The 121,896-nt window shown below is 40.8% G+C and overlaps 3 protein-coding genes across 4 annotated transcripts; all 3 read left to right on the forward strand.

Annotated features, from left to right (window-relative positions):
* Positions 1 to 54,881: 54,881 nt before the first annotated feature.
* On the forward strand, positions 54,882 to 104,055 carry LOC307168122 (organic cation transporter protein). 2 transcript variants are annotated; one of them, XM_079887748.1, is made up of 10 exons: positions 54,882 to 55,541; positions 57,057 to 57,160; positions 58,842 to 58,996; positions 59,960 to 60,128; positions 60,416 to 60,542; positions 74,772 to 74,878; positions 75,341 to 75,552; positions 76,354 to 76,462; positions 88,074 to 88,286; positions 103,142 to 104,055. In XM_079887748.1, exons 1-10 carry the CDS (start codon positions 55,185 to 55,187, stop codon positions 103,212 to 103,214), a joined length of 1,626 nt encoding a protein of 541 aa, XP_079743874.1. In that variant the 5' UTR covers positions 54,882 to 55,184; the 3' UTR covers positions 103,215 to 104,055. The 2 variants fall into 2 exon arrangements, with proteins under 2 accessions (XP_079743874.1, XP_079743875.1); XM_079887749.1 differs by lacking the exon at positions 88,074 to 88,286.
* On the forward strand, positions 79,468 to 81,532 carry LOC307168575 (uncharacterized protein; the record flags this gene model as incomplete). Its single annotated transcript, XM_079888693.1, has 4 exons — positions 79,468 to 79,830; positions 79,875 to 80,117; positions 80,278 to 81,049; positions 81,248 to 81,532. 4 exons carry the CDS (start codon positions 79,468 to 79,470, stop codon positions 81,496 to 81,498), a joined length of 1,629 nt encoding a protein of 542 aa, XP_079744819.1. The 3' UTR covers positions 81,499 to 81,532.
* Positions 104,056 to 111,484: 7,429 nt separating the features above from the next.
* Positions 111,485 to 117,866, forward strand: LOC307169030 (uncharacterized protein). The gene is made up of 5 exons (XM_079889423.1): positions 111,485 to 111,507; positions 112,782 to 112,950; positions 115,934 to 116,041; positions 116,877 to 117,084; positions 117,198 to 117,866. Exons 2-5 carry the CDS (start codon positions 112,784 to 112,786, stop codon positions 117,660 to 117,662), a joined length of 948 nt encoding a protein of 315 aa, XP_079745549.1. The 5' UTR covers positions 111,485 to 111,507; positions 112,782 to 112,783; the 3' UTR covers positions 117,663 to 117,866.
* Positions 117,867 to 121,896: the final 4,030 nt, after the last annotated feature.

Consider the following 121,896-nt stretch of genomic DNA (forward strand, 5'->3'; position numbering starts at 1 on the left):
CAATATGAAAATATATAATGTTGATATAAGTGATCTTCCAGATTTAAATCTATCTATATTGTATTTATAGTGTTATTTAGCACATATCTAAGCATTCAAGGCAATTAATATCGGTCAGTATTGTTCTAGTAAGTCATTAAAATATTAGTCGGTTTTGTTCTAAGCGAGCGTATAACTCTCAAAAAGTATTAATGAAATATAATCAGTTGTTGCAGGTGGCAATTCTGAAAAAGTCTGATACTCATGTACACACCTGAGTGTTCAAAAATAATACACACCGCTCTGTGTTAATAGAATGACAAAATGTTACATTTTTAGGAGAGGTCTGCCTGAAAATAGCATAATTTTTGGGACTCATGTAAATTCGTAATTGAATTGAAGTTTTCAGCATATTAGGCATACAATTAAAAATGATTGTGTGCATATTTTTAAATAAAAATATTATTTGCAAATATTATTTGCAATGTGTTCTAATAGAACACATTGTTCTCTTTGGCTCAAAGTAGCATGCAGTACAATCTATATCTGTCATTCCATGTAAATATATATTTACATTTTATTCTATACATTTTAGCGTGTCAACAATCAGCACCGTTTTTGAAAAGTGTGAAAGTGCATAAATGTGTAAGGAAACCCTGGAGTATGATGGAAGAGAAAATCCATGATTAATCAAACATGGTGTTAACATACCTTTAAAAATGTAATGGATTTATGTTGTACATGTAAATTAACTATAATAATCTGACATTATTTGCAATTTTGAATCATGAGCAGAAGTTATTACGCCACTACCTGTGACGTCATTAACGACAATCCTTTATTATTAAACCAGCATGGTTCAAACGACCATTTTTACTACAGTTTTAGGACTCAAGACTAACTAATTCATACTTAATTTCTTTAAAAAAATAGTGATAAAAACAGGAAAAAGTCGGCACACCAAAGCCTCAAAATATGCAACAAAAAATGTATTGTGGACCCAAAACGTCAGTCACTGACGTTAACGTCGAACGTGACTGACTGATAGGGGACTGTACTGAATAAATTAGGTATTTAAACCCTACTTGTGCTTTAAAAATTGGGGAGGAGACCGAAAGAAACTCTGGGTTTACTGAAGAAAACCTGCTTCTGACCAAGTTAAGTTTAAATGGTACCATGGTAACTGACTCTGAGTTACTTCTCTTTCAGAAATGGGGTTGACTTACCCCGCTTTCTTGGGTTTGGCATGCCTCCCATTCTAAAATGGAAAACCCAGACTTTCCCTCATTTCAGGGTTAACATACTCAGAGTTTTCCCTAAACCTCCTTTCAGAAACGGGTGGCTGATGTCTGGGTTTGTTTTTGTCCAGTTTCTTTTATATCGCCTTTTATTAGTCACTAAATATCCTTTTGAGCTTCCTTGGCTGTTCTGCCATACACACATTTTATAGACACACACACACATATTTCATGTACAATATCACTAGTTGTAAAAACAGATGTTTCTCTTACGAGAGGTTCTCTCGTACTGCGTAATATCTTACGCTACGGGGAAATCTCTTTTCCGCGAGATACTGAAGCCAAAAATTATCCTTAATTTTGGAATAATGTAAAACGCGTTGCGGCAGCATGCAGACATAGGCGAGACAGCTTGCGCGCCTATTGGCTGCCCTGCAGAAACTGCAACAGCCTATCGAAAGGCCCCATCGTGACGTCAGCTCCAATGGGGGCGCTTCGCGCCCACTGCGTCACGTCCCGCCGAAACGGGCGTGGCCTTGGGCTATAAATATAGCTTCGACAGGCTGGTCTAGCTGATTTTTCATCTCTTCAGCGGAGCTCACGCATCGCTGGATCCAGAGAGAAGAAGCTGCGCCGTCAGAGAAAGCCTTTCAGCGGGACGAGCCTTGCATCGAAGCCGCTGGCCGAGCCGCCTTCTGCCGCCGTTCCTGCTGCGCTATCCGGCGCACTATATCCTTTTCATTACTAGTGTGTGTTCGCCGCCGCGACTCACACTCTCTCTCTAAAAGAGCCGAGCGTCTTTTTTAACCCTCTGGGGTCTGAGGTGTTTTCTGGGTCCTGGAGGTGTTCTGACATGCTCTGACATTTGTGCTTATTTCTGTTACTTGTGACATTTTCATGGCTAAAGTCTGATTACACTGTATTCAGCACAAACTGCTACAATAATATGTCAGCAGCATGTATGTAAAAGTTTGTAGTTTTGAGATAATGACATTTATGCGTGGTTTGTGAAAATACAAAAAAAAAATTGTCACTGAAATAAGGCCATGAAACCCCTACTGATTATTTCTTCACAAGACTTTTGAAAATTGTATCACGTAGCCTACAATATTTGCTCCAAAACTACGTGAAAATCACCCTGACTGCTCATTCAGATAAGACAATATATTGATTTAAAAATTGTAAGACGTGTTTTGTGTGAGAAAGCTTTATGCGGGAGGCGTGATCACATCATTAATATGTAAGGCTTTTCACACCTGAGAAAGACAAAGACTCTCCTTAACCCTCTGGAGTCTGAGCGGTTTTCTGGGCCCTGGAGGTGTTCTGACATGCTCTGACATTTGTGCTTTTTTCAGTTATTTATAAACATGTTAATGGCAAAGGTGTAAATTCACTCTATATAGCACAAACAGGGCTACCAAAATATGTGATCACCATGCATGTATATTTTTTAATTTTTAAGAGAATAATGCTTATGCGTGGTTATTGAAAAAAATAAAAATGAAAGTTGCTGAAATAAGACCACAAAACTCATAATAAATATGTGTCAATAAGACTTTTGACTAATGGATGTTCTTCCTTCGAGTTCTGGCTTCAAAATTATGTGAAAATAGTCTTGCTTTATCGTTCACATAAAACAATACATTGATTTAAATTGATGTAAAACAGGTTTTGCTTGGAAAGCCAATATGCGAGGGGGCGTGAACGAGGAGTGGTTTACACCTTAGAATACAATGTCCCACCCACTCTGCATAATGACTCTGCATAATGAGCCATGCATTCAGGTGTGACACTGACTGAGCCACAATGCAAGGACAAAAGATATATTTAGAAGAAGACTTATATTGACCATTTAAGATTTTGCTTACATCTATCTTGTAAATATGTTTTGCTATTTTATTAAAAAGGTTACAATTACAACAATAATTACAATTTCAACAATATTTCAAGTGTACTCTTTCTTTGTAAAAAAAAATGATTATAGGCCTACATTTTATCTATGTATTCATTAGTTTGAATATAGCCAACATTGGAACAGCTAACATCTTAGTTGATGACTTTATTTTTGACAAAAATAGTATTTTATATATATAGAAATTGCTAAACAAAAGCTTATTTGATGTGGCAGTATATTCTACAGTAAAAACTGTACTCAAATCTAGTCAACAAAATGTTGTCTTTCATATTTCGCCTGACTGTAACGTTGTTTTTATGAAATATTAGGGCATATAAATGTTAATTTGCAGTTTAATACGTATTGCTTATACAAATAGCCTACATTTTATTTCAACATATTTCAATCGATTTTTACTCATCTCAGTATAGCAATACAGTTTGCTAAAACATCATCATTCATTCACACACGCGATTTAAATTTAAACTGTCTTTTTGCGAGCTGTGGTAAACAGCGCGCATCTCTGCCGTTCATTCATTCATAAACAGAAACCCGATTCACGTGAGAAGGAAAAAAACTTACAGTATTCCTCAGCTCGCTCCTCGATATACCCGCACTTCTGAGGTACATTTTCCATTATTATTATTCCTCACAGCGCTGCGAGACGGTGTAAACAAGTAATGATCTGAATAAACTTGTGTTTCTCGAGCTGATATGGGGGCGTTCACAGGATTGCGCGGATTGCCTCAGCCATTTGCGTTTGAATAGCGTGCGCTCTCCGTGGGCGGAGTCACATTACATCTGAATCAGCTGTAATGAGCTCGACTGAAATCGCTCTCTTTTAATACAGATTTCACAAGATGAGAATATTTGTTTTTTATATAAATTACTTCATTTAAAAGAAGAGAATTCAAGCTTCATGCCTGTGTGTCTGTATGCCTGTTTGACTGAGTATTCGCTGAGTTATTGTTCATTTTCGGACGCGTTTCAGAATGGACTACACTGACAGAGAGAAGGCAGAACTCGCATCACGTTTATTTTTCTTTATTTGGCAAAAAGCACAACACTTTGTTTTTATTGTGAGTATACACAAAAATAATACACATTTAACAGAATCGATTGATGTATGAAACTCCTATGGAAAATCAAAGTCAACAGAGTATTTATGAGTTTCTTTTACACTGATAAAAAAAAAGCGAGCTGGTATCGCCGGCGATACCGCCGACCTCAGGGGGTTAATGGCCCTATTAGGAGCCATCAGGCCCTGTCATTCTGAGCAACCTTGCACAAAGAATGAGGAGATTTAAAAAAGAATAGCTTTTTGATTGTTTGGATTTATTTACAACACAACATAATCCAAAGATACACAACAAATGACAAAAAAGCACACTATTGAAAACAATGATCCAAAGACAGAGACCTTTGTGCCATTCCTAAAAACATTGTACATACCTTTCATTTCCAAGGTGTTTGATTTTCACTTTACCATGTTCATATACAGAGACTCATGTGAATGTTGAAGTCAGCAGTACTCAGTGGCATCTGGTCCCTGAAAGAAAAAAAAAGTGAACATACTGATATCAAGATTTCTATAGGCCTGCATGATTTTGGGAATACATTTTAGATTTTTCAGGTTAAAATTGCTTTTTAAAATTCACAGAATACACACACACACAAATGTTTCCAACAATATATAATATAATGAACACCAGGTTTGTTGTGCCTTGTAAGCATAGGCTATGCGCAGTGCTGCATAAAATAATAATAACAATAACCTATAGCAGCCTATAAATCTTCCAAAAGATTTCAGTAACAACTACGCTAGAGAAAAATATATTGATTATCATATGTTACTTCAAATGTTTCCATTCGTTATGATGATATGAAATGAGATAATTGTAAAAACATGAAGCCTAATGTTTGGTGCGTTTTGCTTTTCAAACGCGATTGCGCTCCAAAATATGAAACATTCAAACATACAGCATGCTCCAAAATATGATACATTCAAACGCACAGCATGCTCCAAAATATTAAACACGGGTCTAAATATTATAATATTCACCATATATCTAGCAACAGTTCAACTGCAATGTGAAGTTTATGCAACAATAACATAAACTAATAAGTAAGAATTTCTTACCTTACATCTTTCTTGTCTTCAAATCGCGTTCTTTTCTTCGGAGGTAAATCCAATGTAAGCTCACGGCGCATCTTTCAAACTCGACGAAAAGCAGAGACTTGTGAAGTTTTTTGCTGCTTTGTTTTTGAGGTAATGAGTGCATTCGCGTTCCATGTGGAGATTTGCATGTGAATCTCTTTTGCGCGCGTGGGTGTGGTCAAATTAAAAATAATGAGCAAGCGTTTGAGATACTGGACATCTTGTTGGTTTTATACAAATTACTTAAACAGAGAATATTTGTTTTCAGTTTGAATCCGATCATTTAAAAGTACACACTTAAATAAAGGTATATGGCTCATAAATGTGTGACAAGTATTCGCTGAGTTTTGTTTCAGTTTATAGACGTGCTCAAGAAAAAAAAGTTCACCGCGACGGGGAGGCAGAAAGCACACCCTGTTTATTTTCTTTATTTTACAAAACCACAATGTTTTGATTTGATTGTAAGTGGACACATACAAAAGTAGAAATATCACAGATTCTTTTTTCATATTTCTTTTTTCTGTATGACCATAAATGACGGAGAAATTTAAGTTTATTGTGCTACTATGTGAAGAAAATCCAGCAAAACGCGCGGGCGCGTTTGTCGACCCCAGAGGGTTAAGATGTCTCGCATCCTCTGTGGCTCGTGCCGAGCCCCACTCAGCGACGGGGATCGCCATGTCATCTGCGTTTCCTGCCTGGGTGAGGATCATGCAGCTCTCGCGCTCGCTGACGGCGGATGCCCTCACTGCGAGCTACTGCCCATGGTGACTCTGAGGACTCGCCTGGCATCCTTCAACGAGACTGCACCCCCGCCCACTGCGGTGCCGCGCCGTAAAAAGCGCCGTGCTCAGCGGGTCCCGGAGCCTCCTCCAACCGACACAAGCTCGCCGGTTCGCCCGCCAGCTTCGCCGCCTGCTTCACCTGAGTCTATCACTCCCGGGCAACGGCCGCCGCTTCCGTTGTGGATGACGTCGAAGAAGTGGCAGTTGTAGAGGAGGACAGCTGCTCTATCCTGGCGTCGGGCAGTGAGGATTGGTCGAGCTCTGTGGATCTCGCCCCCTCTGCTTGCGAGTCTTCCGGGAAAAGGGCGAGCATTGAAGCAGAGCTGACGCGCCTGCTCACACAGGCCGTGGAGAGCCTCGGCCTCGAGTGGTCGACGCCTGCGGAGCCTGCGCACAACCGGCTGGATGGTTGTTTCCTGCAAGGGGACCGCGTTTCACCGCCTTCAAGACCCACGCCGTTTCTTCCTGAGCTTCATGAAGAACTCGCGAAGTCCTGGTGTGCCCCCTTCTCAGCCAGGGTGCGTACCTCTGCCTCAGCAGCATTCTCCGTGGTGGACGGTGCTAGAAGCAGAGGATCCCATTCTCTTCCCCCGGTGGAAGAAGCTGTAGCAGCCCATCTTTGCCCGCCCTCTGCTGGACGGCGCGCTAAGACGGCGCTGCCATCAAAAGCTTGCCGCACGACTTCAGCCATGCACAGTCGCGCTTACACCGCCGCTGGACAGGCTGCATCGGCGTTGCATACGATGGCCACCTTGCAGATCTTCCAGGCCAACCTTCTCCGAAAACTGGATGCGGAAGGACCGGAAGCTATCAGCGTGCCGGATTTAAGAAGCGCCACGGATCTTGCACTACGTGCCACTAAATCCGCTGCACAGGCCATAGGGCGGAACATGGCCTCTCTCACCATTGCTGAGAGACATCTATGGTTGACGCTCTCTGAGATGCCGGACTCGGAGCGCGCTGCATTCCTCGACGCCCCCATCTCTTCTGCCGGTCTCTTTGGATCGTCCGTCAAAGACTTCGCGGACAGATTCGCTGAGGTGCAGAAAACGTCACAGGCCATGAAGCATTTTCTGCCGAAGCGCGCTAGCTCTGCAACAGGCCGCTCAAAACAGCCGTCTGCTCAAAGCTCCCAGCCGCAGCCCGCCGCCGGCGCCTCACAGCATCGACAGGCCCGAGACCCGAGACCGCGCTCTCGCTCTGCCGGCCGCCGCCCCCCACGTGGGCCCCGGCAGAAGATTGAGATAAAGCCCGAGGCCTCAAAGTCTTCCTAGCCTGCCTAGGAAAACGACGGTGTTCAAGTCCTGCTGCGGCCAGACTTCCACCAAAACTTCTCGCTCGTTCAGTTCCAGAAAATGCGACTGTTCCAGTGTATTCTGCAGTAAACAAGCCGGTACCACGGCCCGCTCGCCTGCAATCAAACGCCGTTTTTACGGCGACCCAGATGAATCTCTCAAAGAGTGTTTTTCCTGGTATTCCGGCCGCGGCCGATGGTGTTATGAGTGTAGTAAAAATGCCCACTGCCCAGTGCTCATTCCTACACACAGACACAGCCCGCCCCACAGGGCTCGCACACATAAAATCGACTCATGTCGATTGTGCATTAAATGTAGTGAATGTGCCCACGATCCAGTGCCCACAAACACTACACACTGCATGTCTCTCGGTTTCTGTAGAAACCAAACCAACACACATACAGTCAGCTCAGGCCGACGGTGTTTTCAGTGTAGAAAATGTGCCCGCTGTTCCATGCCCACATTCACTCACAGACATGACAAGCCCCACGGGGTTCCCCCCGCTCTCTCTCTCTCAGCTATCCGCCATAAGAGAGTCGAGCGCGGGCAGGCTGCCCGCTGTGATCAGCACGCCCCCCGCCTCAAACGCTGCAAGCACGGCGTCTATGTTACAGCATACCGAAGCTCTCCGGCCGCCACTATGTCACTGTCAGGGCCCAGATCTCATTCAACCCCTAGCTATTCATGCAAATGCGTGGGCAAAGCTTCCCAGGGTATCAGAATGGGTGATGAACATTATAGAAAGAGGCTATTCGCTACAGTTCTCTCGACGCCCCCGCCGTTGCGCGGCGCGAATCGAAACCACGGTGGAAAAGGAAGTAGCACATGTACTTCGAACCGAAATTGCGAAAATGTTGAGCAAAGGGGCCATAGAGCCTTTATCTCAAGCTCAGAGCGAAGGGGGTCTGTACAGCAGATATTTTCTGGTACCGAAAAAAGACGGGTGTCTCAGACCCATTCTAGATCTAAGACAGCTGAACAAAGCGCTTTCAAAACGCCGGTTCAGAATGCTCACAACCAGGAAAATCCTCTCGCAAATTCGCCAAGGGCACTGGTTTGTGTCAATAGATCTGAAGGACGCGTATTTCCAAATACAAATAGCATCACATCACAGGCGATTTTTGAGATTCGCCTTCAAGGGCCAGGCATATCAATACACAGTCCTACCGTTTGGCCTGTCCCTAGCACCCTGTACATTCACAATGTGCATGGACGCGGCCCTCTCTCCCCTGAAACTTCGGGGAATGCGAGTTTTGAACTACTTGGACGATTGGCTGGTTCTAGCTCAGTCTCACTCAGAGCTCATAGAACACAGGACCAGAAAGTTTCAAAGGATGCTGGGTCTCATGGCCTCAGCATCATCAGTACTTCAGTTGGGTCTGCTTCGCATGCGCCCACTGCAGTTCTGGCTAAAAGCGCAAGTGCCGCGCCGAGCATGGACCTCCGGTCTTTTTCGCCTCAAGGTCGATCAGAAATGCGTCGCAGCTCTGAAACTTTGGAGAGCGATCGACTGGTACCAGTCAGGTGTAAGCCTGGGGACTTCCTCGAGCGTGAAGATGGTGTCTACGGACGCCTCCACCTCGGGATGGGGAGCGCTGCTCGAGGGCAGACCGTTCTTTGGCCAGTGGTCAGAACGGGAAAAGCTTCTACACATAAACTGCTTGGAAATGATGGCAGTCGACAACGCGCTGAGGCGCTTTTGTCCCCAGATAGCAGGACACCACGTCTTGGTCCGTTCGGACAACATGTCAGTGGTGGCCTATATAAATCACCAGGGAGGTATCAGGTCCTGAAACCTTTACAGGCTGACGGAACGCCTCCTGGTCTGTGCTTAGCACAATCTGCGCTCGCTGAGAGCAGCGCACGTGCCTGGCCACTTGAATGTGGGACCAGACAGACTGTCCAGGAACAATGTTCCAGCAGGAGAATGGTCTCTACACCCGCAGACAGTCCAACTGCTGTGGGAGACATTCGGCAGAGCGGAAGTAGACCTGTTTGCGTCTCAAGAAAACGCTCACTGTCCGAAATTTTTCTCCAAGATCAAGGATGCGCTGGCCCACGTCTGGCCCCCCTGCCCGCTCTATGCTTTTTCCCCCATCGCGCTCCTACCTCAGGTATTAGAGCGGATCAGGGAAAACGGATGCTCAGTGCTACTAGTGGCTCCGTTCTGGAAGAACCAGGCTTGGTTCCCAGTTCTGATGCAGTTGACAAGCACTGTCCCATGGTCGATACCAGTGAGGAGGGACCTCCTCTCTCAAGCCAAGGGCTCGATCTGGCATCCTTGCCCGGAGCTTTGGTTCCTACATGCGTGGGCCATCAACGGGTACCCGCTAACCTCCCGGAGGGAGTGTTAAACACGATCACGCAGACTTATATCACCCCAAATTGTTGGGTGACGGAGGTTCTCTCCTTCCTGCAAGAGCTACTGGATAAGGGCAGAACCCCATCCACACTCAAGGTGTACGTGGCGGCTATAGCAGCGTTTACTAAACCAACACTTGGCCAGTCACTTGGAAGGAACGATCTGGTCACTCGCTTCCTTAGAGGAGCTAAGAGGTTAAATCCTCCCAGATCTCCCTCAGTTCCCATACGGGACCTTTCTACGGTCTTGGAGGCCATGAAAGGTGCCCCATTCGAGCCGATCCGATCAATAGATATCAAACACTTGTCTTTCAAGACAGTGTTTCTTCTGGCTCTCGCTTCAGTAAAGCGTATAGGGGACTTACAAGCGCTCTCAGTGAGCGCGACATGTATGGAGTTTGGGCCAAATGACTCGAAAGTCATACTCAAACCGAGGCACGGGTACGTTCCTAAATCCCTCAACACATCGTTCAGGTCTCAGGTGATTTCCCTGTCGGCCCTGCCGGTCTCTAACGAGGAGAAGGACGCCAGCTTCCTTTGCCCGGTCAGGGCATTAAGCGCCTATGTCTCGCTCGTCTGTTTTCAGACAGACAGAGCAGCTCTTTGTCTCGTTCAACGGACAATCTAAGGGACTAGCCATGTCGAAACAGAGCCTATCCAGATGGATAGTTGATGCTATAGCGCTGGCTTACGCCTCTAAGGGCTTGCAGTGCCCGTTAGGTGTTAGAGCGCACTCCACAAGAGGCATGGCCTCGTCGTGGGCTTGGTCTAGTGGGATTGCCTTACAAGATATCTGTATGGCGGCAGGCTGGGCCTCCCCGTCTACATTTATAAGGTTTTATAACCTAGAGGTTCCCGCTTTGCAGGCTAAGCTGCTTTCGGTCTAATAAATCGGTATTGTCTGCCCCGATGCTTTCGGCCCAGAATACTGAAACTGCTTGAGAAAACGCTCACTGATCGATCACGCAGCTCTATGGGCAGTGTGTAAGACCCATAATATTCATCAGACCAGGCCGAGTTTGTTCGCCCTGGCTGTATGGAACACTATCAACAATATAATTGCTCCTTATAGGATGCTGTTTATTACAGGAATTATGCTATTCTAGCCCCTCTTCCTGGACTCTCTATGAGTCCCTGATGATCATGTACTATATGAGCCCCGGGCACTTGCCCTTGGGACTTTGGTATTGGATCTCAGCATGCACGGCGTTTTACACTGTGTTCCCCATAGCGTAAGATATTACGCAGTATGAGAGAACCTCTCGTAAGAGAACGTACTCGGTTACTAACGTAACCTCGGTTCTCTCTAGAAGAGAGAACGAGTACTGCGTATCTTGCCGTGCCTGCAACACGCTCTGGTTCGCTCCGGCGATGAAAAACCAGCTAAACCAGCCTGTCGAAGCTATATTTATAGCCCAAGGCCACGCCCGTTTCGGCGGGACGTGACGCAGTGGGCGCAAAGCGCCCCCATTGGAGCTGACATCACGATGGGGCCTTTCGATAGGCTGCTGCTGTTGCCGCAGGGCAGCCAATAGGCGCGCAAGCTGTCTCGCCTATCTCTGCATGCTGCCGCAATGCGTTTTACATTATTCCAAAATTAAGGATAATTTTTGGCTTCAGTATCTCGCGGAAAAGAGATTTCCCCGTAGCGTAAGATATTACGCAGTACTCGTTCCCTCTTCTAGAGAGAACCGAGGTTACGTTAGTAACCGAGTACGATTTGTTTTTTGTTTTGTTTTTGGTTAATCTTTCTCTGTAGGTTGTTTTGCTGAACCTCTGTGTATTTGACTTGACATTGCTGTAATGTTTGCTCAGGGTAAAGACGCCTTGAACTCAGTTTGGGCATTCAGATTAACTGGTAATGTCTCCACAACAGCAAGTCTATGAGACCTCAAAAAAATTATGAACACAAAACTAAATAATTAATTGAAAACCAATATTAAGAACATATATTTTCAGCTTTGATTTATAAATGGAGAGTGATACCAGAAGGCTGTTCCAGATTTTAAGGCCTGCTATCACAAAAGCTTGGTCTCCTCAATGCTTTAGCCTAGATCTACGGACAGAGAGCAATCCAAGGTTGCCAGACCTAAATGACCTAGATGGGTTATGAGAACGTAATATATCAGACATATAGGCTGGTGCTAAGCCGTGTAATGATTGAAAAACAAAAACTAAAATTTTAAATTCAATTCTCATTTTGACCGGTAGCCAGTGCAGAGAAGTTAAAATTGGAGAAATGGAATCGAATTTTCGACTACCAGCAGAGGTGGGTAGAGTACCCAAAAACTGTACTCAAGTAAAAGTACAAGTACTTATAGAAATATTTACTCAAAGTAAAAGTAATAATCTTAATAGTTACTTGAGTAAGAGTAAAAAAGTATCCAATGAAAAAACTACTCAAGTAGCGAGTAACTTACTTCGGATTAGGGCTGTCACTTTTTATTCGATATTCGAATATGCATTCGAACATGACGTGAAATATTCGAAATCGAACTATAAATAAACTATCCGGTTTTTAAAGTGGCATGTTTTGCTAATTTTTTACAGTCTATGATTAGACCGTTTGCTTTTTATTTTATTGTTTGCCATCTCATCCAGTAGCGGCCGCTCTAAACGTATTGTAGCGTATAGGCCCATGACCAAATCAAGCGAATAATAGCCAATAGCCAGCTTGTTTTGTAAATGGAAAATAACGACAAGACTAAAGAGACCGCGCTGTAATTCCTGCCTATTAAGCACACACACACACGACCCACAGAAAAGACGCGTGTCAGTATCAAGTTCTCTTTCGGGCTTGAACAAACCACAACACACAAATTATGCCAAATGTCCGTTTTGTCGAGTGTCCTCATAAGAGCAGTCTTAAATTATTTAAATAAAGTCTTAAATGAACGTAGAGATTTGTGAGAAAATGCGACGCGTGTCAGATCGCGTCTCTCTGTCCGCACCGGCTGGTCTTAAAGTGTCATTAATGTTAATCAAAGAACAAAGGTAAGAGAGTAAATTACTCACTCAGACCCGGCGCCAGGAGGATTATTATACCGATAGCCTAATAATCATGAATGCACTCCGCTATCTTTTAACACATCTCCGGCGAACGGCTTCTTCACGCAAAAGAAAAACTCTTCATGAAGCGCAGTGAAATTCAGCGACCATGTGGCGTTTCCTGATGGATCGAGGTTGTTCGTTAACTTCATTTTTCATTTTACATTTTACTCGTAGATATTCGAATATATTCGAATACAATGCTTGATATTCGATATCCGTTCGAATTTGATTTTTCTCAAAAGTGACAGCCCTACTTCGGATATATATATATATATATATATATATATATATATATATATATATATATATATATATATATATATATATATATGAAGAAGACTTCAGATACAAAAGCCTCTGAGTGCCATCTGAAACTTTCTTCTAAAACAAGCATTTTTATCAAGCTTGTATATTTAAGTTCAGTAATTTCACTTTAATGACAATAAATAGGTACTTTTCATTGCCATTTAAGTGAAATAACTGAACATAAACATACAAGCTTGATAAAAATGCTCTTTTAGAAGAAAATTTCAGATGGTACTTAGAGGCTTTTGCATCTGAAGTCGTCATATATATAAAATTATATTATTTAGATTTTTTATTTTATTTAAATGACTATTATTTTCATAAGTAGATTGGCTCTCTTTGCAACAAAAAGCATTTTCTCCCATCTGTAGCCCGAAAAAGAAAATCATTGCCTGTCCTTTGGTTTGTATAATAGTAATATAGCCTAACTTATACAACTACATTTGGATTATTAGACAATGTGGAAAAAAGTGAATCTGCAGAGTGTTGCATTCAAAGGCATGCAATTGACACAGAGAAGAAAGAGTTAAAACTCTTCACATGTGCTCGCGCTCATGACTGCTACTGAATCTGAACACAAAAAAAAAAAAAAAAAAGGACATCGACGAATCTTCTTCTGTCGGTTCTCCAAAATATAATCAAATGTATATTTCTGCAAGCATGTTTAAACTGGTTAACTGTGTCTACGGCAGGCAATTAAAGGCATTCGTTTTCAAGTCGAGTTCGCACGCCACTGTGCAACAATACACACAAACTACCGCGGGATGGCAGGTGTTCATAAACTGTGGGCAATGGTAGCTTATTTAATGTATAAATTAATGTATATGTCCAAAAAACGGGTAATGTCATACTTTCTAGTAGTGCTATCATGGCGTAATAATCTGTTTGGTTGTAAAATGTATTACCTGAGTGAAATGAAATCGAATATATCGTCCTGTGGAATCATTCATTCACAGACAGCTTACGAAGATGTTCAACTAATAAAGATCTTCATCGCTGGCAAATATATGATGCATTTGCAGATTTGCTCTCACTTGACTGTACTGTAGGTCCACGGCCACTTCATCCAACGCTCTTGATGTCCTTAAATCTTCCTGTTACGACTCCGAGTCGAGTGTGAATTGAAATCGCTTCAGACGATTCAGTGCGTGCAACTGAACAGATCATTCAAACTGATTCGCTAACCGATTTAGACAGATCTGCCAACTTGTTTGATGAAGTCTTTGAACAGAATCGACTCAAAAGAGTGATTCATTTGTGAATTGAGCATCGCTCAAGCCCAGAAAAAAGATACATCGCACTTACGCATTTAACAACACATATTGCATTAAAATAAAGTAACGAGAGGAACGTCGCCCAACGTAACGAAGTAAAAGTACAGTTTTTTCATTAGAAATGTACTCGAGTAAAAGTAATAAGTACCCACATTCAAATCTACTCTTAAAAGTACAATTTTTCCAAAAAAATACTCAAGTAAATGTAACGAAGTATGTACTTCGTTACTACCCACCTCTGACTACCAGTCAACAATAAGTAATTAACTTTGTAATGAATCAAAGTTCTTTAGAGAAAGAAAGGTTTTAACTTTTGCGAGATGCCGTAGATGAAAGAAACATGATTTAACAACAGAATTAATTTGTTTATCAAATTAAGAGATGAGTCAAACAAAACACCTAGATTTTTTGCACATGGAGTAACATGGGAACTTTAGTCTCCAAGGTCCAGATCATCGAAGTCATGAAAATCACTTGGTCCAAACAATACTACTTCGATTTTTGGTGTTTCAATGGGTTGTTGTTTCTCACCCAATTATGCTTTGTCTGTATTTGGGGTTATGGGAGAAGTTGCATGTCCTTAACTCGGTTAATCCTTTTTATCATTGTATAACATGGTATGGTCGCTACATTGATGATTTACTATTTATTTTTAAGGGTACTGACACTCAGGTTCTGAAGTTTCACCAATACCTTAATTCCATAAATAGGAATATTAAATTATGTTTTGAATACTCCAAAACCAGCATTGATTTTTTAGACCTAACCATCTCTATTGATCCAGAAGGGAAGTTACACACCACGATTTTCAGAAAAAAGACCTCCAGAAACACCATCCTTAAGGCTGACTCTTTTCATCCTTCATATCTCATTGATAATGTACCTTTCGGCCAATTCCAGCGGTTACGCCGCATATGTGACGATAATGTTGATTTTGAAAAACAGGCAGATATTATGTCAGAACGTTTTATTAAAAGAGCCTACAAACCAGATATCGTCGCTAATGCACGTTCCAGAGCTCAATCCTTGTATCGTTCTGATACCTTGATTAAGAAGGGACGTAAGACAGATACCCAAATCCCGCCCCTTTTTTGTCATACAATATAGTAGGGAGGCTAGACAGATAAAACGGATAATTCAGGATAACTGGCCCATTATTAATTCTGACCCTGTCCTCCAACAGGTCTTTCCTCAACCGCCTTTGTTTTCTTACAGAAGGACAGAAGTTGGTACATAGTTATCTTCCCCCTGAGAAGAAGGCAAGTTGGCTTAAGAGACCTATTGGGTTATACCGTTGCATGAACTGCCCCCATTGTAGTAATGTCATTCCCTCGAAAACTTTTGTGGATTTTAAATCTAATAGAACATTCAAGATAAAAGACTTTATAAATTGTAACACCACATTTATTATTTACCGATTATCTTGCCCATGTAAGAATGTGTTGTATGTAGGTCACACTAAAAGGCGTCTACGTGATCGTTTGGCGGAGCATAAGTATGCTATTCGTATCAGTAGCCCCAACTATCAGATGGCCCAACACTTTTTACATATGCACAACAAGAATGATTCCCTACTAAAAATAGAGGTTTTGGAGCATGTGAGACCTTTGGATAGAGGTGGTGATAGGATCCGTAGACTCAAGCAGCGCAAGTCATTTTGGATCCATCAGCTGGATGCGCTTCGTTATCCAGGTCTGAACGAGGACATAGAGTTTAAGTGTTTTTTATGATATGTTTTCTATGCCCTTATTTTGGTTTTGCCTTGTACTTATTTCTTTGTTTATGTTCAATACATGATACTTGTCTTATTTTCCTCTCCAGATAGCCTACGATGAGGGAGATTTCTTTGGAGATATTTTTCTTTATTGGTTCTTTGTTATTCTCACTTGCTTTGTTGCTCATTACGTTGGTTTCCCCAATCCTGTAGACCTGATTGCCTTATTGGGTTAATTTATTGTATTAGGCCTTATTAGGTTAATTAACCGTTAATTGAATTATCTCGGATTATGGGTGGGACTTAACTTATAATTTGGTGTCATTCTTATTCTCTGTGTTACTTTGCCCTGAAGAAGACCACTTGTTGGTCGAAACATGTTGGCTCTTGTATTGTTTTGTTTTTTAAAATGACTTAAGCCATACCAAATAAAGGCTTTTTAACTCTATTCTTCTCCTCATTGAAAGTTTGACTGAGTGCCTGGGACCTGCTTTTCGTTTTTTGGGATTTTTTTCCCTACCCCAAGAGCACCTATCACGGACTTTATAACTTTACCTGAGCGCCTGGTTGAACCTCTTACAGTTAACACTTCGGTTTTGTTCTCATTTAAGGCCAAAACAATTGTGTGTAAGCCATGATTTAACTTCCTAAACACGCTAGCAAGACCACTATAGAATTAAAATCATTGTGCTTAAATGGGATGTACAATTGAGTGTCATCAGCATATAAGTGAAATGATACTCTATATTTGAAAAAGATGGAACCCAATGGCAGTAAGTATAAAAAAAAAACAGTGTTGGAGCAAGAATAGATCCCTGCAGAACACCACAGTTAAGATCATTAATTGCATTAATTTCTCTGGGTGCCACATTTTCCGGTGTCATCATACATCTGCATCTCTGAAACAGAATTTCTAGAGTTAAGTTTCTAAATTGCCAGTGCAAGTGCAGTTCTATTGCATTTTCTAGGGAATCTCTAGACAAAATAAGAATCAATAAAAGTGATTTAAACTTTTTAATGTCGTTTTAAACATTTTGTGTAAGTTTCAGAAAAGACTGTGATATTATCTGCTGCAAGACAGATCTGTTTAAAATTATTTGATCTCTGTGATCTCAACATAACCCAAAACACCTTTCTGCTTTACAATTGTCGACCAGCATGACCACTATCTAAATTTGTAATTTGCTATTTTAGGGAATCATAATTGGGCAGAAGGAGTTGAAGCAGGATGTGGGCTTTCTTTGCCATTTGAGGTTGGCCCTTTTTTGTATAGACTATTTAAAATATGCTTTTAAAATAGTTCCTAATTTGCTCCAAGCAGCTCTTTTTGCAGAGCTTCTGAAATGCTGTTTCGGTTGCTGTGAAATGCCTGAGCAAAGTCCGTCATCAAAGTGGTTTAGTATAATTACCTCCCAGAACTGTCTTACACGACTGCATTCCCAAACAACAGGCATCTGCCTCTGAAAGCAAGATAATGCGTTATTGTGTTTCATCTGCACTTTCTGTGATGCAAGTAATTTATATAAAAATTTGATACTGTAAAGAAAGACTGCTTTATTCGCTAATTTATTATTATTCCAATTTTGCGCATAAGTTAAATTTGCAACTTTGAATGGAAACATAGCTAGTGTCTAATTTGGACCACCGCCCAACAGCCAGGAGGCTACCAACACAAGATGCCCACGTACCAACCAGAGGACATTGAAAAATTTCTCTTGTGCTTTGAACAAATGACCATCACCTGGTGGTTCTATATCTATAATCAAACAATGTCATGTTACAGACAGTACAGTAGATTAGAGTCAAACCACTATACTGTCCTAACACAAACACTGTCCTGTACTTACTTGAGCCCAGGCGAAAGCCGGGTTACAAACTCTGCCAGATGATAATCTGTGCAAAAGTGGAATCAATGGGTCAAGAAAATCATGCATACAGTGGTGCTGGGTAGTCATTAACTGTATAATAATAGTCACTTAAACCTCTGTTTGCCAAACTTAAAGAGTCAGAGGGAAACTACTTTGGAGAAAAACTGTTATGAGAAAGGCACACTGTATTTTAATGGAGGAGACAAAAAACAGCTGGTTGTGATTTTTTTTTTTTTTGTCATCCTACAGTATTACAGTTAGGCCTACATCTAGAAACTGTTCCATGGTCAGGTCACTTGGCTCACCATAACACATACCAGGGAAAGACCTGCCATAGATGTTTCAGAGCGCCCTGCTCCTCCAGGTATTGTTGCCGTGTGGTTTGCGTCTGTAAGCTCCATAGTTTTACGTTTTGAATCTCTATTTACTATCATTCCTTGTTGTTTATATTGCTAAACATATTGTACTCCTCAACCAGATATCTGATATTATCTCATTTTGTCTGTCACATTGATCTGACTTCGCTAGCTTTAATCTAAATCACTATCGCTCGCAAAACGTGCTAGCCTTCCGCTAGCCTGTTAATCTGCCATCAGTGTTTGCCGTCTTTTTTTTTCTCGCGCGCACTCGTGCCTTTTCGAGTCCATCAAACAATTGTGGTGAGTCGGATCAGTCAACAAAAACGGTGAGTCATGTCTTCTCCTATTATTGTCACTTGCACTTCATGTCACATGTATAATATAGCTTTCTCTGTCAGCCCCGAGGACTTTACATGTGATAAATGCAGAGAGATAGTCAGGCTGACGGAGAAGATTTCAGAAGGAGACACGCATCCAAACTTTAATTGAGGATAGTAAGAATGCAAGGGCTTTAGATACTGCTTTGGATGCAGCTAGCTTAGTGAACTCTATACATTGTTCAGTTCCGGCTGTAGAGCCCGTGCAGCAGGGCAACTGGGTGACCGTGAGATGCTGTAGTCGCGGGACAAACACCGCTCTTCCGTTCCGTAACATTAAACAGGTTCTCCCCACTACAGTTATTGGTGATTCTATTACACAGAACGTGAAAATAGAGACACCAGCAACCATAGTCACATGTTTGCCAGGAGCCAGAGCGCCTGACATCAAAGCAAATTTAAAAGTGCTGGCTAATGCTAATCGTAAACCCTCTAAGATTATTATTCCCGTCGGCACTAATGATGTTCGACTTTGCCAGTCGGAGATCACTAAAATTAACATTAAAGAGGTGTGTGAACTCGCAAGTATGATGTCAGGCACTGTAATTTGCTCTGTCCCCCTTCCTGTTCGCTGGAGTGATGAGATAGTTAGTAGACTGTGCTCACTCAATGGCTGGCTGAGTGGTGGTGTCTGCAAAATAATATAGGGTTCATAGACAATTGGAAAAGTTTTTGGGGCAGACTTGACCTGTTGAAAAGAGATGGTATTCATCCCTCCTGGGATGGTGCTGCTCTTCTCTCTAGTAATATGGCACATAGTCTTAGAGCTCAAACATGACAATCTGGGGCTCAGGTCAGGAAGCAGACAGACTGGCTAAACCGACCATCTGCTAGCTGTCTCACGTCACTGAGGTCAGATAAATCCCATCACATAGAGACTCTTTCACATAGATATCATCAAATAGAGACTGTGTCTGTTCCCCGCCCTAGGAAATATATATAAAAAAACTATATAAACTATAAATAAAAAACTCCCAAACCTATTTAAGGGTAAAAATTTGATTGATGTTCAACAAATAAAAAACAAATATAATGCAGATGAACAAATGATAAAGCTTGGGTTGCTGAATATTCGATCCATTACTTCAAAAGCACTTATTGTTAATGATATGATTACAGACCATAACCTAGATGTGCCGTGTTTGACAGAAACTTGGGTAAAACCAGACAATTACATTACTTTAAATGAGTCCACCCCGCAAGATTACTGCTATAAACATGAGGCTCATTTAAAAGGAAAAGGGGGAGGTATTGCTGTAATTTATGGCAATATCTTCAGTATTACTCAGAAGTACGGAAGCCCTAAGAGGCCATGGATTATATTTTTTTTCTCTGTTGTTTTCTCGTGATAATGATTTAATTTTCTCGTGATCTCGAGATAACAAAAGTTGTTTTCTCGTGATCACGACTTAATTTTCTCGTTATCTCGAGATAACAAAAGTTGTTTTTTAATGTTTTTTTGCGGCTGACCCGACAAATGGTCAGAGAGGTTCAGTTAAGTCTGGCCAGGTTCTCCTCTGGGACACCTCTCTCTCAAAGCAGTTATAAAATCCATCTCTTCTGCGGGCTTTTTATGAAGTAGATTTCAAAATCAAAGAAGCCAGCTCGCACGTAGGCTACATCATGATATAGCCTACACAACATTCAGAAGGAGCGAGATTTTCTCGCGAATCGCGATACATGACGGCGTGAGAAAACGGTTTTATGTCGAGATCATATATTAGAAATGAAGTCGTGATCACGAGAAAACAACTTTTGTTATCTCGAGATAACGAGAAAATTAAGTCGTGATCACGAGAAAACAACTTTTGTTATCTCGAGATTACGAGAAAATTAAGTCGTGATCACGAGAAAACAAGATAGAAAAAAATAACAATCCATGGCCTCTTAGGGCTTCCGTACAGAAGTCTAGTTTCAAATATAATTACTTTGAAGTGATGGTGCTTTCTGTAACGTTATCTTGCGTAAGTGATAAATCCTGTTTGACGTTTGTGCTGGCTACTGTATACAGGCCACCAGGGCGCCATACAGATTTTATCAAAGAATTTGCTGATTTTCTATCAGAGTTAGTTCTGGCTGCAGAAAAGGTCATAATTGTTGGTGATTTTCATATCCATGTAGATAATGAAAAAGACGCATTGGGATTAGCATTTACAGACATTCTAAACTATATTGGAGTCAGACACGTGTCAGGACCTACTCGTTGTAATTAGGGGTGTAAATCGGACAGTTCATCACGATACGATACGATATCGATTCTCTCAGCCAGCGATACGATATTTTCCGATACTTCAAAAAATTCCACGATACTATTCGATTCGATTCGATTCAGGGCTATATCGATCGATTAATCAATATTTAGATATTATGTTCACACAACCAGTTACGTTTTTATTAACTCACAAATGCAATCAAAATATATAACATGAACGTTTAATTAAACTCTTTGAAAATTGCACACCCTCTCCCAATTGGGACATTTATAACAGAAGTGGTCATTTGCAAGTACTCCGTTCTTGTTCATTTTCATAAATCATGTTTTTTATTATTATTGTGCATCCAAGTAATATCAATCAAACTGAAGCTGGGTTGTTTTGATTAATAATAATAATAACTTAAAAAATACTGGTAAATTACAAAATTAAAATTAATTGAAAGTATGCTTTAATATGTTAAAAGTTTTTTTTTTTTTAGCAGAGCAGAGCAGATACATTCACATTTCATATTTCTAAGTCAAACAAAACCAAGTAATTGCTATGATAAATAATACAACACTCGGTTAATCTTCATAACGTTAATCTCCTCAGCTGACATAGACGCCTAACAAACTTTGTTGTTGTGATAACGTACACGCAGTACAGAGAGCTTGTCCCTCACCACTAAACGAGCTGCTTTAGTAAGGTTCCGTGAAAATGTTTCAGGTTTTATTTTTCTTTTACGCCCTGAAGAAGATATCACGAGTTCATTTAAATTATCCATCCTCGATCACTTTTAGTCAGCTTTGACGAAACTCCTCTTAGCCAGCGCGTCTTTTCAAAGTGACATCTGACCTGAATACTGCGCGCTGAGTCGCTAAAATGGACTTATCGTGTTGTGTTCACTAACAAGGGTGCGACTGCTTGTCTGTTTCTGCTGTAAAACATGAACTCGCGATGCCTTGACAGCGGACAATACCGACTTTTGTGAAAAAAAACTTGTTTAGGGTTTAGTCATTCTTGTCAGGCGTCTTTTTCAGATGAGGAGATTAACGTTACACAACGGCAGGCGGTTGGTGAGTAAACGAAAATGTGCGCTTTGGCGGAAGGATGTTACGTGAGAATGTGAGTGTCAAAATAAAGGTGTATATCGATATTTTAAGTGTGGAATCGATGCATCGTATCATTAGACGTTATATCGATGCATCGATCCATATCGATGTATCGTTACACCCCTAGTTGTAATCATACTCTAGATCTAATATTATCACATGGAATAAATGTTGATGCCGTTGAAATTCTGCAGCAGAGCGATGACATCTCAGATCATTATCTAGTCTCATGTAAATTACATTTAGCCAAGGCTGCAAAGCCGACTCCGTGTTATAAATATGTTAGACCTATTACTTCTGCCACTAAAGATTGCTTTATCAATAATCTTCCTAATCAGTTTCATCATCTCAGCATCCCGGATAGCTTAGAAGAACTTGATTGCAACAGAAACTTTTAATTCTCTCTTTTCCAGCACTTTAGACACAGTTGCTCGGTTGCGCTTAAAGAAGATTAAAGAAATTAGTCCAACGCTGTGGTACAACCAAGCGGCAACATTCTAATCTGAAAAATGAAGCCTACCCGGAAGTGCGAAAAACTGCAATACATCGCAAATCCGCTAGGGGAAGGTCCCAAAAGGTAGCAAATGTCCATAGACCCCATGTTAAAATGTCCGTTTTCACAGCATAAATTCATGTTTTTACAGGTTGGTCCCATGGACTTTTATTGTATTTTTCGATAGGTTCCGAGTGCCTGACAACTGTGAGGGTGGTGAATTTTTTTCTAACTCGTTAGTTTAGATAGTATTTAGATATAAAATGTATGCCATATAAGGGCATGGTTAACTTTGATTGACAGCTTGATTGACAGCTGATAACGAGCATAGGCTGCGCCAAGGAGAATGACAACATAAGAAGCACCATATACAGTTGAAATATAATACTACTGTTTTTGTATCATGAAATGTAGTTTTAAGAGTTTTTCAGGCAAGAATGTAGTTGTTTAAAGCTCAAATCTGTGGTTTATTTATAAAGATTTATGAAAATTTTATCCAGGTTGTGAGATGCAGGCGATCACCGGGCGCTCGGCGCTCATGTACCCCGCCGGGAACAGCCTTTCATCGGATAGTCGTTCTGACGTTTGCCGCTGACTCTGGCGTCTCTGTAGTGGTTAAACATGAGATATAATTCGTATTGTGTATATCTAACGGGCGATTTTTGGTCTCGTGAATCTATAATTTGTTCCCTGGCCAATCGTTTTGGCTGAGGGCTAAGTTAAGTGAAATTTCATAACTTTATAAGCTATTTAACTTTACCGTTGTATGGTTAGACTAGAGCGCTGACTTTGTATGTTTGATTGAATTGTTTGCTTTATTTGTATAGCTTCTTATACTTTTATAATGGCTAATATTGATAAAACTGAAATTTAACAAAAAGAGACTGGGTTGAGTTTTGTCATTTTAATACACTGAAGATGATCTGTAATGTTGTTTACTGCAACATCTGTTGTTTAGTACAAATGCACATATTGCCTGGACCATATTAAAATGTTTAATATTTTTATATTATATTTAAACGAAAAGAGGCAGGGTTAGTTTTATATTTCGTTTTGTTATAAATAGGCTAACGTTATATGCAGTGAATATAATCAATACGCGTTGCTTGAACCACATTTGTGTGGCTATAATGTTTAAGATTTCTTTAAATGAAAACGAAAAGAGGCAGTGTGGTGTTTTATAATTTATTTCGTTTTATTGTTGCCTAAAATATACATACAGAGATAACCGGAGTAGCAGAGCGAGCTGAGTGACGCGCGGTGTTCCATTTGCAGAATAACCGGACTCGCGTCATTTACCCATATATGGATTGGCCAGAAGGTGGGCGGGGTTAGGATTTCCCAAGATTTTCCAAGATGGCGCCGCCCATACCCACCCATAAACGGCTTCAAAACCGTTCTTCAGAAAGTCTATGGGTGACGTCACAGACGCTTTGTCCATATTTTTTACAGTCTATGGGTACAACGAGCACACTCGGGGCCTTAAGAGAGCAGCCAGAAAAATGAAGCGCAACTGGAAGAAAACAAAACTAGAGGTATTCCGGATTTCATGGAAAGAGAGCTCGATTACGTACAGAGAGGCTTTAAAAGCTGCTAGATCTGCTTATTTTTCAACCCTATTAGAAGAAAATAAACATAATCCCAGGTATTTATTTGAAACAGTGGCTAAACTAACGAAAAAGAAAGCTTCAAGCCCAGAAGTTTCCAAGCAGCACAGCAGTAATGACTTTATGAACTTCTTCACTTATAAGATTGATAATATCAGGGACAAAATTATAACTATGCAACCGTCTACTACAGTATCGCATCAGGCAGTGCATTTTAGTCTCCCTGAGGAAAAATTTGATTCATTCATTGCTATAGGAGAGGAAGAATTTTGCAAACTCGTTAAGTCATCTAAATCGACAACATGTATGTTAGACCCTATACCGACTAAGCTACTGAAAGAGATGCTCCCAGAGGTCATAGATCCTCTTCTTAATATCATTAATTCGTCTTTGTCATTAGGATACGTACCAAAAACCTTTAAGCTGGCTATGATTAAACCGCTTGTTAAAAAAACGCAATTTGATCCTACAGAATTAGTCAATTACAGGCCGATCTCGAATCTACCCTTTCTGTCAAAGATACTAGAAAAGGCAGTATCCTCTCAACTGTGTTCCTTTCTTGAAAGAAATGATATCTGCGAGGATTTTCAGTCCGGATTTAGACCGTACCATAGTACCGAGACTGTTCTCGTTAGAGTCACAAATGATTTGCTCTTATCATCCGATCGTGGTTGTATCTCTCTATTAGTGTTACTTGATCTTAGTGCTGCATTTGACACCATTGACCACAACATTCTTTTAAATAGACTAGAAAACTATGTTGGCATTAGTGGAATTGCACTAGCATGGTTTAAATCATACTTATCTGACCGTTATCAGTTTGTAGCAGTAAATGAAGAGATGTCTTATCGATCACAAGTTCAGTATGGCGTACCACAAGGCTCAGTACTAGGACCGTTGCTGTTCACTCTGTACATGCTACCCTTAGGTGATATCATTAGGAAACATGGAATTAGCGTTCACTGTTATGCTGACGATACTCAGCAGTATATTTCTTCAAAACCTAACGAAACCTACGAATTCACAAAACTAACGGAATGCAAAGCTGATATAAAAAATTGGATGACTAGTAATTTCCTACTTCTAAATTCTGAAAAAACAGAGATTCTAATTATTGGACAAAAAACTTCCACACGTAATAATCTAGAATACTGTCTAACACTTCATGGCTGCTCTGTTAAGTCTTCATCATTGGTTAGGAACCTGGGTGTGCTCTTTGATACCAATCTTTCATTTGAAAGCCACGTTTCTAGCATCTGTAAAACCACATTTTTCCATCTTAAAAATATATCTAAATTACAACATATGCTTTCAATGAAAAATGCGGAACAGTTAGTTCATGTGTTCATGACATCAAAGCTAGATTATTGTAATACTCTACTTGGTGGTTGCCCTGCATGCATAATAAAAAAAGTACAGTTGGTCTAAAACGCAGCAGCTACAGTTCATTCTAGAACCAGGAAGTATGACCATATTAGCCCTGTTCTGTCAACACTGCATTGACTCCCTATTAAACATCGTATACATTTTAAAATATTGCTGACTACTTACAAAGCAATAAATGGTTTAGCTCCCCAGTACTTGAGCAAGCTCTTAACGCATTATAGTCCTTCACGTCTACTGCAATCTCAAAATTTTGGCCAGTTGATAATATCTAGAACAGGGATGGGCAACTTCAGTCCTGGAGGGCCACTGTCCTACAGAGTTTAGCTCCAACCCTGAAAAAATCACCTGCCTGTAACTTTCTAGTAATCCTGAGGACCTTGATTAGCTTGTTCAGGTGTGTTTGATTAGGGTTGGAGCTAAATTCTGTAGGACATTAGCCCTCCAGGACCGAAGTTGCCCATCCCTGATCTAGAATATCAAAATCGACTGCTGGCGGTAGATTCTTCTCCTATTTAGCTCCTAAACTTTGGAACAGTCTTCCTAACATTGTCCGGAAAGCAGACACACTCTGTCAGTTTAAATCTAGACTAAAAACGCATCTCTTTTACCTGGCATTCATATAGAACATTACGTTTCTATTATTCAAATCAGTTAAATGATTATTAGGCAGCATAGATTAGGACAGCCGGAACCGGAACTGACCTATAACACCTGATGTACTCGTTACATCATAAGAAGAATGGCATCTACGCTAATGTTAGTCTAGCTCCATAGAAGCTCCTCCACGAGAGATACGAGACTGGTCCGGTGCGCAGGTTATGCCGGCCTTGTGCCATTCTCTCACGGCTCTTGGCCACGCCCTGCTTGCCACACCTTGATTAGCTTGTTCAGGTGTGTTTGATTAGGGTTGGAGCTAAACTCAGCAGGAAAGTGGATCTCAAGGGCAAGAGTAGCCCACCTCTGACTTAGGATAATGGCCGTATTGCTTGTTGCAATGCAGACAGCTTGTTGTCCTGCATATTCTGTGTATGGGCCATTCTACAGAATTGGTGCAAAGTCAGAGTTGGAAACATCTTGAAATTTTTTTGTTTTTTCCCACAAATTTTGCATGTATGCAAATTGTATAATATCCAAGGTATGCTTTTCTAGTAATTGTGCAGTTAATTCTCATATTGTATTTTCAGAAAATGCTGGAATATTTTCCTTCTCCCCAAATTTGTCACTACCGAAACACAATATTAAATAATTTATTAAGAAGGCTTATAATGACCTATTAAGATTTTGTTTACATCTACCTTATAAATATATATTTTTTCTATTTTTAAAAAATATTTTTACTGGTTAAATCAATAAAGATTATAATTTTAATAATATTTTAAGTGTGATTTATGAGATTTGTTGTATTTTGAACCCAATCTTTCTTTGTAGAAGGCATAAAGTTTATCGTACTGATTTCAAAGTTAAGGATTCATTAGTATTAATATGCATTGAACCAAACACTATCATAACATCTTAGTTGATAATTCAATATACTTTATTTTTGACAAAACATCCCATGTTACGGTAGTGACTGCACATTTTTGGTAGTGACAGTAATGTTTTGGTAGTGACCACAATAATTAGTTTGCCATGGCTGAATCAGACTGTCCACATTTTATGTTAATATAAATAAATAACTATGATGCACATATGCAGTCAGTACATATAGCAGACACACATCTGACAGTAAATATCTTATAAGAACACCTCGAGCTATTCTATACTTTGGTCTTGAGGTGCAAGTGAGAAGAGGTATGCTCATAGATTTTTCTTCCTAAAAAAACAACAACTTACAATGTAGACTCAGAACCACTTTGTTTTATTTTCACATTTTCAACATTTTGTTTATGAGTCATTCAGATAAATCTCCAGAACCACTGAACTCTGTGTGTGTGTGTGTGTGTGTGTGTGTGTGTGTGTGTGTTTACATAATACATTAATTTCAGAATAATTTTCCTCATTCAGATAAATCTCCAGAACCACTGAACTGTGTGTGTGTGTGTGTGTGTGTGTGTGTGTGTGTGTGTGTGTACTGGTGTCTGATCACCCTCACTGGAAGTGCTAGGTGGTGTGGAAGCCCTGCAAAATGTCTCCATCTCTTTTTGTCTTTTCACCATCATCCTGTGTCTTTTCTGTCTTTTCCTCCATGCTTTTCTGACATGTCTTTGCTCCCTGTCAGATAATTCACTGATACTCTTCAACTTTCCTTCTTCCCTTCGTTTCTTATTTCTTTCATTTTCTTTCCTTAAGTATTCCTCGTACTTCACTGGGTCTTCCCTCAACCTTTGTTTGTATTCTCTCTGTCTCTCTGTTGTAGTTTTTCTATTTTTTTTAGGCATGTTGGTGTTTTATGTCATTCTCCTTGCCAAGTTAATCATAGAAATTAACATTACTGACAACAACCTTACACCTAAGCTAATATCATGGACTGCAACCTTAAGTAATTGTAACCTCATCACATTACAGAATTTTAACAGAATATTGCATACTAAAACACTACTAAAACATACTACAGTAGTAATTATTTGCATAACTGTACTAAAATGTAGTTTATTCCTCCAAATAAAGGATTATGTGTTCCCTTTTGTCACTACCAAAACAATGTCACAACCGAAACTTCAAGAAAATGTTTCGGTTGTGACTGTTTTGGTAGTGACAATTTTAGATAACTTTTGAGCCTAGCTCGAAGATGCTAATCAGCACATGGTTAGCCATCACTGGTCAGAACAGTTGAACACATATAACAACTAAATTTTATGGAATAACATCCCAAAAAAAATACTCAATAGCAGAAAAAATGAGTTTGGTAGTGACATTCCTTAAAGTTACACACAGATTTTTAGACTTTAGAACACATTTACCTCAAAATGATGGGATCAATCTACTCACCATATAGCACATGAGAGAGAGGGACACAGGAATATTTCCTGATCAAAAATGTAGGAGTGTGGTTAAAATCAGTCTCAGCCAATGGACTACAACATTCACTGTTTTGGTAGTGACATGAAAATGCGGGACATGTTTTTTTAGATAAAGTTTCATGATTTAAAAATAAAATATAAAATAAATATTTTTTTTAACTTCATTTTTTTTTAAAAAACAAAAATATTTTTTTTAAAACAAGAATGGAAAAATTTGCAAAAAATTATTCAATATCATTTTCACAAGTTGAAATTTAGGGGTTAGGGTTTGGGACAGCCACCTCCTAATTGAAAGTAGCCCATAAATTATGATTTTATATATATAAAGCTTACTGATATCTTAAATATTATTGTGGGTTTCAATAGATAATTGAAGGATCTTAGTAAACATCTAAGATTTTAATAATTAAATGCTTTTCAAATGTGTTTTTTGGATGAGGGACAGCAGTTTGCACCAATTCTGTAGAATGGCCCGTATACAGAGCTACAGACCAAAATCAGAATTGATGTCAACTTTATGCTGTTTCCCAGTAGTATATATTTTTTTTCTTTCTTTTTTCCTCTTCATTTTTGAGGGTTTTACACCTTGCTTTGTATACACCTTGTGTTGGATTGCTTGGATTTTCCTATTTTTAAAAATAAAACGTACTCGGTTACTAACGTAACCTCGGTTCTCTCTAGAAGAGGGAACGAGTACTGCATAATACCTTACGCTAGGGGAAAATTCTTTTCCGCAAGATATTGAAGCCAAAAATTATCCTTAATTTTGAAATAATGTAAAACGCGTTGCGGCAGCATGCAGACATAGGCAAGACGGCTCGCGCGCCTATTGGCTGCCCTGCGGCAACTGCAGCAACCTATCGAGAGAGGCCCTTCGTGACGTCAGATCCAATGAGGGCGCTTCGCGCCCACTGCGTCACGTCCCGCCGAAACGGGCGTGGCTAGGGCCTATAAATACGTCTCGAAGGCTGATAGAATCTGGTATTTCATCGCCGAAGTGAACCAGAGCGTGTTGCAGGCACGGCAAAGATACGCAGTACTCGTTCCCTCTTCTAGAGAGAACCGAGGTTACATTAGTAACCGAGTACGTTCTCTTACGAGAGGTCTCTCATACTGCATAATATCTTACGCTAGGGGAACACAGTGTAAAACGCTGTGCGTGCTGAGATCCGTCACCAAGGTCCCAAGGGCAGGTGCCCAGGGCTCATATAGTGCATAATCACCAGGGACTCGCAGAGAGTCCGGGAAGAGGGGCTAGAATAGCATCATTCCCGTAATAAGTAGCATCCTATAAGGAGCTAATCATATAAACAGCGTTCCACACAGTCAGGGCGAAAAAACTCAGCCTGGACTGAAGAATATTATGGGTCTTACACCCTGCCCATAGAGTTATTTAACCGATCAGCGAGCGACGCTCAAGCAGTTTCAGTATTCTGGGCCGATAGCATTGGGGCAGACACTACTGATTTACTAGACCGAAAGCAGCTTAGCCTGCAAGGCGGGAACCTCTAGGTTATAAAACCTTATAAATGTAGACGGGGAGGCCCAGCCTGCCGCCGTACAGATATCCTGCAAGGCAATCCCACTAGACCAAGCCCACGACGAGGCCATGCCTCTTGTGGAGTGCGCTCTGACACCCAACGGGCACTGCAGGCCCTTAGAAGTGTAAGCCAGCGCTATAGCGTCAACTATCCCCCTGGATAGACTCTGTTTCGATGCAGCTAGTCCCTTAGAACGTCCGCTGAACGAAACAAAGAGCTGCTCTGTCTGTCTGAAGACAGTCGAGCGAGACACATAAGCCCTTAATGCCCTGACCGGGCAAAGGAAGTTTGCGTCCTTTTCCTCATTATAGGCCGGCAGGGCTGACAGGGAAATGACCTGAGCCCTAAATTGTGTGTTGAGGGATTTAGGAACGTACCCGTGCCTTGGTTTGGGTATGACTTTCGAGTCATTTGGCCCAAATTCCATACACGTCGCGCTCACTGACAGCGCTTGCAAGTCCCCTATACGCTTTACCGAAGCGAGAGCCATAAGAAACACTGTCTTGAAAGACAAGTGTTTGATATCTATTGAATGGATTGGCTCGAATGGGGCACCTTTCATGGCTTCCAAAACCGTAGAAAGGTCCCACATGGGGACTGAGGGAGGTCTCGGAGGATTCAGCCTCCTAGCTCCTCTAAGGAAGTGGATGACCAGATCGTTTCTCCCAAGTGACTGGCCAAGCGTCGGTTTAGTAAACGCCGCTATGGCCGCCACGTAGACCTTGAGCGTGGATGGGGTTCTGCCCTTATCCAGTAGCTCCTGCAGGAAGGAGAGAACCTCCGTCACCCCGCAGTCCGGTGGTGATATGCCACGAGCTGTGCACCAGCTAGAAAACACAGACCATTTCGAGGAATAGAGCTGTCTAGTAGACGGGGCCCTAGCCTGCGTGATCGTGTTTAACACTCCCACCGGTAGGTTAGCGGGTAACCGTTGATGGCCCACGCATGTAGGGACCACAGCTCTGGGCGAGGATACCAGATCGAGCCCTTGGCCTGAGAGAGGAGGTCCTTCCTCACTGGTACTGGCCATGGGGCAGTGCTTGTCAGCTGCATCAGAACTGGGAACCAAGCCACAAGTAGCACTGAGCATCTGTTTTCCCTGATTCGCTCTAATACCTGAGGCAGGAGCGTGACGGGGGGAAAAGCATAGAGCGGGCAGCGGGGCCAGACGTGGGCCAGCGCATCCCTGCTCTTGGAGAAAAACTCCGGACAGTGAGCGTTTTCTTGAGACGCAAACAGGTCTATCTTTGCTCTGCCGAATGTCTTCCACAGCAGTTGGACTGTCTGTGGGTGTAGGGACCATTCTCCTGCCGGAACATTGTTCCTGGACAGTCTGTCTGGTCCCAGATTCAGGTGGCCTGGCACGTGCGCTGCTCTCAGCGAGCGCAGATTGTGCTGAGCCCAAACCAGGAGGCGCTCCGTCAGCCTGTAAAGGTTTCGGGACCTGATACCTCCTTGGCGATTTATATAGGCCACCACCGACATGTTGTCCGAACGGACCAAGACGTGGTGTCCTTTTATCTGTGGACAAAGGCGCCTCAGCGCGTTGCCGACTGCCATCATTTCCAGGCAGTTTATGTGTAGAAGCCTTTCCCGTTCTGACCACTGGCCGAAGAACGGTCTGCCCTCGAGCAGCGCTCCCCATCCCGAGGTGGAGGCGTCCGTAGACACCACCTTCACACTCGAGGAAGTCCCCAGGCTTACACCTAACCGGTACCAATCGGTCACTCTCCAAGATTTCAGAGCTGAGATGCATCTCTGATCGACCTTGAGGCGAAACGCTCGAGGCGGTACTCGCGCTTTTAGCCAGAACTGCAGTGGGCGCATGCAAAGCAGATCCAGCTGTAGTACTGATGATGCTGAGGCCATGAGACCCAGCATTTTCTGAAACCTTCTGAGAGGGAGTATAGTGCCGCAGCGGAAGGATTTCGTCATGCGCTGAATGTTCAGTCTGCGCTGTGCCGATAGTTGTGCTGTCATAGACAGCGAGTCCAGTTCTGTGCCCAGAAAAGATATTCTCTGACTGGGAGACAGTGAACTCTTCGCCCAATTGATTTTGAGACCTTGATTCTCGAGATGCTCGAGTAATATGGTCCTGTGTTCCATGAGCTCTGAGTGAGATCGGGCTAGAATCAGCCAGTCGTCCAAGTAGTTCAAGACTCGCATGCCCCGAAGTTTCAGGGGTGCAAGTGCCGCGTCCATGCACATCATGAATGTACGGGGTGCTAGGGACAGGCCAAACGGCAGGACTGTGTATTGATATGCCTGGCCCTCGAAGGCGAATCTCAAAAATAGCCTGTGACGTGACGCTATTTGTATTTGGAAATACGCGTCCTTCAGACCTATTGACATAAACCAGTCCCCTTGGTGAATTTGCTCGAGGATTTTCCTGGTTGTGAGCATTCTGAACTGGCGTTTTGAAAGCACTTTGTTCAGCTGTCTTAGATCTAGAATGGGTCTGAGACCCCCGTCTTTCTTCGGTACCAGAAAATATCTGCTGTATACACCCCCTTCGCTCTGAGCTTGAGATAAAGGCTCTATGGCCCCTTTGCTCAACAGTTTCGCTATTTCGGCTCGAAGTAGATGTGCTACTTCCTTTTTTACCGTAGTTTCGATTCGCGCCGCGTAACGGCGGGGACGTCGAGCGAACTGTAGCGAATAGCCTCTCTTTATAATGTTCAGCACCCATTCTGATACCCCGGGAAGCTTTGCCCATGCACTTGCATGAATAGCTAGGGGTTGAATGAAATCTGGGCCCTGGTCGCGACATGGTGGCAACCAGAGAGCTTCGGTGTGCTGTAACACAAACGTCGCGCTTGTAGCGTTCGAGGCGGTGGGCGTGCTGATCACAGCGGGCAGCCTGCCCGCGCTCGACTCTCCTATAGCCGAGGGAGAACGAGCGGGGGGAACCCCGTAGGGCTTGTCATGTCTGTGAGTGAATGTGGGCGCGGGACAGCGGGCACATTTACTACACTGAAAACACCGTCGGCTTGAGCTGACTGTATGTGTGTTGGTTTCGTTTTTACAGAAACCGTGGGACATGCAGTGTGTAGTGTTTGTGGGCACTGGGTCGTGGGCACATTCACTACATTTAATGCACAATCGACATGAGTCGATTTTATGTGTGCGAGCCCTGGAGTGTGGCGGGCTGTGCTTGTGTGTAGGAATGAACACTGGGTTGTGGGCATTTTTATTACACTCATAACACCATCGGCCGTGGCCGGAATACCAGAAAATACACTCTTTATGGGATAATCTGGATCGCCGTAAAAACGGCGTTTGTGTGCAGGCAAACGGGCTGTGGTACTGGCTTGTTTACTGCAGAATACACTGGAACAGTCGCATTTTCTGGAACTGAACGAGCGAGAAGTTTTGGTGAAAGTCTGGCTGCAGCGGGACTTGAACACCGTCGTTTTCCTAGGCTGGCTAGGAGGACTTTGGGGCCTCAGGCTTTACCTCAATCTTAGGCCAGGGCCCACGCGGCGGAGGGCGGCGGCCAGCAGAGCGAGAGCGTGGTCTTGGGTCCCGGGCCTGTCGACGCTGCAAAGCGGCGGTGGGCTGCGGCTGCGGCTGGGAGCTTCGAGCAGACAGCTGTCTAGAGTGGCCTGCCGCGGAGCTGGAGCGCTTAGGCAAAAAGTGCTTCATGGCCTGTGACGTTTTCTGCACCTCAGCGAATCTATCCGCGAAATCCTTGACGGATGATCCAAAGAGGCCGGCAGAAGAGATGGGGGCGTCAAGGAACGCGGAGCGCTCAGAGTCCGGCATCTCAGAGAACGTGAGCCATAAGTGTCTCTCCGCTACGGTGAGAGAAGCCATGATCCACCCTATGGCCTGTACAGCGGACTTAGTGGCGTGAAGAGCCAGGTCCGTGGCGCTTCTCAAGTCCGGCACGCTGATAGCTTCCGGTCCTTCCTCATCCAGCTTACGGAGAAGGTCGGCCTGGAAGATCTGCAAAATGGCCATCGAGTGCAACGCAGATGTAGCCTGTCCAGCGGCGATGTAAGCGCGGCTGTGCATGGCTGAAGTCGTTCGGCAAGCTTTAGAAGGCAGCGCCATCTTGGCAAAGATGGGCCGCTACAGCTTCTTCCACCAGAGGAAGAGAAAGGTACCCTCTGTGTTTAGCACCGTCCACCACGGAGAATGCTGCAGAAACAGAGGTACGGACCCTGGCTGAGAAGGGGGCGTTCCAGGACTTCGCGACTTCTTCATGAAGCTTTGGAAGAAAAGGCGCGGGTCTTGAAGACTGCGAGACGCGGTCCCTTTGCAGGAAACATCCATCCAGCCGGTTGTGCGCAGGTTCCGCGGGCGCAGGTTCCGTGGGCACAGGTTCCACTCAAGGCCGAGGCTCGCTACGGCCTGCTTGAGCAGACGCATCAGCTCTGCTTCAATGTTGGCCCTTTTCCCGGCAGGCTCGCGAGCAGAGGGGGCGAGATCCACAGAGCTCGACCAATCCTCACTGCCCGACGCCAGGATAGAGCAGCTGTCATCCTCCACAGATGCGGCTTCTTCGTCGTCATCCATGACGGAAGCAGCGGCTGTCCGGCAGTGAGAGACTCAGGCGAAGCAGGGGGAGAAGCTGGCGGGCGAACCGGCGAGCTTCCACGGGTTGGAGGAGGTTCCGGGGCCCGCTGAGCACGGCGCTTTTTACGGCGCGGCACCGCAGCGGGCGGAGGTGCAGACTCGGTGAAGGATGCCAGGCGAGTCCTCAGAGTCACCATGGGCAATAGCTCGCAGTGAGGGCAGCCGCCGTCAGCGAGTGCGAGAGCTGCATGATCTTCACCCAGGCAGGAAACGCAGATTACATGGCGGTCCCCGTCGCTGAGTGGGGCTCGGCACGAGCCACAGAAGGTGCGAGGCATCTTGATAAAGACGCTCGGCTCTTTTAGAAAAGGAGTGTGCGTCGCAGCGGCAAACACACACTAGCAGAGAAAAGGATATTATACGCCAGATAGCGTAGCAGGAGCGGCGACTGAAGGCGGCGAGTTGTCGGCCAGCGGCTTCAAATGCGAAGGCTTGTCCCGCAGAAGGCTTTCTCGAACGGATCCAGCGATGCGAGAGCTTCGCTGAAGAGATGAAAAATCAGATTCTATCAGCCTTCGAGCCGTATTTATAGGCCCTAGCCACGCCCGTTTCGGCGGGATGTGACGCAGTGGGCGCGAAGCGCCCTCATTGGATCTGACGTCACGAAGGGCCTCTCTCGATAGGCTGCTGCAGTTGCCGCAGGGCAGCCAATAGGCGCGTGAGCCGTCTTGCCTATGTCTGCATGCTGTTGCAACGCGTTTTACATTACTTCAAAATTAAGGATAATTTTTGGCTTCAATATCTCGCGGAAAAGAGATTTTTCCCTAGCAGTACGAGAGACCTCTCGTAAGAGAACCGCTTGTACAGGTTATTGTCACGTCTTGTTCATTTTGTTCATGTTCATGTTTTCATGTCTTTTATTTTGAAGTTCTCATAGTCATGTTTCCTGTCATGTAATGTAATTCCCTTCCCCCTCATGTGATCTTGGCAAGTGTTTCCTTTGTTTTCATGTGTTTTGTTCAGATTGGTTCATTGTTTGTTTACTTTCAGGTATATCTTGTCAATCATTAGTCATTGTTTATGTATATCCCTTGTTTCCATTGTTTCTTGAGTAGCTAAAGCTGCTTTTACACTTTTGGGCAGAACGGTTCTAAGAACAGTTAGGAATGGTTCCAGTTGTATTTCCACTTTAGCCTGGTATGGCACGGCACGATTACAAACTATTCTCTGCCCAGAATTTTCAGCATGGTTGGCTGTGCTATTTTTTGTGCTATATTTACTGTGCTGGTAGATTGTATGTGACATCGCTACTCAGTATTGGTCACTTGTCTGTTGCCTAGCTGCCAATTTCTCTCTTAGCTGGCTAATTGTGTTATTTGAGTGACATTAACACAAATTAATAATACATCTAAAGGGGACCTATTATGCCCCTTTTTACAAGATATAAAATAAGTCTCTGATGTCCCAAGAGTATGTATGTGAAGTTTTAGCTCAAAATACCCCACAGATTATTTGTTATAGCATGTTAACAGTGCCACTTTTGGGGGGTGAGCGAAAACACACCCTTTTTGTGTGTGTGGCCCTTTAAATGCAAATGAGCTGATGCTCCCGGCCCCCTTTCAAGAGCAGGGCAGAGATTCAAGAGCTCATGCCACGGCATACCGGCAACACCAAAACAGGACAATCTCACGCGCTAAAAATATCAGAAACTGTCAGTAGCTCATCGCATTCAGGTCTGCGACTTCAAATGGCATTCATGTGCAGTTTTTAACTAGGAAACTCGTATTTACGATAATTCTGATAGCACATGAGGGCAGCATCAGTGAAAACAGGCAGCTTTAAACAATGGTAGCTTTGGCAACATTAGTTGTACAAACAAGCTCTTTCAGAAGGGCAATTTGGAAGGACTCACAACATATGATGTGAGATACTTTGCCTGGATCTACGCAATTTTTCTTTAGCAATTTTCTTTGGGACATTTCCTTTAAAAAAAAAAAATTTAACCACAATGTCCTCAATGACTCAGATGGCGGAGTCTATGGAGACTCTTATGTGCATTGGTACCTCCCAAAACACAACACTTGTAATGCCTCTGTGATTCTCACTCAGGGCTGTGTTGGGCATCGTCACCGGCTGTGGGCGGGGCTCCTCCCAACAATGACGTCATTGTAGAGGGGAATCTGAATTAGCTTGTTTGAAGAGACTGCTTTTGATTCATGGGAATTATAAAAAATAGTTAGTGGATTTTTACCATTATAGGCTGGTTGTTCACACACATTGCCAACACTCATCGGTGTTCAAACACCTTATAAAAGTGAATTTTGCTTGAAAAGAAATGTCTGATCAACCTCCATGACATGGTCGCTATTTATATCGCATATCGTCTGTAAACTCTCCTGTTACGAAGGCAATAACTAATGCATTTGTATAAAAAAAAGAGCTCTATTATCAGTGCCACAGTGGAAAATTAAACCATATCCAGAACAGCTTGTCTGAATCAGCATGGAATAGAACGGTTAAGCAAAGAGAACGGTTTGCCCTGACGGTGTATCTGGCTCACCGTTTGTAAATAAAACTGCACTTGGGTTCTCAACTCTGGCTCCCCATCAGTGGATTTCATTACAGTTATGCTGTGCCATCCTTCCCCTGATAAGATTGAACCCTGCATACATGACTTTGTCACATAATTTCAAAAACAAGCAGCAGAGAGACAAGTGTCAGGCTTTCTTTGTATAGCTTTGTTAGCCAACAACACAAATTGTACTGACAAAAGCATGCTGATGATGCATTTTTCACTGGCTCTAGATAAAGGAAAACATTTTCCACCTCTCTCAATGACGGTTAAATGTACCTTGAAGACTTGTAAATGTAAAGTTTTGGTTTTGTTTCACTGTGTTCTGCTCCTGGTTTACCTGCCTTAGTTCCTACTAGTTAGTTTCTCTGACTGTTTGTTAGTTCCACACTCATGTTTCTGTTCTCCCTGATTATGTCTCTGTGTATTTAAGTCTGTTCTGTTCAGTGTCCAGTATCGTCTTTAGTTATGTGGTTGTTTGCTTATTACTCTGTGTGATCTCCTGAGTGTTCCCTTTTTTTGCATTAAAGTCTGCTTTTGTTGTTTACACCTTCATCATACACTTTTATTAAAGCCACACCTGACAATTACAACAATAGCACAGCAGTGTAATTAAATGGTTTCCAAAATTACCGGCATATGGTGTCCTTTCTAGGAGGGAAAAGTAAAGCCATTTAAAGTTTCACTGAACACTACAATTTTCCCTAAAAGGTTAGTGAAGATCAGGTGCTGTCTGCTCTATATGAATTCCTGGAAGAGCGGGAACTGGAAACCTCCCTGTTTCTCTCAGCTTAGTCTAATCATCCTTGGTCAGCACCTTTGAAAATTTCCTCCCATTTGTGCCCTAAAATGCTAAGCTCTTCAGTCTTATTTAATGAAGAAAACAAAATTAGAGGTATTTCGCATTTCATGGGAAGAGAGTTCGATTGCATACAGAGAGGCCTTAAAAGCTGCTAGATCTGCTTATTTTTCAACCCTGTTAGAAGAAAATAAACAAAACCCTAGGTATTTATTTGAAACAGTGGCTAAACTAACGAAAAAGAAAGCTTCAAGCCCAGAAATTTCCAAGCAACACAGCAGTAATGACTTTATGAACTTCTTCACTTATAAGATTGATAATATCAGGGACAAAATTATAACTATGCAACCGTCTACTACAGTATCGCATCAGGGAGTGCATTGTAGTCTCCCTAAGGAAAAATTCGATTCATTTATTGCTATAGGAGAGGAAGAATTCGCTAAACTCATTAAATCATCTAAACCGACAACATGTATGTTAGACCCTATACCGACTAAGCTACTGAAAGAGATGCTTCCAGAGGTCATAGATCCTCTTCTTACTATCATTAATTCATCTTTGTCTCTAGGATACGTACCAAAAACCTTCAAGCTGGCTATGATTAAACCGCTTGTTAAAAAAACGCAACTTGATCCTACAGAATTAGTCAATTACAGGCCGATCTCGAATCTACCCTTTCTGTCAAAGATACTAGAAAAGGAAATATCTTCACAACTATGTTCATTTTTAGAAAGAAATGATATCTGCGAGGATTTTCAGTCAGGATTTAGACCGTACCATAGTACCGAGACAGCTCTCATTAGAGTCACAAATGATTTGCTCTTATCATCCGATCGTGGTTGTATCTCTCTATTTGTGTTACTCGATCTTAGTGCTGCATTTGACACTACTGACCACAACATTCTTTTAAATAGACTTGAAAATTATGTTGGCATTAGTGGAATTGCATTAGCATGGATTAAATCATACTTATCTGACCGTTATCAGTTTGTAGCAGTAAATGAAGAGATGTCTCATCGATCACAAGTTCAGTATGGCGTACCACAAGGCTCAGTACTAGGACCACTGCTGTTCACTCTGTACATGCTACCATTAGGAGATATCATTAGGAAGCATGGAATTAGTTTTCACTGTTATGCTGATGATACTCAGCTCTATATTTCTTCACAACCTAACGAAAACTACCAATTCACAAAATTAATGGAATGCATAGCTGATATAAAAAATTGGATGACTAGTAATTTCCTACTACTAAATTCTGAAAAAACAGAGATTCTAATTATTGGACAAAAAACTTCCACATGTAATAATCTAGAATACTGTCTAACACTTGATGGCTGCTCTGTTAAGTCTTCGTCGTCGGTTAGGAACCTGGGTGTGCTCTTTGATACCAATCTTTCATTTGAAAGTCACGTGTCTAGTATCTGTAAAACCACATTTTTCCATCTTAAAAATATATCTAAATTACGCCATATGCTCTCATTGACAAATGCGGAACAATTAGTTCATGCGTTCATGACCTCAAGGCTAGATTATTGTAATGCTCTACTGGGTGGTTGCCCTGCACGCTTAATAAACAAACTACAGCTGGTCCAAAACGCAGCAGCTCGAGTTCTTACCAGAACCAGGAAGTCTGTCAACAATGCATTGGTTCCCTATTAAACATCGCATAAATTTAAAAATATTGCTGATTACTTACAAAGCACTAAATGGTTTAGTTCCACAGTACTTGAGCGAGCTCTTAACGCATTATTGTCCTTCACGTCTATTGCGATCTCAAAATTCCAGCCTGTTGATAATACCTAGAATATCAAAATCCACTGCTGGCGGTAGATCCTTCTCCTATTTAGCACCACAACTTTGGAACAGTCTTCCTACCATTGTCTGGGAAGCAGACACACTCTGTCAGTTCAAAGCAAGATTAAAGACACATCTCTTTGACCTAGCATACACATAACACATTATAGACTTCTATAATTTAATGTTAGGCTGCATAGATCAGGTCAGCCGGAACCGGGAACACTTCCCATAAATCCTGATGTACTCATTACATCATAAGAAGAATGGCATCTACGCTAATTTTAGTGTTTTTGTTTATCCCACGGTTTTCCCGTAGCCTGCCGGATCCAGGCTGTATCCAGATCTGATGAAGGACCTCTGTTAATTTTGTGAATTGGTAAGTTTCGTTAGGTTTTGAAGAAATATACAGCTGAGTATCGTCAGCATAACAGTGGAAGCTAATTCCATGTTTCCTAATGATATCTCCTAATGGTAGCATGTACAGAGTGAACAGCAGTGGTCCTAGTACTGAGCCTTGTGGTACGCCATACTGAACTTGTGATCGATAAGACATCTCTTCATTTACTGCTACAAACTGATAACGGTCAGATAAGTATGATTTAAAGTCCAACTGAAATCAAAATTGACCCTATTTACTTTTTTAGTGCATATTACTAGTCTTGTGGTGAAAAATTAATCCGTGCAAGTTAATACACAGAAAAAAATTGTTTCCCGTCGTAATCTTTAATCAAAGTCTGAAAAGTTACTTCCGGTCTGGAATGGCGTTCCTTCTCTGATGATGTAGGTTTGACGGCTTGGGTTGGGAAACGCTTAACCACTCCCCTCAAACCGTTAGTCTGCTATGAGCGAGAGATGGAGAGGAGGAGCGCTAGAGTAAAACCCTGCCCTCTGTTCAATATTCTTTTTCACTGGTAAATACGTCACAACACTGGAGAAAAGTCGTTTGCAACTTACGGTTCACGCGGACTTTAAACCATGCTAGTGCAATTCCACTTATGCCAACATAATGTTCGAGTCTATTTAAAAGAATGTTGTGGTCAATCTACAATCTACAATCTGTTGTTTAACAATCTACATTGTTAAAAGCGCTATATAAATGAAGATGACTTGACTTGACTAAATTTAGCCAAAGTTTGGTTGGTTAGCGTGGTCCAGTTTGCCTGTTGGTGGCATATGCCATTATCACAAATATTTCACAATATGTTTTGGCCATTAACATTTTTTGGAGGAATCTTAAAAGCTGAAATTAATGTTTTATATATTTTTAGAAGTTATGTAATGTCTAGCCAAGTACTGTAACTGCCATTGAAATGAATTGCAGTACTAATAGTTTTCTCCAGGTATTATACTAGCTCCTTAATGATTTGAGTGTTTGATACACCACCTTTATGTGCACACATGCAATGTAAAACACATGTTAAGCAGCCTGTCCTCTTTTATAAGATCACCTGGGGCCAGTTGTTCAAAAAGTTTAATCTGGATTTGGAAATTCCATGTTCAGCTATCCAGGATCAGGTAATCTATCTTTCTTTTGTGCCGGTTTTTCAATGCAAAATTGGATTGGATCACCCTGTGTCTCATGTGCTCTGTGTCTGTCATTGGACTTTTATGTTGAAGTGGTTGCTTTGTTATTTTTGTAGTCAGTTTGTAGTCTTTCTTGTTGATTATTTTTCCCCAGGTGTTTCCTATTAGCCACTCCCTCTCATTACCTTGTTAAACTTGTTTTGTCATCTGTATAAATAACCCCTTTTGTCTCTCTTGTGTTTTGTTAGTTGTATCATGCCATAACTTTCTCCTGCCTTGTGTTTCTTGATTTACCCTAGTTTCCCTGTGTTGTGTTCCTCTTGTGGATTTTACCAATTAACTGCATGTGGATCCTCTTCCCAGCCTGCTCCTTTGCCTGCCTGACTGTCCCTTTATTACACCCTGATCCAGATACACACTTTTACTAGTGCTCTACAGAGCCCCTAAAGGGACATGGGGATAGAAAAAATTAGATGGGAAAAAAACATTTCAATGCTTTTGCTTTCTCTCAGAAAAGTTTCACGTAGTGTTCACCCGAGAAACTTCGTGTTCGCTTGCAAATCACTTTCCACGGGTTCATCTCTTATGATTGTGCCAATGTAGTTTACAAACAGTACAGTAATAATAAAAATTTGTAATCATAAGTAATAGTAAATCATTCTGAATCTCCTGATCAAAACACATGCGAAGAAGCAGAAACAAGCAATCTCATATCATATCATATGTAAAATATATCATCAAAATTAAACAGCATATTGATCAAAACTACCTAATGTTACTGAGTAAAATGTCGACCCAGGATGAGTTACAGGACTGTGCAAGCATTCGGGGTGTTGATGGATTTATTCCATCTATGTTTAGATCATCTTTCTGAATCCCATTCAAACAATCCCATACAAAAATGTGATTTTCTCTGCTTTTTTCTTAAACTTACCCATATTTAAGTGTTGATAAAAAAATAATACATGAGGGTCTGTTATTTCCTTTGATATATGGCATGTTTAGATATTCATGCAGCAAAATATTCCAGGGTTCATAACATTTTTGTGAAAATGATCAAAAATGCTGGTGGTGGCTTAAAAAAGAAATGATCAAAAATGCTGGCGGTGGCTTAAAAAAAATGCTGGCGAGGAAAGAGTAAAACTAATCAAGAGCAAAATAAAAAATATGTGTGTGTATATATTAATTACATGATACAAATGTTGTATTTTTTGACAAATTTTTATTACAAATTTGTATTACAAATTTTTATTACATTTTGTTCCTGAAATCTACCCTTCTGATGGGATCAGTATAATCCAGGTTTTTTTTTGTTTTGTTTTTTTTTGGATCAAAGGTGTCCCAATCTTACTAAAAGGTTTTGAACAACACAAACTGATTATTGATCCAGAACAAAACCAAGATTGGATTTTGTGATCTAATCTGCTTTCAGAATCCTTTTTTTTTTTTTTTTTTGTCTTTTTCTTTTTAACAACCCATCTTCAAGATTTGATACAATCCAGTAGCCGAAGTCCGGTTAGATTACTTTTCAACAACTGGCCCCAGAATGATGTAGCCAACTGTCAACTCATATACCTTTTTTTTTTTTATGTTACTCAACCATGAGTGACGCCAGAGTTTTTCAGTGGATATAACGTCTGGATATGGTTATTACATCACTTCAAAGCTGCTGTATGTAACTTTTACTTGGTTAAAAAAAAGTCAGTCATTGAGCAAATACATAAAAAATCAGTGTTCAGAACTGTCTCCCTACCTCACCCAGAGTACCTCATCCTACCTTCACAACGAGAGTATACTATCGGCATGGCTTTTGAGAAGTGTTGACAATTATGGCTTTTTTACTGCTAAACAGTAAAGGCATTTCAGTGGCTCAATAGCTACTAGCAGCAGATGCGTAACTTGTTCAAAGGACATTTTTGTTGGGATATATGCGTAATAGGATATACTTCTTATTGTCATGTTGATGTACAATGACAGATCTGCTCTGATGTGGTGATCACATGTTCATCACAAAGAGGAGCAGTGCTGAAGCACAACCCATGTAAAAAAAAAAAAAAAAATCTGCAAGTAATTTGCAATTTTATGTTTTAAAAAGAGATAGAAAGGCAAAAGTTACATAATGCAGCTTTATTTATTTTTTTATTATTGGTGTTATTTAAGGAAACCATTATTATTGCCCATATGGTTAGAGATTTAAACAAACCTCTGGCTCTAAGAATTAAATTTCTGTACCCAAGTCTTCATGAATGGTACCTCAAATGTGTGAATTGTTGAGGAGAGTGCTCTTACTTTTCTAAACAATTTGGCTAAAATGTTTAGCTTTACAAAAAAAAAAAAAAAGAAAAAGATCCTATATACAGTATCTAGGGAGAAATTGGAGTTAGCTCTTTTGACTTGTGCGAGTGAGCAACCATCTGGAAACCATCCAGCAATGTCCACGCAACCATTTTCTTAAATTTTAAAGATTGTTTTATTGTATTGTGTTGTTTACATGCTGTTATTTTATTTCATTCATCTTATATCACTCCTTGTTGTCAAATGTTATGCTGTTTATTTTGTTTATTTTAATGGGTATACTTCATGCTATGCTGAGATATTGAACTGGCAGCAGTGACATGTAATGGTTTCTAAAGAAGGCCCTTCTGGGATCTGGGATCTGGGATCTCGTATTTCACATGCGTGACACAAGATGAAAGGCTCCACAGGAAGCCAGTGGCTAAATGAGAAATGGGTCCAAGCAAATGCCTTTTGAATGACGCTCACGAACATGTGAGCAAAATACGAACATTACACAAACACTTATGCGCATACATAATGCTCTCTCACGTGCATGTGATGCTGTTACACAAGCAGCAGGTTTGTGTTTAGGACCTTGAGGGACCAAAACGTTAAAGGCACAGCATACACACTTTGACTAAGTGATACCACAGCCAGCTGGATTCATGTTGGCTTAGTTTATTAGGCTATAGAGACTTTAACTGTAGGAGAATCATATAATCCCTTTCATCACCTGATCTTTTAACATAAACTCAAACCTTCAAATAAATACAAAGTACAAAATAAATACAAAACTTTACATTAGGTGTTTTAACTATTAAATGTACTTACCGTACACTTAAAGTATTGCATGTGGTTACATGTAATTACACGGTTGACTGTTGATTGATTGATTAATTGTGTCAGGGGTTTTCACAGCTATCCTGGAGGACCCCCAGCACTGCGCATTTTGTATGTTATCTGACACACAGAGTTCACTTGAATCAGGTGTGTTAGACATACAAAAACATGCTGTGCTGGGAATGCTCCAGGACCGGTTTGAAAATCCCTGGATTAGGTACACTATAGTTTACCATTCATTCAGTCATCTTCTTCAGCTTATCCGTGGGCCGGGTCGCGGGGGTAGCAGTCTAAGCAGAGATGCCCAGACTTCCCTCTCCCTAGACACTTCCTCTAGCTCTTCCGGGGGGACACCGAGGCGTTCCCAGGTGTAGGAAACTCTGAATCGAAGACCAGGAGACTTTGGGATCGCATTCAAACAGAAGTTATTCTTTATTGAGAGCTTCGCGTTGCGTTGCTGCAGTTCTTCCAACAGTCTGACTAAGGGAACGTTCTCTTACAACTTATATACATTTAGGGGCAGGAACCAAAACTTTGTGATGAGACAGGTTTAGGAACCTGTTCTAGACTGAGAGTGTTGCCCATCCTAATCCACTCAGCATATCTATTCAAATGCTGAGACTCGAGTACAGGACTGGCAGGACTCTCTTGCTAAAACACGAGCTCCAAGAGCCATTGAGTTTCAGTAAAACGGGACTGGCCGGAGTCTCTTGCTAGAAACTCTGATAATCATCATTTATACATAACCTTAACATGCTAAATTCAATGTAAACCTAAATGAAACATTTAATAAATTTGTAATACAACACAGGCCAGCCGGGAGACATAGTCTCTCCAGCGTGTCCTAGGTCTTCCCCGGGGTCTCCTCCCAGTGGGACGCGCCCGGAACACCTTCCCGGGAAGGCGTCCAGGAGGCATCCGGAACAGATGCCCGAGCCACCTCAGCTGACCCCTCTCGATGTGGAGGAGCAGCGGCTCTACTCTGAGCTCCTCCCGAGTGACCGAGCTTCTCACCCTATCTCTAAGGGATCGCCCAGCCACCCTGCGGAGAAAGCTCAATTCAGCCGCCTATATCCGGGATCTTGTCCTTTCGGTCATGACCCAAAGCTTATGACCATAGGTGAGAGTGGGAACGTAGATTGACCGGTAAATCGAGAGCTTCGCCTTGTGGCTCAGCTCTTTCTTCACCACGACAGACCGGTACATCGACCGCATTACTGCAGAAGCTGCACCGATCCGTCTGTCAATCTCCCGTTCCATCCTTCCCTCACTCGTGAACAAAACCTCAAGATACTTAAACTCCTCCACTTGAGGTAGGAACTCTCCACCAACCTGAAGTGGGCAAGCCACCCTTTTCCGACTGAGGACCATGGCCTCGGATTTGGAGGTGCTGATTCTCATCCCAGCTGCTTCACTCTCGGCTGCAAACCGTCCCAGTGCATGCTGAAGGTCCTGGTCTGAAGGGGCCAACACGACAACATCATCCGCAAAGAGCAGAGACGAGAATCCCTCCTCGAACTGCCATCTTAACGTGGTGGAGGGGTTTGAGTACCCGAATGACCGTAGGAGCTATGTTGTCCGGGGCTATATGCCCCTGGTAGGGTCTCCCAAGGCAAACAGGTCCTAGGCGACGGGTCAGACTAAGAGTGGTTCAAAAAACCCTTTATGAGAAAAATCAAATCGAGGACCGTGACGTCGCCCGGTATGGCGCAGCCGGGGCCCCACCCTGGAGCCAGACCCGAGGTTGGGGCTCGTATGCGAGCGCCTGGTGGCCGGGCCTCCCCCCACGGGGTCCGGCCGGGCTCAGCCCGAAGGAGCGACGTGGGGCTGCCTTCCCATGGGCTCACCACCTGCAGGAGGGACCGTATGGGGCTGGTGCTGAGAGGATTGGGCGGCAGTCGAAGACGGGGGCCCCGACAACCCGATCCCTGGACACGGAAACTAGCTCTAGGGACGTGGAACGTCACCTCGCTGGCGGGGAAGGAGCCTGAGATTGTGCGTGAGGTTGAGAGGTTCCGACTAGAGATAGTCGGGATCACCTCTACGCACGGCTTGGGCTCTGGAACCACACTCCTCGAGAGAGGATGGACTCTTCACCACTCTGGAGTTGCCCATGGTGAGAGGCGGCGGGCTGGTGTGGGTTTGCTTATAGCCCCCCAGCTCAGCCGCCATGTGTTGGAGTTCACCCCGGTGAACGAGAGGGTCATTTCCCTGCGCCTACACACTATCATGTGTGCCTACGGGCCGAACGACAGTGCAGAGTACCCGGCCTTCTTGGGGTCTTTGGGAGGGGTGCTGGAAAGTTCTCCGACTGGGGACTCCGTCATTCTACTGGGGGACTTCAACGCCCACGTGGGCAACGACAGTGACACCTGGAGGGGCGTGACTGGGAGGAACGGCCCCCCGATCTGAACCCGAGTGGTGTTCAGTTATTGGACTTCTGTGCTAGTTACAGTTTGTCCATAACGAACACCATGTTCAAGCATAAGGGTGTCAGACAGAAGTAAGTGATGCTGTCAAGCTGAAGAAGGAGTCCTATCAGGCCTGGTTGGCTTGCAGGACTCCTGAGGCAGCTGACGGGTACCGGTAGGCCAAGCGAACTGCAGCCCGGGTGGTTGTGGAGGCAAAAACTCGGGCCTGGGAGGAGTTCGGTGAGGCCATGGAGAAGGACTATCGGCTGTCATCGGAGAGATTCTGGCAAACCGTCCGGCGCCTCAGGAGAGGGAAGCAGTGCCCTACCAACGCTGTCTACAGTGGAGGTGGGCAACTGTTGACCTCAACTGGGGATGTCGTCGGACAGTGGAAGGAATACTTCGAGGATCTCCTCAATCCCGCCGTCACGTCTTCCATTGAGGAAGCAGAGGCTGAGGGCTCAGAGGTGGACTCGTCCATCACCCAAGCTGAAGTCACAGAGGTAGTCAAGAAACTCCTCGTTGTGGAGAAACTCTCACCCACCGGGGGTGGATGAGATCCGCCCTGAGTACCTCAAGTCTCTGGATGTTGTGGGGCTGTCTTGGCTGACACGCCTCTGCAGTATCGCGTGGCGGTCGGGGACAGTGCCTCTGGGATGGCAGATCGGGGTGGTGGTCCCTCTTTTTAAGAAGGGGGACCGGAGGGTGTGTTCCAACTACAGGGGGATCACACTTCTCAGCCTCCCTGGGAAAGTCTATGCCAGGGTACTGGAGAGGAGAATACGGCCGATAGTAGAACCTCGGATTCAGGAGGAACAGTCCAGGCCGTGGAACACTGGACCAGCTCTATACCCTCTACAGGGTGCTGGAGGGTTCATGGGAGTTTGCCCAACCAGTCCACATGTGCTTTGTGGATTTGGAGAAGGCATTCGACTGTGTCCCTCGCGGCGGCCTGTGGAGGGTGCTCCGGGAGTATGGGGTCCGGGGTCCTTTGCTAAGGGCTGTCCGGTCCCTGTACGACCGGAGCAGGAGCTTGGTTCGCATTGCCGGCAGTAAGTCAGATTTCTTCCCGGTGCATGTTGGACTCCGGCAGGGCTGCCCTTTGTCGCCGGTTCTGTTCATAATTTTTTTGGACAGAATTTCTAGGCGCAGCCAGGGGCCGGAGGGTGTCAGGTTTGGGGACTATAGTTTACCCAAAAAGGAAAATTCTTTTACTCATTATATACTTAAGATGTGAGACATAAAATGTGAAATTATGAAGAATCTTCACAGCTCTTCCATATCTTCCAATTCCATATAATTATATATAATTATAATTAATTACTGAACATGTCCTCAGAGCTTCAAAGAAAACCGTAAATGTATCAGAAAGTCTTCTAAACCCATACGATAGCTTTGTGTGTGGAATGAACATTTTCTTTATTTTTCTGAAAATCTTCTCCACTATAGATCAAATTTAATCGGGATTGTCCAGTGTCCAGATGAAAAAATGGTCCATGGAAAAATGAAAAACTAAAATAAAATACATTTTACCATCAATGACATTGGAGTAACATTATTATTATTAGTTTTTAAAGAAAATCTCACTAGAGACAAGCTTCTGCAAAGGGGAAGATTATCAGTGAATAAAAGCTGAAATTTAGTCTGTTCTTCACACAAAGCTATCCTATGGCTTCAGAAGACTTGGACTACCCTAACAGTGCTTTATAGGATTAAAAAAAGAACAACAAAAACTCCCTTTCTACTTCACAGAAAGAAAGAAAAAAAACAGTATGAGGCATGGAAGTCATGAGGGTTTCATTATATGATGGTAAATAATGACAGAATTGTAATTTTGGGTTGAATTATTGCTTTAAGTGTCAACATAAAACCTGATTTGTGTCTGTGTGATAGTATTAGTAATGTATACTTTCCTTTCTATGGCCAGCCCACATTATTCCATCTTGAAATATGATCATGTTGTATACTTCTTACATACTCATTACTGCTGTTTTGTAACTCTTGCATAAAGATGAATCTTGCCGCATGGGGGCAGTTTGAATCTCATTCTCATTCTGTGTAATGCAAGGGCTTCCATCAAATGAGAGTATAATATTATTGTTATATCATTTAGTAATAATATAATAACTGTAGTGTCTGACAACTCAATCAATGTTAAGATGAGCTATGGAACTTGTGACAAATATCTTATTGGTTTTACTTGTGTACTGTTTGCCATGGAGGGTTTATCCATTCTGACTATAAATTCTGACGTTTTAAGCATTCTTCTAATTGCATGGATTGATATACATTTTTGAGTATTTAATAAGTACAACAACCAATTTGTAACAATATAGATGACACTGATAGAGATGGACTCAAGTGCAGTTTATTATTCAAACAAATTACCAAGCAGGTAAGTATTCAGGTAATATACTTATATTAACCATCAGAATCATTACAGGCATTAAAGGAATAGTTCACTTAAAAATGAAAATTCTGTTATCATTTACTCACCCTCAAGTTGTTTCAAACCTGTATGAATTTATTTCTTCTGCTGACCGCAAAGGAAGATATTTTGAAGAATGTCGGAAACCAGACAGTTGACAGTTTTTTTTCAAAAATCAAGTGTTTTATTAGTGATGTCTGTTTTTGCAGTGCTCATTTTGAAATGAACTTCTCTGACCAGTTCACAATCGGACTGAATGATTCGATCATGGCAGTTCTCGAGTCAACAGTACACTGAAACTGTTGTAACAGTTATGACAGTTCTAACCTGATCGCACAAAAAACTGTAACTGTTTTACAAGTTGGGGTTTCATATGAAGTCATATAATTTGAACGGAAAAAAAACAAGAATATGTTTTTTTTTTTTTTTTTTTTTTTTTATAGCACCATATGTAACAAATACAACAATCTGGAAATAATTTTGTGCATGTCAGTTATTGACATTAAGTTGCTGGATGTTGTTAAGGACTAGATGTTACATTTTGCTTATAAATGGACACACAGAACATACCTCTTTGTTTGTTTCTATCAGTCAATCAGCAGATAGGAAATTTCATTGAATATAACACTGAAGAAATTAAACAACCTTATTATTATAACTTCACAGGAAAATCTGTCCACATATAGCTTTAATGAATTTGAGAGTAGAGACACAATGCCGAAATGTCATAATTACGTGATTACCTAAAAAACCACGGATGAAATGTTTTTTTAAAATTGTTTGCAGAAAAGAATCCACTATTTGATTCATTAAGAGCTCAAATGTAAAATGTTTTACTCTATTCAAGCAAACATATTTTAGAGAGCTGCATTACATGTTCATGTTCTTATGACTAAAAAAGCAAGTCATTTGGAAACACTGACAATGAAAATCTTAATTCTTCTGTCTGTACAGTCTGTTTGGCATTCCCTCAAAGAGATTTTACCTGTTAAGAAACACCTCTAAGCTGTGTCACAACTACAAGTCTTGACAACCTCTTGTTCTGTTTAGTAACAGAGGAGGCTTCAAACGTGTCAGTCAACATTTTAATTAGATAGGCTTTTGCATTTTGGCCTCGGGGGGATTCCTGAACTATACCACCCTCCTTTAACTTTAAGCAAGTGCTATAATGTGCAAAAGTTCAAAGTAGAATAAATATTACAAAATAATAAATAAATAAATAAATTATACTAACCAAATAATAAATGATCGAAAAGCTTGTCATTTGAGAACTATTTAAAAGTTCTTTAGTAGAAAATAACAGCTACTACTTCAAGAAACCAACAGACAGACATGTACAACCTGTAATGTTATACCAATTTTTTAAAAACTCTTATTACTTTAAACATTTTGTCAAGGAATGAATCTGAATCTGACATACTGTAGTGGACGTTGCATAGTTATAATTTTCTCCCTAATATTATCAATATTGCAAATAGAGAAGTTCATAAAGTAATTACTGCTGTATTGTTTGAAAACGTCAGAGTTGAAGCTTTATTTCTTGTTAATTTAGCCACTCTATCAAATAAATACCTAAGGTTGTGTTCGTTTTCTTCTAAGAGAGTCGAAAAATAAGCAGATCTAGCAGTTTTTAAGGCCTTTCTGGCCTTTCGTGTTCTTTTTCCACGAAATGTGAAGACCCTCTAAATGTGAAGTTTTGTTTGTTTGTCCAATCCTAAAGATAATTATTTTTGTGACTATGCTCACTTTCAGATGAAGAAATTAATTCAGTTTGTTAATTCACAGCATCAGTTTAGCTTTCACAGAGCTCATTCCGTATTCTGTACTTACCTGACCAAGCAAATAGCTTCTATATAACAACATCATGGTTAAATTACAAAGATATTTGAGAATGAAATCTTTTGAAAATGCTCTCTCTCTCTCTCTCTCTCTCTCTCACACACACACACACACACACACACACAAAAAACACATCAAAGATTTAATTCTCAAATATCTTTGTAATTTAACCGTGATGTTGTTAAATAGAAAATCTCTCTCTCTGTGTGTGTGTGTGTGTGTGTGTGTGTGTGTGTGTGTATGTATAAATATGTGTGTGTGTATACAGTATACACGCACACACACACACACACACACACATAGACAATTATATATATATATATATATATATATATATATATATATATACACTCACCTAAAGGATTATTAGGAACACCATACTAATACTGTGTTTGACCCCCTTTCGCCTTCAGAACTGCCTTAATTCTATGTGGCATTGATTCAACAAGGTGCTGAAAGCATTCTTTAGAAATGTTGGCCCATATTGATAGGATAGCATCTTGCAGTTGATGGAGATTTGTGGGATGCACATCCAGGGCACAAAGCTCCCGTTCCACCACATCCCAAAGATGCTCTATTGGGTTGAGATCTGGTGACTGTGGGGGCCATTTTAGTACAGTGAACTCATTGTCATGTTCAAGAAACAAATTTGAAATGATTCGAGCTTTGTGACATGGTGCATTATCCTGCTGGAAGTAGCCATCAGAGGATGGGTACATGGTGGTCATAAAGGGATGGACATGGTCAGAAACAATGCTCAGGTAGGCCGTGGCATTTAAACGATGCCCAATTGGCACTAAGGGGCCTAAAGTGTGCCAAGAAAACATCCCCCACACCATTACACCACCACCACCAGCCTGCACAGTGGTAACAAGGCATGATGGATCCATGTTCTCATTCTGTTTACGCCAAATTCTGACTCTACCATCTGAATGTCTCAACAGAAATCGAGACTCATCAGACCAGGCAACATTTTTCCAGTCTTCAACTGTCCAATTTTGGTGAGCTCGTGCAAATTGTAGCCTCTTTTTCCTATTTGTAGTGGAGATGAGTGGTACCCGGTGGGGTCTTCTGCTGTTGTAGCCCATCCGCCTCAAGGTTGTGCATGTTGTGGCTTCACAAATGCTTTGCTGCATACCTCGGTTGTAACGAGTGGTTATTTCAGTCAAAGTTGCTCTTCTATTGGCTTGAATCAGTCGGCCCATTCTCCTCTGACCTCTAGCATCAACAAGGCATTTTCGCCCACAGGACTGCCGCATACTGAATGTTTTTCCCTTTTCACACCATTCTTTGTAAACCCTAGAAATGGTTGTGCGTGAAAATCCCAGTAACTGAGCAGATTGTGAAATACCCAGACCGGGCCGTCTGGCACCAACAACCATGCCACGCTCAAAATTGCTTAAATCACCTTTCTTTCCCATTCTGACATTCAGTTTGGAGTTCAGGAGATTGTCTTGACCAGGACCACACCCCTAAATGCATTGAAGCAACTGCCATGTGATTGGTTGATTAGATAATTGCATTAATGAGAAATTGAACAGGTGTTCCTAATAATCCTTTAGGTAAGTGTATATATATACTGTATATATATATATATATATATATATATATATATATATATATATATAATGATTAACATACACGCACACACACACACATATTATGTAAACAAAAACGTTTATGTAAAATGCAATTAATCACAATAATCGATTTGACAGCACTAGTTTTTTTTTTTTTATATATAAAGTTCCTCTTTACAAGAAGTGCAATAGCAATACTTTGGAAATCCCCTGTGGCATTAGCTCAAACTGTCTTGGAGTTCCTCTTGCTCCCTAATAAAGCTTTTAACAGTTTTTTTAACAACCAAGAAAATGGCAGAGCTGGATAGGGCTCTAATCAATGAAATATTAGGCATTTGACCTCTGTTAACACACACTCATTTCACAAATGAAACAGACCAGCACAGAGAACTAACTTTGTAATCCTGCTCAATAAGTGTTTCCCCCCAACATATGAATTCAGAAACAAGTTGAGGAATTCTGGTAAATCGTTCCCCATGAGCACTTTACACTAGCACTTTGTGTATTTTTATTCTCTGTGTAAAAATATGTGTGTTTCGAGGAATGGCAGTAAATTATAATTACTATAGCTTTTAAAACTGAATGCAGGCACTGTTTTTGCATGCTGTATTCTCATTAGAACCTGCTCTGTAGACCAACCTACGACAGAAGAGGTCTGTTTAAATACTCTGAACACAGAAGTATAAGGAAGCATTTCAACCCTGCTGAGAGGGGCTACAGTGTGGTTCCTGTTGACCTGCATTCCAGTTCTCCTATGTCATTCGAATGTAATTCACATTTGGGGCCATATAATGAAAAATCTAACGTGTTTGATATACTATAAAAACATACACTAACATTCAGAAATCAAAACTTTGAAAAAAGAATATTCTATGAAATGAACATGTAAAAAACAACTTGCTCTGAACTTCTTTAAAGTTCTGAAATCAAACTACAAGAATACATGACTACCAGTATTTACACGTCTACAGTACAGAGTGTTCAGAAACTTGGCCTGTCATGTCATGATGTAATAAGGTGACATTGTTTAGATTCCGTTATTATTATCCTTGCTCTTTATCGATACTTGTGCCACCTTTCTAATCAAGTACACTAACAAAACAAAAAAACTTTGTAAGGGCCAGTATTGTTGGTAATAATAGAAATGATGCCACAACCAGGGGACTGATATTATGTGTTAAAGTTAATTCATTGATAATTGATTGTGTTCCAATTAAAATTGCCATAGTTTTTAAAATGTAATAATATTTGATTAACTTTCCTATCTTAAGATTTAAAGTCGTGTTCTGGGACAATCCAAGCAAAAAATGACATTTGAAATAATAGGTAAAATAAATCAAGGCATGGAAAAATTTTTCTAAATGACAATACATCTTCATATAACAACATGAAAGGGTTGAAATCAGCCCCTGGCAATTACAAATTCCCTCAATTTAAGACACACCCTTTTATTGAGTTAGTGTGGATGGGTGTGTGGCTTACCCACATCCACGCCTCTCTGAAGAATGCTGGAATACAGCAGCCACATTACTCCCCCTTAATTAATTTCATCTCCCCCTCTATGGTCCTACTAGACCTTTGCATTTTTCTCAACATTATCTGTCCAGTTGACCTGTTCCATCCTCAAACTCCTGACTCCAGCCAAAAAGACTTAATGAAAAATAGGCAAAGAAATGGATAGCAAGAGGTAGTTAGATCATCACAAAAGAGCAGGCTGTCTTCTCAGTTTTATCAACTGCTTGGTCCTGAACTGGCCCCTATCATGCAGAATTTGCCTTTCTTCAGAATAATCTTGCATACATGTACGTATGTACATATCCACTTAAAGGGCACATTTAGCGGCAAAATACCTCACTAAAGAGGAAAAGTTTGTTGCTTTTTCACAGCTCAGGAGACTTAATTCTTGTGTGCAACAAATTCTTTTGTTATATTTTTTGTTACAATTTTGTTACATTTTGTTACAGTGAAAAACAAAACAAGATGTTGATTGAAAGAGATGACAAACTAACAATTAAACCTCTTTTTTTTCTTACACTTCCACCCTTCTCTTTCACACAGACATAAAGTCTGTGAATGAAACAAAAAGAAAGAGGAAGAAACAAGTGGAGTGGGGAGTTTGGCAAGGAGACAAATGTGCACTTGAGTTTGTAATGCAGATAGAGAGATAGGGTGAAAGTAATACTCCCCTTGTGGAATAGATAATCTCCACCCCTTTACACAATGGTCCCTCCCTCTCATGCTCACTGGTTCATTTCAGATATCTGGGTCACTCCCAGCACTCCCCTCCTTATATTTCCCTCAAACAACTCAAACAGCCAGAACTCTGCTGCAGCGCTCTCCGCCTCTCTCTCTCTCTCTCTCTCTCTCTCTCTCTCTCTCTCTCCCTCTCTCTCTCTCTCTCTCTGGTGTGAGGAGAACTAAACCAGCCATTCACAGGCGCCTGTCACTCCTGGCCAAAACCAGACCTCCATCACATAGCATTAATAATATCATAATACTGACCTGACATTATCTAGAGCATTACACACATATTCTCTTACACACCAACTTCTGTTTTGTCCTAAGACTCGTGGGCCCAGTCAGCTTCACCTGAATAGATACAGTGTGAGTTTCTATGAAGTGACATTCAATACAGGCAGGATGAATTTTGATGAGGTCCTGGACCGGATCGGAGGGTTTGGACGCTTCCAGAAGACGCTTTATGTTTGGATCTGTCTGCCACAGATCTTCTTGGCCTTCCACATGTTGGTGTCTGTCTTCACTGGGGCCGTGCCCCCTCACCTGTGCAGATCCGCCTGGTCAACGGGCAACAGTGGTGGCCCTGGGCCGGGCCTCAACTTCAGCATTGCTCCTGGGGAGTCCTGCACTTCCTTTCAGGATGGCCCTCTGTCCCAGCTTAATCATAGTCTACCAATTACAGAGCACCCGTCTACCTCAAACAGCTGCGCAGGATGGGAGTTCAGCAAGGAAGTCTTTCTCAGCACTATTGTCACAGAGGTGAGTACTAATCTTAAAATATTTTGGTTGTATAACAGAATGTGGTAGTTTTGTTATGTTACATGCACAACGTCTCTCGCATGAAGCTTTCTAAGTCTCTCTCTCTCTCTCTGGTGCTGTCGGAGCTAGTCATGTATTGTGGTTTAGATGGTTTGGGTGCAGACTGCATTGAGAGTTTCTGGCCTCCTGTAGTGAAGGCATCTAAATCTGCTTCATTAAAGAGATATAGCTCACAGGACTGCAAGATGGACCAATGGAACAGCGTTCCTTTTGGGACATGTGACCAGCGAGATGGGTTGCTTATAGCAGGACCTTTTGGCCAGGACCTCAGAACCTGCTTTGATTTACAAACACTGGATCTGGGCCCAACCTCACAACAGGAGCCGACTATCTGATACTGCTCTCTGCTGTCCAGCTGCTGGGCTGAGGTGGAGGAAAGGCCTGGGGAAAGGTCACAGAAGACACCGATCTTTCTGTAGTCCAGGTGTATATAGTGAGAAGAGAAAGCTTCTAAACCAAAGTAATTCTAAGATCCTGCCAAAGACACTGTGCTCTGTGGTGAAGGGAAATGAGAGTTAATCCCCAAATGTTATTCTGAAATAATTATGTACAAAAAAAATGTTCCTCTAGGAGTGCAGTAGCTTGTCACTATGGCAGTACCCTCAAATGGACATCTTTGTACTTTACTTAGCCCTAAATGGTTCATATAATCCTTAAGGATACATATTACTACTCAAAGGGCCAGATTTACAGCTTACGCCAGTGCAAACCCTCTGTTGGTGTTAAAAAGGAGTTTATTTTCAGACGCAAAATTTATGGGAGGAGATTATTTGAATGATTTATGGTGATTTACTAATGTTTGCACTAGTCAATTTACTGGTATTTGCAACATTATTTACCGACCAAAAAAAGCATGTTTTAAATCAGATGCTAATTTGCGCTTCTCTTGGTAGATTGTGTTGCTCATTATGGAAATGATCTGGCTACATCTGTGTTCTTTATTTTATTTGCACTTCGTCAGTAGATCATTGACAGAACTTTCCACTTACATCTGTGCTATTTTGGAATTGTGCTCTTAAGCTAATTTGCCCTGTTTAGTAAATCTGGCCCTAAATGTACTAATATGCACCTTTTATGGGTAGATAATGTACAAAGTTGTGCGTCAAAGACAAGCTGTTGTACCCCTAAAGGTACAAGTTTTGCACATGTTTTTTTCCTAGAAATTGACTCCTCAAATCCCTGCTGAAAGTTTTTTTTTTTTAAACTGAAGTCAGTTTCCAGTAGCTGATTTATATGGTAATAAGCTTGTCATTAGTTAATCTAGATGGACGATTAGTGCATTACTGTACCAAATAGTGGACTGGGTTTTGAGCTAGAAGACCATCTTGGCGAAGCTTGTTAGGACTGATAGATGACCTTGGACCAACAACAACCAGCCGCCATAACTTTGTATGACCTGGTTATGAAGTATAACACTGTTTAATTTTATTTTTTCCTTGTCACCTTATATTACAGTGGGATCTTGTGTGTGAAAATGCCACTTTGAACAACATTGGTTCTTCTATCTATATGTTTGGGCTGCTGGTTGGAGCTGTGCTGTTTGGTGCCCTTGCTGATAAGTAAGTAGCAGAACCTCAAGGTAACTTTAAATGCATAAAAACTTTTGCGTGTCTTGACAAGCTTAAATACCAGGAAGTTTTGGATATTTTACACAAACTGGTTTCTGGAAAACTATATACACAACACACACGTTCAGCTGAACACAGCAAATCAGCAAGCTGGCAAATATGACTCTGTTTGTGAGAAACACAGTTAATGCTCGGTCACAACTTTGAGACGTCTAGGATGGCTTCTGTCCAGTATGTGGAGTTCTATTTAAGTGGTCTTGGTTTTATTTACTGATATTTATAGGGAGAAGTGGTGATTTGACTTAAATTTCCTTCTTGTGCTGTTGCTAAATCAGAAGGTTTCTGAGGTATTGGAAAGGCAGTGGTTTTAGAGAGCGGCTCTAATAAGCAGCACATGTTCACATTTCAGAGTTGAAGAGACAATAGCAGCACTGTGGTGTGAAAATATTAACTGCTGAATGAACTGAAGGGAGAATAAAGAATGGAATTTTCTAAAATTGGGGAAAGACGACAGACGTTGATAAATGAGACTGTGAACCCTCTACTGTATGACAGTGGTTGCTTCAAGACCCAGATTTTACATTGGACCCAAAACAGTACAAAAATAGGTTATTGCTCAAAATTAAACTTTGATGGTTTCATGCACTTGACAGCCAGTAATTCACCACGCAAACATTATTGTGGTCAGCACAAATCATGTTTATCTTCGATGCTAGTGAAGTGCATATTAATGTAGTCTGGGTCATATGATTTTAAGCCAAAATCTTACAAGTACTCCTCGTTACAGACTGCGGAACGATGACATAAAGGATCAAATCCACTGCATAGTGTGTTTTCATGATGGATTGGATATTTGAATGCTTTACGTCTGCAGTCTGTAGCAAGAACCCTCTCAAATATTAGGTTTTGGATTGATTCGATGCATGGCCTCTGAAATCAAAGATGATTTGATTTTAAATGTTTCTGTATACATTTCATGGCAGGCTATTTTATTCAAAGCAACTTACATTGCATCCTGGGTGTGTTCATTTGATCAGTCCAAGCATTACCTGGTAATCAAACTCATGTTGTGTTACTAGCACCATTGTCTACTGTTTGAGCTACAGGAATGCGTGAAATATTATACGCAGCCATTTTAGAACAGACTAGTCCAGTCCACCCTTGTGAAAAAGAAGTACACTTTAGCATACTTTTAAAAAGCATACCGGTACTTATTATGAAAATAATAAAATAACATACTTAAGTGTGAACTGAATGTAATGTTTTCGGATCCTTAATTGCATATTTCAATCATGTATTGACATATATTTGTATTTGCACATAGGTAAAAGCTGCAATTTAGTACATTTAAAATATATTAACCTTAATTGTATTATCAAATAACACACTACAGTTTATTTAAAGCATGACAAAAGATTATCAAAACATAACGATTTAGTCATTATGTAATGAAAGTGTACTCTTAAGTACACTTAAGTGGCCTTTATTTCCTAAATATTATATTCTCTGCGATAGGCTTAACTTTTTAGATCTGAAGTGCACTACAAGTGTTCTGTACTATCAATACAATTAAGTACGCTTCTTTTTCACAAGGGTAGACACATCAGAACCTATTTTATAGGAAATTAATGACTATCTGAACTTAATTAACTACGCTTCTGTGCTGTTTCAGGTATGGCCGCAGAATTATTATATTGACTGGTTTAGCAGTACAGGCCATCTTTGGAGTGGGGGTCGCTTTCGCCCCAAATTTCTACATTTATGTCTTACTTCGCTTCGTGGTGGGCATGACTGTGTCTGCAGTGATTATGAATGCATTTGTGTTGGGTAAGTAAGAGATCCAAGACTCCAAAATCTTGTTCTACTTTCTCAAGCTATCTGGAAATAGAGAAAATTGACTGTTAAAAAGAAATTGAAGCAATTCTTATCATTTTAGTAGCGAGAGGATATTCTTGATAATAACAATATACTGTAACACTTTAGAATACTGTTCCATTTATGAATTAATAACGACACAGGAACAAACGAGTAACGCAATATTAACACTCTTGTAACTACTATTAACTAACAAGAAACTCTGATAAATTAGTATGTAATATCACTCAGTTGAATGCGGTAGTTCACTATTAGCTAATTAGTAATTACTATTTCATACTATTAAGGAACTTCTGAGAACTACTATATACAGGTCAGGTTCATAATTAAGGTAATTAAGGTGAATAAGGCATAATGTATAATTAATTCTAAAGTGAAGATCATGGTAACCCACTGGTTATGACACAAGTGTTACCAAATCCTTCAGAAGGAATTACTAATTATTTGTATCAGTATTCTAAAGTGAAAAGCATGATGACTCTATAGTAATGACTGAAGTCACTGTAAGCTTTGGAGATTTGTGAAAGGTTCTAGATAGTAATGACTCAAATATTACTACATCCTTCTAAAGGAATTACTAATTATTTGGAACAGTATTCTGCAGTGAGGATCATGGTAGCCCACTAGTAATGCAACCAAATCCGTCCGAAGGAATTACTATCCTGTTTCTTGTTACCCAGACAGCAACATAGTGTCGGCACAGATCCAATCTGAGATAATGTTTAGTCTGAGACCAGGCCCAGTCAGTGTCCAATGATTTGGAAATTGCGGGGTACTGATCGTTGGTTAAATGTAGATAAAAAAGCTGTGGGAAAGCTCAACTACCACTCACTTGTTTCTGGGACTGGGACTTTCTGATTTAATGTGAGTGGAGATTATCGTATAATGTCTGCATTTTGTCTTTTAATTTTGCAGGTACTGAGTGGACGGGCCCCAAAAAGCGCATGCTGGCAGGTATCATCACAGATTATTTCTTTGGTTTTGGCTACATCCTCCTAGCAGGGGTGGCCTACCTCATCCGAGACTGGCGTAAACTGCAGTTGGCCATATCTGCCCCTGGCTTCCTCTTCGTGTTCTACATCTGGTGAGTTGCAGAGGAGCTGAAAACTCTTCTACAGGAAACACAAATAGGCCACATAGACACATATTCACTTCTCTAATACTGCACAGGAAGAGGGAAGGAGAGAACGGACGAGGACAATTTGGGATGTTTATAAATGTATCTTATGTAAAGACATGAGACTTAAGTGTCCAAAATTGTCCAGGTACTTTTGAGGCCACTGGAGCCTATGTTCTTGCATGTGTAGATGTATTCCTGTTATGCAAGGTTTTTTTTGTGTGTGTGTGTGTTTTTTTTGTGTGTATTCTCAGGGTGCTTCCTAAGTCTGCCCGTTGGTTAATGGCCAGTAAGAAGCACGATGAGGCATTGGATCTAATTCGCAAGGCGGCACTTATTAATGGCAAACCTCTGGTGGACAACGACTTTGAACTCTGTGAGGTGTGGCTTACTCTTAGTCTTCCTAGTCAGATTTTTGACTATACTGACATGACTATTTTACGGAGCCCCTAAAGGGTGGTGAAAATTTTGTATTTTTCAAATCTTTTGCATTCCCTCGCAAAGATATTTGTGTTCCCTTACAAAAACTGTGGTGAGCTCACCTCGGATACTAGACACTTCCTGTTTAATGTCCAACTTGGCAGTGTTTTAGACAGCTCCGTATAAAAATGTGCGTTTCATAGTGTTTGAACTTGTACTCGAATATAAAGAAATGCGGTCAGTGAGTGCTTAAAGAGTTAAGTAAAGTTGGCAATATATTCACAGATTCGAACTTCCCAAAACACAGATGACACCTATTTACAATCATAGAAACGGAGAAAACGAGCTACAACCTAATTTCCCTCAAAACAAGCTTTATAATATAAACTGGTCTTTAAGCAGGCAGCTGAGAGACAAGTCCAAATAAGGGACCGTCTGCAAAGTGCAAAACCCAAAATCCTTTTGCACATTTTATATTATGAAGAATATTCAATAACTTTACTGTAACACACTGTACTTTCACCAAATTCAGTTCACACATCACTGCTCTCCTGCTGGTTATACTACAACACTTAGTTTGATATGAATAATTGTTATTCAATATTGAAATTCAATATTTCATAGTTGTTATGATTATTTATTATGAAACAAAACTAATAACTTCACCGTTATTAGAAAAAATATTCAATAACTTCACACTGTTATTAGTGGAGCGGCTAAATGATATAATCGTTCAGTTTATGATACAAGCGTGAAAATTGGCATGAGCAGTCTCCATGGGTCACTTGACAAGAAAATTGTCCGAGCCCCTTGAAATTTCAAGATTTTTCATTTTTCAAGATGGCCGACACCTTAGTGGAGCAGTTAAGTGATATAGTGGTTTATTTGGTGATACAAAGCATGAAAATTGGCATGAGCAGTCTCTGTGGGTCACTTGACAATAAGCCACCTACAGCTACTTGAAATTTCAAGATGGCGGCCATTTTTCAAGATGGCCACCACCTTAGTGGAGCAATTAGCAATTTTCATGCTTGTATCACCAAATAAACCACTATATCACTTAACTGCTCCACTAAGGTGTCGGCCATCTTGAAAAATTGCCGCCATCTTGAAATTTCAAGTGGCTCGGACAATTTTCTTGTCAAGTGACCCATGGAGACTGCTCATGCCAATTTTCATGCTTGTATCATAAACTGAACGATTCTGCCAAACATAAGCACTTAGCCACTCCACTAATACAGTGTAATGCCATCAAATTCAGTAACCAAATACTTTTTGGGGGGTTTTGCACTTTGCAGACGGTCCTTTCGTACTTGTCTTTCAGCAGCCTGCAAATAGAGATCAATTTATAATATAAAGCTTGTTTTGAGGAAAATTTGGTTGTAGCTCGTTGTCTACGTTACTATGATTGTAAATCATTTGTGTTTGTCATTTGTGTTTTAACAACGTTTTGCTCATGAGTTACTGATCTGGGAAGTTCAAATCTGTGAATATATTGGCATCCTTACTGAACTCCTAAGCACTAACTATTTGCATTTCTTTATATTTGAGTCCAAGTTCAAACACTATGAACTGCTCCATTGTTAATGTACGGAGCTGTCTGAAACACTGCCAGCGGATCATTAAACAGGAAGTGTATGTCAGAGCTCACAACAGTTTTTGTTAGGGAACACCAATATCTTTGCGCGGCAACGCAAATATCTTGGTGAGGGACCGCAAAGTTTCTTGGGGGAATGCAAAAGATTGAAAAAAAAATTTTTTTTTCACCCATCCCAATTTTTTCCCACCACCATGTCCCTTTAGGGGCTCCGTACTATTTGACTATTACTTGCATGTAAAGTGAACAAACCGTGTATCAAAACTTGTTTTCAAAGAAGATTTAAAGCATCACTTCACTCCTCCTCGGCTTCAGGCACTGCCGTTATGTGCCCATTGGCACAAGTCAAGTCAAGTCATCTTCATTTATATAGTGCTTTTAACCAGGCGCGGATTTATGGGTGGGCCGTGCCCACCCAGATTGACCGGTGGCCCACCCAATCAGATTAATAAAAACTATTTAAATTTTTAATTTTAATAATAATAATAGTTTTACTATTAGTAATAGTAATTTTAATAGTTTCCTGAGGACATTTATGTACAGTAGCTACGAAAAATAGCTACAAAAGAAAAATATTATGTCGGCATATCATGTGTCAGTCCAGTAATGCTATCATGCAACACCGCTCTCCGTGTGCGCACTGACTTAACGTTGTGATAGTGTACATGCGAGTCGCGTGACAGACAGATGACCTTCAGGTTTAAAGCAGCCTGGAGGGCTGACTGACATGAGTACAAGGCATAGGCCTATTTAAATTCACTACCGAAGTACCGATCTGCTAGCCTGGGTATCCCCATGCTGCCTTGCGCGCAGCGCGATTTTATTCACGCTGCTAGGCAGCCTGGACACCATGGACCAGATTTTCCCCTCAAAAAGGGAACCAATCACAGAATGGGGAGGGAGCAGCAAGACGATGACGACGTCTATGCAACACACCGAAGCAGTTTGTTTATATCTATTGTAGCATAAACGACTCTGGGGTAAATGCGAATTAGCTCAAGCATATAGGGAATTTTGGAAATATTAATAATCATAACTCATGGTCATAATTCATAAGTCGCATGTACATTTATTTTATAATTATCGAGATTACCTTGTTCTGTAACTGGTCTGATCATCAGTTATTCGTCCAGCGAATAAATGTAAGATCATCACAGTTAAGAAGGGGTATTTACAAACTCCAAGAAAGTTTTATCTTCTGGCCATGAACATCAAACTTTCTGGGTTTATGAATTAAGAACTACTCAATGTAGTCCATATATATCGAGCTTTGTAGCTTATAATTGGATCTTTTAGTTTCATTGACTTATAAAGTGGGTTTTCAAACACAGAGACAGTGAAAAGTATTAATGAATTTTAATAAATGTAAGACTAGAGATTATATGGGCTACGAATATAAACGTACGTAAAAATGCAAACAATAAACACAAACAAACATTTAACCGAACAAGAACATAAAACAATAACGTGGTCAGAATACATGAAAGAAAGAAAGAAATAGAGAGAAGGGAAAAGCTAGTAATTATTACATACAGAAACCTAAGTTCACGAGACCCCTGGAACAGCTTTTATAGGAATCAATATAGCCTACTTGCAAGATTCTGTGCTCTTTCGGGTGAGGCTGAGGCTGAGGCGTCGCGGGGCGTCGCGTTTGACACTGTGTCGCGGGAAGCTTAAAAAGGCTCACTGAATGTAACGTTACTGAGAAAGTTCAGATTCATCTCCCGGGAAGGGAGAGGTTGCAAATCTTGGTTGCAAAGGACGGCAGCTACGACTCGAACATGTGTTCGTTCGATAGAGAAGGCCAGGGCCTTCTTCAGATGTTCCTTGGAGAAGCGTTGCGCCGGGGAGAAGAGGAGGAAGGGTGAGAGATCAGGGTGAGAGAGGCCGGAGAAGAGAGCGAGATGAGGGGGTTTCTGCCTTTTAACAGACATCTGTTTACGCCCTCTTTTTGAGGCCCAGCAAATCAGATTTTCTTATCTGAAGCGGGAACATTTCCTTTGTGTAAAGAAAAACACGCCTCCGTTGACCATTTGTCTTATGAGGGAAAGCATTCATATTTCCTCTTAAGATTGTACACACAGAATAATACATTTTACTGTAATCTCATACATATATGTATTTCCGTGAGATCACTACGATTAGAATGATACCAGACATGGTGTACGGAATATGGGAATACAGGTATGCATTTCTAATGTAGGATTCTGAGCATTTTAAGAGTCAATTGATTTCTATGATAGAACATAGAAAATCTCAATCTGCCATGGAAATTATACACACATAAACATACATATCAAAAACATGGTTCTTGGATCGCCTGTGTGGAAGTGTATGGAATGTGGGCTTGCAGAGGAACTGGATGAGCTGCAGCTTTGGAGCCATAAAAGTTTATGACCAGGTCGAGTTACAAGACACTATGGAGTGATTTTCTTTCAATGAACCTTCAGAATTAAAGATTTTACTCTAGCAAACCACACCTCTATTATAAATTTGTAATGAATGGTAAAATGAAATTTTACTATGTGGAAGTCCATATATGGCAATGTGCCTCAGTTGCATCTCGTGGTGGGTTTCTGGTTGAAAGTCCACGAGTGTGTGTGTGTGTGTGTGTGTGTGTGTGTGGAATGTCACGAGGTTGTAAAGTCGAGGGGAAGGTCATGGGGGTACCAGCCACACGGGCGCTGGTAAATTGCCGCGTGGGGAATTATTAACCAGCGCTGTTGTCCTAAGGACAAAGATGATGTGAATGACATCACATGATTCACTTAATGTGAAAAGCAGATGTCATTGTTGCTACACTATGGATCCAACATGGCATCAGATGCAAAGTTACCTTTCGATGCAGCCTTAGATAGTGTTCTAAGTAGTTTAGAACGCAAGTTTATTTCGTCTTCTTCCTCGTCGAATTTCTGTCGCTCTACATACGTCATCTGGTATAATTGAAACGATTGGCTATGAGCTACGTACAGGCGCATTTGATAGACATTCGTAGCGCCCAATAAACGGCTCTGGGCATTCGTAAACTACGCCTCAAATCCGAGAAAATGAACATGTGGTTCCCAGACCACGTCTCAATGAGAAGAGGTCGGACGTTAGCCAGCCGCCAGGCTATCGATCTGCTATAGTTGACATATTTATCAGGCGTAATTTGCGGGTGGGACATGTCCCCACCACTTTTTAAAACATCTCGCGGCACGAATGTACCAATCAATAAAACATCTCCAGTTAACTGGCAGAGCATTCATTTCGTTCGTTTTTTAAATAAGAGACGATCTAGCGCTGAGATATGTTTTTTAAATCAAGTGATCAAAGTGCTCGTTGCCGCTGTGATTAGTGGCGCGGATACAATGTTTTCTCGTGTGCCTCGCGCACACGCCTCACTGTCTTCACTCGGACGCGCGCTTCAATCCGTTGCGGATACTCTCTATTCATTCTGGTGAAATCACAAAACATAATGCACACAAACGTGTCCCTGCTTGATATACAACCACTGATGAACATAATCGTTTTTGATGAGAAAAAAAAACTATATGAGAAAAAAAAAAAAAAAAACAGATTAGTGCAGATTAGAACCCAGAACCTCTGACACGGTTGGCGATAGTTCTACCACTGGGCCATTAAGGTACACGTTGTTCAAATAGGCGGATCTATGTATTTATTCACACGAAAATTCTCGGCACTGACAACATATATTAGGCTACATCTCATTAAATGACAAATTAAACCCCATGTAGCCTCCCACATAGCAATTTTTTTCTGGCCCAGCTCCGGGCCACACAATCACTTTTCCCTCGGCCCAAGTACCGCAAAGAATGACGGCCCTGAAGTGGCCCAGAACTGGATTAAAGACAAGGGTCACACATGGGCCATAACTGGCCCGAATCTCAACCAGTTAGTCACATTTAACTGGCCCTGAACTGGGCCAAAACAGGTTTTATTATTGGTACCAATTCTCAGCCATAAGTTAACCATATCGACACCACCCTTTAACCAGAAACCCCAAAACTGAGCCATAACCTAATCTTAAGCCTAATCTTACCCAAACCATGTGAACAAATAAGGCACAAGAAAATCCAATTCTCAAAATTTGTTTATTTAACAATAGGCACAAGCCAATAATAATAAATTATTCTTTTCTATTTTTTTAGTACATTCAAAGCTTAACATCTTATTACCACCTCAAAGTGCATTTAATTTCAAAATGTTCTTGTCTGTCTTAAACAGTAGTTTACTTATTGTAGTAATGCACAAGCCAAAAAAAAAAAACAACAACAAAAAAAAAACAGCTAGAATTTGTGAACACTATTTTAGTTGCCTGAACAGCCAACTATGTACAACATTTTTCAGTTAACTAAATGAATCTATCAATGATTCTAGCACTGAAATTTAAACATATTATAATGTAGTTTTACTCTCAACAAACATAGAGCAAATAAAAAAAATTACTTAAAACAATTTTGCACATAAGTATGTTTGTATGTGTGAGGGAGAAAGTGATGCTATTAAGGACTGTCCTCAGGAAGTTAAGTACAGCTCTGCAGCCCCTCTTTTCTCCTCAAGCGCTCCTTCCTCCATCTCTATCAGGAGCAAGCTGAAGCCATCTTTGTATTGTTGCTTCTATCTCCTGATCAGTGGCATGTGTCAGACGATTTTTTCCTCACAGCAGCTAAAAGACAAAATACTAAATTAATAAATACATATACAAATATTCATTCACCTACTGTAAATAAATTTAGGTAACAAATTAAAATAAGGTTGCTTCGGTTAAATTTTATACAGGAAATGATTGCTTATAATGTGGCACTATTGAATGACCCGCAGGCCGGTCTATCGCACCCCGGTCGCGTCAGTCTGTACTCGCGTTCTCAAGTTCAGGGCAGTGAAGCTACCATATAGGCAAAAGTTCACTTCAATAAAGAACAAAGTGACATCCGAGTTTGAATTCAGGTATTTAAAAAAGCTCCAAAAAAGAGATGTTCTTCTATTTTTTAAAGATTGCCATTACATAACCTGCCAAAATAACCTTCGTACCCGCCACGGTCGATTTTTAATCGAGGTTAAGGTTAAATAAAAATACTAAAAATATAAGAGAGCTGTAAACACATCGCAGGCTTGATCTGTTTCGACATGAGTGCAAAAGAGAACCCATGTGGTTGCATATCTGCTGTGTATTACATCTAATGTTAGGTCGTACCAGTGGCGGATACAGAACGTCATTAATAGGTGGACCTGGTGAATATACGGAGGGGCCTCGGTTTTTTAAGCTTATATACACGACCAGTGGCGTAACTTTGCTAAATCAGATATATGTACAATAACATTACGATATCCAGCAATCGATTTAAATAGTAGGCTACATGGGGTTTAATGAGATGTAACCTAATATATGTTGTAAGTGCCGAGAATTTTCTTGTGAATAAATACATAGATTCGCCTGTATGAACAACGTATACCTTAATGGTCCAGTGGTAGAACTTTCGCTAACCGTGTCTGAGATTCTGGGTTCTAATCCGCACTCGTATAGTTTTTTTTTTCTCGTATAGTTTTTTTTCCTCATCAAAACCGATTATGTTCATCAGTGGTTGTATGTCAAGCAGGGACACGTTTGTGTGCATTGTTTTGTGATTTCAACAGAACGAATATAGTATCCGCAACGGATTGAAGCGCGCGTCCGAGTGAAGACAGTGCGGCGTGTGCGCGAGCCTCACGAGAAAACACTGTATCCGCGCCACGGATCGCAGCGGCAACGAGCACTTTGATCACTTGATTAAAAAATAAAACACATTTCAGCGCTAGATCGTCTCTTATTTAAAAAACGAACGAAATGAATGCTCTGCCAGTTAACTGGAGATGTTTTATTTATTTGTAGAATTGGTACATTCATGCCGCAAGATGTTTTAAAAAGTGGTGGGGACAATATCGACCCTGGCAAATTACGCCTGTACACGCCTGATAAATATGTCAACTATAGAAGCAGATCGGTGCTTCGGTAGTGAATTTAAATAGGCCTATGCCTTGTACTCATGTCAGTCAGCCCCCGGCTGCTTTAAACCTCATCTGTCTGTTACGCAACTCGCATCGCATGTAGACTATCACAACGTTAAAGGGATAGTTCACTTTGAAATTCAATTTTGGTATGTTTTAGCTTACCTCAAGGACATCCAAGATGTAGGTGTCTTTGTTTCCGCAGTAGTTTCAATTTTGATATATTTAGGTCAAACCGTTCTTGTCTGTCAGTCATATAATGCAGGTCTATGGTCACCACCTTAAAGAGCATGCACAGAGAAGTCCAAATTAAAGAATTCCCCATCGTAAGTACACATTGATGGCCTAAGACAGGAAACGAGCGGTTTGTGTGAGAAAACAAACAGTATTTGTATAGTTTTTACCTCTTTTACCTCTGTTTTACTTTGTATCGTTTATAATTATTAAAATCATTACATCTCTTTCGTAGTTTTGATAACTGCACCATCCATGGACAACACTTTAAACTGTTTTATTTCTCCTGTGAAAAATTGTGGTGGTGGGGGGGACAATCCTTGAATATATAGTAGCGGCCTAAATACTTATAATTGTCAAGTACACAAAGTATGGCCCATAATCGCTACACTAATCTGGGCCACACACCTCCCTTGCACAATCGGCCCAAATGTTGTCTGCCGTCATGCAGTGCCATCATTGCCACACTTGGCCCACAGTTGGCTGACATGATCTGGGCCACACACCTCCCATCCACAATCGGCCCAAATGTTGTCTGCCATCATGCATGCAGTGCCATCATTGCCACACATGGCCCACAGTTGGCTGACATGATGCATGCCAGTGCTGGCAACATTTGGGCACATTTGGGCCAAGTCTGTTTGCTATGTGGGCAATCCCAATTTAAATTGATTGCTGGACATCGTAATGTTATTGTACATATATCTGATTTAGCAAAGTTATGCCACTGGGCGTGTATATAAGCTTAAAAAACCGAGGCCCCTCCATATATTCACCAAGCCCACCTTTTAATGACGTTCTGTATCCACCACTGCTTTTAACATTGATCATTAGTTATTAACTTAGTTGCTAACACGACACCGTTTTAACAGAAAACTCTTTAAGCTCTCTCTACTCAAACTTTAAAAACGAGAACCTGTGAGAACGCTGATGGCGTGCATATGCGTATTACGAGTTCAGTCTATAGGTTTGCGCATATGAATATATGTGCGCAGGCATAGTCCTTTCCAACAAACCAACCCTCAACAAACTACTTGTCTGGCCTTAAAATGTATAACACAGAATTTTTATCGCTTCCACGTAGCCACGCAAACCGGAATTATCCCGACAACGCTTTATCTGTAGAGAGGTAAAAGGGAGGGGAGGGAGGCCTTCACAGGGGAGAGACTAGTTGACACTTCAGGACTGCGTTGTTGTCGCGTCCAGGTGCAGGTCCTTCATCAGATCTGGATACGGCCGACTACAGTAAACCTCGGGATAAACAGTGAGACTAATAATAGTGTAGACGCCATTCTTTTTCTGATGTAACGAGTACATCAGGATTTATGGGAAGTGTTCCCGGTTCCAACTGATCTAATCTATGCAGCCTAACATTGAATTATATAAGTCTATAATGGGTTATGTGAATGCTAGGTCAAAGAGATGTGTTTTTAGTCTAGCTTTGAACTGACAGAGTGTGTCTGCTTCCCGGACAATGTTAGGAAGACTGTTCCAAAGTTTTGGTGCTAAATAGGAAAAGGATCTACCGCCAGCAGTCGATTTTGATATTCTGGGTATTATCAACTGGCCGGAATTTTGAGATTGCAATAGACGTGAAGGATTATAATGCGTTAAGAGCTCGCTCAAGTACTGCGGAGCTAAACCATTTAGTGCTTTGTAAGTTATCAGCAATATTTAAAAATTCATACGATGTTTAATAGGGAGCCAATGTAGTGTTGACAGAACCGGGCTAATATGGTCATACTTCCTGGTTCTGGTAAGAACTCTAGCTGCTGCATTTTGGACCAGCTGTAATTTGTTTATTAAGCGCAACCACCCATAAGAGCACTACAATAATCTAGCCTTGATGTCAGGAACACATGAACTAATTGTTCCGCATTTGTCAATGAGAGCATATGACATAATTTAGATATATTTTTAAGATGGAAAAATGTGGTTTTACAGATACTAGACACATGACTTTCAAATAAAAGATTGGTATCAAAGAGCACACCCAGGTTCCTAACCGACGACGACATTCCGTTAATTTTGTGAATTGGTAAGTTTCGTCAGGGCGTGAAGAAATATAGAGCTGAGTATCATCAGCATAACAGTGAAAACTAATGCCATGCTTCCTAATGATATCTCCCAAGGGTAACATGAGTGAACAGCAACGGTCCTAGTACTGAGCCTTGTGGTACGCCATACTAAACTTGTGATCGATAATACATCTCTTAATTTACTGCTACAAACTGATAACGGTCAGATAAGTGTGATTTAAACCATGCTAGTGCAATTCCACTAATGCCAACATAATTTTTGAGTCTATTTAAAAGAATGTTGTGGTCAATAGTATCAAATGCAGCACTAAGATCGAGTAACACCAATAGCAAGATACAACCACGATCGGATGAGCAAATCATTTGTGACTCTGAGAGCAGTCTCAGTAATATGGTATGGTCTAAATCCTGACTGAAAATCCTCGCAGATATAATTTCTTTCTAAAAAGCAACATAGTTGCGAGGATACCACCTTTTCTAGTATCTTTGACAGAAAAGGTAGATTCTAGATCGGTCTGTAATTGACTAATTCTGTATGATCAAGTTGCGTTTTTTTAACAAGCGGTTTAATCATAGCCAGCTTAAAAGTTTTTGGTACATATCCTAATGACAAAGATGAATTAACGATATTATCTATGACCTCTGGAAGCATCTCTTTCAGTAGCTTAGTCGGTATAGGGTTTAACATACATGTTGTCGATTTAGATGATTTAACGAGTTTAGAAAATTCTTCCTCTCCTATAGCAATAAATGAATCGAATTTTTCCCTAGGGAGACTACAATGCACTCCATGATGCGGTACTGTAGTAGACGGCTGCATAGTTATCATTTTCTCCCAGATATTATCAATTTTATAAGTGAAGAAGTTCATTAAGTCATTACTGCTGTGCTTCTTGTAAACTTCTGGGCTTGAAGCTTTATTATTCGTTAGTTTAGTCCCTGTTTCAAATAAATACCTAGGGTTTTGTTTATTTTCTTCTAATAGGGTTGAAAAATATGCAGATCTAGCAGCTTTTAAGGCCTCTATGCAATCAAGCATACTATTATCATATTCATATTGCACAACACAACATGGGGTTAGGTTTAACTTGGAAATCGAGCTGAAAAGAAATCTTAAAGGAATAATAATTTGTCATCATTCATTTACTTATGTCACTTCTAATCCCATGGAGCAAAAAAATGAAAATGAAATACAATAAATAGAAACTCTAGCTTCAAAAAACAGCACAAAAGCATCCTATAGCCAGGGTTTTCGAACCCTTCTAAGACCTTCCCCAGCATTGCTCAATTTAGATCTACCTTATTTAACAAAACTGAATTAATTCATGAGCTGATTAGTTGGGTACTCCATGACCTGAACTGGGTATGTCCAAGGGAAACATCCCAAATGTTCTGATCTTTTCTTCCATTCTGTGACAGACATACTTAACAGACATACTGTGAAACAGATTATTTAAAAAGTTGTTGATTGGATGGAGGTAGATCTGAATGTAAGCTTGCAGTCGATAGTAAGAAAGGTGCAGGGTTTAAGCAGAGTGATTGGAGAAGTCCGGAAGTTAGGGAAGAGATGACAAATGCCTAACCCACCACCAACCTAACCTTTGACACCACTTTGCTAATTTTTGAAGTGAACTTTTGCCTGTATGAGGATTAGATTTACTGTTTTCGACTGCCACTGTGAATTTGAGAATGTGAATAATGAATGACACATCTGGTGTGCAATACCTGTTAGTTCTCGTCCAGTGTGCAACCAGCTGCCAAGGATTCCAAAAATTGTACAATGTTTAGTAGGCTAACTAGGCTTTAGGAGCTCATTGGAGGGAAAGATTACAAATGAATAACATAAATTGTGTTGTTTCTCACACAAATCATATGGCTTCAGAAGAGTTACAATAGTGGACTAAGAACTGCTTTTATAATACTTTCATATTGCATTTGTGTCCATTTGTGTTTTGTGACACAAAGTCCACATTCATTGTAATTGTAATTGAATGGAAGAGTGATGAGTAGTTTTTTTGTTCTGGGGGAGAATGGCATACAGGTTTGGAACAACATGACGGTGAGTAAATAATAGAAGAATTTTCAGACCCACTCTATATTAGATGTCTTTAACTACTATGTACTAACATTTAAAGTAAACATTTTATACAATGCACTTATTGTGTACATACATGTTTTTACGTTGTGCTTATATTATTATAATTACCTGCATGTAATTATACCTTTAATTAATTTCAGTAATTGCATCTATATTTACACTGTTGACCCTTCCCTTACACCTTAACCCACCCTTAAACCTACCCATACCACTAAACCTGTCCCTAACCTTACCCATATCCCTTTTGCAATAAATCAAAACTACGTACATTGTACTTATTTTTTTATATAAGTACATTGAAGTTAACCCTCTGAGGTCTGAGCTGTTTTCTGGGTCCTGGAGGTGTTCTGACATGCTCTGACATTTGTGCTTATTTCTGTTACTTGTGACATTTTCATGGCTAAAGTCTAATTACACTGTATTCAGCACAAACTCTGCTACAATAATATATCAGCAGCATGTATGTAAAAGTTTGTAGTTTTGAGATAATGGCATTTATGCGTGGTTTGTGAAAATACAAAAAAAAATTCTCACTGAAATAAGGTCATGAAACCCATACTGATTATTTCTTCACAAGACTTTTGAAAATTGGATGACGTAGCCTAGAATATTTGCTCCAAAACTATGTGAAAATCACCCTGACTGCTCATTCAGATAAGACAATATATTGATTTAAAAATTTTACGACGTGTTTTGTGTGAAAAAGCTTTATGCGGGAGCTCATTAATATGTAAGCTTTTGACACCTGAGAAAGACAAAGAACCTCCCCTAACGGCCCTATTAGGAGCTATCAGGCCCCTATCATTCTGAGCAACCTTGCGCAAAGAATGAGGAGATTTAAAAAAGAATGGCTTTTAGATTTTTTAGATTTTTTGGATTTATTTACAACACAACATAATCCAAAGATACAAAACAAATGACAAAAAAGCACTCATTGAAAACAATTATCCAAAGACAGAGACCTTTGTGCCATTCCTAAAAACATTGTACATACCTTCCAAGGTTTTGGATTTTCACTTTACTATGTTCATGTACAAACTCATGTGAATGTTGAAGTTAGCAGGAGTGGCATCTGGGCCCTGAAAGAAAAAAAAAAAAAGTGAACAAACTGATATCAAGAGAAACTATAGGCCTGCACGATTTTGGGAATAAATTTGAGATTTTTCTGGTTAAAATTGCTTTTTAAAATTCACAGAATACGTTACACACATACACACACACACACACATAAATGTTTCCAACAATAATGAACACCAGGTTTGTTGTGCCTTGTAGGCATAGGCTATGCACAGTGCTGCATAAAATAATAATAACAATAACCATATCAGCCTACAAATCTTCCAAAATATTTCAGTAACAACTAAGCTAGAGAAATATATATTGATTATCATGTTACTTCTAATGTTTCCATTCGTTATGATGATATGAAATGAGATAATATTAAAAACATGAAGCCGTTTGGTGCTTTTCAAACGCGATCGCGATCCAAATATGATACATTCAAACGCGATCGCGCTCAAATATAAAACATTATGGTTAACTTACCATATACATATCTACATTTGAGCAGATATCCACAAACACAGTAACAGTAAACACGGGTCTAAATATTATAATACATCTTGTTGGTTTTATACAAATTACTTAAACAGAGAATATTTGTTTTCAGTTTGAATCCGATCATTTAAAAGTGCACACTTAAATGTTTATAAAGGTATATGGCTCATAAATGTGAGACAAGTATTCGCTGAGTTTTGTTTCAGTTTATAGACGTGCTCAAGAAAAAAAAGTTCACCGCGACGGAGAGGCAGAATGCACACCCTGTTTATTTTCTTTATTTTACAAAAGCACAATGTTTTGATTTGATTGTAAGTGGACACCTACAAAAGTAAAAATATCACAGATTATTTTTTTATATTTCTTTTTTCTGTATGACCATAAATGACGGAGAAATTTAAGTTTATAGTGCTACAATGTGAAGAAAATACGGCAAAACGCGCCGGCGCGTTTGCCGACCTCAGAGGGTTAAAGACACCTTATATAAAGTGTGACCAAATTTTCATTTTTGGATGAACTTACCTATTATGGAGCTATGGAGTTGTATTTGCAACTGGCATATAACAGAGTTACAGCTCTCTTCAGAAATGATTATTCAAAATAGTCTCCAACTTGTACTACGGAGTTATGTAGTTTAAGAATACCTTAAGTTAAAATGGGTTTGTTTTGTTTTGCAGAGCACTAAAAACTCAGAGAAAATGCAACACCTGAGGAAGTACACTGTCATCGATCTGGTCCGAACGCCCAGAATGAGGAAGCAGTCCCTCATTCTCTTCTACTTGTGGTAAAAATGCACAGTTAACTGTAAACAACCCAACTTAAATTGGGTTGAGAATTAATTATTTAACATTTGGACTTTTGGAACCATTGTTCCTATGTTCAAAGTTCAGGTCTAGAATTCTCAGTGTAAAAATGTAACAATACAAAGTAAGTATGAATTTGAAGCTAATTTGCAGCTATTGAGTAAAGGGGGTTTGGTAATGCTCTAATTCAGTCATATATTCCAGCATTTCCTGCTGGGAAATGTGGCTCTCATTTCCATACGTTTTGCATGTTTCTCTTTTATGTTTCATAAAAATGATGATAATAACAATAAAACCTTCTGCCATAGTTCTGAAGTTGTTGTTTTCTCCCCCTTTCATTCATTCATTTTTAGAACTTAAAGAGGGTGCTTCATAACAGGAATTACCTACATTCCTGCTTCACAAGATGTGGCATTTGATTTTGCTGATTTTGTTTGGTACAGGTTTGTGAACGTCCTGGTCTACTATGGGCTGTCACTCAATATTTCAGACTTTGGTATGAATATCTACCTGACACAGATGATATTTGGCTTGGTGGAGATGCCAGCACGTACCATTACTCTCTTCACCCTAAACCGCTCACGCAGGATATCCCAGTTAGCATTCTTGACAGTAGGCGGCCTGGCCTGCCTTCTAACCATATTCGTACCAGATGGTAGGTGAAAAACCTAACCTTTAACTAGAATTCTAAAATCATTTTGACTCTAAAGGTCCCCCTTTTCACTGGTTGTTATAATTGATCTAATGTCGTGCCAGTTATATTTGTTTTGTATTAGTACTTCTGAAAACTTAAGTTGGTTACTGACATTGGGCCTTTGACATTAGTGTTTCCTGGTTTGAGATCTGCAGGTTTTCCTTTTTTCAGCCCAGAACCACCTTTTCTGTAGTAGAAACAGTTACAGGTTGAGCACCAGTTCTGGCACACTGTTGGTGGGAAGTAAAAGGGGAGCATGCTTATTGCTTCTCTATAGGCCATTGAGACACTGTATCTAGAAATTCACAACATTTCAAATTTAAGAACGTCATTTTCCTACAGTTTGTGGTTTCTTGCCGATGCTCTGGAAAAATAAAGACAGATACCCAAAGGACGTTGGCATGCAAAGCAACAGTGTGGAAAATTTACCATTTGTTTGACTTGATACATAATAATTCCCTCCAATAAACAGACCACAGTCTCCATTTGATGTAATGATGTCATAACTCCTCAGTGATCATGCCATTGTTTACTACTGTTGATGGAGCAAAGCCTGGAGAATTGTGGGCCACATTTAAAAACCGGGACTTACGCAAACTGTTTATATAATTTGGAGGAAAAAAAATACCATAATTGAAATAAGGATTCAAAATAAAGATTAGTGTGGGTAACCTTCCCCTCCAGGCAATCAGGTGTTGTGAAACAAGATCATCTCTTTCTTTCATAACAAACCTCACCCATCCTTAATTTCTGTTCTCATAGATCTGTCCATTGTTCGCACTGTACTTGCCATGGTGGGCAAGTTTGGCATCACAGCATCACTGTCCATTGTGTACATTTACTCAGCAGAGGTCTTCCCAACAGTCATCAGGTGAGCAATGGCAAGTGTTTCATAAAGTGTAATAACTTTATACTCAAAGCTGCTTGGGTTTCTTTAAATATGAAAAATATGAAAAACTTGGACAGTAATAGAATTCAGTCATTAAAGCAGACCGAATAATCATAAGGTTCTATAATCTGAGCTGTTCCAAAAAACTAGTGATTTGCACGTTTGCATGTAAAATTAGTTTTAGTGTTAGTGTGAGTTTTAGGCAGCCGACATCACAGTATGTGACAGAGCTTGCACCTGTGTCAAAAGTGCGACCTATGTTTACATTTTCATTTGGCTATGGTGGTCATGGATGCATTCAGAGCAGCAGTCGCATTATGTTGGTGCAAACCCTTTTCGTCTGTTTGAGGACGGCGCGGGTAATGTCCTCCTTTTGATGAGGAAAATCATCGGTAGATGCGTTGGGGTAGTGCTCTAAAAAGAGGGTCAGTTTGTCTGCATATTTACTTTAGCACGTCTCCCAGTCGATGTTCTCCTGTAATTTTTTGGTTTTGTAATCTAAAGTTACATTTACCAGGTGCTCTACCTCCTGGTCAGTCCATTTGAATGATGATCCTGGCGCCATCTTTGTTCTTCTTCTTCTTCTTCTTCTTCTTTTAGAGTTTAACTGGCGGTTGGCAAACCAACTTAAGGTGCATTTACCGCCAACTACCGGACAGAAGTGTGGTCGCCGAGAATAGTCAGAGGGAATTATTCACCTATGCGCATCTATACCTATGATATAAATATGTACATATTAAATACGGTAAAACAACCCCGTATTTTTAAGAAACCTCATAACTTGATTTGTAACATTTTTAGATACATCTCCTAAGAGATTAACTAAATTAAGCGCTTTCCCTTCTTTATATAGGACTGATGTTAAACAACTACGCTCTTCCATGTAATTATTGCACTCTATTAGGACATGTTCAGCTGTTTCTGGCTGACCGCAATAATCACAGACTCCTGTCTGATGTTTCCCTATACGGAACAAAGATTTATTGAGACCTGAATGGCCAATCCTCAAACGTGTCATCACTGCCTCTTCTCTCCGGCTTCCATCCCTAGACCTACCCCCTCCCACATTTCTTTGCACACAGTAAAGATGTCTGCCAGTGTCATTACTATCCCACTGCTCTTGCCACATCCCCATCACTTTATTCTGAATAATAGATTTCCCTTCAGCTTTGCACAAAGGGACATTGATGTTAACCACATCCAATTTCAAGGCCTGTTTAGCTAGAATATCCACCTCTTCATTTCCATCAACACCTACATGGGCAGGGACCCAGACAAACTGAACACAAACATCTTTACTATGCAGCTGAAACAATATATGGTAAATTTTGTATAATAGATCTAGTCTGCATGACTTTCCTGTTTTTATGCTCAATAATGCAGCTTGACTGTCTGAGGCAACTACAGCTCTGTTTATGCCCCCAATGCAATTCATAAGCAGCCAATTAAGAGCTAAAGCAATGGCAGTGAGTTCAACAGTATACACTGCAAGATAATCAGAAGTTCTTCTTTTAATTTTGATGTTATATTGTGGAATACTCACTGCCGCTCCTGTTCTGCCATTGTTGGGATCTTTAGACCCATCAGTATACAGTACAAGATGCTCTTTAAACTGCTCAAAATAATTTTGAACAACAAGCCATTCTGGGGTACCCCTACTTTTCTTTTTCAATGCCAGTTGTAGCTGCAAGTCTACTACTGGCATAACAAACAACCATGGAGGTATGGATGAACATGGTACAGTCGAACTGAACTTAAATTGTGTCAGGCCTACATTCTGAGCTTTAATATCCCCAATCCACCCAAAGCTATAGTAAACAGACTCTTGATGTTCCCAACAATCCTGCAACACAGCTTTTACTGGGTGAACATAGCTATGACCCTGGAGATTGACCCAGTACGCATACATTAGCTTAACTCTCCTTAACCGCATCGGAAGTTCTCCAGACTCAACCTGCAAAGCAGCAACAGGAGACGATCTAAAAGCTCCACAACAAATACGCAACCCTTGTGATTGTTCTCTGTCCAACCTAATCAAATGACTTTCAGCTGCTCCCATATATGATAAACAGCCATAATCAAGGGAAGACCTCATGAGTGTCTGGTAAATCCTCAACAATGCTCCTCTTGCAGCTCCCCAGTCCTGACCAGACAAACACCTCAACAAATTATTAACTTTTTTACATTTGATTTGAACATACTCTATATGCTGCTTCCAGGTAAGTTTCTCGTCAAATATAACTCCCAAAAACCTCACAGCACTTACTTGTTCCAACTTTTGCTCATAAAGTTTTAATGTAATGTCTTTATGTCGTCTTGAAAAGCAAATAACTTGGGTCTTAGCAACAGACATTCTAAAGCCCCACTTATTAGCCCATTCCTCCACCACCACAATTGCATCCTGCATCTTCTTTTCCAGGTACTTCAGATTACGTCCCCGCATCCAAAGGGCTACGTCATCTGCATATAAGGACTTGCCTATACTTCCATCAATTCGATCAAAAATGTCATTTATCATTATGTTAAAAAGTACTGGACTGCAGACACTACCTTGCGGTGTACCATTCTCTACAGCATACGTACTAGAATAGGCCGTGCCAACTCTAACCTCAATTTCTCTTCCAAATAAAAAATCCAGTACCCAATTATAAAGCTTACCTCCTAGAAGTTTCTCAAACTTCATCAACAATCCCTCCTTCCACAACATATCGTAAGCTTTCTCTATATCATAAAGCACAGCAACCACTATTTCTTTGTTTGTCTGGGCTTTTCTCACTTCTGACTCCAAACATAGAATTGCGTCCATCGTATTTCTTCCCTTACGAAAACCACTTTGAAAGGGACAGAACAAATTTTTACTTTCCATATAATATGTCAGCCTATCTGTTACTATTCTCTCCATCGTTTTTCCTAACTGTGAGGTAAGCACAATGGGCCTGTAATTAGAAGGGTCAGTTGCACTCTTACCAGGCTTCAGCACTGGCACTATGACTGCCTGTTTCCACACCCCAGGAATCCTTCCTGTTTCCCAAACCAACTCATTTGAATATCATGCTATTACACTTACAACTCCCAATAAGATCCATATTGTAGTCATTTATCGCCCCCCAGGTCAGCTGGGTAACTTCGTAGAGGAGCTGGATGTGCTGCTGTCCTCTTTCCCTGAGGACGGCACCCCACTTCTAGTCTTTGGTGACTTCAACATTCATCTCGAAAAGCCGCATGCAACAGACTTCATCTCTCTCCTAGCCTCTTTTGATCTCAAACGACTCATCACCACAGGAACTCACAAATCAGGCAACCAACTGGACCTGGTTTACACACGCAACTGCATCACAGACAACATTTTGGTGAGACCTCTCCATGTTTCAGATCATTTCCTCATTACTTTCAGTCTACAACTCTCTACCCCTGCACCACCAACCCCACCACCAGTCACTTTCAGGCGAAACCTGCGCTCACTTTCTCCCTCCCATCTTTCCTCTGCCGTGTCATCTTCTCTTCCCCCACCCTCACAATTCTCATCTCTGGATGTAAATACCGCAACGGATACCTTTTGCTCCACACTAATTTCTTCTCTAGACAATATCTGCCCTCTCTCCTCCAGGCCAGCACGCGCTACTCCCTCCAACCCCTGGTTATCTGAGGTTCTTTGTGAACACCGGACCGAACTCAGGGCAGCAGAGAGGAAATGCCGCAAATCAAAAGACACATCTGACCTGAGTATGTATAAATCTCTCCTCTCTTCCTTTTCTGTTGATGTTCATGCTGCAAAATCTTCCTACTTCCACAACAAGATCAACAGCTCCTCCAACACACGATCACTTTTCAAGACATTCAAATGTCTCCTCTGTCCACCTCCACCACCACCCGCCTCCTCTTTAACTGCTGACGATTTTGCAAACTTCTTCACCAACAAAACAACAACTATCAGCAGTCAGTTCTCAGCTCCACACACACAGGAACCCAGTCTGACCCCTTCCACAGCCAATATCCCTCTGTCCTCCTTTTCTCCGCTAACCGAGGAAGAAGTATCTACACTTCTCCTCTCCAGTCATCCTACCACCTGCCCTCTAGACCCCATCCCCTCACACCTTCTACAAGCCATCTCTCCCACACTTCTACCAGCACTCACATACATCATCAACTCATCCCTACGTACTGGCACTTTCCCTACAGCATTCAAGCAGGCTCGGGTTACTCCACTGCTTAAAAAACCAACACTAAACACATCCTTTGTAGATAATTACAGACCTATCTCTCTCCTACCATTCATTGCGAAAACACTTGAAAGAGCTGTTTTCAACCAAGTAACATCCTTCTTGTCTCTGAACAACCAGCTGGATGTCAACCAATCTGGCTTCAAGAAAGGGCATTCAACTGAGACTGCATTACTGTCGGTCACAGAAGCCCTACGGATCGCAAAAGCTGCTTCCAAATCTTCAGTCCTCATTCTCCTGGATCTGTCTGCTGCCTTCGACACTGTGAATCATCAGATCCTTGTGTCCAGCCTCTCATCACTGGGCATCACAGGAACTTCACTCCACTGGTTCGAGTCCTATCTCACAGGTAGGTCCTTCAGGGTCGCATGGAGAGGCGAGGTATCCAGAGCACATCAACTGACCACAGGGGTTCCTCAGGGTTCAGTTCTTGGTCCCCTCCTCTTCTCCATCTACACCACATCACTGGGACACATCATACAGGCACACGGTTTCTCCTACCACTGCTATGCTGATGACACACAGCTCTTCCTCTCATTTCAACCAGATGATCCCACAGTAGCTGCACGGATCTCAAGCTGTCTGGCGGACATCTCGACATGGATGAAGGAACATCACCTGCAGCTCAACCTGGCAAAGACTGAGCTTCTCGTCCTCCCTGCCAATCCATCTCTACAGCACGACTTCACTATCCAGCTAGATTCAGCATCAATCACCCCATCAAGGTCTGTCAGAAATCTTGGAGTAACGTTTGATGACCAGCTGACCTTCACAGATCACATTTCAAAGACAGCTTGATCATGCAGGTTTGCACTGCACAACATCAGGAAGATCAGGCCTTTCCTTACTGAGCATGCAACACAACTTCTCGCCCAGGCCCTGGTCATTTCTAGGCTTGACTACTGCAATGCTCTTCTGGCCGGACTTCCATCATGTGCAACTAAACCTCTACAAATGATTCAGAATGCTTCAGCTCGTCTTGTCTTCAACGAGCCCAAGAGGGCCCACGTCACTCCTCTGTTCATCTCTCTGCATTGGCTACCTCTCGCTGCTCGCATCAAGTTCAAGGCATTGACGCTTGCTTACAGATCTATCACAGGCTCAGCTCCCTCCTACTTTCACTCACTCCTACGAGTCTACATCCCTACCAGAAGCCTACGATCGGTCAACGAGCGACGGCTCGTGGTTCCATCACAGAGAGCCACAAAATCACTTTCCAGAACATTCTCATTCACAGTTCCATGCTGGTGGAACGCTCTCCCCACCCTCATCCGGAACGCAGAATCCCTGACAACATTCAAAAGACAGCTGAAAACCCATCTCTTCCGTGAGCACTTAAAAAAAAAGAAAAGAAAAAACCTTCCCTTTCCCTTTAAAACCTCACTTATCCGGCTTATGCTACTCTGAATTATGCCTGAACTTCGTATTTTGAGCACTTCTTGCGTTGTTATTGCCTCTTCACGATGACTCGCTTAATTTAGTCCTAATTTGTAAGTCGCTTTGGATAAAAGCGTCTGCTAAATGACTAAATGTAAATGTAAATGTAAACCAGATTGAAAAGCTTCAGAACAACATTAAGAGACCTATCACTTAAATGTCCAAGCATAGAGTAGCAAATACCATCCTTGCCATATCAAGATCCCGACTTAAGATTCTCTTCCGAACAATAATTGGATTTTCCTGGATTTTCAGCTAAAGCCTCATCTCTACAGCACTTGGCATTGTCTGACAATTTCTCAGAACTGTGTACTTTAAAGTCTCCACCAACAACTCTGCTTTTTCTTTATTACTAACAGCAGTCTGCCCATTACAAATCAAAACAGGCATAGAATAATTCCTTTTTACACCATTCATTTTCCTAATGACTCCCGATACATCTGACAACTTAGTTTCTCTCCCAATAGTATTACAATATTCCCTCCAGCAAGCCTTTTTAGCAGCTCTAACAGTCCTTCTAACAACAGCCTGCGCTCTCTTATACTGGACTAAAGCCTTAAGTGTATGATTCTTCCTTATCTGCTTAAATGCCTTACTTCTCTCTTTAATTGCAGCACTACACTGCTCATTCTGCCATCTTTGTTCAAAAGAGAAAGAGGAAGTGATTTGTTACTGTTGTTGCTATTTTCGGGATTCTGATTGGCTAACGTGGGCTTGGGCTTCTCGTTACACTGCCACCTACAGGTTTGGCATGCTCTTGACGGCATATATACACAGGTTCGTGTAAACAAACAATTTTCTGAGAACTGACAGGTGAGCACGATGTTATTTTTGAAAACGGAGAGGGTGAAATGTCCGTTTATGAAAATAGCCGGCCATGTGTAAACATAGCCTTGAGTAAACATAGTTGTTAGTTGAGTTAGAGTTAGCTGAGTTAGTTCAAAGTTATTTATAGTTATAAGAATATCTATAGTAGGCTATCAAAATAAAGTATAACCCAATTTTATAATTTATGTCCAAATATCAAAAGAAATACTAAATGTCATAACCTACACTGTTTTTATACAGACACACTGTCCGTATGAAAGTACAAACCAAGCCTGCTGTTGCAGTGTGCCTGTATGAGACTGCTTTGTGAAATAAGCCTATATAAGGTCACTACATAACAAATTAATAACAAATTGTTCTTTTGAACTGGTTCTTTTTAGTGAACTGGCTGAACCTGTTCACCTAATCGGACCAAATAATGTTTTTTAACAGTTCTCGAGTCACCAGTACACAGAACTGAGGAAACAGTTCTGACTCAGATATGTCCGAGAAGACCCAATTAGCTGCTGATACGAGCATATGTGTGAACAAGCAGTTGACTTGAATGAGGGGTGAAATGAAAGGTTCTCTTTCATTATCTTGTGTTCAAGATTTCAAGAAGGGCATCCGTACCTCTGACTTGACAGACAGGAGCGAGTACCAAAGTGCATAAAGCACCTGCACACGCTACCTTTCCTCAGTTGTCATTTGCTTTTCACGTCTCTGGAATATTTTACACTCAGATTGTGGTTTTATGGACTTCACTATTTTCTGCAGGAGGACACATCTTTTGTTTGTCCTATCAGCCAGGTTAGCTGAAGTTATTACTGCAAGCCACCCACGCTCGCACTCTGTATCAGGCTGCCCACCTTGCGCTCTTCTCTATTTTCCCCTGTTCTGCGATTTTCCCCTGTCAGATTACTCTTTTATTTCATCAATGGCTTTCTCTAAACTCACAACGGCTACCCCCAGGGACAACCGGCACCCTCATTGCTGCTAGGGATTCCCATTCTTACTGTGTGGTGTGTATGGGCCTTAATCATGCTGAAGAGGCTATTGATTTACCAGAGAACTGTAGCCATTGCCTGGTGCTCCCCAAGAAACTCCAGTGCCACAGGCTCAAAGTCATCTCTGTCATCCCGTCATCTGTGAAGCCTCAGACGGACGCTCCCGCTGCTTTACCCCAATTGGTCCTCTTCGAGGCTTGTGAGCGACCGGCCGCTCACCTCAATATCGAATGGCCGGCCCTTCAAAGTGCCTCTGACCAAGTCAGGATGCCTATGACAGAAAACTTCTGGGACCCCCTCTCGGCCCTAGAAAGCAGGTTTTCCTGGTCCTCCTTGCATGTGCTAAACACATGAAACATTAATGGGGAGACCCACTCGACCTCAAACACTCTTGTGGGTCTGGGCGTTAAGGATATGTCATTTCTCGGCATGTGTGACCCCCCATCGAGCCCTCTATTGCCAGGCACCTTTACCTCTCTCAAGGTGGGCTGCTTGCCCCACCCCAAACCTGTTCTCCTCAGCAAAATGGGTTGCTTTTCCGTGTCCTCTTATAAAGCCTCTGCCTTGGCTGTAAGTCGTCTGCCTTGGCCTCAACATCTCCTCCCTGCTTTAGGAGAATGTGCACTGTGGCTTAATCTATCTGGTCTCCCTGATCATCGCTGGAGCGCCAGTTGAGCCTGGCCAGGATCTCTTTGGTCCTGCTGTCGTGTTAATGCAACAGTACTGCGATGACAAGAATGGGGAAGAGGCTTTCAAACTTTGCCTAACTAGTAAGCCTGCGCTGCGCCAGACGCCCTCTTTGTGGCCATCTAACCCCCTGCTACTGGATGCCATTTCCATAATGCAGGGAGGGCTATAATATCCTGCGGCAAAGCCACCAGCCCAGCTTCGTATTCCCTGTTCAAAAGACAGAGGCTATCTGTCGGCAAGGTCAGCCCCCCTGTCCACTAGATGGCCAGTGTATCACAAATGAATGATCCGGCTGAATTAGCAGCCCTAAGCAAGTATACAGTGAGTGTAGGAACTCTCACGAGTCATGTGACAGCCTGGCAGTCTGTGTTGGCTCCCGAATGAGTGATTCGAACTATTATGAAGGGGTACAGATTCAGTTTGCCAGAAAAGCCCTGCGTTTCAGCTGAGTAATCTCTTCTCACACAGAAGAGAGCTCTGCTCACATTCTGAAAGAGGAGATCTCAAGAAGGGGGTGGTGCGAGTGGTATCATGACATCAATGCCATCATGGTTTTTACTCTAATTATTTCCTAATTCCAAAGATTGAAGGTTCTTTTTTCCTATTCTGGATCTCAGAGTATTGAACAAACATTTGAGGAAATACAATTTCAGAATGTTAACCCAAAGCGTTCTCTCTCGTTCAGTAAAACAGAACAATTGGTTCACATTGATCGATCTAAAATATGCTGATAAATATGATAAGTATTTATCCTCCACACAGGAAATTTCTTTGTTTTGCCTACCAAGGCATATGTTACGATTTCACAGTTCTTCTGTTCGGGCTCTCTCTCAGTCCAAGATTGTTCTGTCTGTGTGCGAAGGCGGGCTTAGCCCCACGGGGAATAGTGGGGCTCAAAATCCTGACATACATAGATGAATGGCTGATTATAATAGCCGATTCAAGAGAGAAAGTGATGCAAAACACTGCTTGTGTGCTCGGACACATCCCAGCGCTCGTCTTCAGAGTAAATGTGAGCAAAAGCAATTTCTCTCATGCTCAGAATGTTATATATATGGGTTTGGAGCTGAATTCAATTACAATGCACGCATGTCTCTCGCGAGAGCGCATTGTCTCCTTAATGAATTGCCTCTCACAATTCAGAGGAGTGAGGGTACAATTTAGCACATGTCTCAGGTTACAGAGCCTTATGGCTTTGGCTGTCCAGGTCCTACCTTTCGGCCTTTTGAGAATGAGTGCGTTCATGCGTTTTATCTCTCCATCTTAGCCCTTTAAACAATCTCTGCCGCTCTGTCACTCTGTCACAGTGATGCTGTACCACTGGAGGAATGCAGAATTTTAGGTGCATGGGACCCCTCTCTGGGCGATCATGTTGCGGAAAGTGGAAACAACAGACACGTCCTTAACTGGGTGGAGAGCCACCCAGGAAGTGAACAGTGAATATGTGACCAAACACACTTCACTCAGTCCATATAAATAATTTGGAGCTCCTCACTGTGGAAGGCTCTGAATCATTTTCTGCCCAGCTTGCAGGGGAATCATGTGCTGGTATGCTGCGTCAATACCACAGCTGTAGCACATATTAACCGCCAAGGTGAGATGTGCTCCTCCAACCATCATGCTCTAACTCACAAGCTGTAATATGGAGCAGGCGGCACTTTCTGTCGTTACGGGCGACCCATGTCCCGGGGATACTGAACAGGAGCGCAGGCCACTTGTCGAGGGTGAACCCACTCTATGGAGACTGGCTCCTCTATCCTCAGATAGAGAGTCTGCTGTGGGAGAGATTCGGCCAGGCTACCGTGTATCTCTTCGCCTCTCGTGAAAACACCCATTGTCCTATGTTCTTCTCGCTATGGGACGAGGATGCCCCCCCTCGGCATGGATGCACTGGCCCATCAGTGGCCCGACGTGCTACACATTTCGTCCCCTTTGTCTAATTACACCGACTCTAGCCAGGGTGAGAGAACAGAGGTTGACTCTGATTTTGACCAAAGCACCATGGCTTGCAGAGATTATCCCTCTGTGGTGTGCCCAGCCATGGCCCCTCTCAGTACGCTCAAACCTCTTGTCCCAAGAGAACAGGGAAGTTTATCAACCTCATCCAGACAGGCTTGCCCTCTGGGCCTGGCCCATGAGAGGTCAAACTTAAACACACTGGGTTTGAGGATGGGTGTGAAGAGTGCCGGCTAATATCATATAATTTCACAGTTTTTTATATTTTGTGTTTTCTGCAAGACCTTATGGATAGTGGACAATCTTTCTCTACTATTAGGATCTATTTAGCAGCTATCGCAGCATGTCATGTTGGGTTTGACGGCACTACGGTGGGGCAACACCACCTTATTCATAGATTTATGAAGGGCACTCGCCATTCTCTTCCAGTCACTAGAAGAGCAGTTCCAGAGTGAGACCTCTCACTTGTGCTGGAGGCTTTGTCTCTAGAGCCTTTTGAGCCCCTGGGAAATATTTCCCTTAAGCTTCTGTCTTTCAAGACAGCTCTGTTCCTGGTCTTGGCTTCAGCTAAATGTGTCAGTGAATTGCTTTTACTCTCTGTTTATTCCTCATGCTCTTAATTCTCTCTCAGCAGAGATAAGGTTTTTCTCAGGCCCAACCCGGCCTTTATGCCAAAATGCTTCCCAGTGTTCACATGCGAAGTGATTGAGCTCTCCGCCTTTCACCCAACTCCTTTCCCCGGAGGATCAGAGGAGGATCAGAGGTTGAACGCTTTGTGTCCTGTACGTGCCTTGCAGGTTTACTTAAACAAACCAGCTCTTTCAGGAGGAGCGACCAGCTTTTCATACCTGGTCCCATACCTGGCATTGAGCATGCGCTCCTGTCTGTCAAGCCCGAATTGGTGCAATTGGATGCTTCTGCAGAGGTGAGGTACGGATGCCCTTCCCCTATAGGTGGATCTCTCCACTCGATGTTTCAGACAACCGGTGTTACAAACAGTAACCTATTGGGTTTTTTAATGGTTTCTTATAGTTTATGTAAAAAGGTGAGTTGATTAAGACTAGTTTATTCATTATATATGCTTTAGACATGTAACACATCCGCGTTTCACGTCATTATTGGTTGCTTTAATAATAGAATTGCGTGTATGTGACATCATTGTGTAATTTTGTAAATGATTGAAATTAACTGTCTGAAAGTTCCCGGAAAAGAATCAGACTTTCCATCACAATAAAAAACACAGTGACTCTCAGTTCATTAGTTGCCTCTACTTTGGTTTGGTTAGTAGTGCTTATCCTTAACTACTGCACCACCACTCTCAAGTTTGTTTAACTGAACTCATGCTAAAAATAACTGTATAGTCAAATATGTTGTGATTGGCAGTTAGTGTTGCATCTCACAACATTTTCCAACTGGTGAGGATACAGTTTTGCAGTTGAGATGTGATATACAGAAACATGTCTTTCTTTTTCTCAGACAAAACGGCATAGGTATGGGTTCGATGTGTGCAAGGGCAGGTGGAGTGATTGCACCCATCATCTACATCTTGAGAAACATCAGCCATCACGCCCCCATGGTGGTATTCGGCCTGTGCCCACTCATAGGTGCTGCCCTCACTATGTTTCTGCCTGAGACAGCCCATAATCCCCTGCCAGACACTATAGAGGATGTGGAGTGCCCCAGGGTCAGGTGAGACACTGCAGAGCCATGAGCTATAATATTCAATTCAATTCAATTCAAATTTATTTGTATAGCGCTTTTCACAATACATATTGTTTCAAAGCAGCTTTACAGAAAGTGCATTTCATAAATGTACATAGAAAAATACAGTTAGTTAATCATGTATTAATTTAGGGCATAAACATATCGCCAGCGTCGAGTCGTCTCTTCACAGGCTTCGAGTCGTCTCTGCACGGGTGTTGGGGCATCTGTAGTTTCCATGGGAGGCTGGATACAAACTGGAGCTGACGATCTGTATTTACCTCGGGACTAGCGTCCCGAGATAACAACAGAAAAGCAGATGGGAAATAATTAGCGTAGCTGCTGTTCATAATATTAATGCATTCAATCTGATTCAACTGTAGTATAAAAGGTAAGTATTATGTGAATGCTTGGCTAAAGAGATGCGTCTTTAATCTAGTTTTAAACTGGGACAGCGAGTCTGAGCCTCGAACAATATCAGGAAGGCCATTCCAGAGTTTAGGAGCTAAATGTGAAAACGCCCTCCCTCCTTTAGTGGACTTAGATATCCTAGGAATGTCCAGAAGCCTCGAATTTAGTGATCTTAAAGAGCGCGATGGATTGCAGGGCGATAGAAATTCCGTTAAATACACTGGAGCTAAACCATTTAGGGCTTTATAGGTCAGTAGTAATACTTTGTAATTGATACGGAACTTAATAGGTAACCAGTGTAAAGACGATAGAATTGGTGTTATATGGTCATATTTTCTTGACCTAGTAAGAACTCTAGCAGCTGCATTTTGGACTAACTGTAGCTTGTTTATTGAGGATGCAGGACAACCAGCTAATAAAGCATTACAGTAATCTAGTCTCGAGGTCATGAATGCATGAACTAACTTTTCTGCATCAGAAACAGATAGCATGTTACGTAGCTTAGCAATGTTTCTAAGGTGGAAAAAGGCTGTTCTTGTAACATATGAAATATAATTTTCAAAAGACAAGTTGCGGTCTAATATAACTCCCAGGTCTTTTACTGTAGTGGATAAAGTAACAGGACATCCTTCTAAGTTAAAGTTGTATTGTAAGAGGTTTTGTGGGCAGTTTTTTGGGCCAATAAGTAATACCTCCGTTTTATCTGAATTTAATAGCAGAAAATTACACGTCATCCAGTATTTTATATCTTTAACACACTGTCAATTTAGATAATTTATTGTTTTCATCTGGTCGTGATGAAATATATAATTGAGTGTCATCAGCATAACAGTGGAAATTGATTCCATGTTTTCTTATAATATTACCAAGTGGCAGCATATATATTGAGAATAGCAGAGGGCCTAACACAGATCCTTGCGGCACTCCATTCTTTACTGGCATTATCTTCGATTTTTCCCCATTTAAACAGACAAAATGGTAGCGGTCTGATAAGTACGATCTAAACCAGCTTAATGCCTGTCCATGAACACCAGTGTAGTTTTGTAGTCTATCTAAGAGTATTTTGTGATCTATAGTGTCGAACGCAGCACTAAGATCGAGTAAAACTAGTATTGAGATACAGCCTTGGTCAGAAGCTAGAAGTAAATCATTTGTAATTTTAACGAGCGCAGTTTCTGTGCTATGATGCGGTCTGAATCCTGACTGAAATTTTTCATAGATATCATTTTCTTGCAAGAAAGAGCACAATTGAGCGGACACAACTTTTTCTAGTATTTTAGACATAAATGGAAGATTTGAAATGGGTCTGTAATTTGCTAGATTATTATGATCTAATTGTGGTTTCTTAATTAGAGGTTTTATAACTGCCAACTTGAATATTCTTGGAACATGACCTAAAGATAAAGACGAGTTAATAATATTGAGAAGAGGCTCTTCCACTGCAGGTAACACTTCTTTCAGTAGTTTAGTGGGTATTGGATCTAATAAACATGTTGTTGGTTTAGATGTAATGATAAGTTTATTTAGCTCTTCCTGTCCTATAGTTGTAAAGCGCTGTAGTTGTTCTTGAGGGGCGATAATTGAGGCTGAATCATAAGACACCATTAAAGATTGTACATTTACAATTGTGTTTCTGATGCTTTCTATTTTCTCAGTGAAGAAATTCATAAAATCATTACTACTATACTGTAACGGAATATTTTGCTCAGGTGACGTCTGTTTATTTGTTAGTCTAGCCACGGTGTTAAATAAAACCTTGGATTATTTTGGTTATTTTCTATTAGTTTGCGGAGATGCTCAGCCCTGGCTGCTTTTAGGGCCTTTTTATAATGTGACATACTGTCTTTCCACACGATTCTAAAGACCTCTAAATTAGTTTGTTTCCATTTACGCTCTAAGTTACGAGTTTCTCTCTTGATAACATGCGTAGCACTGTTGTACCATGGTGCTTTAGTTTTCTCTCTAACCTTTTTTAATCTAATTGGTGCAACAATGTTTAATGTACTAGAGAAAATGGTGCTCATAGTGCTAGTCATTTCCTCTAGTTCATCTGTTTGTTTGGGTTCACTGAGCAGCTGAGATAGATCAGGTAAGCTATTTGAGAATCTATCTATAGTTGTTGGAAGGATTGTTCTGCCTGGTCGATAGCGTGGCGCAACATGACAAATTTCAGCAGTACGTAGTATGCAAGTGACCATGTAATGGTCAGTGACTTCATCACTTTGCGGTATAATATCTATATCGGTTGGATTGGTTCCATGTGATATAATTAAATCTAGCGTATGATTAAGACGATGAGTGGGACCAGTGACGTTTTGCTTGACCCCAAAGGAGTTTAATAAATCTGTTAACGCAGCCCCTAACGCATCATTTGTGTTATCTACGTGCATGTTAAAATCTCCAACAATTAATGCTTTATCGACATTGACCAATAGATCTGAGAGAAAGTCTGCAAACTCTTTTAGGAAATCAGCGTAAGGCCCTGGCGGTCTATATACAGTAGCCAAGGCTAGAGATAATAGGGATTTCTTTCTTACATCTAAGAGAGTAACATTTAGCACAAGTACTTCAAACGAATTAAACCTGTGACCTGTTTTCTGAGTAACATTAAGACTATCTCTGTAGATTGTTGCAACACCGCCGCCACGACCAATCAGACGGGGCTCATGCTTATAACAGAATCCAGGAGGAGTAGACTCATTAAGACCGAAATAATCATTTGGTTTAAGCCAGGTTTCAGTAAGGCAAAGTACATCGAAACTATTATCTGTGACCATTTAATTTACAATAACCGCCTTAGGTGTGAGCAATCTAATGTTAAGATGACCTAGCTTCTTAATTGATAAATTGTTTTTGTTCACTAATATTGAGATTTTCTGGTTTAATCACAATTAGATTTTTCCTAGATCCTACAGTAGATTTAATGTTTGACCTCACTAAACGAGGAATAGACACAGTTTCAATATAATGTTCTACATTGGTACTTATATCAATTAAGTTTGGACAGCAAAGAGTGTGATTTGGACTTTGACTTACTAGTCATATGGTGTGCAACGCTTTGGAGATGTTGTCCGACAGAAGAGCCGCTCCGATTCTGCTGGGGTGAAGGTCATCAGCACGGAAGAGCCTAGGTCGCTCCCAGAACAGATTCCAATTATTTACAAAGAGCAGTCTCTTGTTCATTACACCATGACATTAACCATTCATTTAGAGCAAATAATCTAGTGAACCTTTCATGTCCTAGTCGGTACGTGGGAAGCGGTCCAGACACGATGATCGTTGTTTCAGGCGATGTGCGGCGTACCGTCTCGATCAGGCTCCTGTAGTCCTTCTTCAGAACCTCCGTCTGCCGCAGCCTGATGTCGTTCGTTCCCGCGTGCAGCACGACAGCTCCGACGCGCTCGTCACCGTTCAGGATCTCGGGGACCTGCGCAGCGACATCGAGAACACGAGCACCAGGAAAGCAGTGAGTGCGCACCTTACCTTTACCTGAGGTAGCGTGGACATGCCGGACGATGGAACTGCCGATGATCACAGCGTCATGTTCCGTCTCGCGTAGAGGGGAGAAGCGGTTCCGGGTGGAGATCTCGAAGGCCGGGAGGGGCGGAGAGGTCCTTGCTCTGGTCCTGGCTCGCGTCTTCCGCTGTGGAATCACCCAGGGTCCGTGGTGTTGAGTCGGTGCCGGAGTGAACGAAACCAGGGATGATCGCGTCCTGGCTGCTCGGGTCCTGTGCAGAGAAACACATGGAGTAGACAAGGTCGGAGTCAAAAGGTTACTAACCACTGACTTGTGAGCATCGGCGCGTGATGTTTCAAGCGCGGATCGCCGATCTCGCAGCTCGACCTGTCTCTCTAGTAGGTCGCGGATCTGCTAGAGAACGGACTCAAGCTCTAACTGCACAGAATGCAGCTCGAAGGTGTCCTCACCTGCACTCAAAGGTAACGTTAGACACACATCCGTTATATTCGCCATTATAGCAGATGTGCTATAATGGCAAAGTATAGCTTTCAGTGATACGGGTGTAAATAAGACGATAGATAGGCGCGGCCACGCGTACAATGCTAGCGGGCTAAGGCTAGTAGCGGAAGTTCGGAAGGTTGGATATAAGTAGCGATATCAAAGCAATCCGATTGTTTTTTAAAGAGAATAGTATTCCAGATATGTTCACACGCTATAAAAATGAAAATGTTCGTTTGTAAAAGAGTGTAAAGAAGAAAATCAAGGTTTCTGAATTAATTCGACGGAGCTCCAAACACAACAACGCACTCAGTCGCGACGCATGCGCAATCCCCGCACTTTTTCAATATATCAAATATGTTAATGTTTTCATTCATTAGATTGTAGTTCTGTGAGTAATTTCCGACATTCGTTAGATTAAGCCCCGCACATGACATATACTGTATATCGTGTTAGTAAATTGTGTCGCTCTCTCGTTTTAGTAAGTCGTGTCCCCTATTTACTAATTTATTCCCTCATTTTAGTAAATCGTGGCCACGTTGTACTAATTTGTTATAACTCATTTTGATTTGACTAAAAGAAGGGAACGCATTATCACAACATGGCCATGATTGGATTAGTAAAATGTGCTAATTTTTTTCCCCGCATGTCATGTGCTGGGCTCTGTAGATTAAAGTATAAGCTGTATAAAAGCTTTGTTCATTTGAGAAATGAAGTAGACAAAGGGTGTTTATTTATTTAATGATTATCATAATGATTAATCAAATATTTTGGCAACTTTTGCATGAATTCCCCACATTATAGGCTAAAAGCTATAATGTTTATTTACAAACAATTTGTATGTAACATAATTCGTATTAAGTAATTAACTTATAACTTATATAATTAAAATTAATTAAAGGACATGAAAATTAGTTCATTCTGTGTGACTTCCCCTCCTCCGTGGATCACAAAAGGAAATTTTAGGCTCTTTTATTCACTTTTTTTTTAGAGAAAAAAGATACAATGAAAAAAATAAGTAACTGAGGCTGTCATTCATTGTGTCATTTATTTTAATGTTAACTGGATAGCTCCAGGTTTTCACGACGGCTTATTCTATTCGTGTTTTTGGATGTTGTTCTTTTAAATTCAACCTCTACATTGTGCTACCATTGAACACCAGTTCCATCTTTCAAGTATCCCACATGACAAGATTGTTTGTCACTTACTTTTCACAATTCTTGTAGCCTCATGGGATAGTAAAGTATCCATCGTATGTGTACTTCAGAATCTTCACTCAATGTCACAGCTCGTAGCAAGGAAGACGGAGATGAAAGTAGTTTTTTAATAGTTCTTCAAACACTTTCTTTAATAATAGAAACACAGGATACACGTGAACAGGTGAGATAGCGTGTGAAACACAAACAAACAGGCAGGAACTTAAATACACAGTGATGATTAACACAAAGGACAGGCAGCTGTGAGGAAGTGATCAGTGTCCATGGTAACAGATTAGTGGCGGGACACAGACAGGGAAACACAAGTGAGGAATGAAAACAACTGAAAGTCTATGAACGGAACATAATGGTGACACTCAAATTCTTTTCACCTACAATTTTATACTGTGAATTCAAAAATACTATTCTTTAAATGAATACTGTGTCAGCATCATTGCATTAGGTAAGAGTAAATGACTATTTGTGAGATGAGACATCAACTTTTTTTTATATTCGCACTGTTCTGTTATCAACAGAGTATACAAATGTTTGCTGTCGTTTCCATCCAATATGGAGAAGAGAAATCTGCCTGTAAGCAATTTCCATAAAGAATTTTGGCAAATTCTGTATCTTTCTGTACCTTTCACACCCCATATGTCCCCAAAACTTTTTATAAAGGAGAGAGTAATGAGACAATTGAAACTGGCCAGCTTACTGATTGCTAATTTTCACAACAAACAAACAAAAATGATTGTAATAATAATATATAATTTGCTTATAGTGCTGGTCAGAATTATGTGCCCCCTTGTTAAATGTGATCAAAGATGGCCGTAAAAAATAAATCTGCATTGTTTATCCTTTTAATATATATATTTAAAATGCAAAAATCTAACCTTTTATTGAAGTAAAATAATTGAAAGTGGGGGGGAAATCACATTATGGAATCCATGATGCCATGTATCTGAACAAGATGTCCAGGACCTCTGGCAGAAAATTAGGCCCACAGCATTAAATATACAGCAGAGTATTTCATTTTACACATGGGGTATTTTTTATCCCTGTATGAACCAAACCCATATTAAGTGTTTGCTACCAAAAAGCTTTTTTTTTTTTTTTTTCATCTGACCATAGAACCCATCCCGTTTGAAGTTCCAGTAGTGTCAGTTACTTTTCAAACATTCTATGGTCTGATGAAAAAAAAAAAAAGCTTTTTGGCAGCACATTTTAAAAAGCACATAATGTGATTTCCTCCCACTTTCAATTATTTTACTTCAGTAAAAGGTTAGATTAATTTTAGATCTATTTTTTATTATTATTATAAAATATCAAAAGGATTAACAATGCAGATTTATTTTTTACAGCCATCTTTGATCATATTTACCAAGGGGGCAAATAATTCTGACCAGTACTGTATATACAGTATAAGCAAATAAATAAAGGAAATATCTGAAGACGATGCCAAGTCCATGGGTCTTGGACACAATTGGACATCTTATTCTTTTGTAACACATGAAAAGTAAAACATTTTCAAAAACTGCATATAGCAACAATTTTGAAAACAGCCCTTTAATAGAAGCTACACTATGGATGAGGACACATGTTCAATTTTGTCAAGTGACACCACATTAATTATTAATTACATTTATAATACATTTTAAGTATCGAAATACAATTTAAGTGCTAAAGTCATATTAAGTCATAAGCATTTCCCTCAGCTATACTGATAAACATTTTGACCTTTGGTTGAAATGTGGTTATTGATTGTAGACTCTCCCCGAAATTCACACAGAAGTGCTGAAACCATCAGCAGAATCCACCTGGGCCTAGTTTTCATTTATTCTTGGAGATTTCATAAATGTGAATTCCTGCAGTTTAGTGTTTTATTAAGGGTCAAATACCTTTTGAGAGACTGTTGATTAGTGTCTTGTGGTTTTGAGTAGTTTATTTTGACATAAATGTGGTGGTTAGTTGTTGACACTTACAGTAGAGACTCTAAAATGTTGCCAGCCCCTTCAGCAGGGACATTTTAAAAATGGTTCTCTTACGAGAGGTTCTCTCGTACTGCGTAATATCTTACGCTATGGAGAAATCTCATTTCCGCGAGATATTGAAGCCAAAAATTATCCTTAATTTTGAAATAATGCAAAACGCGTTGCGGCAGCATGCAGGCATAGGCAAGACGGCTCGCGTGCCTATTGGCTGCCCTGCGGCAACAGCAGCAGCCTATCGAGAGAGGCCCCCGTGATGTCAGATCCAATGGGGGCGCTTTGCGCCCACTGCGTCACATCCCGCCGAAACGGCGTGGCCTGGGTCTATAAATATAGCTCGGTAGGTTGATTTCCCTAATTTTTCATCTCTTCAGCGAAGCACACGCATCGCTGGATCCGGAGAAGAAGAAGCCGCGGCGTCTGAGAAAGCCTTTCAGCGGGACGAGCCACTGCATCTGAAGCCGCTGGCCGCGCCGCCTTCAGTCGCCGTTCCTGCTGTGCTATCCGGCGTTATGTGCTAGCGTTATGTGCTAGCCGCCGCGACACACACTCTCATTGCACTAAAAGAGCCGAGCGTCTTTTTCAAGATGCCCCTTTCCTGTGGCTCGTGCCGAGCCCCACTCAGCGACGGGGACCGCCATGTCATCTGCGTTTCCTGCCTGGGTGAGGATCATGCAGCTCTCGCGCTCGCTGACGGCAGCTGCTCTCACTGCGAGCTATTGCCCATGGTGACTCTGAGGACTCGCCTGGCATCATTCACCGAGTCTGCACCTCTGCCCGCTGCGCCGTTGTGCCATAAGAAGTGCCGCTCTCAGCGGGTCCCTGAACCTCCTACAACCCGTGGAAGCTCGTCGGTTCGCCCGCCAGCTTCCCCGCCTGCTTCGCCTGAGTCTCTATCCGCCGGACAGTGGCCGCCGTCTGCCGCCGCTTCCGTCATGGATTACGACGAGGAAGCCGCGTTTGTGGGGGATGACAGCTGCTCTATCCTGGCGTCAGGCAGTGAGGATTGGTCGAGCTCTGGATCTCGCCCCCTCTGCTCGCGAATCTTCTGGGAAAAGGGCCAGCATTGAATCAGAGCTGACGCGTCTACTCACGCATTGAGTGGGCGGCGCCCGCGGAACCCGCGCACCGCGGAACCTGCGCACAACTGGCTGGATGGATGTTTCCTGCAAAGGGACCGCGTTTCACAGTCTTCCAGACCCGCGCCTTTTCTTCCTGAGCTTCATGAAGAAGTCGCGAAGTCCTGCAACGCCCCCTTCTCAGCCAGAGTCCACACCTCTGTTTCTGCAGCATTTTCCGTGGTGGACGGTGCTAAACACAGAGGGTACATTGCTCTTCCTCCGGTGGAAGAAGCTGTAGCGGCCCATCTTTGCCCGCCCTCTGCTGGACGGCGTGCTAAGACGGCGCTGCCTTCTAAAGCTTGCTGCACGACTTCAGCCATGCACAGTCGCGCTTACACCGCCGCTGGACAGGCTGCATCTGCGTTGCACACGATGGCCATTTTGCAAATCTTCCAGGCCGACCTTCTCCGTAAACTGGACGAGGAAGGACCGGAAGCTATCTGCGTGCCGGACTTGAGAAGCGCCACGGATCTGGCTCTTCGCGCCACTAAGTCCGCTGCACAGGCCATAGGGCGAATCATGGCTTCTCTCACCGTATTGGAGAGACACTTATGGCTGACGCTCTCTGAGATGCCGGACTCCGAGCGCTCCGCATTCCTCGACGCCCCCATATCTTCTGCCGGCCTCTTCGGATCATCCGTCAAAGATTTTGCGGATAGATTCGCTGAGGTACAGAAAACGTCACAGGCCATAAAGCACTTTTTGCCTAAGCGCTCCAGCTCCGCAGCAGGTCGCTCTAAACAGCCGTCTGCTCGAAGCTCCCAGCCGCAGCCTCCTCCCGCCGCCGCTTCGCAGCGTCGACAGGCCCGGGACACAAGACCACGCTCTCGCTCTGCTGGCCGCTGCCCCCCGCCGCGCGGGCCTCGGCCTAAGATCGGGATAAAGCCCGAGGCCTCAAAGTCTTCCTAGCCAGCCTGGGAAAACGACGGTGTTCAAGTCTCGCTGCGGCCAGACTTCCACCAAAACTTCTCGCTCGTTCAGTTCCAGTAAATGCGACTGTTCCAGTGTATTCAGCAGTAAACAAATCGGTACTACAGCCCGTTTGCCTGCACACAAATGCCGTTTTTACGGCAACCCAGATAAATCCCATAAAGAGTGTATTTTCTGGTATTCCAGCCACGGCCGATGGTGTTATGAGTGTAGTAAAAATGCCCACAACCCAGTGTTCATTCCTACACACAAGCACAGCCCGACAGACTACAGGGCTCGCACACATAAAATCGACTCATGTCGATTGTGCATCAAATGTAGTGAATGTGCCCACGACCCAGTGCCCACAAACACTACACACTGCATGTCCCACGGTTTCTGTAAAAACGAAACCAACACACATACAGTCAGCTCAAGCCGACGGTGTTTTCAGTGTAGTGAATGTGCCCGCCGTCCCGCGCCCACATTCACTCACAGACATGACAAGCCCTACGGGTTTTCCCCCGCTCGCTCTCTCTCAGCATCCCGCTATAGGAGAGTCGAGCGCGGGCAGGCTGCCCGCTGTGATCAGCGCGCCCCCCGCCTCGAACGCTGCAAGCGTGACGTTTGTGTTACAGCACACCGAAGCTCTCCGGTTGCCACCATGTCGCGACCAGAGCCCAGATTTCATTCAACCCCTAGCTATTCGTGCGAGTGCATGGGCAGAGCTTCCCGGGGTTTCAGAATGAGTGCTGAACATTATAAAAACATTATAAAAAGGGGCTACTCGCTACAGTTCGCTCGACGTCCCCGCAGGTTTGAGGCGCGAATCGAAACTACGGTAAAAAAGGAAGTAGCACATCTACAGTACTGTGCAAAAAAGCATGTTAATATCCCCACCCCAGAAATGTCCCCAAAAATGGTTGTAAGTCAGTTATTTATATCTTTTGCTGTAGTGTGTCAGTAGGAAATATCAGTTTACATTTCCAAACATTCTTTTTGCCATTAATTGTAATAATCCAGTGAGATTTCTGTATGCACAAGGAGTCTGACAACAGCCGGTATGATCTGATCTCACCATCATCGAGTCCGTCTGTGATTACATGAAGAAACAGAAAAAAACTGAGACAGACTAAATCCAGAAGAACTGCGGGAACGTCTCCGAGATGCTTGAAGAAACCTTCCTGCAAAGCTACAGTACTGTGAAAAGTACTGGCACTTGTGTTAAAGTGCTGTAAAGTGAGAATGCTTTCAAAAATAAAATCACAAATTGTTTACTAATTCATTATCATTATTAACTAATTCAAATCAATATATGGTGTAACGACCCTTTGCGTTTAAAACGGCTTTTGTCCAGGTACACTTGCGCATAGTTTTTCAGGTAGCTTTGCAGGAAGGTTTCTTCAAGCATCTCGGAGATGTTCACGCAGTTCTTCTGGATTTAGTCTGTCTCAGTTTCTTCTGTTTCTTCATGTAATCACAGATGGACTCGATGATGGTGAGATCAGATCATACCGGCTGTTGTCAGACTCCTTGTGTATACACAAATCTCGCTGGATTATTACAATTAATGGCAAAAAGAATGTTTGGAAATGTAAACTGATATTTCCTACTGACACACTACAGCAAAAGATATAAATAACTGACTTAAAACCATTTTTGGGGACATTTTTGGGGTGGGGATATTAACATGCCTAAGACTTTTGCACAGTACTGTACATCGAGCCGAAATTGCGAAACTGTTGAGCAAAGGGGCCATAGAGCCTTTATCTCAAGCTCAGAGCGAAGGGGGTCTATACAGCAGATATTTTCTGGTACCGAAAAAAGACGCGGGTCTCAGACCCATTCTAGATCTAAGACAGCTGAACAAAGTGCTTTCAAAACGCCGGTTCAGAATGCTCACAACCAGGAAAATCCTCACGCAAATTCGCCAAGGGGACTGGTTTATGTCAATAGATCTGAAGGACGCGTATTTCCAAATACAAATAGCATCACGTCACAGGCTATTCTTGAGATTCGCTTTCGAGGGCCAGGCTTATCAATACACAGTCCTGCCGTTCGGCTTGTCCCTAGCACCCCGTACATTCACGATGTGCATGGACGCAGCGCTCACACCCCTGAAACTCCGGGGCATGCGAGTTTTGAACTACTTGGACGATTGGCTGATTCTAGCTCGATCACACTCAGAACTCATAGAACACAGGACCATATTACTCGAACATCTCGAGAATCTAGGTCTCAAAGTCAACTGAGCGAAGAGTTCACTGTCTCCCAGTCAGAGAATATCTTTTCTGGGAATGGAACTGGACTCGCTGTCTATGACAGCACAACTATCGCCACAGCGCAGACTGGATATTCAGCGCATGACGAAATCCTTCCGCCGCGGCACTATAGTCCTGCTCAGAAGGTTTCAGAAAATGCTGGGTCTCATGGCCTCAGCATCATCAGTGCTCCAGCTGGGTCTGCTTCGCATGCGCCCGCTTCAGTTCTGGCTAAAAGCGCGAGTACCACGGCGAGCATGGACCTCTGGTCTTTTTCGCCTCAAGATCACTCAGGAATGCGTCTCAGCCCTGAAATCTTGGAAAGCGACCGACTGGTACCCTTCAGGTGTAAGCCTGGGGACTTCCTCGAGTGTGAAGGTGGTGTCCACGGACGCCTCCACCTCGGGATGGGGAGCTCTGCTCGAGGGCAGACCGTTCTTTGGCCAGTGGCCAGAACAGGAAAGGCTTCTGCACATAAACTGCCTGGAAATGATGGCAGTCGACAGCGCGCTAAGGCGCTTTTGTCCCCAGATAAAGGGACACCACGTCTTGGTCCGTTCGGACAACATGTCGGTGGTGACCTATATAAATTACCAAGGAGGTATCAAGTCCCGAAACCTTTACAGGCTGACGGAAGGCCTCCTGGTTTGGGCTCAGCACAATCTGCGCTCGCTGAGAGCAGCGCACGTGCCAGGCCATCTGAACTTGGGACCAGACAGGCTGTCCAGAAATTGTGTTCCGGCAGGAGAATGGTCCCTACACCCACAGACAGTCCAACTGCTGTGGAAAATGTTTGTCAGAGCGAAGATAGACCTGTTTGCGTCTCAAGAAAACGCTCACTGTCCGGAGTTTTTCTCCAAGAGCAGGGAAACACTGGCCTACGTCTGGCCCCGCTGCCCGCTCTATGCTTTTCCCCCCGTTGCGCTCCTGCCTCAGGTATTAGAGCAAATCAGGGAAAACGGATGCTCAGTGCGACTGGTGGCTCCGTTCTGGAAGAACCAAGCTTGGTTCCCAGTTCTGATGCAGCTGACAAGCACTGCCCCATGGCCGATACCAGTGAGGAAGGACCTCCTCTCTCAGGCCAAGGGCTCGATCTGGCATCCTCGCCCAGAGCTGTGGTCCCTACATGCGTGGGCCATCAATGGGTACCCGCTAACCTCCCGGAGGGAGTGTTGAACATGATCACGCAGGCTAGGGCCCCGTCTGCTAGACGGCTCTATTCCTCAAAATGGTCTGTGTTTTCTAGCTGGTGCACAGCTCGTGGCATATCACCCACAGTCTGTGGAGTGACAGAGGTTCTCTCCTTCCTACAAGAGCTACTGGATAAGGGTAGAACCCCTTCCACGCTCAAGGTGTATGTGGCGGCTATAGCGGCGTTTACTAAACCGACGCTTGGCCAGTCACTGGGGAGAAACGATCTGGTCATCCGCTTCCTTAGAGGAGCTAAGAGGTTAAATCCTCCCAGACCTCCCTCAGTTCCCATTTGGGACCTTTCTACGGTTCTGGAAGCCATGAAGGGGCCCCCATTCGAGCCAGTACAGTCAATAGACATCAAGCACTTGCCTTTCAAGACAGTGTTTCTTCTGGCTCTCGCTTCTGTAAAGCTCTGCCGGTCTATAATGAAGAGAAGGACGCGAGCTTCTTTTGCCCGGTCAGGGCATTAAGAGCTTATGTGACAGACAGACGGAGCAGCTCTTTGTTTCGTTCAGTGGACGTTCTAAGGGACTAGCTGCATTGAAACATACCCTATCCAGGTGGATAGTTGATGCTATAGCGCTGGCGTACACTTCTAAGGGCCTGCAGTGCCCATTAGGTGTCAGAGCACACTCCACTATAGGCATGGCCTCGTCGTGGGCTTGGTATAGTGGGATTGCCTTGCAGGATATCTGTATGGCGGCAGGCTGGGCCTCCCCGTCTACATTTATAAGGTTTTATAACCTAGAGGTTCCCGCTTTGCAGGCTAAGCTGCTTTCGGTCCAATAAATCAGAACTATCTGCCCCGACGCTATCGGCCCAGAATTCTGAAACTGCTTGAGCAACGCTCGCAGATCGATCAAATACTAACGGGCAATATGTAAGACCCATTATATTCATCTGTCCAGGCCGACTCCTCGCCCTGACAGTGTGGAACACTATAAATGGCCCCTTATCAGGTGCTATTCTTTTAGGGAATCCCCTTTTAGGGAACCTCGGACTCTCTGTGAGTCCCTGATTATTATGCACTATATGAGCCCCGGGCACCTGCCCTTGGGACTTTGGTGTCGGATCTTAGCACGCACGGCATTTTACACTGTGTTCCCCATAGCGTAAGATATTACGCAGTACAAGAGAACCTCTCGTAAAAGAACGTACTAGGTTACTAACGTAACCTCTGTTCTCTCTAGAAGAGGGAACGAGTACTGCGTATCTTGCCGTGCCTGCAACACGCTCTGGTTCGCTTTGGCAATGAAAAACTAGGGAAATTATTAGCTATATTTATAGACCCAGGCCACGCCCGTTTCGGCGGGACGTGACGCAGTGGGCGCGAAGAACCCCCATTGGATCTGACGTCACGGGGGCCTCTCTCGATAGGCTGCTGCAGTTGCCACAGGGCAGCCAATAGGCACGCGAGCCGTCTTGCCTATGCCTGCATGCTGCCGCAACGCGTTTTGCATTATTTCAAAATTAAGGATAATTTTTGGCTTCAATATCTTGCGGAAATGAGATTTCCCCATAGCGTAAGATTTACGCAGTACTCGTTCCCTCTTCTAGAGAGAACAGAGGTTACGTTAGTAACCGAGTACGTTTTCTCTGCCTGGATTTGGAAGGGTTTTTTCCCTTCCTTTAAAAAAAAAAAGGAAGGCTGGATAAAACAAACCACAGATCAAAACAACGAAGCTATTTAAGCACCTCAAGAAAACCACAATATTTTATTTAGAACATATTTTATTCAGAGCAGATCACAGTTAAAGCTCATACACATGAAATGTGGTTGATCTTTGCCCTAATTTGCCTTCCAGCGCTACGGCTGAGAAGTCACAACATGCTTTGTATGAAGAGTGTCCAAAACAGAACCCCGACATCATCCTCTGAACAGTGGGCCCAGATTTAACTCTCTCCAAACAACCATTTCGGAAGGAAAGACTTTTCATGTGTTGTTTTCAACTTTTCTTTCCAGGACTACTTGAACATAGTCAAGTCAAGTGCAGTGTGTGTATGAAGGCAAGTGAAATACATGACTGAGCTTGGATTTTGGAAGCATTTTTATCATAATATTACAATAATGTACAATGATGAGGGCATTTTTTATGTTTTTATTATTATTAATTATCTGAAGTCCAGGGTCTAATTTCGCATTTAAAGACTCATTGTAAATAATGTTAATATCATGTAGTTAGCTTTGAAAATCAAACATGGAGATAATAAAATTGCTAAATGCTAATAATTCTTTAGTTGCATTGACAAGAGTGCTTAAGTTCAAAAGACTACCTGTAATCATTACATGAATTTTTTTAAGTTGCCTTTAACTGGAGCGAATTAGTGGAGGTCACTTTTTAAGTTATCTCAACTCTGAAATGCTCACAAACTCAACAACACAAGCTTTTTTTTCTATTACCCGTAAGTAGTTTACTAGAGTAGAATTCACTTTTAAAATGTTTTAAGTGGCAAACACGGGAGCGTCTAAACATTTCAATGTTGTTATGTCATCCAAGATATTCATCAATTATTATTTTTTTAATTCGAAAAGAAATTAAGGTTTTTGCGGAAAACATTCCAGGATTTTTCTACATAAAGTGGACTTCAACTGTTATCAACGGTTTGAAGGTCCAAATTGCAGTTTCAATGCAGCTTCAAAGGGCTTTACACAATCCCAGCTGAGGAATAAGGGTCTTATCTAGCAAAACCATCAGTCATTTTATATATATATATATATATATATATATATATATATATATAAGATATAAAAACGTTTATATACTTCTTAACCACAAATACTAAAGACATGAATATCTTGGATGATGTGGGGGTGAGTAAATTATCAGGAAATTTTAATTTTGAAGTGAACTAATCCTTTAAGTTGATGCTGCTGCTTATCGATGCTGTAACTATATTCTTCCACTAATCTGCATTGTGAAGACATAATATTCCATTGGCTTCAGTGTAATTGGTCACCTGGTATTTACGACTGGCTCAAAAAAAAAAAAAAAAAAAAGGACCTCCTATAAAGAGAAATACCAACCTCAACACAGTCTGCTTTATACTACTACTTTCTTACTAGGAACAGCTAGTCCATACATAAAATCAACATCAAAAAGCATTGATCAATATTGTAAAATTGAGCATAGAAAACTACTACATTTTTTTCCACATGGCCTTGCCATCTCTGAATGCTAAAACAGTTTACAGGGCAGTTTCTCACATTAAATGTGTATTATGTGATTGATTTCTGCATCACTGATAGCATTAAACAGAGTTGCAAAAATAATGAGGTAGTCCCAAACAGGTAGTCCCACCCCAACTCAGGCCATTGGCTAAGCCAGTGCTGTATCTATGCTATGGCCCACTCAAACAACAGGCTGCAATTCTGAAAATTATGTTTCACTATCAAAAACAATATTTTTTTAGCTAACTATCACCACCTTCTGGAGAAAAGCGGTACTTGCTTATTTTTTCCAGAACCTTTTTTCCAGAATCAGAGACAACTAAATGATGCCACCGGGGTCTCCTTTATTTCCACAGTATAGTGTTTGTGTGTTTATAGGGTATTTACTGAATATTTTAATTTTTACAGAGTTTTGTACATTTTTAATAAAACTGAAAATGGATTTAGATATTAGTTAGTTACTTTTAGTAGTAACTAACTCCCACAGAGTCTGAAACTTTCCTTAGATCTGAAGGATTTCTCTCGTAATACAAGGAAAGTGCTATTGGAAAACCAGTCGTGTCAGCATAGATAACTGTGTATGTAAATATGATTTTTAGTGATGTTTTATTGTAGTAATTTTGGTATGATTTATATTTGGACTGATGGCTGTAATGGGTGAATGGTTGAATGAATGAACTAATAGTTGTATTAGAGTGGTTAAATACATTTTATATTGTGTATTTTGTATTGTAATTCACCTGCTCGGGGACTGCAGATGGAAACTAGCTCAAGCTAAATCTGGTGCAAAGCATCTTTAATTAATGTTTTTTGCACATTGTCCCTGTTGAAATAAACAAACAAATAAATAAATAAATATACCCAAACTATACATTACTGGTAAATTTGATGTATATTATTTTTGTCTCTGTTACCTGACATGTATTAAATATGTTTTAAAAAGGTAAACATTTGGATTCATGTTAATTTGTTAAAAGAACACTGCTGCAAATTCTGATTTACACATCACAAAGATGAAGAAGCTGATGAGGTTTCATGGAAATTGTTATAATGATTAGTCTTGGAAGCAACATTATCTGTATTATTGTGTTCTGAAGCCATAGATTGTTTTGTGTAGAGCTTCCATTTGCAAGCACACATACATTACGCATCTCTGGTCATGAAACACTATCCAAGGACTTCACACTACAACTGGCATTTTAACTGAAGTCCTCCTGTCCGTGTGACACTAAACCAATGTGTTCTGAGACTGAAAACCTTTATACAGGGCCTGCTGTCTGAAAACCACACGAGAAGGTTATTTATGACACACTCTCTCACACACACACACACACACACACACACACACACACACACACACACACACACACAAACACAATTGTGCTCAGTGTGCAGAAATGTGTTAGTAACACATTACAGTAATAATATTACTTTTAGCAGTAACTATACCCAGCTAACAGGGAACATTCTCATAACTTTCACTAACGTTCTGGCAAGGTTCTCTCAAAGTTATGAACAAACGTTACAGAATTGTCAATGTTATCTGGTCTTTAATAATGTTCTCAAAGGGTTGGCACAAAAACATAATTTATAAATTGTTTCTAGAAGTTTTTATTTTATTTTATTTCCTCATAATGTTGAGAGAAAACATTCTTGGAACATCATTTAAACATTTAGAATGACAACTAACTTCAAATTAATAAGGTTGTGTGTGTCATTTTAAAAGACATCCTTGGAACATGGGAAAGTTTTGTAGCCTGTCCCATAGCTATTGTTCCTATTTGTTTCTCTTAAATGCAAAGGTTATGCAAGTGTTAAAATAAACACTTTCAAAACAATGTTCATGAAATCACCATCAAATTATCATTAGTATTTAAAAAGTGTTCTCATAATGTTGGCAGAAAACAATCTTTAAAAAACATTCTTCGAATGTCCTTTAAATATTAAGGATCAATAACTTTCTGGCTAAAAAAAAAATGGCTTAAGGTTGGATGTTACACAGCAAATTCCCCTGTGTTTCATGAACACCGCTCAGTGTTCACATGTGTCAACAATACAGAGTGTTAAACTGAAGCAGTGTTGGAGTTAGATAATTAAGACAATTACATTAGATTATATTGTAAGCTCGCACTAGATCGGTCCAAAACCGGCATCCGACCAGCGCAGAAGGTCTTTTCGTGTTACTGTCCTTTTCTCGAGACAAAGAATTTTTTGATTAAATGCAATACATTTGAATATGTATTCTCTCGTTATTTCATAAGACTCCATAAATGAAAAGGTTTTAATGATATCTGTGGATCATTAATTATGAGCGAATGTTTGACTATTCCGTTTAATTCTTCAATGAAAATAATGTCAAAGTCAGTTAGAATAATCAAATGTAACAATTTATTATGTCAGGTAAATGTATCATGCCAATTTCATAATCAATTCAAAGATAATCGATACGAAAACATCAAATGCTCTGGAATAGAGAGAAGATGCAAACCCAACATTAAAATACATGATGCTGAATTCTTTGAGGTCCTTCAACATCATGGGCTCATCTGAGGTACAGAAGGCCTCGAACTCCCTGCTGCATTTCATTATATAGACAAACCTTTCACATGGAAACATGTTAGCCTGGCTAACGTCAGACCTCATCTCATTGAGATGTGGTCTGGGAACCACATGTTCATTTTCTCATATTTGAGGCGTGGTTTACGAATGCCCAGAGCCGTTTATTGGGCGCTACGAATGTGTATCAAATGCGCCTGTACGTAGCTCATAGCCAATCGTTTCAATTATACCAGATGACGTATGTAGAGTGACAGAAATTCGACGAGGAAGAAGACGAAATAAACTTGCATTCTAAACTACTTAGAACACCATGTAAGGCTGCATCGAAAGGTAACTTCGCATCTGATGCCATGTTGGATCCATAGATATAAACAAACTGCTTCGGTGTGTCGCATAGACGTCGTCATCGTCTTGCTGCTCCCTCCCCGTTCTGTGATTGGTTCCCTTTTTGAGGGGAAAATCTGGTCCATGGTGTCCAGGCCTAGCAGCGTGAATAAAATCGCGCTGCATGCAAAGGCAGCATGGGGAAACCCAGGCTAGAAACATGTACTAACAAAAGAAATTTGGGTAACACTTTATATTACGACCCGCAAACAACTGCGTAAGTAAACCGAAATTACGATGTACGTTTCTGTAATTATAGTGTACTTACGTGTAGGTATAAGGGAACAATATGTTAAGTTTTGGGTAATAAAGGGGTAACAAGCAGATATACAACCTGCAAAGAACTTCGTAAGTAAACCGAAATTACGGTGTACGTTTCTGTAATTATAGTGTACCTCCGTGTAGGTATAAGGGAACAATATGTTAAGTTTGGGGTAATAAAGGGGTACAACCAGATATACAAGCAAATTATTTATAATGTAATTATTTTAAAACTAACAGGTACCTATTCTGTTAATATATTCCAGGCAAAAATTGTACGTCTGTTGTATATAAAAGTTTTTATCACATTTCTGGCAAAATATGTTCTTGTACAATGTAGTTACAGGGTAATTTTGACATCTGTGGGTTGTAAATTAAACTTATATATGGCTGTATGTAAGCACAGAATGATAAAGAATTAAAATTTATTGGCTTTTCTTACTAAACTACTTAACGTTAAGCCAAAAAAAAAAAGTTTCTGCTATGATTTTAATTTAGAACGTACCATGTACTTACCTCATCACATTGTATTGCAATGACACTTAAATGTCAGGGGATACTGTGTAATTAAAAGTTTTCTTGTTTTGTTTTCTTAATAAGAGTACCTTTCTCTGTAATTACTGTGCAAATAGTGTTGTTTCGTATTGTTACATATTAAGTAGTGTTTGTTTCCCCCTTGTTCTGTGTAGTTACAGGGTAAGTGTAACTCCTGCGGGCTGTAAATTAAAGTGGCGCTTGTTACCCCCTTGTTCTGTGTAGTTACAGGGTAAGTGTAACTCCTGCGGGCTGTAAATTAAAGTGGAGCTTGTTACCCCCTTGTTCTGTGTAGTTACAGGGTAAGTGTAACTCCTGCGGGCTGTAAATTAAAGTGGCGCTTGTTTCCCCCTTGTTCTGTGTAGTTACAGGGTAAGTGTAACTCCTGCGGGCTGTAAATTAAAGTGGCGCTTGTTACCCCCTTGTTCTGTGTAGTTACAGGGTAAGTGTAACTCCTGCGGGCTGTAAATTAAAGTGGCGCTTGTTACCCCCTTGTTCTGTGTAGTTACAGGGTAAGTGTAACTCCTGCGGGCTGTAAATTAAAGTGGCGCTTGTTACCCCCTTGTTCTGTGTAGTTACAGGGTAAGTGTAACTCCTGCGGGCTGTAAATTAAAGTGGCGCTTGTTACCCCCTTGTTCTGTGTAGTTACAGGGTAAGTGTAACTCTTGCGGGCTGTAAATTAAAGTGGCGCTTGTTACCCCCTTGTTCTGCGTAGTTACAGGGTAAGTGCAGTAAATATACAATAAAGGATCCCATTTAATTTCTGACTTTTATTTTACAAAAAAAATTCAAAACAGTTTTTCATCTTAATAAAACATTGTCTTTTCTAAAGTATATTCAAACAACAAAGTAACACATTATATCCCCCCCCCCCCCCCTTTTATTTGCTTCTCTTGCTTTTCTTCTTCTTGCTTTTCTTGCTCTTCTTTTTCTGAACTTCCACTGGGGACTCTGAAGTTGAGGAGTTGATGGAGTCCCATTGGTTTTGCTGCACTGCAAAAATATGAATATATATACATGCTCTTAGCAAGCTACACCTTCAATTTTAAGTTGTCGAACAATCCTCCACTCTAAAACATTTTGTGCCACCTGATATTACTGTAGTAACTGTAAATTTGAAGAAAACACATTTTGGTGAAGTTTGAGGCAGATCATGGGGGGGTTGTGATATTTTATAGTGATAATGAATGTAGTGCAGCAGAAAATGTTTTTTAAAAAAGCATAGTTGTTCTGACAGCAACAAAAAACAAAAAAGCATGACACAAACCTGAGGGCTGTGGCATTACAGTATATCTTTGTGCCATTGCAGATGGGGCAGCAGACTTCATCTTTTCGATTTCTTTTTTCAAAAAATCACACTCATCTTTCAGCAAAGTGATCTCTGCTTTAAGAGTGATAATCTTATCTTTGAAAGAAAGAAAGAAAGAAAGAAAGGTTAGACGTTTAAATCTTACTCCTGCTCTACTCCAGGGCTTATACTTGTGACCACTTTCCTATTTTTTAAAACATCAAATTGAAGAACTAAACATCTATGGAGGGATTATTGGGTCAGATTGAAAACTAAAAGTCTAAAACTAAAAGTCTAAATTTGAAACTAAAAGTCTAAATTTGAAACTAAAAGTCTAAGTCGAAAACTAAAAATCCCCAAATTCCAAATCCTAAATCCTAAATGATTAAATGCCCAATCCTAAATCCTCAAATTCCCAATCCTAAATCCTAAATGACCAAATGCCCAATCCTAAATACAAAATGCCCTATCCTAAATACCAAATGCCCAATCCTAAATACCAAATTCATTTTCGACTTATACTTTTAGTTTTCAATTTAGACTTTTAGTTTTAAATCTGACCCAATAATCCCTCCATAGTACCTAATTTATAAACAAACTTATTGCATTACAAATTAATGTTGGAATGATAATATACATAATAAATATTAAGCTGTGGCTACATAGCATCATAGACTTCATAAAAATAAATATTGCACATCGTAATATAATAAGAAGATATATTTAATCATTTAGTGTTGTTGCTCGGGGGTGACGGGTATTCAATGCGCAATTATAATAGCATACCAATATCTTTACAATGGGAAAGTTTGTGGTGAAAATATTAAATTTGGAAAGATTGTGATGCTGCAATATTGTGAAAGGTAACGTTACTCCCCAATCTTACACTTAAATGCGTCATCATGTTTTCCCGACACAGTGGTGGTCATGCTGCTCCCACACGCGACTTCAGTGGATGTGGCGTTTTCACCCACCGTCCTGTACTTCGACGGCTTCATAATCTTTCTTTTTGGACGGTTCATCTTTGATTAAAGACGAAAAAGGAACATCTGATAATATATTACCGGAAGGACGGACACTCAACTCACTATCTCCAAGCTCTGCTATCTCTCACTCTCTTGCTATTGGCGGGTCGCAAGCAAGGTGCATACCGCCACCTACTGTTCGGAATATGCAACCTCATGGCTTCACGTACTTATAAAAAGTAAATAAATTAATTTAATAAAAAAAAAAAAAAAAAACGTTATTATATATCCTACCTGACTGTCATGGGAATCGAGTCCAAAAATAAACAGGCTTCAGCGTACGTGTTTGCAAACAGAGAGGACGTATTTTGTGGGCGGAGCCCAACTGGTGGCAATAGGTTATAATCAATTATAACTATAAAAATGATGGCCTTTTTTTTTTGTTTTTTTTTTGCATTCCTATTCTATGACACTCAAGCTTGCAGTGACGTGACTGTGACGTCTACTCGCAAAAGGTCACTATCAGTGACATCAAGTATCGCGAGAACGATTAGAAAGCAAACGGCTCCCTGTGCTTTTTCGCGGTACTTACCACGTCAAGCCTATCGATTCTCCGATTCAGAAATCAAAAAACCTATCTAAAGATCGAAGTCAAGTTTTACTTTGGATTCATCCATCACCATACGAAATGTTTGGGTAAAGTTTTTTTTTTTTCCCTGTAAATGCAGGCTACTGTAACGATTAAAAGTGTAAACAATATAATATCTATTTGTTTATTTATTCGCTAACATGTTTTGTTAACATGTTTTTTTTTTTTCATGTCCGAATCTACAGCAAACTTCCAGTCGCAAATGTTTAACTAATGTTTACCTACTGTCTAATTCTATTACATCTTTTAATTGTATTAACTTACGTATCTTTCATCTTCGGATTTTATGCCCTACAGCATGTAAGTTAAGTTACGAAATCTTCGGAATTTACTGTACTTTACACTCGTGGACACATTATCAGGTAAGTTTCGTTCGCCTTTCGATTGTTTGCCTTTCGATTCAGGTTTCATCACTAAATGAGTTTTTATGTATTTATAATTAATCCTAAAAAATAAATTTGAGTAAGAAATCAATAGTTATTTGGTAATGCTTTTAGTTGTGTGGTGTACTTCCCTGCTGGAAAAAAACAGCAAGACCAGCATACCCAGATAGCAAACTGACATTGAACCAACATGGAAACGACGTCTCTCCTGACATTGAAACAACATCACTTTGCTCATCGAATTAACGTTGAATCAACGTCAGACACGCCATTCAACCGCATTTCAACATTGAATCAATGTTTTATTTTCAACGTAATAAATAGTAAAGATTGATCCAACGTTGAAATTTGATTGATGATTGATACTAACCTTTACAACTAAGAATCAACGTTGAATCGACGTCTGCCTGCTATCTGGGTATGTTGTGTTATGGTGCTGGTTTGCTGGTGACCAGGGGGTGCGTTTCCCGAAAGCATCGTTGGCCAACTATGGTCGCAAGTTCCGTCGTTACCAATAGAGTTCAATGGACATTGCGATGAACTTGCGACCATAGTTGGCCAACGATGCTTTCGGGAAACGCACCCCAGCATGGGAATTATGCTAGTCTATGCTGTTGTTTTTTTTAGCAGGGTAATGCTTCACATACCTTAATGTAAAGGTATATTGAATTTACAAGGAGGAAAATGTCATGTGAATTCGAAATAACTTGACCGCGTATTTGGTAAGCTGCTGCGATACGTCAGTGGTGCGCCATATTAGCGGTGTAGCCTGCAAAGAAATGAGAGTAAATGGGAAAGCTGCAACTTTTTTATAACTTTTACATCTCTCCATCGATTTCAATGATTTTTATCTGTGTGGAGTACATAAATGTCTTAGATTTGCTTACAATTGCTTAGAATCTAAGCGTAAAAAGGTATAAGGAATTATGATTGTATACGATTAACGTTAATTTGGATAGCGGAGGCATCCATAATGTAATATACAGCTTAATGTACATGAAGTGAAATCAATTATTTTGGCTTGATGGTTTGTATACCCTCATACTGCACACGACGGACGCATTTTTACCTCCAGTTGCTATGAGAGTAATGGAGAAGTTTCCACCACTAATTGGTGGCGCCGTTGACCTACGATCCAGCAGCCAACGCGCGGTCCAATTATTTCTCGTTGTATCTAAATAATGGGTTGTGGTGTTTAATTATAAAAATGAAGTTAACCATTATTTGCCTTTGTTTGTCTTTATCTTCGACAGTCATGGGTACGTTCATGAGAGAACTACAATACATGACATGGAAAGGGGGAAGAAAGTTGATTAAGTGGTTGCAGAAACATAGGCTGCTTGCACCAAAGATGAAGTGCCCTGTTTGTAGGACCCATATGAAAATGTCAAGAACAGGCTCTACAAAAATTGGTTATAGGTGGTAAGTGTAAATGTATCTGTGTAAATATTTTGCTTAGTTGCTAATTATTGTTAGTCCTTTTTCGTGTACATCTTTTTGAATGGTTCATTCTGTGGCAAGTCTGAATTAGTTCACCCAAAAATGAAAATGCTGTCATCATTTACTCTTCCTCAAGTTGTTCCAAACCTGTATGACTTTCTTTCTTCTGCTGAACACAAAAGAAGATATTTTAGAGAAAGTCGGTAACCAAATGACTGATGGACCTCATCGACTTCCATAGTAGGAAAAAAAATACTATGGAAGTCAATGGGGACCAGCAACTGTTTAACCCTTGTGCATCAATTTAAAAAAGTTACTCATAGGTCCAAAGAGGACAAAAATGTCCATGTCAAAAAACGGTCATAAAAAGTTGAAGCTTGGGAGCACAGACTTAACTTTGGTATCATTTTAAAGAATACCCTTGGCAGATTATTGCTGAAGTTAAATTTTTTTTATAAGTAAATCCAAAAAAAAGTTATATAGGTTTAAGTTTATGAAAATTATTTATGAATATTATTTTATATAAAATATATATTTTATGAAACAAGTTGAACTCTAAAACGGCTGGAAAATCAAAACCATAAATCTAAATAAGTTGTGTTCCAAATTTGAGGTTGATATCTCAAAAAATGAGCTTTCAGTAAGATTTTGTTTGGGCGCAGTACCAGACTTTCCCCATTGGATCCCAGCAAAACTCCTCTGGTCACACAGTGATTGGCTTTGTTATTTGCAGTTGAGTTTTTCTCTATCAATACTACAAACACACACATGCACACAAACAAATTTTTTTTTATATAACACACATACCAACCACACTCTGACATCCATACCAACACACCCACACAATTATCATTGCATAATTTATCCAACTGGCTCTATAATAGCTCAAAATTCATGCAGTTAACAGAAACAAAAAAATAAAAACTTACTCATAGGTCCAAAAGGGACAAAAATGTCCAAGTCAAAAAACTCTCATAAAAATGTTATGCTTGGGAGCAAATACTTAAGTTTGGTCTCATTTTAAAGAAGACCCTTGGCAGATTGTTGTTGAAGTGAAAAAAGTGAAAAACGTGCAACCAAATTTTTTTTTATAGAAGTTTAAGTTTATGAAAAATATTTATGAACATTATAATCAATATTTTATATAAAATATATATAAGTATTTTGTGTAACTAGTGCAACATTTTTTTTTTCAAATTAAATGGGGGTGAAATAGTAAAATTACAATAAAAATAGACACCTGTGCCAAAATTAATGCAGTTAACATAAAAAAACTAAAAAAACTTACTCATAGGTCCAAAAGGGACAAAAATGTCCAAGTCAAAAAACTCTCATAAAAATGTTATGCTTGGGAGCAAATACTTAAGTTTGGTCTCATTTTAAAGAAGACCCTTGGCAGATTGTTGTTGAAGTGAAAAAATTGAAAAAAAGTGCAACCAAAAAAATTTTATAGAAGTTTAAGTTTATGAAAAATATTTATGAACATTATAATCAATATTTTATATAAAATATATATTTTATGAAACATTTGGAACTCTAAAACTGATATAAATTCAAAGCCATAAATCTAAACAGGTTGTGTTCCAAATTTGAGGATGATATCTCAAAAAATGAGCTTTCAGTAAGATTTTGTTTGGGCGCAGTACCAGACTTTCCCCATTGGATGCCAGCAAAACTCCACTGGTGAACACAGTGATTGGATTTTCGATTTGCAGTTGAGTTTTTCTCTCTCAAATATTACAAGCACACACATGCACACAAACACATTTTTTTTTTTTATAACACACATACCAACCACACTTAGACATCCATACCAACAAACCCACACAATTATCGTTGCATAATTTATCCAGTTGGCTCTATAATATGCCGAAGCAGAAAACAGGAATAAAGCGAGTATTTGCTTTATAGGCCTAACCTGAAAAAATGGCACCATCTGATAAAAAATGGTAAAAATGTCAATTTTGAAGCCTTGCCAACAGAATGAAAGCCTATTAAAAAAGATTGCATCATTTTATAGTTAAACGGCACAGGGATTAAAAAATGCAGTTTTAATGGGTTTCAATGGGGACATTTTTGTCCTTAAGGTCCTGAGAGGAAGTATTTTGTGTAACTAGTGCAAAATAGATTTTTTAAAGAAAATGATGATGAAATAGTAAAATTCCAATAAAAATACACACCCGTGCCAAATTTTATGCAGTTAGCATTAACACAGGCAAAGTGATCAAAAAAACAAAACTGAAAAAGCCAAAAATGTCCTCAAGGATGCACAAGGGTTAATTACCAACCTTCTTTAAAATATCTTCTTTTGTGTTCAGCAGAAGAAAGAAAGTCATACAGGTTTGGAACAACTTGAGAAAGAGTAAATGATGACAGCATTTTCATTTTTGGGTGAACTATCCCTTTAAGATGAAAGCCAAAATAAGCAAATCATAATAGTAACCCAGTGTTTTTGAAAAGTATACAGATCAGACATAACAAGGATGAATTGGTTACACCGGGTAAAGTATGAGCAGTGTGAAGGATAAAATAAGATAACCCAGGACCCCTGGGTTTAGAATTGACCAGGGTAAACTTTCAACTATGTATGATAGCTAAGTTTGCAAAGAATATGAATTTAAAATCACATTGAGATATCTTTAATACTTCTTAAGCTACAAACACACAAACTTGGGGAAATTTCTTTGTGACACTCATACAGGAATGTGCTGTGCAGTTATTTTTTTTAAGGGAACAAGATGCATTTCCAGTTTAAACATTTTTAGTAGACTTCACAGATGTAGATTTTAGTTACATACTAGATAATTTACTGGATGACGTGCACATAATTTAAAACAAGGATTATTTGCATGATATTTCAAATAAACATTCTTTAATGCAATTAGTGTGTCATTTCTATTGTTGTTTCTTTTAATCATTAAGAAATTTCATGTTTTAGTTGACAATTTGTTTAATCTTTCCACAGGAGATGTAGAAGAAGATGCCATAAGGAAATTTCCAAATCTATTAGGACAGGATCCATCTTCGAGGGTTCACACATGGAAATTTCAGAATGGCTCAAGATAATGCAAAAGTAAGTTTGTTTGTTTGTATAAATAATTATATATTGTGTGCAACAGTGAATATATTGAGTGTATTATCTATCATTGGTTTCTTATTTTAATTTAAGTTCATTTCAGTTATTGTATCTCAGAAACATAAGACACACAACTAGGGGTGGCACAGTGGGTAGCACTGTTGCCTCACAGCAAGAAGATCCCATAGGTCAGGTTGCCTTTCTGTGTAAAGTTTGCATGTTCTCCCTGTGTCAGGGTTTACTCCGGGTACTCCGGTTTTCTCACACAGGAAAAAAACAGGCAGGTTAGGTAAATTAGAGATGCCAAATTGCCCCTCCCCCAACGTTTGTATCAATCAACTTGTGTGGATTACTTGTGTATGGATTAACCAGTTCTCGCCATGCATATAAGCCATAGATGCTGGAATAACATTAAAAATAAACAAACACGAAACTACAATCACTGGATATATTGTGTAATGTAACATCATATTGTTTGTGTTTCATTATATTTTATGGAGTCAAAGGTAAATTACACCCAAAAAAAGAAAATTGTCATTATTTACTCATCTTGTTTCAAACCTGTATACATTTCTTTATTCTGCTAAACACAAAGAAGATATTTGGAGTAATTTCAGTAACCAAACAGATCCAATCCCACATTTACAGAAATAGTAGGGAAAATAAATACTATGGGAATCAACATGAAATGAGATCTGTTTTGTTACTGACCTTCTTCAAAATATATTCCTTTGTATTCAGCAGAATTAAGAAACTTAAGACAGGTTTAGAACCACATCAGGGTGCTGCTTATATATCTCGTACATGGTTTAACACTATTTTGAATTGTCAGTTTTGCTCAAGGTCTCAGGAAAAGACATATCGACTTGATTGAGGAAGGGGCTGCTAGAAGTAGTACATCAATCACAAGAGTATATAATACTCTTCGCCAATGCTGTGTCACTGCAATTAAAAGACTTCAGAGAAGAAAGAAGATGAGGATTGGTGGAAGACATGCTTTTGTTGTCATTGACGAAAGTAAATTCCGCCACAAAAGAAAGGTACAACATTGAATGGTAGATGCTGTTGAGATTACTATCAAGATAAAAAATATTTAAGATATTCAAGTAAAAATAATAACATGGCTGTATCATTTTGATTTTACTATGTGTAGTACAACCGTGGACGCTTCGGAAGAACATGGCGAAGGAAACATTCATGGGTCTTTGGAATGCTGGAGGTGCAAGGAACATCTAGAAAACCAATATTGAAGTTGGTCAAACATCGCCGAAGAAATAATCTGCTACCCATCATACGAAAGTATGTAGTACCTGGGAGTGAAATTCTAAGTGATTGCTGGAGGGCATACAACACCTTGCCGCAGCATGGATACATACACTATCAGGTTAACCACCGACGATACTTCGTCCATCCACAATCAGGTGCCCACACCCAGCACATGGAGCGTGCATGGCGCACATATAAAGAAAACATATATAGATTCAGGGGAAACCTCACCAAACAGTCACTGAAAACAAATCTTTGTTTAGTTGAGTGGAACTACTGGCTTGGTAAGAACCACAGACATGGACCCATTGGTCGCCTAATTCATGATATTAAAAAAGTATATAGATTTTAAAGAAAATTAAAAAAGAGAGAGTGGTCATAACAGTTATTTTTGTAATGTTGGATGTTATTACACATTTATATAATTTAAAATTTTGATTCTGTTAAAAGTGTGAACAAGTTTTAAACTTAAATTTTTGAAGTAATTTTGTCCTTGATTACAATACTGATTTTTTGGTTGTAATTAACTATTATTAAACAGACACTGTTCAATTGTTATCGTTGTGGTTGTGCTTTTTTAATTATTTTTTAATATTTTAATGTTTTTATTATAGTTCTTATTTTTAATAACAGAAATAACGGTAACATTTTCTCGTATTTGTTAACAATTAGTTAATTGATTAGATTACATCGAGGGCTTGGAACCAGAGGGGCGTAAGTGGCATTTGACCAACTTTACAGGAGAGCCAAAACAAAATTGACCACACTTCAATCAACTGTATTTATTAACCTTCATCCACAACATTGCAACCACATACATACTTATATGAGTAAGTTCTTAAGTGAACATATTATGGCATATTAACACGATGAACATATTCGAAAACCTTGCAAAATCTTGAAAATATGGCAAAAACATCAAATACGCCTTTTTGGCACCAAACATTTCCAATGCTTCTAAAGAAAAATAGGGCGTATCTGCTGATCAATGCAGAATGATTGGTCAAAACATTGGTTAAAAACACTCTAACTTCATAACTTTTCATTTTATTTAAAATACTGTATACATAGTCATTTAATTTCATCATTTCAAACTGTTTAACATTTCATTTCTAACCGTTTAATTTCAATTCTCATTTACGAGTTCACATTCATGTCAAACAGTTTAACATTTAATTTCAAACAGTTTAATTTCAATTTTTATTCATGAGTTCACATTAATGCATTTCATTTAAAACAGTTTAACATTTAATTTCAAACAGTTTAATTTCTCTTGTTTATTACACATTTCACTTTTTAGTTCACTTTAGTTGAATAAAAATTTTAATTAAACGGTTGGAAATTAAATGTTAAACAATTTGAAATGATGAAATTAAATGACTATGTATACAGTATTTTAAATAAAATGAAAAGTTATGAAGTTAGAGTGTTTTTAACCAATGTTTTGACCAATCATTTCTGCATTGATCAGCAGATACGCCCTATTTTTCTTTAGAAGCATTGGAAATGTTTGGTGCCAAAAAGGCGTATTTGATGTTTTTGCCATATTTTCAAGATTTTGCAAGGTTTTCGAATATGTTCATCGTGTTAATATGCCATAATATGTTCACTTAAGAACTTACTCATATAAGTATGTATGTGGTTGCAATGTTGTGGATGAAGGTTAATAAATACAGTTGATTGAAGTGTGGTCAAAATTTTGTTTTGGCTCTCCTGTAAAGTTGGTCAAATGCCACCTGCGCCCTTCTGGCTCCAAACAATGTGTAGGCCATACATGTATTTTTTAGAGCCAGAAGGGTGTAAGTGGACATACGCCCCTCTGGCTCCAAACAATGCTCAAACTTTTGTGTTAGGTCTTTGTTGTTTCGTTGCTTTATTCAATACAGGTTGATTTCTGATGCGTCTTTTTGGCACAACTAGATAGAGCTCATCAAGACCTTTAATTTGATATATAGAACTCATTTTCGCCCAAAATGCCACTTACGCCCCTCTGGTTCCAAGCCCTCGACATGAGGTATCAATAAATAATACAGCATTTATTAATCTTAGTTCATGTTAAATTCTGCATTTACTAATACATTTATAAAATCAAGTGGTATAACATCATGCACTATGAACTAACATAAACAGTAACTTACATTAACAAAGATTAAATAAATGTTGAAAAATTATATTGTTTGCTCATGTTATTTAATGCATTTGCTAATGTTTACTAATACATCCCCATTGTAAAGTGTTACCAAAATAACTAATTAATTATATAGTAACAATGCATAAAAGAACTGGAGAAAAAGGTGCATCGAGATTCTCAATTCGAGAATCGTTTGACACTTGAATCAAATCGTTTTCACTCGACAGCAGTGAAACTCTTTGCCCCCTGCTGACATGGCATTTCTACCATGGAAATGCAAAGAAACATAATTTCATTGCTGAGAGAGTCACAGATCCGTGGGGTAGCTTTACAAGTTGTGGGTGAGCGTGTGTGGGAAAACAACGAGGAAGGAAAAGACGTAAGTTTGAACTTAATAGTGAGTATTCCGGGAGACGGTGGTAAGGCCGTGATCCCCGTTCTCGGTCAGAAAGACATCGAAGATTTAAAAACAGGTAAGACGTTTTCTAAAATGTGTATTGCTTGTAACTCGTAGTTAGAGCACTAAAATGTCAATATATGTCCTAAAATGTGTAAACCTAGTCATAGAAAGTAAATACAAGTTTGTTAATAACTGTCCTTGCAGCAGAATCACGTGACCCACTGCACGAGGACGACGATCGGCAAGTAAAACACGTTATATATATATATATATATATATATATATATATATATATATATATATATATATATATATATACAGGGTGCGATTTGCCGGGGGGGATGCGTGGGATTTCCCCCTTTCTGGTCAATGTATCCCTGCCTCTGCTTACTTATTTTTATCCCCGGTGGGGATAAATTTATCCCCCCCTCAAAGTGATCAGTGCTACTACATAGTGGCGAGGCGGATCACAAAACTTATCACGGGTGACGGATCCGTGGTTTGATTAAAGTCCATTTTATTTAAAAATGCGCTACTTTGGCTGGCTCCGCAGCCTCTCTGTAATCACCACTCTGCAGACTTGCTCAATCTCAATGTCCCGCCCACGGCGCTGGTTACACCTCACGAGTAATAGCCTATCAACACTTGCGAGACGGTTGCAGGTCTTTTTTACGCCGCATATCAACATATTACTTAAGCGGGAATAAACATCACAATCTGATTATCTGTTTCTATGATGACGAGCAGAGTTAGTGTCCCAGTCACACCACTGAGAATGGCCGAAGTTACACACGGTGTTTTACTCAATTGAGGCTAAAGCAAAGGTTTTTTTTATTACTCACTCACTTCTGAGTGTCTGGCGCGAGTGATTTCAATCAATGTAAAGACGCGTTTACGCGAGTCTAGAGGTCCTGCGGCGCGAAGGCGTTTCGCGCGGCGCGGTATCGCGAAGCCCGAATGAGGCGAATTGACTTTGTCGGTCCGGCCCGACACATTAACTGTAATCATGAGCCCGAGCCCGATTTAAACACGACCATTTTTTAAATACGTGGGCCGTTATAACCAGGGGTACGTGGCGCCAGGGAAGGAGAGATGAAGCAAAGATGAAGTTGACGATCGCCATCTCCGTGAATGCGCATATATGGAGAAATGCATGGATTACATCAGAGTGTTGCATATTTCTTTTCGTTTAGAATTGTTTCGTTTAAAGACATTTCAAGCTTTCTTTAGATATAGCCTATTTCTTAATATTCTCTGTTAATTTATGATGAGATGCACTCCAGTTAACGTGCAGTGCAAGTGACCGCGGCGCGCCTCCATGATTATAGCCTATTGTCTGCTATATTTGCTTCTTATTTATTAAATACATGCAATTCGTTGATGAAACATGTATTAAAATTAAGATACAATTTATACAAAACGAAATTCACTTTAAAGAAAGGCTTTCTGCAAAACAAAACTTAATGAAGTGGTCAAAATCATGTCTGACTAGTCTGACAAGTCTCCTGATATACTGCACATCTTATCTTACTCGTGCTGTTCACTTTTCATAAATCAACATAGATGGAAAAAAAAAAACCATTATAATATTTTAACAAATATTAAACTAAATTAGCTTATTTAATGGCTACAACACATAGGCCTACAGAATCTGAAAGGCAGAAGTTGAAAGGCAATTGTGCATAGTAAAACATATACATTTATCAAGTTCACGGGTAATTGAGCGTGCATTTATTAATTATTATCTTAATGAATAATGCAACCAGGACAAATCATGTAAACTGCCTTGTTTGTTTATTCAGAATGAAATGGATCGCAAATGGGTCCGAATGAAGAAACGTAAAAAAAAAAAAAAAAAAAAAAACGTGAACAATGATGAACACAGAAAATGAACAAGAATGAACTTTGGATGGCCAAGTAGGCTACAACTCTAATTTAATTCAACAAGGTTTTAGAATATAGAATAATTTTTAAACAAAATAAATATTTTTAAAGTTTATTATCCCGGGCCAGTGTGATGCGTGCGAGTGGAGGAGACGCTCGCTGAGCATGACA

The sequence above is a fragment of the Squalius cephalus genome (genome assembly GCF_949319135.1).
Source record: "Squalius cephalus genome assembly, chromosome: 12".
NCBI lineage: Eukaryota > Metazoa > Chordata > Actinopteri > Cypriniformes > Leuciscidae > Squalius > Squalius cephalus.

Coding starts and splice junctions, on each gene's coding strand:
- LOC307168122 (XM_079887748.1), top strand. CDS start 55,185: ATGAATTTTGATGAGGTCCTGGACCGGATCGGAGGGTTTGGACGCTTC. Junction 55,542..57,056: donor TCAGCACTATTGTCACAGAG/GTGAGTACTAAT, acceptor CTTATATTACAG/TGGGATCTTGTGTGTGAAAA. Junction 76,463..88,073: donor GTCTTCCCAACAGTCATCAG/GTGAGCAATGGC, acceptor TCTTTTTCTCAG/ACAAAACGGCATAGGTATGG.
- LOC307169030 (XM_079889423.1), top strand. CDS start 112,784: ATGGGTACGTTCATGAGAGAACTACAATACATGACATGGAAAGGGGGA. Junction 116,042..116,876: donor TGGCTCAAGATAATGCAAAA/GTAAGTTTGTTT, acceptor TTGAATTGTCAG/TTTTGCTCAAGGTCTCAGGA. Junction 117,085..117,197: donor AATTCCGCCACAAAAGAAAG/GTACAACATTGA, acceptor TACTATGTGTAG/TACAACCGTGGACGCTTCGG.